Source organism: Scardinius erythrophthalmus (assembly GCF_964197995.2).
Source record: "Scardinius erythrophthalmus genome assembly, chromosome: 16".
Lineage (NCBI taxonomy): Eukaryota > Metazoa > Chordata > Actinopteri > Cypriniformes > Leuciscidae > Scardinius > Scardinius erythrophthalmus.
Genome location: NC_138236.1, coordinates 35,128,130 through 35,272,308, shown reverse-complemented (window position 1 = coordinate 35,272,308; position 144,179 = coordinate 35,128,130). Strand labels below are relative to the sequence as shown.

General features: G+C 38.7%; 1 protein-coding gene across 1 annotated transcript; it reads left to right on the top strand.

Moving 5' to 3' along the window:
- The first annotated feature begins 35,172 nt into the window (after positions 1-35,172).
- plecb (plectin b) lies at positions 35,173-118,158 on the top strand. Its single transcript, XM_081389041.1, is given in 36 exon segments — positions 35,173-39,357; positions 69,185-69,246; positions 74,093-74,182; positions 76,478-76,555; positions 77,017-77,109; positions 79,405-79,571; positions 82,714-82,829; positions 84,552-84,658; positions 86,040-86,159; positions 87,776-87,871; positions 88,334-88,461; positions 90,013-90,106; positions 90,215-90,369; positions 90,764-91,079; positions 92,129-92,206; positions 92,287-92,448; positions 92,641-92,745; positions 93,342-93,437; positions 93,568-93,693; positions 94,539-94,691; positions 94,768-94,922; positions 95,744-95,870; positions 97,110-97,293; positions 97,420-97,440; positions 99,261-99,418; positions 99,742-99,917; positions 100,386-100,524; positions 101,828-102,184; positions 103,729-103,812; positions 104,106-104,210; positions 104,398-104,496; positions 106,234-109,587; positions 109,808-115,918; positions 115,920-116,868; positions 117,141-117,242; positions 117,392-118,158. Coding segments are annotated over 34 exon segments (17,292 nt in total). The 5' UTR covers positions 35,173-35,507; the 3' UTR covers positions 115,950-116,868; positions 117,141-117,242; positions 117,392-118,158.
- Positions 118,159-144,179: the final 26,021 nt, after the last annotated feature.

The window sequence follows — 144,179 nt, the reverse complement described above, 5'->3', positions numbered from 1 at the left end:
AGAATAGAGCATTAAAAGAGAAAACACATGAATATCCTGTCAGATCCCGAGGCAAAAGGTCCCAGTGTTCCTCCTGTGTCTTGAGTGCATGTGTATGGTCATTTCTCTTCTGGTCACCCAGTGCCTCATCTGCTCAGATATGAGTGTGTTCGCTTAGCTCTACTTCTGTTCACTCATGGCCCATAGATAGACGTGGAGTCCAGAGCTCAAACAACCAGATCAGCAGAGTGTTTAGATGCGTTTGTGGATATGGTGACCTCAGAAGGATGGCATGTGTTCAGGACATCCGTAGAGCTGCTTTTGGACAGACTGATGGGTTCCTCTCTGTGACTCTCATGTACACCGACTCAAATAACCTCTGTTGGTGTCTGTGGCTCCTCTCATAAATACAGGATTCTTACATGCATTCATTGCACATTATTCATAAAACACAAGCAGATTGAATTTCTAGGTAAATCACTCTACATCAATTATTGCATTCAAATCAGTAGGACAGTTTGTGCACAGATGGATTTGCTAATTCACACGTTTGTTCTGTTGGTTAGGGCTGCATGATTTGTGTGTGTGTGTGTGTGTGTGTGTGTGTGTGTGTGTGTGTGTGTGTGTGTGTGTGTGTTAATTTACTGTGTCTATACTGAATGTGATTCACTCTGAACACAGGAAGCTCAGTCCTGGCCAGACTCATTGTCAGTACGTTTTGGCATTTTCCCAGATCATTAATCCTGGATAGAAGAGATTGTGTAGAGGAATGGACATCATGAGTTACACTTCATCAATACATGATACAGCGGGGGAAATAAGTATTGAACACGTCATCATTTTTCTCAGTAAATATATTTCCAAAGGTGCTATTGACATGACATTTTCACCAGATGTTGGTAACAACCCAAGTAAGCCATACATACAAAGAAACAAACAAAAATAAGTTCAGAAATTAAGTTATGTGTAATAATGTGAAATGACACAGGGAAAAAGTATTCAACACATGAAGAAAGGGAGGCGCAAAATGGCATGGAAAGCCAGGACTACTGCTGAAAACTTACAGTAATTAAAAAGCAATCCAGCCCCCTGTCAGTGGAAATTAATAACAGCTGGTTCAGTCCCAACGGATGGCCTACAAAAGGGTCTCATTGCCAAGGTGTCACACAAGACACATCTCATGATGGGTAAAAGCAAAGAGCTGTCTCAAGACCTTCGCAACCTAATTGTTCCAACACAATGATGGCATTGGTTATAGGCACCATTCTAAGCTTCTGAATGGTCCAGTGAGCACTTTTGGGGCCATAATACGGAAGTGGAAAGAATAATTTCACCATAAATTTGCCTCGACCAGTGCTCCTCGCAAGATTTCTGATAGAGGAGTGAAAAGAATAATCAGAAGAGTTGTCCAAGAGCCAACACCAAGCTGTATGGTATTTTTAGGGTAATGTGCAATGCCATTTCTCCTCCAAATATGGTGTGTATTATGGCATCCAAACAGTTCAATTTTGCTCTCATGTGACCACACTATATTCTCCCAGTATTTCACTGGCTTTTCCAAATGTTGTGCAGCAAACTTTAAATGAGCTTCAACATGCTTTTTTTTTCAGTAATGGAGTCTTGGGTGGTGAGCGTGCATACAGAACATGGCGGTGGAGTGCATTACTTACTGTCTTCTTTGAGACAACAGTACCTGCTATCTGCAGGTCTTTTTGAAGCTCTCCACAAGTGATCCTTGGCTCTTGGACAACTCTTCTGATTATTCTTTTCACTCCTCTATCAGAAATCTTGCGAGGAGCACTGGTCGAGGCAAATTTATGGTGAAATGATTGTCTTTCCACTTCCGTATTATGGCCCCAAAAGTGCTCACTGGACCATTCAGAGGCTTAGAATGGCGTCTATAACCAATGCCATCATTATGTTTTGCATTATGTATGTATGGCTTACTTGGGTTGTTACCAACATCTGGTGAAAATTTCATGTCAATAGCACCTTTGGAAATATATTTACTGAGAAAAATGATGATGTGTTCAATACTTATTTCCCCCGCTGTACATTTTATTCAAAGAGAGGAAAAACAAATGTTTGAAAGCGACTTTGTGATGTGACAGTGTTGTAGTTTCAGTACATTTAAACTGATATATGGGTAGCTCAAATGAAATAACTCTCAAACTTTGTGTGCACATTCTGATGCACTGTAAATACTTTTTGTTATTGGCCAATAACTGAGTTTTATTGAGTTTGAAGAGAACTATGCTGAGAATGTGTTTGGCTTTTTTAGGGATGTTTATTTTTGCAATGTCCAAGGGAGCAATCTTCAGAGATGAGCTCTGCTTTGAGCCGCTGGAAAATGCTTTCTCTGATCTGCTTTTGGTCTCTAGGCCTAAAAAATGAATATAGTGAGTTATTTGAGAAACAGGTAATCTAACCAATGACTGACTGCGTGTGGAGAGCACAAATTATTACTATTGATTATTTTAGACATGTTTTTTACATCAAATGTTTTATTGTTATTAAAGCCCCTTTTGAAATTATATGATATATGTTACTTTAGGATTTTTTTTCATGCAAGACTGCATACATATTTGTTTATTGACTTCATCTAATGTTCTTTTTTACTTAGAAAAAAAAACTATTAAAGAATGTTAATAAATAAGCTCAGTTGTATTTGCATTTAATATTTTTAATAAATTAATCAAACTTTCAGAGATTCATTGAAATGCAAGAGCTTTAAAGATAATGTATCTTTTAAAATCCATAAAGTTTGGCATCTGTAAGAATCTTTTTATATTTCTGAAAGAAGTCTCTTCTGCTCACCAAGGCTGCATTTATTTGATCGAAAAAAAAAAAGTGTAATATTGTGAAGTTTTGTTACATTTTAAAATTAAGATTTTCTATTGTAATATATTGTAAAATGTAATTTATTCCTGTGATCAAAGCTGAATTTTCAGCGTCATTACTCCAGTCTTCAGTATCACATGATCCTTCAGAAATCATTCTAATATGATGATTTGATGCTCAAGAAATATCCATGTTAAAAACATTCTTAATATTTTTTTGTGGAAACCGTGATACATGTTTTTTTTCAGGATTCTTTGATGAATAGAGAGTTCAAAAGAACAGCATTTATTTGAAATACAAATCTGTTGTAACATTATACATGTCTTTACTGTCACTTTTGATTAATGCATTCTTGCTGAATAATAATTAAAAACAAATCTTACTGACCCCAAACGGTAGTCTATGTAAAAACTGTGATAAGGGAAATTAGAATTTCTTTTAAATTTCCAGACGTGTTTGATTGATTAATGAAGAGTTCTGAGTTCATAAACGTGTATTAATCAGCAGTTTGCTGTGGCAGTTTTTATAAATTGCTTACTTTAAGTTGTATAAGTATTGTCAAGATCCATTTCTGTCCAGACAGCTTGTTGCTCATAGCTTTGATCACTAATATATGCGTGCAGCAGTGCAGGGATTGGCCGGGCCTTCATGAATATGAACGCTGGGATTGGCTCAGGCAGGATGCTCGCAGTTCAGGGATGAGTTTGGAAGTGGGATGGGCAGCACACGGACAGATTCCAGCGCAGGGAGAGAGAGAGTGGGTGTGAGACCATATGAGTGTGAGGAAGAGGAGGAAAAAGACCAAAGGCCGACCGCATGACCTCAAGCCAAAAGACTGAAGAAGAAGACACCGAGAGAGAGAACTTTGTCATCTGGCAGCAGGTGCTCGAGGACAGACAGAGACAGAGACAGGGAACAGGGACACCTGAAGAATTCACCATCCAGTCATGACGTCCAGATCCATTCAGCGTGAGATTGCAGCTCTGAAAGGTACAACCACTCCAGTCTGATCATAGTAAACTTTGCTCTGTTCTTTTCTAAGTCTGAAACTCTTCAGTCTGAAGTCTTTTTCTAGGAGAATAGTGAAAGTAGATTGTGAGGTCAAGGGAAGGTTTAATTCTTAAGTACACTTAATTTGCTGGCAGGTACTGTGCTGAATATTTCCATGTTAATGCTGTACAAGATAAGCAAGAGAAAATGTTGTGATTGTTTTGGCTGTGCAGGGAGGGGCGTCCGGCTGTGCCATTGTTTTCAGAGCGACACGAAAGTTCAGACAGACTGTGCTTCTCAATGTGTGTGTTTGTGTGGCTCAACTTGACTATACATTGTGGACAAAACTTTCTCCAGAGATCAACTAATTATGACAACTATAAAGCCCTTAAAGGGTCATGGTGATGCTAAAAAAGTGGGAGGAAAAATTATATTTAAATGCTTTTGTATAGACTAGCAAAATGCCTAGGGTCAAGACCTGTTAGAAATCAGGAATGGTGAGAGAATATTGTGCTTGGTACGTTTTTCGTCTTCAAACCAAAACATTTTGTGTCTTCAGCCGCCGAAGTTTAAATCCCGTCTGGCTAGAGCTCTTCCCATAACGTTTATGCATTAGTTCAGTAGATGGAGAGTAGACGGTCTTTTGCGGCTGTTTGAACACATTCGACCACATGAGCTTCTACTCTACCAAAGCAATCCGGTCGAATGCGTTTTCTACCTCTGGAAGTGGTTGAAAGTGGACAAGCTCAAAGCGTTTAAGACTCCGTTTACACCCGTATTTAGTGTCGTCCACTTGTGATCCGATCGACCAATACGCATCTAAATATAAAGTGTAAACAGGGCCACTGTGTCTGAGCCACATGTACAAATGCCATTCAGTGGCCGACGCAGTGCGATGACATCGCAAGGTGCGCCCCAGCGTATAAGAAGGGTGCCTGAGGACCCTTCTTTAGATTTGTATTGTCTGACGGATGGCAGTGCGACACAGCGTCTCGTTCCCCTCTCAGGGAAGCAGGGCGGGGCAGAGAGCCGTGAGAATGGTGCAAGGCCAGTGCCACGATTGTTAATAAGCATCATCTGCACGCCACACCGCTCTCAAGTGTATCACGGACGAGCTCCGTATTGATAAAAGGTGGGGTGAGTTTTCACTGCCTGGGTTCTGGAGGGGTTTCCGCCGTCTGCAGGGGAGCGGAGGAGTCGCCACTGTTTGCTGCTGCCTTCTGTCCGGCAACTCCCTCCAGCCCACCGCCTGGAGCGTCAATGACTGCAGAGTCTGCTCAGATGTGCCCTGGCTTCGGGGATTTCCCACAGCGGCGAGGGCTCTAGACAGCGCATTCCTCCTTCCTCCCGGGTTTCGCCACCATTGTAGCAAGGTTTGTTGTTCAGGGAAGGAGGCGGGAACCGGTGAATGATCAAACATAACTTTAATCATGAAATAAACAAACACAAAATCAAAGTAACGAGGCAGGAATGAAAGTAAAGCGCCTCATGGAAGACTGTCCAGGCCTGGTCCTCAATTGTCCTTCACTGTTGTCGCTCTTCCTTTTATCAATCCGGAGCTCCTCCGTAAGACACTCGAGGCTGGTGTGGTGCACAGATGATGCTCATTAGCAATCACACCACCGGCCTCGCTCCGTTCTCACGGCTCTCGGCCCCGCCCTGCTTGACATACTGATACTTTGGGGCCACCATCTAAGCACTGAGCTCTAAGGCCTTGTTGTCCCTGAGCCATTAAAGTGTCAGTGGGCAAGTTTTAGCCTTGCAACACATTGTTCCTATAACAGTGTTTGGAAGGTCCTGAAGCTTCTATGCTCAAAAAAAGGAGAGTCTCGACCCCTTAGAGCAGAGCCACCAGTAAATAGACAAAGCCTCAGTTAAGCCCATGACCCGCATCTAACAATATAAGCAACGAGGAGCATAACCTCACTTAATGTCCAAACCTGGAGGAAGTGACAGAGAAGAGAGTATAATGACTGTTATTCAGTCAACTCAAGTCAACTGTCCAGATCTACTTCTAAAATATTTTATCAGGGAGCCGAACAGCAGGCTTCTCAGTCTATAGTAAACCAAGCTCATCTTACTTTTCAGGGTAAGGAGTTGGCCCAAGCTCAGTTTAGCTCACAAATGCCAAGCTTAACCTGATGCCAGTCATCCCCTACTTTTTTCCTCTCTAAAAACAACCTCTTGTACCCCAACACACTCCTCAGAGGAAGTTAGAAGAAGGAACGGAAGAAGAAGGAAAAGAAAGAAAAAGGGGGCAGCGGCCCAGATCTGTGTGTGTGTGACTTCTCTATTACAGTTCTGCTTCACTCCCAGTTCCTCTGAAGGAGAGCTAGCTAAAATATTAACTTTCAACATTGATAATAATAATAAGAATTGTTACCTTAGGCCCAAATTTTTCTGAAGGATCATGTGACACTGAAGACTGGAGTAACGATGCTGCAAATTCAGCTTTGATCACAGGAATAATGACATTTTAAAATATATTTAAATAGAAAACAGTGAGCATAAGAGACATTTGTAAAAAAAAAAAAAAAAAATGTTTCCAAACTTTTGACAGGTACTGTAATGGTTTGTTTCACATTGTAAATGTCCTGTCCGAGCTTATACATGCTCAGGGTTAGCAGGTTGGATTGATATCATCACAAATGCAGGCATTCACCTCCCTTTGGAGTGTGTGAGGATTTTCACGATATTTGCCTCATCCCACAAGCTTACGTGAAAAAGATTTATCACCCGTTTGGTTTATTCTCGTCACAGAGAACAGCCAGAATCAGGCTGCGTGAAACCATCGTGGCACAGTGAAACTTTCTGTTTTCTCCCAGCAGACATTCATTATAGACCGTCTGTGAATACTCGACCCTTACTGTGAATGTCTTCTTGCATATTAAGTCACGTCATATTGCTAAGTTTAACCGTGACAGCACATTCCACATGCTTAGAAGTCAACTATGTGCCTTTTCTCACTGCCTACGGATACTGATTTCAACCTGAGCGTTTGGACCTCTTGATGAAGAGCAGTGAAGGCTTGGTGAAGCCAAAATTAAATATGCAAAATAGGGAAAGTTTAGACCGGCCCACTCAGATGCGTTCACCAATCCTGCGTGAAGACATCTTAAAAATTTAATTCAATATTTATGCTACTGTTCAATAGTTGTTGTTTTTTTAAAGAAATTAATACTTTTATTCAGCAAAGAAACATTAAGCTGCAATAAGGTTGAAAAAGGTTTCTATTTCAAATAAATGCTGCTTTATCAAAGAACCCTGAAAAAAATGTATCATGGTTTCCACCCAAATATGAAGCAGCACAACTGTTTTCAACATTGATAATATAAAATGTTTCTTGAGCAGTAAATCAGCATATTCAAATGATTTCCGGAGGAATAAATTACGTTAAAATATATTCACATAGAAAAGTTATTTTAATCGTAATATTTAGCAATATTACGGTTTTACTGAATGTTGAATGTTGATCAGATAAATGCAGAAAACGTATATGGATCTCTATGGATATTGAGCTGAAGATATTTATAAATCAACTATTTTATTTCTGAACCCTCAGTAACATATCTACAGTGATGTCTATAAAGTTTCATAGGGTGTTGCTATTTCTCGCACCTCGCACACACTGGTCAGTCACGTCTCTGGCCATTGGCACTGACGCGCACACTGCCAGATATAGCAGGGGCTCTTAGACTGGAAGGGAATCCCAGGGCTTTCCTGTAAGTATGCACTGGGAAGTCCACATTCTTCCACTTCCCGTTCAGCTTTCCCTTCATTGGCAGTGCACAGCCCTGTTTTCCACGTGGATGAAGCCCACAAGGATGATTGCATTCATGTGTTGTGCCAAAAGATTTATTATGCTCAGCCTAATTGCTTAGCAATGCATTGTTTTTCCATCTGAGTCGTCAGACAAAGTCTAATTGTAATTGGGCTTCAAATGGCGCTTTAAAGGCACAATATGTAACTTTTTTGCTTTAAAAATAGCAAAAATCACTATATCTATGTTATATATATATTTTTAGTTGCGTACTTACATTATCCCGACTGTTTCCAACAACTTTCAAACCAGGAGAAATTTGTCATTTAATTCGAGAAACGTCCCGTTTCTTTATTTCCGTTTTGTCGCCGCCAATGACGTCATATCCGCTTTGTCCCTGGTTTCCGCTCGTACTTCCATGGCAACCAGAGCCCTCTGATAGTAAACAAAGCGACTGACGCTGACAAACTGTGGAGTTCGCAATGTCTATTTGCAAGCTGTTGTTGTTTCGTTCAAACATTATGGACCATGGCAAGCAGACTTTGGATAAAAAAGGAGAATTAAAACAAGAATCAATATCAGCGCGGTGTTTTCGAGATGCCGAGAGCTCCTATAGACAGTATATAAACGAGAGCTCCACGTCCGAGACTTCGACCGCTCCTACATGTACTTTATTAAACAGGTGAGCACATTTACATAAAACTAATCAATGTTATATAGTTCAACAATGATAAAATGTCAGAATATGATCTGTATGTTATTCTAATGTTGATCTAGTTTACTGCTAGTCTCATTCAGACAGACTAACACATACATTTCAACACATTCAAATACAGTTTAGTGTGCTAGTGTAATGTTAGACCAGGTGAAACAGCGCTGCGTTACCTCACAAGTTTAATTTGTCTAATAAACTGACCTGTGAGTTGTAATTCTGCACTTGCGTGTAGTTCGGTAGAATGAAATGTCCATATTCCTTTTATATCCGCGGGACTCGCGTCGCGTGTGGAGCTGATTGCTGTCTCTTAGCAATCCCGAACTGCTTCATATCACAGTCATGATAAAAGCATTGATGTATTCAGTCATCCATAAACATTATTAGATCGGTCGGCTTGACGTTGACGACAAGATCCATAATTCTTAGAAAATGTTGCGTCATCAATCTACGCCTTTGTTATTGTAAATAGGTTAGCGACCCCTAGTGGCGAAAAATGCCATACTGTACGTTTAACCCTCTTGACAAACTAAAAGATCTCAAATGAAATTTGTATATATTCAAAATGAAATATATAGATCGTACTGAATGTCAGCTTGCTTATTTTCCTCAAGAAAGGGATTCATTAAGTCCACGTCATAGTTCCAACCACACAACTTTGCAATGCCGTTTGCGAATGTTCGTTGGAACAATGGCATCGGGATACACAGACTCGTTGAACTGCTGATAACGACGGAACTTGCAACCATAGGCTAGTTGTCTAACTGTGCTTTTGGGAAACACACCCGTTTATTTCATTCTCTATGAAGCCCCTCCTTCTGAAAAACACAATGTTCTCTGATTGGTCGGCTGGATCAGCGTGCTGTGATTGGTGAACTCTTTCCAGCGTGTTACGGAAATGTCCCGCCCTTACCATAAACACCAGTTTCAACACACCAGATGCGCCCTCTTTTTTTGACGCTTGGGGAGAAATGATTTAAATGAGGAGTATTGTGACGTGTTCATTCCCCGAAGAAAACTCAAGACTACAATGGAGGCGTTTCAGGGAGTTCAGAAACAGTGACACTGATATAGAGAATAACTCCCGCTGGAGTGACTTTGTGCTTTGTAACTTTGCAGAGCTTTTTCATGCTCAAACAGAAACATTACACTAAGAAAGTTGAAAATGCGAAAAAGCATAATTCCACCTCTTTAAGTCCAGAATGATGCTTATATCAATAGAGGCTAACTGGGCTGTTCTCACCAAACCCTGACTCCTTTGTTGATCAGTCATTCTGGTGTTCTTGGAACTGAAGCACAAAATCTCTCTTCTTGGTAAACAAGTAATGAGGTAGTGCAGGCTCTCTTGGACAGACGCTGTACCTGTGGTTAGTATTCAGTGGGTATGAGTTGGCAGGCTGTACTTGGCACCAAAGGTTATGCAAGTAGTCATGCCAGCTTCAAATGGCACACAAATTAACATCAGTATGTCTTTATTTGTTCTCTTGTCCAGTGGCCTAGCTGAGTCTGAGTTTCCTCGTTTGTTGTTACTCTGGTGCAGACCCTTTAGTACCAGATTGAGATGAATTTTAGACCTTTCATAACTGATTTAACATTATACTCAGCCCGGAGAACAAATGCTCTTCTAACCAGGTGTGATGCAATAAAACAATTGATATAGCTAAAATGAATTTAACCAGCCACAAACACTACAAACAATGAACGACAGGATGTTTTATTAGTTAATTAGATTTTTTGTTGCATCACTGGACAACCATTTTTATTTTTATTTTGAATAAGTGTTGATGCAGTTTAATCTGTCAGTAAGTACTTAAAGAGCCACAAACCATTCATTTGTAGTGGTTTCCAGTTAAAACACTGCCATCTTCTGCTCAAACACTGCACATTCCCAGCAGCAGCAGTGTTAGACAACAGTTTAAAGCTCATTTTTGTACACATGAGTTTGTGAGTATTCCTTCACACGTGTGTACGAGCATGTGCATGTGTGTGTGTGTTAGTCTGTTGACTCTGAGCTCAAAGAGGTTCATAACAAAGGCAGGAAGACAGCATGGAGTCCATGTGAAGATTTACAGATGTGTTTACTTGTGTGGAATCTGTTCTTTCGAGATGAAAGACCGACCGTTGCGTTCGCAGCGTCAGAAGCCGTTGGACGCTCGTACCTTTCTTTGGTTTCTTCAAAAATAAGCAGCACAACTATTTTCACCATTGATAATAATCAGAGTTTCTTAAGTAGCAAATCAGCATATTAGAATGATTTCTGAAGGATCACGTGACACTGAAGACTGGAGTAATGATGCTGAAAATTCAGCTTTGATCACAGGAATTAATTACATTTTATATTAAATTAGAAAATGGTGTTTTACAATATCACTGTTTTAATTGTATTTTTCATCAAATAAATGCAGCCCTGGTGAATGTTAGAGACTTCTTTCAAAAACGTTGAAAATCATACTGATCCCAAACTTTTGAACGGTAGTTTATAAGCGGATGTGAATAATATACAGCTGTCTGACATTTTTACAGTCACTAAAAAAGTGTTTTATCGGCACTGAAATTTTCAGTCATGTTCAAAGGAAATGTTCATCATTCCAATTTTTTTCACTTGCTTGAAAAGAGTAAAGAAATTTAGCAGACCTCTTGTAAAAACGTTTTGGAAGAACAATAGATTTAGAGATTTAGATGGCAATTTTATATTTTTTAGCTATTCCTTTAAAGTGCTATGTCAGTGTTTTCTTGACACCTTTAAATTTAGGCTATGGTGTCAAAGTTCACTTTCTTTAACCTTATTATGAGGCTCCGAACCTTTTAAATATTTGTTGTAAGGATACAGTTGAATATGTCAGTTTTAATATCCTATTGTTAATGTGACCTCTGTAAATAAATCACACTAATATATACAGACACAACAAAACATTTCTTACACACGTGATCAGCAATGCTTTATAGAGTCATTAATTTTTTACCGAGTTGGTAATCTGTAGTAAACTGCTTATTCATGAGTGATGTAATTCTTAGATTATAGCTCTACATTCAGGCAAAGTAATAATTAAAGCTGCATTAAACAAGCACCTTGTGAAAAGAGCCACTGTTATCAAGTGTGAAGGGAATCAGAGCAGTGCTTTAAGTTAACTAGTGAGTTTGAACTGCTTTAGTCTTGTTTTCACCCCTTTCTCATTGTCATTGGATGGGACCATTAAAGTGTCTGGCGCTGCTCCAGTGGTGCAGGCTGGGAATTAATGAAGCAGAGAGACATCTTAAAATATGAGCTTTCCATCAGGCCCTCTAATTAGTTTTTTCTCATTTTTGATTTATGAATCTAACAGCTAGTTATCTGAGGTTCTCATTCACTCACCCATGACCGCAGGGATTAAAGTTCTGCGTCACTAATGTATTTCCATCAACTGGATTGCAGAGAGGCATGTATGAGATCAGTGCAGATCAGGGTCAGAAATGAACGGGCATGGGGCAAAAACGCCACCAAAATGCCCCCTAAGTTCAAGATAGAGGGACAAAAAATTTACCCATTAACAATTAAACTGAATGGATGACTGTCGCGATTAAAATGAAATGTGAAATTTACATTTAGATCTGCTCACGTTGCATCAAAGATTTTTTTGCGGCATTGAGACTTCCAAGCAATCACACGTTTCTGTTGAGCGGATGAATGCAGTGGCCAGTCAGAGGCATTTGAGAAGTGTTGATAAGCTGATATTTTTGACAGTCAAAAATAGTCGATCTCCGAATGCGAATGAACTGACTCTGAGTTTTAGTATTGCTTCTTATATGAGCATCTTTTTTCAAATACAAGGTGAATATTGATTTTCACTAACGACAAAACAACAAATTATCCGTGAATTTATATTGAACTAAGCTTTAGGAGCTTTCCATCTTTACTCTCCTCCCTGTTACGTTGCATTCGGAGATCGACTATTTTTGACTGTCAAAATGCGGGCGGACACAGCTGCAGTGAGTTGTTCAAAATCTTTATTTTTAGTAAACTCTGTGAACACAAACAATGTTCTAAATGCTGGAGTTCATGTGTAGAGCCCCTGGTGATACTTCCAGCAAAGTTTCATGTTGTGTCGAGCCTTCTTAGTGTTTTAAAAATAGCGATTTTTGATGCTATCATAGTCGTGCCCAATGCACTCACATTCACAAGGCAATTTGACCGAAAACGAAAATACGGTCAAACTTAAAAGTGCCGTTTCCATTCTAATTATGAAGTCATTAAGACATAATTTAAGATATTAACTTAAAACATTGTTTCTTTAACCAGATAAAAAAAACGCACTGAAAAGTTAGGTAGATGGTGATTATTTGTATGAATAAAAGTGTTAAAGGAACACTCCGACTTTTTGGGACTTTAGCTTATTCACAGTATCCCCCAGAGTTAGATAAGTCCATACATATCTTTTTCATTTCTGTGCGTTCTCTAAGTGTTATTTGACGCACTCACCGCTAGCTTAGCTTAGCACAAAGACTGGATGTAAATGGATAATGGTAGCATACTAATCCCAATAAGTGACAAAATAATGCAAACATTTTCCTATTTACATGTTGTGATCTGTATAGTCCCAGCGTGTACAAATAACAAGGCTATATGAGACAGAGACCATTTTTAATCGTATAAATATGGGAACTATATTCTCACTAGGCGTAGGAGCCTAAATCCCACAGCTAAATCAACAACAGGGCGTCTCGTGTGCTGCGCTAATCACTCCGCCCAAGTAGCCACTTGTGCTCCTACGCCTAGTGAGAATATAGTTCCCAGTATTTATACGATTAAAAATGGTCTCTGTCTCATATAGCCTTGTTATTTGTACACGCTGGGACTATACAGATCACAACATGTAAATAGGAAAATGTTTGCATTATTTTGTCACTTATTAGTATGCTACCATTATCCATTTACATCCAGTCTTTGTGCTAAGCTAGGCTAGCGGTGGGTGCGTCAAATAACACTTACAGAACGCACAGAAATGAAAAAGGTATGTATGGACTTATCTAACTCTGGGGGATACTGTGAATAAGCTAAAGCCCCAAAAAGTCGGAGTGTTCCTTTAAGCATTGCAAAAAGTATGTTTTATAGATTGAAAACAGCCCTAAAATTATGCAAACTTGCTGTTTAAAAATATTGTATTCCCTTGAAACGCTATTGGTGTCAACCATTGATGGTTAAAGAAATATGCTGAAGAGTTGTCAGCCATAAGAGTGGTTGTTTTTGTGATTGTGTGCTGTTATTTATTTGTTCAGATTGGTGAGGCCACACATGCTGTAGTTCGGATCAGTGTTTTGTGTGTGTTTGTTCAGTATTACTGCATTAGTCACTCTGTTGATGAGACAGATTCGTCTGGATTCTCAGAGACAGACACCATTAATCACCAGATATCTATTTTTCAACTAGTTCCCCTTCCAATGTATATAGGCTACAACATTACCGATGATGTGAAGGTGAAAAACTATTTTAATAAGTATTTTATCTTAATCATGGCATTGCTTTGTTTAAAAGAAAAGAAAGAAAAGTTTTAATAACATTTCATGTTTGGATGTTATCTATGGGAGCCACTCAGGGATTCTTTGACAACTTGATCATTCAAATAAACAGTTAATAAGAATATACAGTAGATGTTTAAAATATCATTCAAAAATGATCAGTTAATTAAAAAAAATGAGTGTATGTGTTTTTATTAACTGATCATTTTTTAGAAAAATTGTAATATATCCCATTCAACGTTTTTTAAAAGAAGTCTGATCATAAAAAGCTGAATTTCAGCATCATTACTCCAGTCTTCAGTGTCACATGATCCTTCAGAAATCACTCTAATATGATGATTTGATGCTCAAGAAACAATTCTGATTATCAATGTTAAAAACAGTTGTGCCGCTTCATTTTTTTGTGGATTCTTTGATGAATAGAAAGTTAAAAAGAACAGCATTATATTTGAAATAGAAACCTTTTGTAACATTATATCTTTACAGTGTTAATTTCTATAAAATATAAAGTTTAATATAACTGAAGCAGCATCTGTGATGTCAAGTCAAGTCACCTTTATTTATATAGTGCTTTTTACAATAAAGATTGTTTCAAAGCAGCTTTACAGACATAACAGGAAAATAATGCAACAGTTTGTTTCGGCTGTACAGCAGCTCTAGAAGAAAATAGCGTCATAGTCCAGCTGAAGTAAGTTCAGAAATGGTTCATTTTTGTTGTAAAAAAGTTATTAATTTAGTTTATTTATATATATATAGAGCCGCTCTTGAGAAAACGGTGATGTCATCGTCCAGCTCAGTTCAGTTCTCATATAATGGTGTCAGTGCAGGCAGATCAATAATATTGATGGATATTAAGTGTCCCCAACTAAGCAAGCCAAAGGCGACAGGAGTGTTGTCGATTACCAACTGGAAATAATGTAGGCTTGTTTCTGGGTCTGTAAAGACAACCATGTTTACAGTAATGCACTAACTATGGGAGTCTGTGATTTTCACCGTGGTAAATGTTAAAATCTCTTATTGCTTTCCCAGTGTAGCATCCGATCTGCCTTCCTGCATGTAACAGAAGCTGTTGGCTGAGCGCTGCTGATTGTGAGTGCAGTAAACTAGTGTTTATTGTGTTATCAAATGATTATGGCATCGGCAGTAAACCTCTCCATTCATTCCTCTGATAATGTTGCTCAATCACAGGTTTAATGATCTATTTTATAGTCTCTTTCTCCCTCTCATCACCTGCTCTGTGTCTTAAATCAGCCATGTTAGGAAACCTTGTTAAACAGTCATTATTGTGTAATTATGTACTGATGCAGAACTGCGTGTAATGGCTCTCAGATATCATTTCTGGCTGTGTGTGAGATGGGATATGCGCTCTCCTTTAAACCAGTTAGATTTCAACAAAAGACGCAGCGCCGGACTGGGAGTTTATTGCTGTTTTGCTGATACACCCTCTTTTCTACAAAGAAACTCTCAGCCGCTGGTAGTGTGGGAATATCTGCACTCACCTGAGCGGGAGGGGGAACGCTTTCAACACACGACACCGAGACGCGAGCGAGGAAAACCCTGCGGTCCACTAGAGCCAGGGAAAAGTCATTAAAACACTGGAATACTGTTGCTGTAGGCAGTTCCTCTTCACCGCACCGCATGATGGACCTGTACTCCTCCAGTAAAGGTAGGAGACGAGTGTGTTCGGAGGAATAACAGATGGAGAGGGTGGATCTTAGAGAGCAGGTGTGAGACGTTCCCTGGACAGTGAACTACAGAAGCTGATCATGTGAGAGTCGCGGTGAACTGGATCGGCTTTAGTTTCGACGAATCCATTGCCAGAAGATACTTTCATTGACTAGACTAACTTACTGTAATTCATCAACACACTCTAGTGACATCAACTTGTATTTAGGTCTGTTGACACCAATCGACTCTTGTAAGACATTTTCCGATTACACTTCATTTTAAGGTGACATAGTTACATTGAGTAATATGAATTAACTACATAGAGTTAGGGTTAGGGTTAGGGTTTGGTTTAGGCTTAGTGACTTGTAATTATGCATACTTTACAGTTATTACTATAGTAAGTAGCCTACATGTAGTAACCTATACTACTTCAAGGTATAGCGGAGGATCTTTCCAAATTTTAGATAAGACCCGCCCTCTCCACTTTTTGAAAAGTTTGATTGATTCACCAGAATGATTGACAATTAGGAGGACCAATAGTATAGGTTACCCACCAGGAAGTAAAACATCCTCCGCTATACCTTTCACATAATATAAACTATTTAAAAGTACCTGAAAACAGTACACTGCCATTTAAGTATTGCAGAAGTTTAGAAATTATATGATTTTTTTAAAACCTTGTGATTTTTAGTGTTAAAAATGTCTTTAAAAAATTGCATTTTAATAAATTAGTTAGCCTAATTTGCTTTATTTTTGGTAACACTTTACAATACGGTTCAATGTGTTAATATGAACTAGAGAATATATGCAAAATATTTCTAAAGCATGTTTTAATCTTAGTTAACATTCAGAAATTAAGCAAGGTCTTGTACCACTCTGGGGTTCGTTTTCCGTACAACTATATAGCTCGCTGCTTAACTACCCATAGTACGATGCATCGTTGGAGAAATCAACTAGCTCGTCACGACTGTTTCCCGAAACCATATGTCGCAAAGTATCGTTCAACCACGTTGGTTTATGACGTCTCACACGTGGTGGACTAATAACTTATTTTAATTAATCTGTTTGAGATCGAATTAACGCTAGATTACAGACATGGCATCTGAAGACCATTTCTAATTTTTCTCCGTTAATTTGCTTTATTACCAGACTCAATATTTGGCTCGTTCTTACATAGTAGAGCACGTTCGCACATGCACAGTCTTCAAAAACGGTGCTTTAAATCTCTTGACAAACTAAAAGGTGTAAACTGACGCAGGACAGCAACTGCGAGTACATTTTCTGTCATCTTTTCAGGAATGCAATATGATTGTACAGAGTAACATTTATCTTCAGCAACACTGAAAGTGACTTAGATATCTAAAATATGCGTCACATGACTATACATGTGTCATTGTTTTCAAATACCTCTTTTTTCATAGTCCAGACTTCTACATGAAATAAACATATTCAGATCAGTGTTGATGTAGCCGAAATTTAATAAATACTGTAACAAATGCATGACTCATTATTAGTTAATGCAGCGGTTCCCAAACTTTTTTTCCTGCGCACCCCCTTCTATGTCCCAACCGGGTTGGCGCACCCCCAATCCCCACTTCAAAAAAATAACGCAACAAAGCTTTGTTTTATCGCCATATAAAGACTCATGTTTAATCATGCGCAAATAACCAACACGCATGACAATAACAACATCAACAAAGTGTCAATATAATGCAACAAAGCTACGCACAAGCTTCCACTTTTAAGAGGACGAGTGACAGACACAGGCTCAGTAACAGAAAGCACGGTTATTTTCAGCCGCGTAAAAGAAACATTGCAGCAATATTAAATGACCGTAAATGACCGTGGAGCTAGCATCATCATCATAACACAACGGTTATGGAAATTAGAACGACAGTACATTGAATTAAATTGCAATGAAGTTACAAACGATCCACAACATTAAAGAGAATAGGCTCCGGAATAGATAAAATAAATAAAAACGAGGATCAATCTGATACTTTTCAAGTGCGACAATAAAATTAGCCTTCACACGATCCACAACATAATTAAGTAACAAAGAGCATAGGCTCAAACATAAAATAAACAACAATATTTTGAACAATATTTTATATATTTTATATATATATATATATATATATATATATATATATATATATATATATATATATATATATATATATAAAAGAGCTCACCAAAGCTGAATTTGTTTTATCAAAAATACAGTAAAACTTGTAATATTGTGAAATAGTACAATTAAAATTTTTATTTGAATATGTTTCAAAATGTAATTTATTCATGTGATTTAAAAGATGAATTTTCAAAATCATTACTTCAGTGTCACATGACCCTTCAGAAATATGAAAACAGTTTTCTGCTTAATATTTTGGAAACTATAATTTTTTCATGATTCTTTGATGTATAAAATTTTCAAAAGAACAGCATTTATTTAAAAACGAAATATCTTGTAACATTACACATGTGACATGTTTTAAGGTCACTTTTGATCATTTTAATGCATCCTTACTGAAAAACAATTCTGACCAACCAACACATTTTTGAACGGCAGTATACACTCAGTAGGTCATCATTATTGCAATATAAACACTGTCAGAGTGATCAACAAATCTTCGTCTCGTATGTGCGCGGAGAGTTTGTGTGTGTGTGCTCGGGTCACATTGAGTATTTGCGCGAGTTTGTGTGTGTGTGTGTGTGTGCTCGCGTTTCATATAAGTATGTGCGTGGAGAGTTTGTGTGTGCGCGCGCGCGTCTCATATGAGTATGTGCGCGGAGAGTTCCGCGCGTCTCGTGTGTGTAGAGTTTGCTTGTATGTGCGTGAGCGACTTTAGGTGTGTCGTTGTGCATTTCATATGTATTTGTTTTATCAAAAACTAATAAATTATAGTTTTTTTATTTAAAATAAAAGGAAAAGGAATTTACAAAGGAAATGTTTACTGTTCATGTTTTTTTATTCTATGGAAAAACCCCATTTAAAAAAACAGACCGCCATTACATTTTTCCTCTCGCGCACCCCCTGGTGGTAGCTCGCGTACCCCTGGGGGTGCGCGTACCACACTTTGGGAATCCCTGAGTTAATGCATTATCTATCATTAACTAAAGGGACCTGTTGTAAAGTGTGGATGATTTGGAGCGAATCATGAAGTAAAAGCAGGTTTGGATTTGTTGAATGATGTTTTTTTTGCTCACTACATTATGCTCATACTTAATATATGTGTAGTTTTGATGACTTTATCAGTGTGTGTACAGTCTTTGACTGCGAGTGATCTCCAGTGATCCTTTAAAACAGGTGGACAGACTCATGCAGATATGAATGAAGAAGTATGTGCACACACACACACGCAGTCACACACATGCCGTTTATAACAAAATGACCAGAGTGATTAGGATTAAATGACTGTCTGTTTTGTGGTTGTGTGGCATTTCTGAAATGAATCATCCATCCAAACACACTTCATGAGTCTCTGTTTCTGACTGAAGCTCTCTGTTCTGGAAATGACATCTCACTCTCAGGCCAGACCGCTCTGGCATTTACTGGATGTCATGTAAAGCTCGATGAGCTTATGGAAATACTCAGATGAAAGTTCTCTGAGCTCAATGCCAATGCCAGCTCACTGTTCAGAGAGCTTGCTCACATGTGTCCATCTGTGACCTTCCATGTCTGTCAATGATCCTGTGACCAACACACACACACACATAAAGATCGCCTTTTGTCCACGGTGGTATTGGGGACAGAGCTTTTGAGGGTTTGTGTTCATACTAATGTACATGAAGGAAGATTACAGTGTGTAGAGGATAATGTAACGGGGATTGAGGTCTGGTCTTTCATCACTTTGAGGGGTTTTATTTCTGGATAATGTCCCGCTGACTCTTTATCCTGCTTATTGCATGGCCAACAAAAGTAAATAAATAGACATGAAATATGAAGTGTAGACGATCTGTGAGAATACAGCATATAATGATATAAGAGACATGGAAACTAGTAGAGCTATAGGAGTTTGTTTGCCTAGAACAACATACATTATACAGTTTAGCTTCATTATACAAAATACTATTAGAAGAGATTGAATGCTTACTGTAAATTATAAGCTTTAGGCTTTATCTAACAGTATTCTTATGATGTATATTAAATAAGCTCATATATTGTTTACGATATGTTTGTAAAATATATTGTACTATTTTTATGTACATACACTATTGCCTAAAATGTGTTTTTTATTTATACTTTTATTTAGTAAAGATGCAAATCAGTGTACTTTTAACTTTCTATTCATCAAAGAACCCTAAAAAATAAAACGTATCACGGTTTCTGCAAAAATATGATTTTGAATATGAACTGTTTTCAACATTGATAATAATCATAAATGTTTCTTGAGCAGCAAATCATCATATTAGAGTGATTTCTGAAGGATCATGTGACACAGAAGACTGGAGTAATGATGCTGAAAATTCAGCTTTGATCACAAGAATAAATTACATTTAAAATAACATATAAAACGGTTATTTTAAATTTCAATACTATTTCACAATATTAGTGTTTTTACAGCATCCTTGATCAAATAAATGCAGCCTTGAGACTTCTTTCAAAAACATTTTTCAAAATCTTACTTTTGTTAGCACTTTATTTCACAGTCCTGTTCCCTATGTGCACACTATGTACTTATTATAGTAATTACAATAACTGGGTAATAACTAGGTACTAACCCTGAACCTATACACCTAAACCTAACCTCAACCCATGTAGTTACCTTATATTACAGTACTTTCTTAGGTAAGCACACATAAGTGCATCTACTGTAAAATAACGGTAGAGTAAATGCATTAGGTGATTGTTTCTGACATGGTTAATCAGACATAGTTGATAAACTGTAATAGATATGAGTCTCTCTCTTCTGTGTGCTCAGTAACAGTCAGCACTCAGCAGGGGGCAGCGCTTCAACACGCCATGAAAGATGTGTGTGTTTTAAGACTGTTGTAACACACACGCTGACATCGATATGAAGGTTCCCTGAGGTCTGATGTGATGTGCTTTGAACACCTTGAACAAATGTCCTGCACAGTTGATCTCAGTGTTTACTCTATTGTAACTAGATGCAGTGTTATCCACAGGCTGTAAACTAATGCCTTTTGTCTTTGTGTGTTTGTATTTGCAGGTGAGTTCCACATCTTACTGTCCTGAAGAGCTGTTTCAACACGCAGCAGAGTTGTAGACGTCTCTACCTCAAGTATTTCACACCATATCACACACCTCGACCCTCAAAAGCACTAGAAAACAGAAAGATTGAAATAGCGTTTCCTTGTAAAACATGCTCCAATAACCTCTCTAAAAATCCCAGTTTCAGTGCAGATGAATGTACTCCGCTGTATTAGGCAGTGCTTCAGGGTGTAAGCGAGTGTTGATGTAGACGACTGAGGGTGTGGTAGGGCTCTTTTTTGTGATGGACGTTGCTCTCTAGTATATACAGGTTTGAGGCCTTTCAAACCCGAGTCATTATCGTCTCATCCTGCAGCCATTAGCTTCTCTATCTTTCACTTCTTAGGGTGGAGTTTATTTTCATTGTTCTCTAAAGAAATCATACCTTTTTAACACTGCCTGTATTGTAATCTGAGAAGGCGGCGCACACAAATACACCCACACCCCCACACACACTCTGTAGAAACTGTGTAACGTCATGCTCGGATTATGCTGTTACCAGCACATAGCAGAAGCTATCATGTTTTCTTACTTTTTGTAGTGTGTTAGACATTTCATGTTTGTTCTTAGGCCATTAGTTTTGTCTAATTTTTTGGCGTAATGTGCTTGCATTGTTGATGACAAAGTACTGCAATGATTAGAATGACAGTACAAATCATAATGAGCTTATTGTATTTGTTTGTATGCAACAGTACAGTTTACAAAGCAACTGGACACTTGTGATTGTATAGCACTGCTAAAAAACACACACTTTGGTTGCTTAAAGTCAGCATGAAATGGAAGTTGCAATAGACTTTTCTTCCCTATTGTGCCGTACATCCCAGTGAAACTGCTTCTGGAACAAGAACAAATGTAGGGCTTGATTTTGTCCGTTGGGAAGTGATTGGATGGTTGTGGTTTGCTATTGGTGGATCTCATGTGAGTGACAGGTTGCCCCGCCCTCGTCATCAGAGAAGAGATCTCACTGCAAAAGGGAGAAGTTATTTTGATTAAAAGATTACTAGGGGACATGAATTTGAAAAAGTTAAATAATAAATACTGCAAGAAATAAGAATTGTAAATTTCAAGTTAATCCTGGGTGACAAATATACCTGCAAATACAGTATTTCTACAGAAAATAGCTTTGTGTGTGTGTGTGTGTGTGTGTGTGTGTGTGTGTGTGTGTGTGTGTGTGTGTGTGTGTGTGTGGTTGTGTGTGGTTGTGTGTGGTTGTGTGTGTGTGTGTGTGTGTGTGTGTGTGTGTGTGTGTGTGTGTGAGATATGACATCCAAAAAGAAAAGGATCACTATAAAGAGCAAAACCCCCCAAAAAATTGCGATATAGCATATACTGCTCCCACTATATCTACAATATTGTTATATTGCAGAAATAATTAGCAGAGTGCTATTCTAAACTCAGCTTCTGTGTTTGTACAGAACGTGTCGCTATTTTATATCAGATGAAAACTGTGCTTTTAAAAGCCAAAATGTCAATATAAATGAATGTCCAGTGGAAAGTATGCCCTGCCGTGTGAAAGCACATCTGTGCAGCTTTCAGAAGTTTCTCGCTGTGCAGACAAACGCTTTATATCACAGAACAATGGAGGGAGAAATTATCACAGACGTCCTGACAAGAGATATTAATCATTGTGCTTTTATCTGTTGATGATTATATGAGGTGTGTTCTGTGGGAATCAAAGGCTTCAGCAGAGCGCACCGCACCCTCTCACATTTACACTGCTCAGGGCGGGACAACATTTCCCAGGATGAGACTAAGCCAAACAGTTTTAATGAAAGTAATGCAGTGTGCTTTATGAATACCTAGGCTAGGTTACAGAGAGACCATCAAATACCCCACATTCTTCCACTTAGACAAGGTTTTATTCTAGAGGAGATTTGCCTTGGCTGTGAACACATTTAATCTGAAAAGGAGATAGATTGTAATCAGTAACTGAGATGAAACGGACTGCAACTATCAATAGTTTTCTTATCTGGTAATATGATATATATATTCTGGAGTGCCTCATTGAGATGATTGACGTGCTTATCTGCCCTGAAAACTGAAAACAGCTGGTGAGCACATGATATGTCAACATGTAAATTAAACCAACAGGTTTATAAGGTGAAATATCATTCAAATTATTAAAAATAAATCATAAAAAATGTATGTATACACATACATAAAAAGCAACACCCTAATTTTGTACATTTGTAGTCTAATCTCTTATAATCATAATCAAATAACTCGCATTATTGTAAGTATTGAGTAATATTCACATTTACACTGCTCAGGGCGGGACAACATTTCCCAGGATGAGACAAAATCAAACAATTTTAATGAAAGTAATGCAATGTGCTTTATGAATTCCTAGGCTTGAGAATTTTTAACATTTGTAGTTTAATCTCTAATAATCTCTAATCAAATAACTCACGTTATTGTAAGTATTGAGTAATACTATTGAGCAACATGTTTTATGTGGTTTGTTTCCACATTTTTAGTGCTATTGCAATTATATAAACATATACACTACTGTTCAAAAGTTTGGGGTTGGTAAGTTTATGTTTTTGAAAGCAGACTCTTATGCTTAAAAATACTGTAAAACAGGAATATTATGAAATATTATTGGAACATACATTTTAAAATACATTCAAAAAGAAAAAGTGTAATTTATCAAAGCTGTATTTTCAGCATCATTACTCCAGTCTTCAGTGTCACATGATCCTTCACAAATCATTCTAATATGATGATTTGATGCTCAAGAAACATTTATGATTATTATCAATGTTGAAAACAGTTATGCAGCTTCTTATTTTTGTGACATATTTTATTTAGGATTCTTTGATGAATAGAAAATTCAAAAGAACAGCATTTATTTGAAAGTATTATTGTAGTATACTAAACACTTGGTATACTAAATGTCAAATTTGCGATTTAAATAGCTGTATGAAAAAATAAACATGTATTTTTTCACACTTCAGAACTGGCTGAACAGTTAAACTCTAGTTTGTCCAGGCTGACAGAGGTTGTTGTTCCAGAGCTTTTTGAGATATTTTTTAACCAAAAGGCATAAAGGGATGTGCTGTTTTCAGTTCCCCTGGGCACACGCAAGCAGAACAAAAACAATATGATGAATTTACATTAAAGTGCAGACTGCCAAACTGCCAAGCTAACAGAACAGGGCCGTCCTGCGCTTCAGACAGACTCGTGCAGGGAGTGAAGATGCTGATAATGTCCGACTGTAAAATTATATGTTCATCATATTCCCACATGATGCGTTCTCAGGTTAATAAAACATTATGTTCTTTGGAATAGAATTGCTCTGGTGAACCTTTAATGAGGATAGTTCATAAATCACTTTAATGCATGCTGGCAGGACAGATATGCATGTGCGGTCTGCATGCTTAGTTTTATGAAACGTTTATGCATGCCTGTTTTCGACATTTTTAGCAAGTTGGTAAGGAATGTGTTGGCTTGTCCGGATGCAAATGCACATTCAAGCACGGCGTCCTGTGTGAGTTGTGCTTTGCTGTTGCCGGGGTAACACTGACCTAAGTCCAGGACAGACGGCGTATTTACCCACGACTGTGACTCATGTTCCCATGGCAACCACAGGCCGGGCTGACCACACCCTCGTGTGCTTTATAACCGTTCTTGCTGACTCACTGGACAAACATGTGGTTTGCTTTGTGTTTCCTGTTGGGATGTGTTGAGTGCGATGCTTTCACAAAGCACTTTCAGTTTTCTGTTTATTTGGAATTGTTTACTCAAGTGTTCCTTTTTATAGCTTGATTAGACATTGACCAACAACCGTCAGGGTATAGAAACCATTGTTTAACTGTGGTATTATTTGTAAAATATGGTAAACGCAGGTAAGAACATGGAGGTCTCCTTAATATCATGGTTAGTATGCAAGTTCAGATTTATTCTACAAACATTTTCCTAAAGGATTATTCAGAAAGTCCTAACCGTATTTTTCAGAAGACTTGCAATTGCAGGAATTTTATTTCACAATGATTGTCATTAAAAACGACTAACATGTGCAGACAGGAATCTGAAGCATTTCAGATAGTGTTGTGGCAAAACACTTACAGATGTGTTTTTACTGGTAAAGAGGAACCTCAGTGTACCTCATTGTAATTCAACATAGAAATCATTTAAATAACAGTTTTTCTGTCATGACAACTCTCTGAGTGTTTGGCATGGTAATGGATATGACAATGTTGATATGTGTGGTCTTGGCGCAATATAACATACATGAATTACCTGTAGCAGATCTATACAGGTGGAGCTGGGGACGATGGAGGGTTTCTGAAAGCGCACTGAAACTGTATTTGAAGGTTGAGCTGCGAGCTCATTGGCTACTGATACAGCAGGAACCAATCAGCCGTGCCCTTTAGATAATAATGTGATTCCAAGAAGATTAAAGGACCGATCAGTCTGCGCCATCAGAGTTTCATAACAGAACTTTGTATTAATTGAGGTGTTTCCATTGAGTTACCATTAGCTAAACTCTTTAGCCTATTTAACGTTTTATATAGTCTACTGACAGGATATTTGTTTTTATCCTGTAAAGATTCTCTGCAGTGATAACCCTTTATAAAGACATGCTTCAATGGGTTAAAACAAATTGATAGGGCTCTGCATATAATTTACAATGATTATGCCACGTTCTTTCTTTTATGGTCTTTGTATTGTGTTTTGTATTATAAATCCAGTACACTTTTTATATGCCAAAAATGTAATATATTGAATAAATGTTTAGTAGTTTTCACTGAAAACTATGTATATGCTGTTTTAAATAATCTCAATGTTGGCCAAAGTAATCGTGATTATGATTACTCCAGCCTTAATTTCAAATGTAAAAATGGGAAAAACATAGCTAAATGCAAAAATAATAACTTGCACTCCACCATATAATCATAAATAGTTGGGATAGTACAATTCATAGGCTTTTCAACTTTTAATAGGGAGGAGAAAACACTTGCATCCAACCAAACTTTAATGTGGACAATATTAGTATTTGACGCATTATTTGTCCCGTGATGAGTTTGAATATTGTTGGGTGTATGCAAGAGTAATATTGATGGATTTCAATTGTGATATTAAAGACGTTAAACAATTTTTGGACTGTTGGTTGGTTCGCTACTTGATTATACAATCTGGGTTGTGAAGTAAAAACCAGTTGAGGTCCACTGCCATGAACAACCTTTAAAATGTAAAAGCTTTGTAAAAATGTTCATAGTTAGCATTATAAACACCAATGTGCATAATTAACCCTAAAGACAATGATTTACTTCTCAAGATTCTGTTGAATAGGAACATTTACAAAATAATGCTCTCAGCGAAGACCAAGCAAAACACTTACATTGACACAAAAGATTGGGGCAGTAGTAAATCAGCCCTGTGGGAGTGTGGTTGCTATGGGAAAGACACTCGTACCTGTAAGACCTCCTCTCTAATGATGCATATCGACAGTCCAAAACCCTCCTGCACACCCTATTATCACAAACACTGTAGAGTTGATCTAGCCAGTAACTGTTTATTAGATTGAGACTCCAAAATGGCTTGGAATTTTGTTTTAGTTAATGGTGATCAATCCCACCTCTTAAAAAACTTTTATTTGGTTGTGCTGCCAAACTAGGCTATAACCTCTGAAACCCCAAAGTGCCTGCTCTCTTTCACAACACATCAATTAGTTGGTGTGGCAGAACAAGCCAGTGTTTGTGTGGAAGTAAGTGTTGCTGGATGGGACAGATGTATGGGAATCTGGGAGAACAGGACGGGGTAGGACAGGCCAGATTTATAGACTTTGTGTGTTTGTGGGCAGAACATGAAAAGAAGCTCTTGTTTCTTCAGTGCATTCCCCTGTCATTCTCCTCGATGTGCCCCCCTCTGTTCCCTTATGCCCCGTCCTGCACGCCACTGGGAGAATAGGTTTCAGATGGGGTGGTTCTGTCCACACGGGGAAGACGTTGTGGTGCGGTTAGACTGCTCACCCGGGTCTGTTCAAACATGCATTATCAGATGAGCCTGGACATGGGTGATATTCTGGGAGATCGGTTCTGGCGCAGCAGCAAGAAAGGTAGGTAATGTCCTTAGTGTAGTAGTGCATAGGTAGAGAGTGACATCCTCACAATTAAAGCAATTATGAGCTCTTTCTGTCCTGGAAAATTCACAAATTCAATTTGCTATACTGCACTTTAGGTCAACATGGGATTGCAGCAGTTGTGTTATTATTGTTTTCAAAAGAATGAAGGAAGATGACTCATTTCCAGAGACCAGAATAGCATTGGCGTTTGGCTTTTTATACTTGGGCCGGCACAGAACCACCTAGCAACCACGCAGAAATGTGTATAGCAACACTGTGGCAACCACCCAAAACACACTAGCATTGTATCTGTGACTTTTGCAGTGGCATATATTCTTATCTTTGTTGAAAAGACCAGATTAGACCACTGTGAATTCCGATGCTGGTTTATGCTGTGTAATCCTGTTGATGGGCTAAAAATATAGCCGATGGAGCTGATCAACCATCTTTCTTGTGATGCTGGTTGACCAAGGAAGTCCTGCTAGTCTTTTGGAGTCAGAAAGCGTGCTGGTGACCAACCAGAGGTACATTTCTGTACAGTGGCGTAACTCGCAGCTGAATCACCATAGCATGATGCATCATCAGAGAAATGAACTAGAAAGTCATGACTGTTTCCTGAAACCGTAGTCGTTTGAAGTACGTTGGTCTGGTCACGTCAGACCACGTCGTTAATGATGTCACATGCAGTGACTCTAATTAGATCGCAATTAATGTAGATTATTGTAGTTCATTTACGTGAATATCAGAAAAGCCGTTTTTTTATTTTTACGTTAATATGCAGTATGTAAATGGCGTAATCTCGTATACTTGCAGTTCATTCATTCCCTTCTCACTATTTCTACTTCACTATTTTTGTTCCCTTTGTTTTGATTCATCATGGGTTCTCTATTATGTCATACTCCGGGGTTTCCTTTTGCATTCCTTTTGCCAATCTAAACACTCACCGTGCTCTCCCAGCTAATTAGGTGCTGAGACTTATATATATCAGTGCAAAAATGCAAAAAAAAGTCTGCACTCTAAAAATACTTTATTACATACAGGAAATAGAGATTATACAAACGTTTTGGCTTTTTGCCTTCGTCAGTGACACGTTTGTATAATCTTTATCTCCTGTTTGTAATGAAGTATTTTTAGAGTGCAGACCTTTTTAGCACTTTTGCATTTATGCACATGCGCACTCTTTAAAAAACTGTGCTGATTGCTGACATGCATCTTAGCTTGCTTATTGTGCCCAAGATCGTGATCCATTTAAGTCCACACGTCATATTAAGAAGTAACTACTCTTCTAACCACAGGTCGAGAGCTCTAGTTCCTGCAACACAAGTTTGCAACACTGTCTGTTGAAACTACGGCTTTGTAGCCTGACGTCGTCATTCTCAGATTCTAGTCTAAGTGACGTATGTTCTCCATTCATCTTTCCGATCGACAAATGCCTTGATCGCGGTTCTCTGTTGCTCTTTTAAAAGTAATGCGCTGTCGATATCTTCTATAACAGACGCGATGGCGGAGTCTACACATCTCAATTCTCCAGCGGCAGCCATCTTTGTTGTAAACGAATTCAACCCCAGCACTCTTTGGTGACGTGGATGATTACGTTACTGTTGATCATCATCGTATAAAGCCCGCCCTGACAATTTGATTGGTCCGAACAGCTCTGGTTTGAACATAGTTGCCCCACAACGGATCAAGTCCAGACCGACTTCCCAACCTCAAATGTTGTGGGCGGGGCTAAGTTCGGCTGGCATCCAGGCTAATGGCTTTGGGAAATGCAGAATCTTTTAAATATGTTGGTAACGACAGAACTAGGAATAGTACAATTCATAAGCTTTTTGGCTTTTAATATGGAAGAGAAAATGCTTGCATCCAATCAAACACTACATTATTTTGGTGTAAATGCATCTCTTACTTGAAAATAGGGAATTTGACCCACTGTTTTTTTGCAACATGCATTTTTATATGCAACAAAATCTTTTATACAATGCTGGTTGACCAAGGAAGTCTTGCTTAAGCCGTTTGTTAGAGTCAGAATTTGTGCTGGTGCTAGTTCCTTCTCAGTGGTGTACTAACATTAATGACCATTAATGTTCAAGTTGGTGTTAAGTTGTCTATCCCGAGTTTTTCGAATAAAGCTGGATCTTTGCCTCTCCCACACTAATCTGACTCTTGAACGCCGATTCCTCTCCTACTGTGCTCCCAAAGGGGCAGCTGGGAAATCAGGGCTGTTTCATATTCCCAACAAACCTCAATTGTGAGATTTTCCTCTGGATCTGTTTACTGCTCTCAAAGCATTCCTTCGTGTTACTTCCACGCTATCATGTTCCAACTCCAAACCTGTGTTTCATTAGTAGATATGTAACAGAGAATTAGATTGGATTGTTGAAAATGGGGACTATAATAACAGCGAATAAATCGGGTTTTTTTTTTTACATTATCCTTGTTTGAGTCAAAAGATCTTTTGGGGTTTATATTCCCGCCGCCTTCCACTGTACGTTTGAGCAGCGTTCAGGACGTGCGCTGAAGCTTTGGGTGTTGGCCAGAAGGTTGTGCTCAGCGAGGGCTAATCTGAGACGTTGGGTTTCTTTCCACTTAGGAAATGGACAAGACGGAGCGATCCATGACTCATGCTGTGGAGAACACAAGGGAGACTTGTCATTTTTGCCATGTTACATAATTTTACTACTTTTCCATAGACACGTGTCGTGTAGCCAAAGAGAGAAAGACTTGCACTGCTTCAGACGTCAGAGCTGTTCTGAATGTGCACCTCACTTAAATGTGAAGACATTTTAAAGGCCGTACCCACAAAAAGTAGATCTGAGCATTGTTGTAACTTTTCATCAGTCATTCCTAAAACAATGTGGCTCTGTCTGAGAAAGCGAGGAATACGTTTGGAGAAGATCACTGTTAAGCAGTAATTTAACCTGTCTGCTTCTCATTCATTCAGTTAAAAACTGCTGGATTTACGAACTTTAGGTCCCGACACTAGTTGCTTGTAGCTGCCAGAATCACTTTCAGTGCAGCCATTGGCCTGAGCAGTCCATTATGTCTCAAAGACAGACAGTGGCTGGTTTACATGTTGAGCACGAATTTTATTGATTGATATCAATTACATAAAGCACAATAAATACAACAGTAGTTGACCACTGTGCTGTACAAAACCTTGCTAAAAAGACATACAATTAAATATAAACAGCAATGGAGGAGAGTATCAAACTACTGAATCAAACTACTACTTACCACTACTGTTACTTTAGCTCAGAGCTCATTGTGGAGTAAAATGTATTCCGGCCAGTTCTTGACAGTTTTTAGCTGGTTTTGTGAGGTTGTTTTCACAAGTTACCTGTAAATGTATTTGTCATTAACATACAATTTTCTTTTTGCGACTCTACAGAGTACAAGCAGTTTGGAGAATTGGTGGATGGAACAAAATGTCTTTGAGAGAAAAGCTAATTTGCAACTGAAAAATTTGCCAGCATCTCACAAATATTTATGAGCTGCATATATTGGAAACAGCTCTTTGGCTTGAAAAAGGTTTTGCAGGGAAAAACTCATCAGCATTTACTGGTTTTTACTCTTGCTTAGTCTATACGCCTCTTTTTTCATGTCAACCTGAATCTTTTGGTTTTAGAAGAAATGTCAGTAATGTTCAGAGCTCTTGTCTCTCTTTTACATGCTGGTGAAATTAGTTTGTCTTTGTTTTAGCTTTTTTACACTTTTTGCCTAGTCATGGTTAAACTTTGCTGTGCCATTCTATGATTGCTTCAGGTTAATCTTATTTCTCAAGCCATTTCACATTTCAAAGTGTAAACCTTGAGATGCTTCAAGCAGGTGAGTATATGGAGTATGGTCTATTTAGTGACATTTACAAAGGTAAACGTCACTCTTATTAGTGTATGCCTCATTGAGCGCCAAATGACTCTTGGGCACTAGTGAGATTGGTTGTTTTGAGTGTTGCAAATGGGAGTATAAGTACAACAGGAAATTAATAGATGGTATGATAAGAAATGCTTGACCTCAGCTGTGTTAATGGGTTGGAGATTGTTCAACATAGACACATTTGGGGCAATTTTTCCAAACATTGTAATGATGTTTACTTCCTTAAGATCATATGATAAGCTTTAGAACCACATTGCAGTTATTGACAGACACAGTGTTTGTCCTAACCAGACACAATAAGAGTCCAGCAAACAATCTGTCTGTCCACACCAGATGCAATGCGACTGAGACATGACAAAATCAATCCAAAATCACAGCCAATCAGAATAGCGGGAGCTCTCTTTGCAAGCGCACTGCACTCGCCACAAAATGGATAAGCACTTAATCCAACAAATAAATAGTACACCATTGTCATATGATTAAAAATACATACTGAGTGACTGAAACAATCTTTGTCATAGAATACACTTGTTTGTTCACAGTTTGAACTTTCTTGGTTCTGAGGTGAATTATCCATTGTCGCTTTCAGTACGGCTATAAAGGTCACTCAAAATGTTATTGAAACTCGCATTAAAAGGTATAGACAAAAACTCTGATTATCACGGAAAAGAGACCCTTTATCGAGTGCCACGGCGTCACATCACGTCTGGTCAGGACATGGTGTTAGGATCATATTTGACCTCTCCAGATGTATCAGAATCCTTGATTCCCTCCATATAAGGTTCCTGATCAGCTGAGAACAGCAGGAGATTGAGTTTCCTCTGGGTTGTGAACAGGTGCTGAAGGTTAGAGGTGACACCATGTCTTCTGACTGGATAGGCCGCACTGGTGTCGGCACTTTTTCACTTGGGACAGCTGAATCCCTGTCCCCAACTCCACTTACAATACTAGCCATGGGCTAAGCATGAACTTTTAAAAGTCTAAATGTACTATCTGCTTCCTAATTATAATGTGGCTAACTGAAAGGGATAGTTCACCCAAAAATCATCATTCATCCTCAAGTTGTTCTAAACCTGTATGAGTTTCTTTTGTTGAACACAAACAAAGATTTTTTGAAAAAGGTGTGTAGCCAAACAGTTGATGGGCCTTCCATAAAATAAAATAAAAATACTATGGGAGTCAATGGGGACTGGAAACTTTTTAACATTCTTCAAAATATCTTTGAAAGCAAAGAAACTCGTGCAGGTTTAGAACAACTTAAGAGTGAGTAAAAGATGAAAGAATTTCTATTTTTAGGTGATTTAACCCTTCAATACATTTAATTGAAGGATGATCTATTTATATATTATTTTATTAACTATTATCTATTTTTATTTATTTTTCATTCTCTGTTTTAACTTGTTTTAGAGACTAAATGAAAAAGAAAAACTATTTGTTGACTTCAATGTTAGCAGATATGTGGTGTGATATAGATATGGATATGGATAGTGTAGTGTGTACTTTAGAGAGGCTGTTAATAGTAGGTGTGTGTTCTTTGTTCTCAGGTTGATTTGCATTCTGCATCATTATTGCAAATCATATTCAACTGTTCATTTAGCAGATCTGAAAGAGCATTCAGTTTAGATTCTTCAGAGGATGAGCTGAATATAAATCACAAACATCCATGCAACATCAACTGAAGTGACTGACAAATTCTCACGTGGCACTCGTCTGTTTAATGCATCTTCCAGTCATATCTGATTTCATTCACGTCTCATCAGAATTTGCATCTCTTTTAGGACTGTAAGTGACTTGGAAGAAGTCGTTGGAAAGTTGAAAATGAAATTTAATGAGTATATTAAAAAAAGTCTTTAATTATATCCCAGCTGACAGGTCTCTGTTGCCTTGGACACATGCAAAACTGACTTCTGGGTCACGTCGACCTTTGTCAGCAGGCTGAGGGAGGAAGGCACGTGTTTCTGAGCCCTAGTGAACACTTAACAGTGGGAAGAGAGCCAGATAATATCTATTCTGGGCAAACTGGGATCACTCACAAAGAGCTGAAGTGATCCAAATGGAGAGCTGGATTCTTCAAAAAATTATATTAGGTGACCTCGAATTCATTCTCCCGCCTCTTTATCGCTTATCGTCATTTCATGTACAGCACCCGGTTTTTCTAAACTGTTACACATTTTGAAATCAGTCACGTGTGAATGTGAGCTCTTTGCACCTCTAATGACTCACATGGGAATAATTGAGGAACAAAAAATGATCAGTGAATCACCACTGCTTATTCAGTATGAAGAAATTTTACTTCTGGAGGATCTTTTTTTTTTTTTATCAGAGAAAAGGTTATGGTTAATATGTTTATGTGTATTTACTAACTCTCTCTGATTACCCAAAGTTTGATGCTTAACAGTCTTCAACACAAACTTTTTTTGTCCAACTGGAAACAAGTTCTGAAATGTATACAATTTTGTGTTGTTGTAAAATGGAGTACATCTTTCATTTCATAGCTTAAAGTGTTTATAAAACCATTACATTTTTTGCTAAGCCTGTCTGACTGATTTTTTTACAAACAGCCAAGCAAGAAAAAAGATTCAAATCCTTTATTGCTCTTTCTAGGTCTGTTTTATATTAAAATTATTATTAGCTATTAGTTAATCAAATTTTAAATAACACACTACAGTTTAATTAATTGTTTGGTAATGGTAAGGGTTAGGGTTATGGTGTTTTTTCAAGTCTCTTGTGCTCTCTAGGGCTGCATTTATTTGATCAAAAAAATATGCAGAAAAAAACAGTAATATTGTAAAATATTATTATAATGTAAAATAAATGTTAATTTAAATAAATGTTTTAAAAGTTCAATAGAGCAAAACATTTTAATAGAAATCTTTTGTATATTATAAATTACTTTATTTTCACTTAATCAATCATCTTTGCTGAATAGAATTAATAATTTCTTTAAAAAAATGTTTTTGAACTGTAGTGAAAGTAAAATAATAATAATCTCCATAATAATTAATAATAATTGAGCATTATAATGAACCAAATATAAATTATAAACATAAATTCTAATAAAAAAGAAGTTTCAGACACTTCTTTAATGAGTGCATATTAATCAATCACATCACATGCACTGCCTATTCCCAGACAGCATTCATCTGTGCCGATTATGACAGAGAGGTTGTTCTTGGTTAAGCGTGCTGTGATGTCCTGCACAGCTGCCCACAAGTTATTTTCATGGCGTTGGAGCGACGTGAAAGAGGATATTTGAGTTTCCCGGAACTGACACACTGTCTGACTGTTTCCATGGCAATTAAAACAAAAACATTTTCCGTTTGAGGTATGAGGGGGTGCGCATGGCATATCCCTACCATTTATTCCAACCAGATATACTCAGAAAACTGGTAATTGCAGTGGTCATTAAGAAGCATATTCAGTTTTTCCAGAAGGCATTGGAGACAATCAGTGCAACTCTACACTCTCACTGCTTCTGCTCTCTGTCTCTGCATCTGTCTGTGTCTATCCCTGTCCTACTCCCTCAAAATCAGACACCATGTTCATGGTTCCTTTGAAAGGTTAGCAGCAAAGCATGGTTCTTTATATAGTAGACTCTCTCATAGGAAACTCAAATTCAACATCTATATCGAGATTGAGATATATAGAGCCCTAGATGAATTCTTCATCCGTTCTTTCAAACTGTTGCATCACATCATTGTACTGCCAACAGTGCTTGTAAAAACGTGCTTAGTGTACTGCTACGGTCTTTTATCATCTTTTAACTCCATAATTAAAGATGGATTTTGCTGTATAGAAATATACAAATGTATCAGTATTCAAAACATTATCCAGCTACTCTTTTGAAATTAGCTTCAGTTTAAAACAAGCTAAACAGTAACATGTGTTCTTCTTTTTGCATGTGATTGCGCTTATAATAACGTGCTTTTAGTGTACTTTTCCACTTGAGTCCCTGCTGTCTCGTAATTTCTTCCTGTGCAGTATCTGCACTGATTCATCAGTTAAGTCAGCCATTCATGTTCAAATGTTCTTTGTCAACCTATTAATCACAAAACCAAAGTTCTTGCCGTTAGGCATTTTCTGAGGAATTCAAGTGTCTCTAGGGAAAAAGGAGTGTCCCGACACACGATCTGAAGTGTGTAAACCCTGATTGCCTAAGGTAGGTGTTAATAACTATATCTTTCACCTATTGGATGACTTACGTGAAGGGTGTCTCCTTTTCTCAAACCTAGCTTCTCATTGACCAATCTACTCTCTGAGATGGTCCAACATACCCCGGGGGTGTGTAACATGTGCTGTGCACCACTGTGGGTGGTTCCTAGACAGTGTAGCACATATGCCTCAATGAGACATAGGTGTGCTGAACGAGCACTTCTTCTTTTCTTCCATTTTTAGAGATCTATTTTTGCTTCCTACACTTTTGGCAATTATCTTTGCAAGTGTTTACATCAAGCCATTCACAACTGTTAAGAGTCTGCCGACCAGGCAGTTTGATTTTAGCAGTTTCTTCCTTGCTCGAGCGAGGTAGGAGGGGCCGATTGGATCATAGTACTCTCTCTCTCTTTCTCTTTTACACACACCCCCTCTCATTGCAGCTCTGCCAGTTCGGACTATGCTCACTTCCAAGGAAGGCTGAGTGAAGGAGAGAACAGTTTTCCTTTTCTAAGTTTTTCCTTTGCCTCTGAGAAAGTTTGAGAAGAAAGAAGAAACCCTTTTGATGAGGAAGGAAGTTAGCTAAACAACAACGAACAGACAGGTTGTATTTATTTTTAGTGTCTTTTTTGATTGAATTGGCAGCACGTGGCAGCAGGCTCTGCCTCAGGACCCTGGAGAGTGAGGTCATTCAGTGATTTGTTCTTCTTTGGCAAAGCTGTTCCTGTTTACTCAGACGCTGCTAGACTAAGGAAGCACAATGGTTGCTGGAATGGTAATGCCCCTTGACAACCTGAAGGCCATCTATGAGCGTCTGTTTCGGGATGGCGTCATGGTGGCCAAGAAAGACAAGCGCCCTCAGACCATGCACCCTGAGATTCCTGGTGTGGCAAACCTGCAGGTGATGAGAGCCATGGGCTCGCTGAAATCCAGGGGATATGTAAGGGAGACCTTTACGTGGAGGCATTTCTACTGGTATCTTACTAATACAGGGATTGTATACTTGCGTGATTACCTACATCTGCCTCCAGAGATTGTGCCCACTCCTCTACAGAGAGTACGACGGCCAGCTGCCACTCTGGCCATCGCCCGCAAGGCGGAACGGGTTCAATCTGTTGAGGGGCCAACTTCGTATGTTCCCAAACCCGGCAAAATGGGTGCAGAAAAACAAGAGGCTCTGATGGATCGACAGGGGTACCGTCGGAAAACAACAAGCATGGATGAACCTGAAATTACTGAATCCAATGACAGAACACCAAGGTTTAGAGGTCGCCCAGTGGCTAGCAGTCAGATCAAACCCAAAGGATCATGGGAATCCAAAGAGCAGCCAATGCTTTCTGATACTCGTGATTACACCAAAGAGATGGAACCAAGTGCTAGGAGGAAGGTTGCTATGCATTCAGTCTCTCATATGCCTTCTATTGAAACTCGCCATGCTAAGCCAGTTGAACAGGAAAAGATGGTGGAATGCACCAAGACAGGATTCGTTCAGAAACCGCAAAAGTTGAGCTCAGATTCGTCAACACGGGGGGCAACAGCAGTGGAATCCTCTTTGATCTCTGTCCATACTGAAGTAGCCAAAGAAAAGCCAAAAGAAGAAGTGCCTATCAAGGTCTCTCATGAAACAACATCCACAGCAACTGACAATAGCAAAACCGCCAGGGATGCTCGGCGTCCTACTCCCTCAAAACCGAAGGTGGAGAAAACACAGGAAACCCTTGTGATGAAAAATATGCAGGATGTGTCAACTGTTTCATCAGCAGAGGGAACAATTGCAGTGGAATCCTCTGTGTTTTCTGTCCATACTGAAGCAGTCAAAGAAAAGCCCAAGGAAGAAGTGTTTATGAAGGTCTCCCCGAAAACCACATCCACTGTAATAGTCGATAGCAAAACAGCTAAGGATGTTCCTCAACATACTCCTTCAAAACCCAAGGTGGCTCAAACACAGAAAACTATTGTGGCCAAAAATGTGCTGGATGTTTCAAATGTTTCATCCACAATGGGCACAATTGCAGATGAATCCTCTGTGTCTTCTGTCCCTACTGAAGCAGCAAAAGAAAAGCCCACGGAAGAGGGGTTTATTAAGGTCTCTAAGAAAACCACATCCACAGTAGCAGATAATAGCAAAATGGGTAAAGATGCTCTTCATCCTATTACCTCAGAACCAAATGTGGAGAAAACACAGAAAACACTGGTGACAAAAAATGTTCAGAATGTGTCAACTGTTTCATCAGCAGTGGAGAAAAATGCAGTGAAGTCCTCTGTGCTTTCTGTTTCTACTGAAGCAGTCAAAGAAATACCAAAGGAAGAAGTCTGTATCGTTGTCTCACAGGAAACCACGTTCAAAGGTGATAACAAAATAGATGAGGATGCTCCTGGTCCTACTCTCTCAAAACCGAAAGTGGAGAAAACAAAGAAAACCTTTGTGACCAAAAATGTGCAAGATGGCACGATTGTTTCAACAGCAGTGGAGACAATTACAGTGAAATCCTCTGTGTCTTCAGTTTCTAATGAAACAGTCAAAGAAAAGCCCAAGGAAGAACTATTTGTCAGTGTCTCTCAAGACACCACATCCAAAGGTGATACCAAAGAGGAAAAGGATGCTCCACATCATACTCCATCAAAACCAAAACTAGAGAAAAAGCAGAAAGCCACAAAGACCAAAAATGCTTCATCAACAGTGGAGGCAACAGCAGTGGACTCCCCTGTATTTTCTGTCGCTGATGAAGCAGTTAATGACGAGCCCAAAAAAGAGGCATTTATAAAGGTCCCTCAAGAAACAACATTTACAGTAACTGACGATATCAAAATGGCTAAGGATGTTCCTTGTCCTACTCCATCAAAATCAAAAGTGGAGAAAACAAAGAAATCCAAAAAGACCAAAAATGTGCAGGATATACCAACCATGATGTCAACAGTGGAGGCAACAGCGGTGGAATCCTCCATATTTTCTGTCTGTACTGAAGCAGTCAACAAAGAGCCTAAAAAAGAAGTGTGCTTTAATGTTTCTCATGAAACCACATCCACAATTGGTAGCAAAATGGATAAGGATGCTCCTTGTCCTACTCCATCAAAACCAAAAGTGGAGAAAACGCAGAAAACCACAAAGGAAAAAAATGTGCAAGAACAACCAATCAAGAATGAAAAAGTAGATGAGACCTCCATTGCACCACAACATGTGCCTGGTGCTAATGTGGATGAGGTGAAGTCAAATACCTCTGTTATCTCTCAGATGCCTGTCAAATCTCTAGAATCAGCAATGCCACTTCTGCCGAAGAAAGAAGAAAATTCGGCAATGCAAATTGCTGAAAAGAAATCAGAGATTAATCTACCACTGCATACTTTTGAGCTTTCTGTAGAGGAGAGTGTCAGCAAGTCAGCCGTCATAGCAGTGCCACCCACAGCATCTAGTACTGTTCAAATGACTGACAAGCAACAGAGAGTACTTGTTTCCCAAAAAACAAAGGAAACCCAAGATGCATCTAAAAATGACAACACTAGGCCTTTAAAAGTTCATGAAAAGGTGGAGATTCCTGAAGCTATTTCTACTGCTGAGGTTAAGGCAGAGGTTAAAGGTCACAAACCTGACCTCAGCTCTAAATCTCAGTCCCTATCTAAAGGTGCTGAAGTGACGATTACCACAGCTATCTCCAGCAAGACTTCAGAAGTAGTTGTGCAAACTTTGAAATCAAACATAGAGACACCAAAACAAATTGAGTCTGTTCAACAAAAGTCATCACCAGCAAAACAGACTGAGGAACCTGCAATCACAGAAGAGGCCGAAGTTGCAAAAGACAGTTGTACAGAGGATGCCTCAAAGCCTTTAAAAGGAAAGAAGAAAAAGAAATCTTCAAACAAAACTCCTGCTGTGGTACAGGTCCCTCCACCTATAGCTGAGACAAAAGTGACAGAGGTAAAGACAACAGCTGAGGATGCACGTCGGGTTGAGGGTCCTGAGCAAGTTGCAACAAATGACTCTGCAAAGACATCCCCTGAAGGAATGCACGATGTGGATAGCATGCAACCAACAGCTGTACAGAATGAGGCCCCGGTTCACAAAGGGGAGGTGGAGCCTGCTCAGCCCTGGGCTGAAAAACGGGAGGTTCTGAGAGGAAAAACATCCTCCTCGCAGAGACAGTGGGAAGCACCGGCAGCCTCAGCGTCAGCAGCTACAGCAGACTCAGCTCAGCTCACCCCCCTCCCTAAACAAGGGGAACCTCCCAGCGTTGCACAACACACGGCTGCTCCTGACACACAGCAGAGCTCAGAGAAGCAGAACAGGTTTTTGGCTAGCAAGGCCCCCACACAGCCTGTCATCACTGGACCCCTTCCTGCCACCGAGATCACCTGCGACGTGCAAAAGCAGTCCACAGACGACGCCATGCGGAAGAAGATTGTTGTGGTCGAGGAAGTGATTGAAGTGCAACAGATTGCCAGTCCTGTTGCGGGACAACCTGCTACACCCTCACTGACAGAGGTTGCAGGAGATGATTTGGACTATGATGTCTTGGAAGAACTGGCCATAGAGCGTGGCCTCCTGTCGGATGAAGAGACTTGGGATCATTCACTACAAGAGCCAGAAGGCAAATCCTTCCCCAACTTCATTGAAGGTATGAGTCCTTTTTCAGTTCTATCACTATATTTCAAATGTGCTTTGATGTCAGTAGCACTGCTCCGGTTTCCATCCGTATTTGCTCTGTGGGAGGTTCAAGGTGACTGTTATAGTGTCAGAATAGTTGTGCTGTTATTAGACTGTTGGGCATGATTTTCTTGAGTGGTGTGTAACTTTATATGCATGATATTTGAGTGAATGATGCCTGAGCTTAATATTTATTGAATGAAACACAAGTACATTTATAGGTTTTCAAGATTTGTGCAGAGAAGCTTATACTTCTTCACTTTTTTTTATTATTTTTTAAATATATTTTCTTCAATGCAGACAGTTTAAAATCAAATTAGCTTGTATAAAGATATGGACAGTATCAACAACTGTAGAACCTCTTTAAAAATGCTTTGTCTATGCAACAATGCACATCTTTTTGTAGCTGTATTTATTCAACATTCCTGGTTTATCGCTGTTTCTTTCCACAGGCACAAATCTGGGCATATTTGTTTCCAGTTATATCGAAAAATGAACCTCTCACAGTGATTCACACCACACCCACACCCAAAACATCAAATTATGCATGCAATGTTTTGCAACCACCCTTTTGCCGTGCAACATTTTGGGACTAGCTAGTGATTTTGTTGCAAGTTTTCCTTCTTCAAGGGGAATACCAGACTGCTGGTAATGAGTAGTTAAGCAGCACTGTGTTTCTGACAATACAATGTTTGGAGTCAGTTCTCCCCTCCCTGTTGCCAAACACAACCCATATAGTTTTGTCTGTTCTTGGAGTAGAAAAAGAGTCATTAAACAACAAAATCAATGCTGTGTTTAGAGGATCCTGTGTGGCACTCTTGCAGGAAGCACGTGTGTTTGGTTGTTTCCTCTAGATTGTCTCGGTTTCCAGTGGTCAACTATTAGCTGGTGACTTCTGCTTTGCCGCTTTGTGTATTATGTAATGGTATGCCACAGATTAGATGGAGTTGTCCATCCCAAATTCCACCTTTGTTTTTCTCCCCATTGCTCTGGAATGTGTGCTGCAGTTGCCTTTGTTGTTGTTAGCTGTGCATTTCAGTTGATGCTTGTACACTTTAAATGCAAAGACATTTAATGAAACCACTGATTTGTTTCATTTCATTTACTGGAACAATCTACTATTGTAGATTTCTCACAGTAAGCGGTTAAGTTTTGCACAATCTAATGGGTGTGCTTAGTAGGTGAATCACAGAGGAAAGATCCAAAAACAATTAGCCTTTTGTTTGAAGGTTTTTGTTAGTCACTTCATCATGACAGGTCTTTTAGGAATCCACAGTTCCTGAATTCCAACCAAACACAATTGGATTTGAAAAAGGAAAAAGCATTTATACAATATTATGCTCAGACTAACTAACTCAAGTCAGATGTGCTTGAGGTTACATGAGAGATCTCTGTAATTTTATGCTGCCCCCTACTGTATCTCTGAAGACCTGTCTATAGAAAAGAACCCCTTCCCCGTAACACTTTCACATGAAACTTTTTAATAGGAGCTCAGTCACTTAGTTGTTTAGTGAAATTTTAGCCTACATCTAGGACAAAGTATTTATTGTGCCTAGCACCTTTTTGTTCTTCTGTAATGGTCTAGAAGCAATACTTTATTCATTAACAATCCTTCAGTCATACGCTGGACTTGAAGCATGAAGTTTGAGACTGTTCTCTGTTCAAGCAGAAATGTGTTGTGCAAGTTTGTATTTCTGCCCGCCTCCACCATGAATTCCTGCATGTTTTTGATGTTGTGACAGGCGCTCTGTGATGTTCTCAATGCCATGTGATTGTGGTGCAGTCCATGAGTCATCCAGTGAATTCAGAGAGCCAAATGAATCTGACCTTTAAGAAGTCTTATCAGACACATTCAATGGCTCTCTGGTGTTGTGATATCCATAACTGGCCCTCCGCCTCTTGTGAAATGAGACCTTTTGTAGGGATGAGTCCATGTTCTGGGTATAGAGGAAATTCAGGCTAGTTGACATACTTTTTATTCCATTGATTCTTTTTTCTTCTCAGTTTAGGATTATTTTTTTAGTTCAACTTCTGTTTATAGCGAGCATACCGTCCTAATTAACCCGTCAGATTAACATCTTAAAAGTTCTACTGTAACAGCTTTTTTAAAAATATGATATTGGAATTTTGTATGCATAAGGCATAATTGTGTGTATAAAGCATAATGTTTATAACATATTTAAACTATCTGGTTAACATCCGATGCTAAAGATTCCACACAATCTTATTAATCTTGGTTGCCTTTATAAATACAATATTATTCATTGTTAACTCATAATGTGTTAGAAAGTTAAAGTAAGTTACTCTTAATGTAAAAAAGTATATTAGTAGAAATATTATTAATGTTAAATATATTACTCATTATGAATGTATTGCAATTGGATTTTAACACAAAATATTATATTTACTGATAGTTTCCTCATGTGAAAACTAGCTGCACACTCCTCTACATCTGCTTGTTTGTTTTATATTTTGTTACACCTGGTAACATTATGTCGATGTAGTTGTTAGCTTTGTTAATAATAATAAACCCATGAAACTATATTACTACTTCAACTTTCTGAATTTGGAAAACTAAGCGAGTGCTCTGATCAAAAGCCTTGTCTTTTGCCTTGACCAGTTTTTCCGGGGAAAAAAGTAGCTGTCTCAGATCTCATCACGCCTCAATAAACCACCTGTGCTTCTACTGACAGTAATATAAAAGATTTATGACACATTCCTCTGAAATAGCAGTCATTTTGATATCACATGAGTCTTTTCTGTCTACAAGGTTAACATGTCCCCAGGTGAATCAATAATGACACACAAGAACTCATATTTTAATTCTCTGCCAGGAACTGATTTTCCTCGATGCTTTATCCGTAAAGTAATGTTCTTGTTGTTTCACTGGCTGTTTTAAAAGTTAAACAAAACGGATTTTAGAAAGACTGAAAGAGTATTTTCTTGTAAAACATCCTGTTCCAGTCTTTCAGCTTCAAAATTTCACATTTAATTCAATGTGTTACTTGCCGTTGCATTGAAACAGTTATCACTCGCCGCCAGTAAATTTCACAAATAATTATAAAGTAAATCCAACACCATATTTTTTTTCAGTGTACAAAAGGATCACTGACTTTATGCTACTGACACCTACAGGTGTGGATGCAGCATCAGTGGAAAGCAGCTTTGTTTGTGTGTTGATGCAAGTACAGGATATTTGCGGGCGCATTTACATTTAATTTGTGATAAATTTTTTAAGTGTCTTATAATAAGGTCCTATCGAAATAAAGTATTTAATTGGTCATTAGATCTCTGACCCGCATGAGGAATAAAACTTCAAGGCTTCTGATGTGACTAATCTTCATGTGAGTGTACATCCGTTTAAATATATTTGTCAAAAAAGGTGACGCACTCATATTTAGACCTATTTGTAATGTATTAAACAGCCCCAGTGGAGTCAGACTGGGACTGATTACTAGATTTGCTCAGTCAATGATTATCTTATTTTACAAAAACAGTTCCCATGCCAAGTCCTGCAAATTAGATGCCTTCAAATACTGTATTTAATCACGGTCATAAGGGCTTTAAACATGAACATGAAATCAACACTCTGTCAACGCCATAATTCACAATGCCACATGCTAATTTCAGTGGATTGCTGTGAAAAACTCTACTATATTTAGCATACGTCTGGCTCCATGTGTGGTCTCTAAAGAGTCATGATATGGCACAAGAGAGAGGTGGAGATTTCCAGTCATGCCAGGCTTTTCCCATTACCACATTCCATATTTCAGTGGAAAAAATAAGAACCCTGGCACTCGTGGGCTTGGGAAGGTCTCTGGATTGAAAATGTTAAAACAGAGTCCAGCATTGTGAAATATATTGGAGAAGGAATGGAGCTGTCAGGATACAGACCAGGAGACAGAGGTAAGTGAATCAAACACAGCTTTATTTACAGATGATCAGAGTGCGAGGTGAGTATTCACTCAATTTAAGTGCAGAAGTCGTGAAGGAAACTCGTTGTGGGGTGAAAAGCAGGTAAGCACTTTCACTTTGGATAAGTTGACGTCAAGCAATCTCAGTTCAGTAATCTTTGTCTCTTCTCTTTCAGATGCAGATCGGCAATCAAACAAACTCAGTTGAAACACTGGAAACTCAAAGGAACACAGGATCTCAGGCAGCATGGACTCAGACAGGATTTCTGAAGACAGCACAACAATGACATAAAGGTGAGTGTTTCAGGTAAGTATACATTACAGCTTGAAGTCTGGATGTGTCAGAGGAAACGGAGACAACGGATTATGGTCTGTTCCTGTTGGAGGCTTGACCCAGACTGAAATCACAGGGAATGTTTTATGTGTTGACTGATGAGGTTAATGATTGGGAACAGGTGCGGGTGATTAATGATCCTGAGAGTGAGTGCAGGTGTTCTAGAGGGAATCTTGGGTAATGTAGTGCAGAAACCAACGGTAACCGTGACAGTACCCCCCCCTCTCCGAAGGCGCGTCCTCGCGCCGTATAACATCCAAAGGGGTGGGAGGGTGGGCATCCTAGATTCCAGGACGGTCCAGGCAGAGCAGGCTGGTCAGGGGACCAGGGCGGAGCAGGCTGTGGGCGTGGCCAGGGCGGAGCTGTCGGACCCTCGGGTGTCCAGGGCGGAGCTGTCGGACCCTCGGGAGTACAGGGCGGAGGTGACCCTTCGGGTGGCCATGGCGGTGAGGACCCTTCGGGTGGCCATGGCGGTGAGGACCCTTCGGGTGGCCATGGTGGTGAGGACCCTTCGGGTGGCCATGGTGGTGAGGACCCTTCGGGTGGCCATGGTGGTGAGGACCCTTCGGGTGGCCATGGTGGTGATATTTTTTCAGGTTGCCATGGTGACACTGGGAACCTTGTCGTAAAGACCTCCGCGGTCCCCCTAGCAGGTATACTGCGCCCCCCCAAAATTTTAATGGAGAACTTGTCAGGTTTTGATACATGGCTAGATGAGGCAGGGGGAGAAAGCAGCTCTAGGCTGGATAGGACCAGCGACGAAGGCAGCTCGGGGCTGTGCAGGATCAGCGGCGAAGAGGGCTTTAAGCTGGGTGAGACCAGCGGCGAAGGAAGAGCTTTTGGGAAGACTGGCACTGGCTCTTGCTCGTAGGCTGGCTCTGGCTCTGGCTCTTGCTTGAAGACTGGCTCTTGCTCCGGAACTGGACTCGGAACTGGACTCGGAACTGGACTCGGAACTGGACTCGGAACTGGACTCGGAACTGGACTCGGAACTGGACTCGGAACTGGACTCGGAACTGGACTCGGAACTGGACTCGGAACTGGACTCGGAACTGGACTCGGAACTGGACTCGGAACTGGACTCGGAACTGGACTCGGCTCATCTGGGCCGACAACTGGCTCTGGCTCTTGCTCGAGGACTGGCTCTGGCTCTTGCTCGAGGACTGGCTCTGGCTCTTGCTCGAGGACTGGCTCTGGCTCTTGCTCGAGGACTGGCTCTGGCTCTTGCTCGAGGACTGGCTCTGGCTCTTGCTCGAGGACTGGCTCTGGCTCTTGCTCGAGGACTGGCTCTGGCTCTTGCTCGAGGACTGGCTCTGGCTCTTGCTCGAGGACTGGCTCTGGCTCTTGCTCGAGGACTGGCTCTGGCTCTTGCTCGAGGACTGGCTCTGGCTCTTGCTCGAGGACTGGCTCTGGCTCTTGCTCGAGGACTGGCTCTGGCTCTTGCTCGAGGACTGGCTCTGGCTCTTGCTCGAGGACTGGCTCTGGCTCTTGCTCGAGGACTGGCTCTGGCTCTTGCTCGAGGACTGGCTCTGGCTCTTGCTCGAGGACTGGACTCGGAACTGGACTCGGAACATCTGGGCCGACGACTGGCTCTGGGGGCATGACGCTCTCAGTCTCGGCGGGCATGATGCTCTCAGTCGCAGGCTCGGCTGGACTGGCGTGAAGTGCAGGCTCGGCTGGACTGGCGTGAAGTGCAGGCTCGGCTGGACTGGCGTGAAGTGCAGGCTCGGCTAGGCAGACGATGTGCTCAGATTTAGCTGGGCAGATAACAGGCTCTGGCTCGGCTGGGCAGACGACTGGTTTGGTGGATTTGGTGAAACGTAGAGCAGATCTGCGAGCTCCCCGGACGGACATTAAAGCGGGGTCAAATAACTTGGACGCCAGATCAGCACTGTTTGAAACCAGCTTTCGTGACCTAGGCCAGGTGATCTCCGCTATGGGTCCGGAGCGGTGAAGGACCGTTACCTTTTCGGGCAGGCTTGGGCTGACTGGATGCCTGGGTTTAGTTGCGTTGACGAGGGAAGCAGATTGGACGTGGAGATCAGACTGGATGTCTTCCACAGTGAGTGATGAACCACACACCCACAGTGTGCGGTCAATGAGTTTGATGAGAGGTAGATCGAGATCATCCAACAGTAGTATCTGGGCAAGTGGATCGTCTAACCCGCTCCAGAACTGTTGCTGAAGGAAGTCCTCATCCCAGCTCCCATCCTGATAAAGGCAAAGGAAAACTTTAGCAAATTCCTCCAGAGTCCTACCGTTCTGGTTGAAAATAGTGGATTCCTTGGGGTTCACAGAAACACGGTCTGCGGGCTGTGTAGGATCCATAACGGTATGCGGTCAAGCCTTCTGTCAGGATACAGACCAGGAGACAGAGGTAAGTGAATCAAACACAGCTTTATTTACAGATGATCAGAGTGCGAGGTGAGTATTCACTCAATTTAAGTGCAGAAGTCGTGAAGGAAACTCGTTGTGGGGTGAAAAGCAGGTAAGCACTTTCACTTTGGATAAGTTGACGTCAAGCAATCTCAGTTCAGTAATCTTTGTCTCTTCTCTTTCAGATGCAGATCGGCAATCAAACAAACTCAGTTGAAACACTGGAAACTCAAAGGAACACAGGATCTCAGGCAGCATGGACTCAGACAGGATTTCTGAAGACAGCACAACAATGACATAAAGGTGAGTGTTTCAGGTAAGTATACATTACAGCTTGAAGTCTGGATGTGTCAGAGGAAACGGAGACAACGGATTATGGTCTGTTCCTGTTGGAGGCTTGACCCAGACTGAAATCACAGGGAATGTTTTATGTGTTGACTGATGAGGTTAATGATTGGGAACAGGTGCGGGTGATTAATGATCCTGAGAGTGAGTGCAGGTGTTCTAGAGGGAATCTTGGGTAATGTAGTGCAGAAACCAACGGTAACCGTGACAGGAGCTGTCTGGTCTATAGAAACTGGATTTATTTTATTTTATTTTATTTTATTTATTTACATTTTTGCATTTGGAAGATGCTTTTGTCTGAAGCGACTTACATTGCATTCAAGGTATAAAAAGAGTACTTATTATGGAAATAAAAGAATATACTTAAGTATAAACTGAATAATTTTTTTTTCTGACACTTAATTGCATGTCATTTACAATCAAATAAAAATGTATTAGAGTTTAAAGTTATATTAAAGAGATTATACTTTCATGACTATGTTTCTTAACACACTTAAGTACACTTTTAAATCATTATGTTGAATAATCATGCTTTAAAAAAAGTATACTTATTTGGATGTTACTAACATACTAAAGCACAGTGACTTGATTATAGTCTTATTCAATATTACAGTTAATGTTAATATTAATATATATATTTGAATATACTAAATTGCAACTTCAGCTTTACTAATGTGTAATTAAAATCCATTTAAATAGGCCATATCATTTATTTAAGCTTTATTTAACCAGGCAATTCACTTAACAACAGAATTCTTATTTACAACAACAGCCTGGCAAAATATAAGTTCCAATAGAAATGACACTAAAGTATATTTTAGTTCACCATAAATGCTTGTCCGTATATTCAAAGTACATACAAAGATTTACGTAAGTCCTAGTGGGCCAAGTTAAACTAATTGCATTTAAGTAAGTTTCAGAACATTTAATACAATTAAGCACACTTCTTTTTTATTTTGTTCCCATTATTCCTCACAAACTTAATGAAACGGGCGTCTTGGTGTCTAACAGCAGTTGGGAAGGTAAAGCTGAGACTGTGATGCAATATCATAAAATAACTCTATGATCATCCAGGAACAAGCTGGCCGCCGCGGGTTTCATCACTTTCTAACTGTGCCAGTGTGAGCAACTTGTGCGGCATGATATTTATATCCACGGTGAGCTCTTTTACCCTGCCCCACTCACAGTGCCCCACTCACCCCCCCACCCCGACCCCCTCAGCCTCCGCCCACCTAATTGCAAAGCCACCGGGAGCAAGGCTGACATATCCTAACAGCAGGCATGGCCCGTCAAAAATAAGAAAGGCACAGTGCCGACCAAACAAACGGAGACTCTTTTCTTTGACTTTATTGGCGTGCTCTTGCTCTGGTTGTCTGCTGTTGCTGCTCCCCAAACTTCATGAAGATCATACCTGGTAGGTCAGATGACCAAGATTGTGTGTCTTTTTCTATATGTTTGATTGCGCTTGTGTTCGACGTGTGAGAGGAAACGTTCTGTGTTGACATACACACACACACGCATTCCATATTTAAAAACTCTCACACTTCAGTTATCTGTGATGTGTTTTAGTTTTGGATGATTTATTTTTTTTTCGTCCCACATTGGATGCGGTGTGAGCGCTCTCATCTTCCTCCAGCTTACCTGGAGGAGTTAGCGTTGGCCAGGTCAGGCGGACGGATATATCACGGTAAAGAGGGTGGGCGGGTAGAGAAACAGGTCGAGAAATTCTCTGTGTCTACATGGGAATGTGAGGTGTCCCATATATGCGCTATTTTTGAGAGCTGTAAAAAAGCTTCCACCTGTTTTGCAGTCTTGGAGCAGACTTCTCCCACGCCTAATAACAGAGCGTCTGATACAGCGGAAATGTAGCGGAACTCCAACGTTGCTTTGGTTTCAAAACATTATAGTTAATAGTAAAGAATTGGTCAATCAATATGTTTAGCTTTGTGGCCAGCATCTATGACATGACTTGTTTGTAAAAACAAAAACAAAAGTGGGATGTTAATGGACTTACTATGGAACTGCTTTCCATTGTAACTGTCTTCAAGCAACAGCATACAAGTGTTATTTTAGTATTATTTATTTGCTATTATGTACCAATATTTTTGGCAACACTTTATTTCGATGGTCCGCTTTAGTTACTATAACTTAACTACATGTACAACTACCAACCAGTAAAGTATTAATAGACTGTCTGCTTAATATCTTCTAACACTTTATTTTGATGCTTCTCAATAGACATTCTTCTGACTATAAGTAACTTTGCAAGTACACGTCAACTTATTCTACTAACCCGAACCCTAATGTAACCGTCTACTAATACTCTAATATGAGTTAGTTGACATGTAGTTGCAAAGTTGCTTAAAGTTAGTAGAATGTTTAAAGTGGACCATCAAAATAGTGTAACCATATTTTGATATCTTTCAGCTTTCATTTTAAATGTAGTTATTTTATTTATTTTGTCATTTTGTGTTTTTATTTCTGTTTACACTTAAAAATGCTGGGTTGTTTCAATCAATTTTTGAGTCAAATATGGACAATTTAATTTAAAATTTTAAACCAATGGTTGGGTTTGTCCATATTTTTTAATTTTTAATTTTAGTTCTTCAACTTGAACATCAAGTTTCAATTTATTTTTCATTAAAGTGTTTTTGAAGTTTAAGTTTTCCATGTAATATTTATAATTTATTTTATATCAGCTTTATTTAAATTAAGAGACGTTTTTCATCTGTATACATGTAACAGCTGCTGTCAGTAGACCTTAAAATCAACATCATTTACAACCCAAGTGGGTGTTACATACCAGAATGGATCCAAATGGCTGGAGGGGGTGAAAAATAAATAATTGATGTCAACAAAAAGGCACAGTGGTTTAAGACGTGGAGTAAGTTGGATTACAGAACTGATTTTTTAATCGCGTTCACCGATGAATTGTTCAACATAAGACCGGAAACATGCGTTAAAGGGTTAGTTCAGCCAAACATTTTAATTCTGTTATTAATCATTTTCCCTCGTGTTGTTCCAAACCTGTAAGACTTTCGTTCATCTTCAGGAACACAAATAAAGATATTTTTAATGAAATCCGAGAGATTTCTGTTCCTCCATTGACAGCTACACAACTACCACTTTGACGCTTAAAAAAGTTAAGCAGTTTCAGTTGAGCTTCTGTTTATGATCTCTGATCAATGTTTTTATGTGAATAAAAGACTAAATTCAAACTGTTCATCATATAAAGTGATTGTGTCTCTTCAGAAGATTTGGACTAAACCGCTCAAATCATATGGATTAGTTTTACAATCTCTTTATGAACTTTTTGCTGCGTCAAAGTTTCAGTTGTGTAGCTGTCAATGGAGGAACGAAATCTCTCAGATTTCATCAAAAAAATCTTCATTTGTGTTCTGAAGATGAACGAAAGTCTTACGGGTGTGGACATTAATGACATTCTTTTTTGGGTGAACTATCCCTTTAAGAAAGTAAATAGAGACTTTTAATTTAGACTGAACCTGGATTAGTTATGAGTATTTGTGTTTTTAAATTGCCAGTTGGTTAGTTGTTTTAAAGTGCTAACGACTGCACACTTTCCTCATTGCCTTTGGGTGTTTCGTTACCCTTGGATTGATGAAATTCTTGAACTAGTTTGTCCCGAGAGTCTGGTTGTGTCTTCTGATTTCAAACTCAACCAGTTCTGCAAAGCCTGGTGTCGTGTTAAATGTTCAAACAAATCTGGTTTGCCAACTTTTCAGTCTAACATTAACTCTAATTTGATGTGATTTTAAAACCGGTTCACACTTTGAGTTGAAAGACATCTGTAGTGAATGAAAAACTGTGAATGTATGCGCAGTGAAGTTTCATCTGCTCCAGGTGTGTTTCCAGCATTAGAGATGACATGGGAAGGGCAGTGAGAAAGAATAGAAGAAGACAAGATAATATAGTAGAGGAAACTCCCTTCAGAAGGAAGGAAGGAGAAGTGACTAACTCGATCCCCTTTGACTCCACGTTTGGCTGAGAGACTGGTGTCTTATTTTAAATGTCTGGCCTCATCCCTAACTCGGGAACACACCCCACGTCACCCCATTCCCTCCACCTGTTCCCGCTGCCGGCCTCGTCCAGGGTTATCCCTGGTTTATCCCAGCCCCAGGGGCGTCACTAGGCCCTTTTTAGGGGGGCTTCAGCCCCCCTAAACTTCTGCCCAGCCCCCCTAAAAAATATTTGATTAATATATTTTTTATCGCTTCAGTCCCCTTTAAAAAAACTCATTTGAAACGGCGGCAAGCTGCGTCAAGTTTCGGCTCCTCCCCTTATCTGAGTCTGCTTGGATTTAGCGCATTTTTCAATCTGCAGGGGCGCCGAGCAGAGCGAGGTGTGTCGTGAGTGCATTTATTGATAGATTGCTATGATATTACATCTGCATCGGTGCAGTTCTTTGTCATTTATGCATTGCAGTTTACATAATGTAATGTTACTGGAGCATTGGGAGCAACACGGGACGGTTCGGTTTCTCATCCAATACCAATACGTTTCGCTGCGTTCACCTTCAGCCCTTATCAGTGTGATAGTTGTTTTTTTCTACAAAACAAAAATGAAGCGATTAACACCCATGAAAACATACTTTAGAAAACGATCATGATTTATTTTAATTTACTTTTTAAACTTTAAACATATTATTTTGTATTTCGTTATTACATTATGCTGCCATGCACAGAAATGATTAAAGACACACATCATTGTCTGAAAGCACTAGATGGCCTTGAGAGAGAAACATCATGTGGAGTTATTTTGTTTTGTATTAATAAATATAGTTTTGTATATATATATAATATAATAATGTATATATATATATATAATATAATAATGTATAATAATTAATATAATATATAATAATATAATAATAATATAATAAAATATAAATATAATAATGAATCAGTAGAAGTGTATACATATATTAGAGTAAGAGTAGAGTAAAGGGATTTGTGGTTTTCTTTTAAGCACTTGATTTATAGAAGTGGCAAATTGATAATTCATGTTGTTATTTTTAATAAATAGAAATAAATATAGAACAGATTAATCATATTGCCAATAGACAGTTACATTAATACACGTTTAGCTGGTTAGTTAAATGATTTGAAATTAAATAGATTTTCACGGGGTGACTTGATGAATAACCAACCGTATTGTTGATTACAAAGCTTAAAAAATAAAATAAATAATTTATATTTCATTGTAGATGGACTTAGTTACCTAGCTTTCCTGGTAGCTTTGTCTGAGAAAATGATTCATAAATCAACCTATCAGTTGACCCTATGTTTACTTTCTTCACTGACAGACAAAAATTAAAAGCCTGTATCAGTCAAAGCTCAGCTTTAGGAGGGGAAAAGACAGAGCAAGATAAAAACAAGAGAAAAAGAGTGTGATGCTGATGAGGTGAGAAAAAAACAGCTGCCCGCACATGGTTTTAAAGCTATTGTCATCCAATTTTTTTGGCCTTCAAAACATCTTAAAATGCACATATGTAGATCAGAGAAATCTAAATTTTCTCGGGGGAGCATGCCCCCGAACCCCCCTAACTACCTCACATTCGGTACCTCAGTGATTATAAAACCGTGCCATATGCATGTTACTGGATGAATGAATGAAACTACTTAATAATGAGCATTAGACCATAAACTAACTTTTTTTTTTTTTTTTTTTACATCATACCCTCATTGGGGGCTGAGCCCCCCTAAAATTAAAATCCTAGAATCGCCCCTGCCCAGCCCTAATGCCACTGAGCCCCTCAGAGTCCGCTCTCCCCACACTGGTGCTTTTCCTGCACATTGCCTCTCTCTTTGCAGTCTGGCGTTTGAGGCAAAACAGAGGTGAAGGTACGAGATTTAAATGAGAAGATCTGGGATGTTCTGGAGTTCTGCGCTTGTTTTATCTTGCCTCCTCTTCTCTTGCTCTGCCAGGGCATTGTGGGCAGTAAGATTAACCCTTTAATTCCAGTAATAGAGACGTCAGATAATGGGAAAGGGGAGTGGTTATTGGATTCATTTTGCTTTGTCAAAAGCTTGCAGCGTATCATGTTTATAGTGTGTTTATAGTATGTTTATAGTGGTGATACTCTCATACTTTTTTTTATACATATTTTTCAAAACATTTTCATACATTTTCAGATTTTTAAAAATTGATTATTAACAGTCATGCACAGTTACTAGTTAATTTTTATTTGATTTTCACTAATTTCTCTCATTACCACATCCCCTTTCACCGTTTACAACCGGTTGTAAATGGTGAAAGGGGATGCGGTGATGAGAGAAATTTGTGAAAAAAAAAAAAAAAAAAATATATATAAATATATATATAAATATAATATATATAATATTATTTTTTAATTTTTTGTATTTTTTTTAAATTATATATTTTCAAATTAATGTGCCAAACCTGAAAGAGCATAATGTATAGATACTGCACATGCATTTTAAAAAAAAAAAGCCATGTATTAAATTAACATTAAATGTATGTTTTGGTAATGATACATAGGTAAAGGAAATGAGGTCTAGGATTTCAGCAATGATAATAAATATACTTTCTATTTTTATCTATTGTTTGTACAAGAATAACAACTTGGCCTAATTTCTTTTGCATTACACTTCCATCTACTAAATAAACACAATAACACTACATGAAGCAGTGATTGCTGGTCCAAAAAGGTTATTTCTGCAAGAAAATAGGAATAAATATTAGAAAAGTCCTCTACAAAAAATTGCAGGGCAACGTTAAGTTGCACTTTAAACATATACATGTGTCCTCTGTAGTTTCAATCTAATGTAGATATTGGGCTGACCTTCACACAGGTCTTAAATCTCATGATGTCCTACATGTGAAGGTCTGAAACCTCTCAAATGTTAATGTCTCTTGGAGAAAGATGACTTGGGAAGTATTTAGGAAGGTCATACTTCCTTTCACACCTTCATAACTCGCCTCTCAAACATGTCTGATCAAGGCCATGTATCTTATCTTTCAGCCTGTAGAACGTGAGAGGTGAGTTTACAGTTTGCACTGATAGCTCCCAGGTGTCAGATGCATACATTTAGAAATATGTTAGACAAGTTTATAAAGAAACCGGTCTAAAGTTGTTGCTTTTGTCTGCATTGGAAAATAGTGCAATAACACTTATTAAAGTATAGTCAAAGAGTTGGACACTTGTTTGTTAGCAGGGCATGGAGGAGACTTTCATATGAGATAGATCAGTATATCAGATGAGATAGATCAGTATATCAGATATGAGATAGATCAGTATTTCAGATATGAGATAGATCAATACTGACCTCAGATCAGTATTTGAGTCCCAGTGTCTGTAAATAAGGATCTGTTTTCCAGAATGATCCATGTGTTGTTGTGACGGAGATGACCTCTGCTAGCGGTTGGCTGGTGTTCTCTGTCACTGTCACTCTTCCTCCCCTCCTCCTTCATGATCTTGTTAGTTTGATCATAAACCTCTATGGGCAGGATAGCACAGAATTTATTACAGATGATTACTTTATTGCTTTGTTCATCCTGTGTCCATTGTGCATTCTGTAAGGAGAGAATGAAGTGACGTGTTATATGATTCTGCTTCATTCTGGGGAAGGTTTGTGTGTATGAGAGGTTCTGATCTCATTCCAACATTTTCTCTGTGAGCTTAACCCTTTATGCTTCTATATTTCTACTGTGCTATTAACCAGACCTGTCATGTGGAGGAGAAATGCGCAAACAAACAAACAAACAAACAAACAAACAAACAAACAGGTGCAGTAATGATGCAGGTGCCAATGCAAAATAAAAAAATTATTGTATAAAACAACTACTGTGAAGTTAGTTGATTGAGTGATGGATTGATTGATTGTAAGATACATTAATAATGCAGGTGCCAATTCAAAATAAATAAATTATCGCATAAAATAACAAATTATTTATTTATTTATTTATAAGGTTGCTGTAATAATGTGGGTGCCAATACAAAATAAATAAGAGATTGCATAAAATAAAATAAAATAAAATGCTATATTTATCCTATCCTTTATTCTATGACATCTTTTATTTTTGTCGTTGATACCTGCAATATTACTTCACCTTATTATAAATAAGTAAATAAATAAATATTATTTATTTTATTTTATGCAATCCTTTGCCTTATTCACCTGCCAATACAAAATAAATGATTGCATAAAATAAATAAATAAATATTTATTTATTTATGTATTTTGTGCATTAATAATGTAGGTGTCAATACAAAATAAAGAATTGCATAAAATAAAATTGCAGTTTATTCATTTATTTATTTATAAGGTGCAGTATTAATGCAAGTGCCGATACAAAGTAAAGGATTTCATAAAGTAAATAAAAAAAAGCTAAATGTATTTATTTATTTACTTACTTATTTATAATAAGGTAAAGTAATATTGCAGGTATCAACGACAAAAATAAAAGATGTCATAAAATAAAAAAATGCAAAAACAAATTAAAAATTATTTCTGTAGTATTAACTTATTGTATCTGTAGTTTAATTGTCTGGTAATAAAAAGCACAAAATACATATTTTCATGTTCTTTAATTGACAAAATCTATAAGCACACAGTAAACAGATCCTGTGAAAGTAACAGCAGTGAGAGAATTGTTAGAGGGACTTAATAATGATCTATAAATCCTGTATTGATGGAATAAATCTGCTCATATTCGTTGAAAGAATCGGGGAATATGTGAGCACTTCTGCAAGGCTGTAGTATCACTGTAATTCACAACTTTGAATGGCAAATTACATCAAAACTTTGAATAACAAATGGAAGTCCAGAGGCTCAGATTTTCCATGTGTTCAGTGAATAAATAAAAGAACATCAGAAACTTTTCTGTATATATTTCCAAGTCAAATTCATAATACTATAGGAGAGCTCCCAGATGTCTTGTGAAAAATGGCCCCGTCAGAACGTATAACTGCCATAATGGAAAGTTCCAGAGCCGGGATGTGAACAGCACATATGTTTGCATGACTGTATTGTTCAGGGAGCAGCAGGGCATTAAGAGCGTATTTCAGGACCCGTGAAGTGCTTTACACTTGATTTATGAGCTTTTTATACCACAGGGATACTTTTGCTTTCGTTTGACCCTTCGCTCGTAACTCAGGTTTCATAACACACTGTGGTACAGCTTCATGGTTATACACAAGTCAAAAATTTACTTTAGCTGTAATTTCAGATGCAAAGATTAGATTAGCGGTTATTATCATTCCAGCCAACTTAAAGGGATAGTTCATTTTGAAATTAAATTTTGGTATGTTTTAGCTTACCTCAAGGGCATCCAAGATGTAGGTGTCTTTTTTTCCGCAGTAGTTTCAATTTTGATATTTTTAGGTCAAACCGTTCTTGTCTGTCAGTCATTTAATGCAGGTCTATGGTTACTGTCTCAAAGAGCATGCACAGAGTCCAAATTAAAACAATTCCCCATCGTCCAAATTAAACAATTCCCCATCGTAAGTACACATTGATGGCCTAAGACACGAAACGAGCGGTTTGTGTGAGAAAACGAACAGTATTTATATTGTTTTTACCTCAGCCACGTCCAAGTCGGGCGTGGGCGCTTCCTGCTGTGTGACGTGTGCGCAGACTGGTGCATAGATATATATATATATATACACTAGATGCCGCATTAAAGACATTCGTTCCAATGAACTGCCGTAGCCAAGGTGACATCTAGTGTATATATCTATGCACCAGTCTGGCACACGTCACACAGCAGGAAGCGCCCGCGCCCTCAGATCACTTGGACGTGGCTGTGAATAAGAGGTAAAAACGATATAAATACTGTTCGTTTTCTCACACAAACCGCTCGTTTCATGTCTTAGGCCATCAATGTGTACTTACGATGGGGAATTGTTTAATTTGGACGATGGGGAATTGTTTAATTTGGACTCTTTGCATGCTCTTTGAGACCGTGACCATAGACCTGCATTATATGACTGTCAGACAAGAACGGTTTGACCTAAAAATATCAAAATTGAAACTACTGCGGAAAAAAAGACACCTACATCTTGGATGCCCTTGAGGTAAGCTAAAGCATACCAAAATTTAATTTCAAAGTGAACTATCCCTTTAATGTTGTTTCACTTTACAAAAATCACAGGAACATTTTAAGGACACACAGTGAGTAATACAAATATTTCTCTGTAAACAATACACTTAGAAGTTAAGTACCAAACAAAGAAAAAATAAGTACAAAGCAGCTCTACAGAAGACAGTTGTCATTATTCAGATCAATTTAGTTCAGTGTCAGTGTTACAAAGTTCGGTTATGAAGCAAATTCAATCCAGCTATAAAGCTGCTCTACAGAAGATTACAGTATCATTAGTTCAGATTGGATGAGCAGAGTTTGGAGAGTTTTCTAGCACTTCTCAAGAAAAGGCCTCTTTGAAAATGTCCTGAATCTTTTATATTTGCAAAGTTTCATGACATTTCTGTTAGTGTGCTAGGCTTCATTTAGAGATAGATGAGCCAGGCAGCGATGCCATTGGCTAACGGAGGCCTTTAGGTTTCATTATTGCCCGCGACTGAGGTCATGGGAAGCGTGGGAAATCATTAGGAATGACTGCAGGAGACCCGGCGATGTCTTGGGATGTTTTACGCTTTATAGCTGTTGCAGTGAAGGAATGATTTACCAGAGAAGTTATGGAGAACAAGCTGACTCCTTGTACAGCAGGATGTGTTGTGTTGGTAAGTGACTCAAACACGTCTCTCTCAGGATTTTCACTTAATCGCATCAGTGCTGTGTGTTTTAACGAGCCCGATCTCACGGGAAAACGTACAAATTCTACGAGGTGGCTTATTCGTACGAATTCATACTACCTGGCTCGTACGAATTTGCAAAATCGTACATATTTTACGAATTGGCCAATTCGTGTGAATTCATACGAATGACCTACCCCTGACCCCGCCCCTAAACCTACCCATCACGTGGGTTTAGACAAATCGTACAAATTCGTACGAGCTAGGTCGTACGAATTAGTACGAATTAGCCGACTTTTTATCATTCGTACGAATTCGTACGAATTGGTCGTGAGATAGCGTTGGTTTTAATTCACATCATCGACTGTTATGTAACGTCTGGCTGGTTTAAGTATCTCAATCCTGCCGATGAGATTATAAATCAGTTAAATCCCTTCACTTTGGCAGTCTGGTGCCAGTTTGTTATGCAATATGATAGTTTGTTCTCTCACTGCGCATGGGTCTACCTCAGAACATGCGGAAAAACACGCACTTTCTTTTACTTGTATGATACTCTAATTCTTGTGAAATTATTCTACAAAGAGTTGATTATTTTCACTTAAATAAAGGTGAGTTATGTTCAGAATAGCATACTCTTACTGCACTATTTCTAATATATTTGGTACAGAATGCAAAGTCTCTGAATGCAATTAAAAATGCATAACTCATTTCTAAAATAACTAAATGCCACTTACGTGCAATGTGTCGAGGTTGAAAATGTAGCACACTGCTGTTTGGATATAACTTATTCTCCAATGCATTGAGTAAGCAGAAAGCTGATATTGTATTGCAAATACACTCTTGAAAAAAAAAAATATATATATATATTTTATTTTTTTTGTAGAGCAGTGATGCCATAGAAGAACAATGTTTGGATTCCCCAAAGAAGCTTTCAGTATAGCGAAACAGCTCTTAAAATATGTTTTTTCCCGTAGTATAAATAACATTTTGAAACGTTTTCCACTATTAAGAAACACTTTTGTGTAATCGAAAGGTTCCATGGATGTTGAATGTTCTTTATGGAACCATAGATACCAATAAAGAGTGTAAAGATCATCTATATGATGGAAACAATTTTTGACTTAGCCACTCCCATCCATTCAATCAAAGTGATCCATAACCCCGCCCTTAAAAGACGCGGCAGCCAATCGGATGTCAGCAAAACTGAACATGCAAAATGATTGATTTATCAAGCGGAGAGTGTTTCTGATGGCGGATAAGAAAAAATGGCGTCTCATTTGGTTGAGTTTTGCTGTTTGCTGTGAGTTCTGTCACAGTCATGCCCTTTTTTCAGTGACATCTGTCAGGAAGTATATAAGCTATGCGTGGTATTTCACAAAAAGGTATAGCTGAAATACTACACCCCCTTTAAATGCACAATGAATGTGTTTTCCTCTTGTGAATACTGTGTTTTGTCGCCATCTAGTGTTAAGGATCAGTTGAATACTTCATTGTCATAACTTTGTCACTGAAGGTGTGATACTTAAGGCATAAAACATGACAAAAGCTTCATTAAAGTCACTCTCCGTAAGTATGAAACACTTGTCAGGATAAACAGAGGGTGGAGTGGTTTTGGGTTTAGTGGAAATCTGGGGTTTAGCCAAGACATCTGTGGATGTGTGGCCTATCATGTATGTCCCTGATAAATATTGGACTGATACACTTATCTTCACATCGCTGATGAGTTTAGTTTCCTTCTCTTTTACTGAAGCTAATGCTGAAATGTCCTATTCGCATTTATTCTCTCCCTCAAATGCACATTGTATTAGCGACAATAATCAACTGGTATTTAGTCAAATAGAAAAGGTCATAAAAACCGGGGCTTTACATAGAAAATTCCCCCCATTTGTATCTGTTGCTCAGCAACAAGTTTAGATGTTGTTGTAAAGCTACTGGTGTGTGATTGGAGGGGAATTTAGAAATAGTGTAATCTAGCAGAATGTATTCCTCTTTTTATATTTATTCTGGTTTTGTGAAGTAATCATGCAGTCAGCCCTTCCTTTGAATGACTTGCGATCCGACTTTAAATACAGACATGAGTAAGTGTGTGTTGTTCTGATCCGCTGCCATGGCTACTGTGTGTGTGTGTTTGGTCAACTCTTCTCAGATGTCTGCATATCTGCACCATCAGCATCTCAGATGAAAGCAAGTTATTATTATGTCACTTAGGCAATGCTGTCAAAAGCAGAAGTCTATAGTTTTCAGCTGATCTCATTCAGGTCACTGACACGGCGTGTGCGTCATGTTTACCTTTTAAAGATCACACTTCTCTCAGCTGTTCACATATCTGAGCCATTGTAAAGTTTTATGATTATGTCCTAATTATTGGCCAGAAGAGGGAGACATAATGAAGTCAATTTGACTTGAAAACATGATCCCAAACCATTTTTACTTCTGTAGTGCATACATATATCAGTCTTGGGTGTAATTAATTACTAAGTAGCCTTATCTTACTTTTCCCTTATAAAGTAAAATAAGGGATTACTCTTAAATGTTTCTATAATAAGTTACATCTGATGTAATTGCATTAAATACTGGATAGACTACACAATTCTATATAAAACAATAGTGTATTTAACATCAAAATTTTATGTTAAAAATGTATGATTTTAATGAAACCTTCTCCTTTTACACACTTTTGTCAGTTCAAGAATAATTTATGCTGCTGTATTGTTCATTTGAAAGAACAGTTTCATGTCTATCTGTAACGTGGATGCTGCAGACACAAGAGGCGTTGGATACAAGTGCAGTGAACATTTATTAACACAAGACAACTGAAGTAAATTCAGTCACGAGGGAACAGAAAGCTGCAGCAAACACACACAATACAACCACGAACTGGCAACACTAGACAAAGAACATGGAAACCACAAGGGCAAACAAGATAACAAGTAACAAGACACACCTGGGGGAGAATAATCAACAGGGAAAACTACAAACATGGCCACAGGAACAGGACACATGAGTAACCATAGAAACAAAAGGAACATTTCAAAATAAAAGTCCATACAAAACTGGCACAACACCGGGATCACAACATCCTTGTATTGTTCGACCCGTCGAGGTTGATATGAGATTTAAAGAGTAATTAGTAATAAATAATCCAATACTTTTAACCGAGAGTAATTAGTACATAATCTATTTAAACTTATTTAGAGTAACTTCCCCAACACTGATTTTTATACATGAAAAACACTAGCAAAAATCACTTTTTGTATAATTTCTCAAACTCTTCACAGTGCAAGAATGTAACCCATAAGATTGACTTCAGTGGAAGAAGTTGTTTCAGAGGAAAGTTTTTACACAATGATTAAAGATTATGAAGACAAACATTTCTTATTATTTGATATAACTTGGGCTGATAAATCGTTCACCAGTAAGACCAGGAATGTGCATTAAGAAAGTAAACTAAATTTTGATTTCATGAGGACTTTGATAAGTGTCTTCTATTACGCTTTTGAAGTTCCTGTCATCATTATGAAGAGAGGCTGTGAGTGAGCTTGGCAGGTCCGTCTGTTTTCCACTCCGGCTGAAGCTAGTGCAGAAGGTCTAATAGGTTATTTTAGACCTCAGCTGCTGTTGATGTTCTGTTTTGAATCTCCAGCTAAACAGAGATTTCCCCAAATCCAGTTTTGACTATCACATCAGAACTTGATTCCAGGATTTATATAAGCACAGATATTAATGCTCCATGCAGTTTTACAATTGCAATATTAATGCTCCTTTGCTCTGGGAATTATGAGCAAATGGAAAGCCACATAATGAAGGAAAATCGACCAAAACCCTTGTAAAGGAAAAGTAAAAGCATCTTATGGAGAGGCAAAAAAGAGCTCAGGTGTCCATTTTGTTCTCGTTGGGAAGGACAGGGTGTGTTCGTGATTCGGGTGAAATCAAAGCAGATGTGCGGATTACACATTCCTCTCTCTCTGGGCGTGACAGACATCCCTGTACACGCTCTCACACGCAGGAGGAGGAGAGACGGATCCGCAGGGAAAGACTTGTGGATGGGATTGGGAGGCACTTTCACAGCTAATGTGGTTTGGTTACACCTAACACAGGAATGTGAGTCAATCTCATTACCTTTAAAGACAGCTTTAAGTCTGACTTTTTGCTTTTGTACCCACTCAACTACCGAAATGGATTTTCATTTCTTAAATGTGCTATTTGTAGAATACAGAAGCCTTTGTTATTAGTGACACCGGTGGCCGTTATGTGAACTGCAGCAGCAACATATTGCTTGTGCTCTCACTCGTTCACATGTAACGTACAAGAGACTGACTGTAATTCAAGGCCCCGATATACTCACAGCGAAGTTTTTTTTTTTTTCAAACTTTGCTTAGAAGTAAAAAGAAGTTGGAAATACCTTTACAGTAATATACTGTTAATGAACATCCAGATGTTGTTCTGAGAGAGATGTTTAGATGAATATGTAAATATGTGCTGCATCTTTCCTCTCAATAACAGAATAAACACACCAAACATGACAGCGGTGAGAAAACATCAGTTAAGAAAGCATCTGATCGCAGCGATGTGGATATATTGATGAGGCAATTAAAATGACATTGTTATAAAAGTGTGATTATAAGGTATATTTGAGACTATAGACTGTATAGATCTGGCTATGAGACTTTAGTTTGAAATAATCCTTTTTGTTTGCATGACACATTGACATTACAGTACAGAATGGCTCTTTCGGCATTATCCTGAACATTGTATATCATTCGTTTCATGTGTCATTGAACAGAAGAGAAGTGGAACTTACAGGGACCTTTACATAAAAATGTGTTTAAAGGGGGGGTGAAATGCTCATTTTCACTCAATCTCCTGTTAATCTTGAGTACCTATAGAGTAATATTGCATCCTTCATATCTCCAAAAAGTCTTTTGTTTTATTATATTTTTAATTGAAAGATTGGCTGCACCGAGTCTTTCCGGAAAAAAACGAGCGGCTGGGGGCGGGCCGTGTGGGCGAAGCTTAGCTGTGCTAACGCGCCGAGCTAACAACACACAGAGACATTTGTTCAACAGTTTTACTCACCGTTCCAACGCACGACCGCGAACCTTTATCATTGGGACTGCTCGATCCTTAAGCATTAGACGATCTGCAAATTCTTCGATCTGGGCTTTGTTTATAAAACAATCATCGTCGAAATGCAGGGAACAACAGTCTTCCACAACTCCGTTTATGCTCAGGAAAACAAACTCCATCCACTGGTTCCTTAACGCTGGGTTCTTTGGGAATCTGTGCAGGGTTGTCTTGCCCTGGCAACTAAAAACACACTTCTTTGGTGACATTGACTTCCCAAAAGCCGGGCAGGGCGCTTTGATGGCGAACTGCTTTCACTCTCTTGCTCTGTTTTACGAGTGCGCGCGCGCCCGCGATCTTACCGGAGAAGTGCCCTTAGGACCCATATAAGGAAATTCCGCCCTCTCTTACGTAAGACAGAGCCATACTCGAAAAAAACTTTCCGAAACTTGTGACAAACCGGAAGGACAATTTTTGGAACAAAAATACTCCTTCAAACGTACAACTTAACTTTTGAAACTTTGACCATGTTTAGCATGGGAATCCAACTCTTTAACAGTGTAAAAAACTCAGTATGCATAAAAAACAGTAATTCACCCCCCCTTTAAAGGCTTTTAGCCTATAGGAAGTCAGGCAAGGTCTTGTACAGTATTTTAAGTTTTGTTACAAGTTGTTTACACATTGGCAATGAAAAGCGATTATTAATGATAATCCTTACATAACCCCTTTACATATCACACGCAAAAACAGTGCGTCATTGATTTTCACTAGAAATGCAGTGAATTTTAAGATTGTTAATCTATATATTTACATTCTTTTAATTTACACTGAAATCACCTGTCTGTAAGTTTTCAGAGTACACCATAGTTTTCTACTTGATTGAAACTTTTTATTATTTAAATCACACTGTTCCGTTGTACAAAATATATGTTCTGAAAAAAATGGTGTAGTATTTACTTTAAAAAAACTTTTCACTCAGAAATTGCTGGAAAATTTCACAAACCATGGCGAAGAAATGGCAAGTAACATTTAAATGTGAAATTTTGAAGTAGCAAGACAAAAATTTGTAAAAATGTACTTTGTTTTAATTGCAACTTGCAAAAATCTTTTTTTTTTACAGTATAGATAATGTTGCTCACTAATGTTTATACAGTGTGATATCACATATGCACTCCAGACCTCTTTAAAGATCGGATCTTTAACCCTTATCATCTGGGCAAAGATATTCTGGGAATATTCTGAGATCTAAGATCCGGGTCACGGCACCAGAAAATGATTCTCAGTTCTACCATTGACAAACAAAATGTCTTCTGATTGGGTCACATTGACTCTTGCCTTCATCTTCTTATCTAACCCCAGATCCAGAGACGTTTTGCATGCGTGCATGTGGTTCATTGAAAGATCTGAGGTTTATGTGAGGTTAAAAGATGAATACTTGATATTGATTCAGAAAGTCATGTTTTCTGCTTCTCCCTGCTTGTGTGAAGGTTCGGTCTTGTGTAGACTTGACAATTGGAAAAAAAAAACAGTCTGATGTATCTTTGGCCAAGAACCAAGCATAGTTTTCGCAATTGTTTATGTCGTATAGGTGTGAGTTCATCTGAAACACTGAATATGTGTGTGTGCTCAAGGATATCACGTTTTGAAAATCACATGTCTCAAACAAAGCTCTTGAAAATCTTCAAAAGTTGTATTTGTATAACACCATTTATTTTAACTCGTATCTTAAGGCTAGGTGTTCTTCAGAAGTGCTGACTGTTAAACCAGCCAATCAGATCTCAGTTTTCATCCAGCTCTTGTCATTTGTTTGTGTGGATTATGCATCAGCTGGTCTGTGAATAAAACTAGCTGTGGAAAGCTGCTAATACTACCTTCCTTACAGTTTATCTCATTAACATACTGTAATAATCAATGCCTTCAATTTGATGGGTATATAATAAATATTACATATTAACATAAACAAGGTGTTGGTAGATTTTTATGCCACACCTTCATACCTTTTTCTGTATCAACAGACATAGTATATAAAATGAAGGCGTCAGCTTCCTCATCACCTAAAGGATATGTCAGATATATCGTAAAATAATCCCTCCTGCAAACTCTGTCAAGTTCAGGCTGTTAGACTCACTGGCGAGCCTCAACAGGTTATCAAATCTCAGAGCTTCTCAAAGTTTATGGTGTGGGTCTGTTCAGATGATAAATAAACAAGAATCGGCACACTGCCACTTCTGCTCCTAAGGATTTATTCAAATGAACAACGTTTCGACCCAAAGGGTCTTCGTCAGGCCAGGTCTGCTGAGATGATGAACATGTGATGAACGCCCCGTCCTCATCTTCTTCTTCATCTTCTGAGATATTGGTTTATATCTTTTTGAACCCTTCTCCCGCATGGACAAAACTGTTACTCATCACCTATTGCATAAGTCTTAATCTTTCTACACTTATCAACCCATTCTTTGGTGATGCACATGCAAGTTCAGCATGTTCACATAAACACACACCCATGCAAACAAGAAATGATTATTTTAAAGATCTTTCATCTTATTTCTAGTCGTTCATTTTGCAGCCTCTGGTTATGTATTTTTCTGGGGTTGGTTCAGATTCAGTAATGTTAATCTCCAGCGTGTGTAGACGTGAGCGGCCCATCCCAGAGCCTCACCCTGTCTTATTGGCAGCACACACTCTTAGTTAGTCATACTTGCCCAACCGCACAGGTATGTTACAGTGGTTAATCATTGAAGAGGCGCATATATGTGTGTGTGTGGAGTGATATCCGTAGGCCTGAGTGTGATTGTGAACTTCTGTTCCTATAATGACTCTACACACTCATTTAGTGCTCAACGTAAGGTAGTTACACAACTCGACACACTCTCTATTTCCTGTTGCATTACACTTTAGAGATTGTGATGCTGTAGTGTGACTGTTTGGAGAGGGTGTGGGATTCTATGAGGCATGCGGACAGACACACCTTCCCACTCACTTTCCCTGATTCCACCCCTTCTCCACAAACATGACCATTCAGGGATTAGGCGGAGCCAAACATAACCCGAAGTGCCCTGCACCCATGTCTCACAGGAGCCAGAACCTGTAGCCTTCTGACATCATTTACTGGAGAGAGAAAAATGGACAGCAGAAATTAAACGGGAACCTTAAGTCTTAAAGGGAACATTGCTGCAACGTTCTGTTTGGAAAAGTGAGGAAGCTTGTAAAGAGCAGAGATTTGTGGCTGACAGAACTGTGTGTTTGGCTGTAAGCGTGACGTAGAGGAGATGAGTACGCAACAGAGACGGAGGGAATACTCGACCGACAGCCTGGACGCGGACAGGAGGGAGAGGATCCCCTCGGATGACTTGTATTATCAGGGAATGCTGAAATCCGTGGACGGCAGGAAAGGTACTCGGGAAAGCTGTCTGATACACCTGCTCATGTGGGAAGAGACTTTTCTTTGTTGTACAAAATTATTACGGTATGATCTTAGACACGTTTATTTAGAGATGCACGTCATGGTCATTGAAGCAAAGATCATCTTCTTATTCAGTATTTTCATCTTGGTTTTAAAACAGATATTTTGAGAAGTTAAATGACTGACGCCTAAATCAAATACGATTTAGTATTATACGATTTGCCAACAGGGTTAAAAAAAATTATTACGGTTTAGAAAAAAAAACATTACTCAAGTCTTAATACCTTATGAAAATTTGCTTTCCAAATAAAAAATTATCTTATTTTACTGCATTACCTAATGTAATCTGATATTATATTAGATCTCATTATGTGATTCTGAAGGTTTTATTAAATCAGTTAACAGCCTGATGTTTATCACTTGCCTTATAATGTTTGCAGTCTGCTCAAGTGCCTTGCTTACAGTCATTCTTGTCATTGACAGTAATTTGTGCAATAAAAAGTGTCATACAGCAGGCGTTTCAGAGCTAAAGCTGCCTCTCCTGACCAAGGCCATTGTGTCAATATTTATATCGATGGCATATATTTAGCAGTATAAAGATGTGTTAATTGGGTCTGAGACAGCATTCCCTGTTGTCCTGTCACCTGATCATCTGACTTGCACAGTATGTCATCAGCAAACAATGCATTTGTCACTATAGGTATACATATCACTGCATAAAATACAAGTGAGTACATTTGAATTTTATAGGTAAAATATAGTGAATTCTCTTGTCTCTTGTCTCCTTACACATTCCAGAGGACAGGCTTAATCACAAGGGCGTTGGTTTAAACATTAGCACTGTAACGTTATACATGTCAAGGCAAAGAGTGGTGTTCAAAGGGCAAAGGTCTGTTGAAGACCCCGTACTGGTGGTCATAATGATCCATACCATCGCCCACAGAAAGACTCTTCAAACACTAAAAGGGAAGTCTTGCATTAGAGGTCAAGGTTTATTGCCTCCGCCCATGATAGTCACCATGGTAATATTATTTCATAATATGCTCATCATACTCCACCCAGCAGAAACAGAAGTTCTGCGGGAGCGTCTGAATCAGCTGTTCTTTCAATGCACAACAATAGATAGGAGAGTCGTGCCGTTGCCCAGCAAACATCTTCCACTCCTATGTCGTATTATGCATTCAACTGTCCAGTTGCACAAAATTGCTCCAATTATTGAACGAGAACCCTGGAGCGTAATTAGACTGAAGTGTTGGGCTTCGACTCAACATCATGTATTCAGGGATGTACTGTTGTACTTTTCTTGATACGTGATTCATATCCTGTTAACTGTCAGTGTCCCGGTAGCTGGAAACCTCCCACACATTTTTTTATTTCCTTTATCACATGTTTTAGTGATAATCATACATTAGGTATTATTCGAAAGTTTTAACACTCACAATCCTGTCATCCTGTTTTGAAATTGGACATTTCACTACCATAGGTATCTTCAATCAGATTTGAGGGACAAGTTTACGGTTTATGTCAAGTTTAGGCTTACAGCCAGGGTTAGGTGCTTCTACATCAGTGTTATTCGCCATCATTTCCCTCTGATTAGGGTTAGGTTTAGGGGTAGGACTATATTTGCGAACAAGAATGTTGTTCCAGGATGTCTTAATTGGCAAAATCACGGGTAAATGATCGCTTACAGTCTTTCAGTCTTTGCATCCTCAAAGTAAGATCCATCATCCCCATCATTCAAAATATGGATGGTCCTGTGCGCCTCATGAGAAGTGATGTCCATCGGTCCAGGTTTGGGCTCTTCGGGCCATAGAGCGTTCTCCTCAATCCTACATGCCATTAGAGAAACCGTAGCTGAGATGATCTTGCACTTGCTCCCAGATAGAGGTGTATCGAAAGACTTTATCAAAGACTATTCTTTTACATGGCATTTTGTGCATTTTTACAGTAACATTACGGTCACACTTTATATTTGGAGGCCTTAACTATCTATCTATTAGCATGTAATATGGATTTACTGTGCAGCTACATGTTGTTTCCACATTTACTGCTAATGAGTTTGAGGTACGGTTAGGTTTAGATGGAAATGTAGGGTTAGGATTATAGGGGTCAGATGTTAAGGGTTGGGTTATGGTACTAAGAGGTAAAGTCTACTAAAGTCAGTCTTACTACAAATGCAAAGTACTTTAAATGTAATTAAGATGCACCAACATGTAAAGTATATAATAATTATAGGTAGCACTATTCATTTACATGTACTTATTATAGTAATTATAATAACTGTGTTATAACTAGGTAGCATACTAACCCTAAATCTAACCTTAGCCCATGTAGTTACCTTATATTTCCAGTACTTAGGTAAGTACACGTACTGTACAATAGAGTGCAACTATTATGTGTTTTAGGCCACCTAATGTGTGACTGACTTTACTAACTAACACTCTAACTTTAACCATAAATGTGAGCATGTCATTTTAAAATGCAGTAATGTTCTCCAGTAATGATTCCTGTGTTGGTCATTTGTGTGAGACAGCAGTACGGATCATGTTCTCTTGTGTTTAATGCTGCTGAAGGAACATGATTCTGCAGGCTGTAGGTGTGTCTGTGTCTGCGGTGACGCACACTGAAGATTAAAGCTATTCTGCCGTCATGCTAAAATTTCCCAGCCTGAGGTCTTAAATACAATACATGTTCTTCTCTCCGAACCTGTGCGCCGTCTTTGCGTGACAATGGATCTGTCTAGACTCCTCCTGCAGTCATTACTCCCCAGCTTTACACAGATCTGCAGTCATTACTCCCCAGCTTTACCCAGAGATCACCTTACTCACATGGCTGTGCCTATGAGGTGCTGTTTAAATAGTGGGTACGAGATGTGAGGCATTACTACTCAAAGAACTGATTTGAAATCATTCTGATATTGAGATTTTATCTGATCCACTTCTCTCTTCTCGTGCAGTTCAACTGTTTTAAAGACACCATGAAATCAAAATTGACAGTTCTTCTTTTTTTATTGAATATTGCAGTATTTATGTATCCGTGCACATTATTACTATATTAAATTCATGGGCTCGTAATCTTTAATCAGAATAAGTCCCCGTCCCTCTAGCATCAACATCTCTTCTCTTCTCTGATGGTGTGTTCACTGGCGTGAGGGCCTGTCACTCACATGCAAACCACAACCATCTATTCAATTCCCAATGGACAAAATCAAGTCCCGCCCTATATTTGTTTTTTTTTTAAGAAGCTTTTTCACTCAGATACATGTCACAATAAGGAAGAAAATACTATTGCAACTTCCATTTGTGTTTGGGACATTCAGTGCATCAATGTTTTGGTGTGGTTGTGATACTCAAACCAACAGAGACAGTGTTACTCTTTTCATGGAAAAGAACCCACGAGAGGCTTATTTATAGATGTCTGCGTATTCATTTGGGATTCAGCATCAAATTTGAACCTATTTTAAGGTTCAGATTTGACGCTGAATCCATACTAGATTTAGTATTCTAAAAATCTACAGTATTTTAACATTAATAAAAGGACACACTTACTGTAAATCCTTTCCGATCCAGGCATTTACTCTAAACACTGCTGAAGTGTGTTAAATGTTCTTTTTTCTTTATCTTTTGCAGATGAACGGGACAGAGTGCAGAAGAAGACTTTCACAAAATGGGTGAACAAACACTTGATAAAGGTACATTTATGTTTATTTTTACTGTTAAGATTTGGTAAAGTTTGATTAGAATAACTAATCACTTTAACTGACAAATCCAATGCAATTTACAATACAATACAAGTATTATACGAAGATTCAACCCTCCTGAAGTGACCTGCGGTTTAGGGCCAGATTTGCTAACAGCTCCAACACAAACCCTCTTTTGGCATTACAAATAACTGTCAGGATTTACTAAAGACACACAGTGAAAAATTAGCTCTGAAAAGGCTGGACAGGGATATTTTTACACATGCATTTGTAGAAGTTTCCCTTTATGGGAAGAGAGTATTTAAATGAATCACGCAAGGTGATTTACTAAGGTTTGCGCTCGTCAATTTACTTGTATTTGCGCCATTATTTCCCGCCCAAAAAAAGCACGTCTTAAACCAGACACTATTTTCGCTGCTCTTGGCAGATTGCATTTGTCATTATGGAAATGATCCCGGCTGCTTCTTTGTTCTTTAATTTGCGAGTCGTCAGCAGAACTTTCCACTCACATCGGCACTTCTGCGCATTTATGCTAATTTTCCCTGTTTAGTAAATCTATCCCTTAGTGTCTTGATCAAGTGCACAATGGGAATATTTTATAGATTTACAGAGTTTGAACCTACAATGGGCAAATATGACCAACATCTTATATCACGAGATGATAACTTTTATTTCACTATAACAATATAAATCACGGTATAGTGTCTTTTGCTGGAAGTAAGGTTGTTACAAAAACTAACGCTAGCCTAAATAATATACAGTAAAAACTAAAACATTCTCAAGCTCATTGAAGACAAGTAAACAGTCAGTAATAAAATAAGAATCAATCAAGAACATGAAAGAACAATCGCACTTTATTCACAATTCTGTTCACATGCTTTGGGTTTGTGCACAGAAAAACATCTTTTAGAACCATATAGTTTTATTAATATTTTGAATAAAAAATATTTATATTTCCCTTTTAATTTTAGTTAAAGTTTTAGTAATTTTTTCTGTGTTTTGGTGATTTTTATGATTTCTTTTTATTTTTTCCTCATTTTGATTTCAGTTTGAGGGGCCGTTTACACAACGTTTTCAACTAAAAAAGGAAAAAAATTATGCGTTTTGGCCGTTCGTTTTGAGGGCCTGAAAACGCAAACTTTGAAAAAACGGGTTTCAAAGTGCAAGTTTTTGAACAAAAACACAAATTTGTGGAAACGGTGACATCATGTGCATATGTATTACGTGTTCAGTCTATACAGATATTTGCAGAGAAGCATATCTTGTTCACACAGGTTATAAATCTGGTCTAAAATGTCTTGTACTTAAGCTGAAAAGTGGTGCACTTGAAAAGCCAAACAAAAGATAATGAGTATGTAAGACTGGACAAGAATGGAGGTTATTGGCACTCTTACAAATCAGTCAAGCCTATTTATTCACTGTAGATGATGAAAAAAAGAGACCACTTCAGAACAAAAGAGTTAGAGATATAAGACAAACCTGCATGTTAAGAACATCTGGATTCATTTAGCAACTGGCATATCATATTCAGGGTATAAACACTCGTCAGGCCGGCCAACAGTAGCACATGTGCTGCACAGATGTAAACCCTTCATCTGTGATTTAAACAAAAGCCTTATTCAGATGGGACTGTTTTCTCTGAGGAGGACAGGTACATTTATCATTCTAATCCCATTTGAATGAAAACATGTTTTTCCCTCACAACTCTTAAAGGCTAATTTTGTGTCCTGACAAATCTGCTCCAATCTGGGTAGTAATATCTGTCATTGTGTATTATTATTTTTGATAATGCTTTCATTATTGATTTTGGTGTTTTGGCCACGTTTCTAAAATGAAATGACAGTTTTTATATACTGGATGTTTATAATAATTATATACACGCTTGTAATTATTTCACATATAAAACTCACTCTACATGTAACTCAAGTGTTTTTATGATGTGCGTCCAGAGCACACCTACATAATCCTGTCATTTTACTTGGCAAATATTGAAATCATTTATATTTCACAGAAAGATTAAGTCTGCCTTGTTTTCACTCTTTATACTGTACCATCAAATATAAGCCCTTATTTTATGAGTCAAACTGTATTCTACACTGACACGTTTATATTTGCTGACTGAATGTTTGAGTTTGACCTTGACGAACACTGATTGCTCAGTTTGTTTCCGTCATCAGCTGTTCTGTAGCTCTTATTGCTTTGTGCTGACTGAGGGAAAGATGGGCAATGGCCGAATAATGGGGATAGACAGTACAAACGAGACTTATTACTGTGTGATACACCCTGTTGTTGGTGGTGATTTTCCAATGTATGAATTTAACACAGACTGTGATATAATACATTTTATCTTATTATTCGTGTGTGAGCTTCTGCTAGTGGACATGTTGGGTAATATAGACTGACATCAACAGAGACCTCTAGTGGCTCAGTATGATATCTATCTATCTATCTATCTATCTATCTATCTATCTATCTATCTATCTATCTATCTATCTATCTATCTATCTATCTATCTATCTATCTATCTATCTGTCTGTCTGTCTGTCTGTCTGTCTGTCTGTCTGTCTGTCTGTCTGTCTGTCTGTCTGTCTGTCTGTCTGTCTGTCTGTCTGTCTGTCTGTCTGTCTGTCTGTCTGTCTGTCTGTCTGTCTTTTATCATCTATCTATCTATAGTTCTATCATTCTGTTTGTTTAAATTTAATCAAACATGAATCATATAGGTTTTGAAAAGGAGAAAGTAGAGTACAGTAAATGTTCAGTTTTGGCCGAACGACTCCATTATGAGCTGTTGTTAAGTTTCAGCATCAACCTTTAAATCATATTAATCTTAATGTTGTCCTTCATTTTCAACCTTCACTTCTTTCTTCCATTTCTAATCAACTCTCACTCTCTCTGCCCTCTACTCTGCTCCTCATCATCACGTCCTTCCTCTTTTCCTCTCCTGCTCCAGTCACTCGTCCAGCACTCGAGAGCTGAGGTAGGTCCATCTGTCAGCGTGCCCCAGCAGGCCTCGCTCTATCACATATATGTACAGTATTTCTGTCATCCTTAAGGCTCTCGGCCTGGGGTCTCATGAAGAATGTAGATTACTGCTTACAGTAATAGAGCTCATGCAGTACAGCAAAAGAAATCCAAAGCCTGCTTCGTTAGGCCAATTTGTCATTGTACTTTGATTTGGATTTTGTTCTTTGAAAGCAAACTAACTTTTGAAATAGTGCTGAAGATAGGCTTTGCCGTATAATGCTAGTAAAATGAATAGTTCATTCCAAAATCCTGTCATTGAAAACTCAAAAATCTCAAATCTTTTCCATTCCACATATTTGAACTGGCGTATCACATTTGGTTGATGCCAAATTCATCTCTTTTTTTCTCTTTATTTATGATAATGTTTTTCTCTTTCTCTTATCTCTTTTTTTTAATCTTAATGAGAAAGAGATTTCATACAGTAGCTTCAACAGATAATCTCATTAATGAATGATTTTAAATTTAATCTTTTCATCTTCTGGAGTACTTATTTTGATACTTTTGTTCTTTCGTCCTTACTGGAGCTTGACATGTTTAATTGTCAATGTATAAAATAAAAAAATTTAAATGAGTTTGGAACGGGATTGCAACGACGTGAGGGTGAATAAATAATCACAGGATTGTCAGTTTTCCGTGAGCTGTTCCTTAATTTCCGTAGAGAGTTCAGTGTTTTGCAGCAGTGCATGTTGGGTGGAGCTGCATGTAAAATACCTGAGGAAGCCCAGTCTGTCATTTCAGCCAAAAAAATTATTATTTTTTTTTTTATCATTCACGCGAAGATCTGACCCACTGAGGTTTTATACAGCATCTGTATGACTTGCTTGATTTAAAAACAAACAAAGAAAAAATCTTCAGAATTAATTGACACTGTCCCTCAATAAACCATTTGTCGGATATTTTTTGACGTGAGGCAGGTGTGCCGCCCTTCAGCCTGGAGCGATGCAGCGCCCCGTCCTGTACTTGCTGAGCAAAGCATCCATTTTGAATTCGGTGTTCTTTTTATCCTTTTAACAAGAGACATACATGCTTGTATTTAGAAGTTGCTGCCCATCTTAAAGGGATTGTTCACCCAAATAGGAAACTTCTGTCATCATTTACTCGCCCTCAAGTTGTTCCAAACATGTATGAGATTCTTTCTTCTGCTGAACACAAAAGAAGATCGAGTGAAGAATGTCGGTAACCAAACAGTTGACATTGACTTCAATTGTATTTTTTTCCAAACTAGTATGGAAGTCAATGGGTCCCATCAACTCATTGGTTACTCATATTTTTCAGTATACTGTATCTTCTTTTGTGTTCAGCAGTTGCATATTATAAAAGTGGATAGGGATTTATACTGCCAAGCTCCAAAAAGGACAAAAAAGTACCACAACAATTTTGTAAGTGAATTGGAATATATGTGACTGAGTTGTATTTTTGAAGATTGACATCACCATATACTTTCCTTGAATGAAAACAAGAAGCAGCAGCTCATGAGGAAGGATAAATAATGACAATTTTGTCAACAAAATGACTTAAAAAGGGCAAATTCTAGGTGCGTGATTTTGTCCCCTAAACCAATTAAGCGCAAACCTGGAGCTAATTTCATTGCTCAACTCAATCACAGAGTAACCTGTTTTTAGTATGTGGTGTTTGTTTCAGCTTTATGTAGGCAGTCAGAACTGGGATTGCATGAGCAATAAAATCTTTAGAATCTTTCCTTTAAAAATGTTAGTTTGCGCTGATGCATTCTAAGCTGTTTTCTTACTGCAGGGATGATGTGATTTTTAATGCGAGACTCATAAAACCATCTTTGCTTTTTCTCCATCCTCAGACTCAGCGTCATGTGAATGACCTGTACGAAGATCTCCGAGATGGACACAACCTGATCTCCCTTCTGGAGGTCCTCTCCGGGGAGACGCTGGTGAGTGTTACAGATTGTCTTGCACTGATTTCTATGGCCCTGTCCCAATTGGAGCCCTAAGCCCTCACAGTCTTCCTCCGAGTCCACACTTGTGTGACAGTACGCCGGTTTGACTGTCGGGTAGAAGTCTGCTGTGGCGCTCGCTTCAGTGCAGGCTCGGTGAAAGTCGCAAAGGGGAACCGAAAATGACAAATGGGACACCCTGGAGGGCCACTGCCCTGCAGAGTTTAGTTTCAACCCTAATCAAACACACTTGAACAATGTAGTCAAGTTACTAGAAAATTGCAGATAGGTGGTTTGATCTAAACTCTGCAGGACAGTGGCCTGGATTTGTGAAACCCTGCCCTACGGTCTTGTAGCCACTGTAAACCCACAAGAAGTGTGCCATTTGGGACAGACCTATGTAGGGCCTATGCTTAGCCAAACAAGAGAAAACCCATCACTTCTCCCATTCAGTTTCCAACCTTCCCACCTTCAAACATCCAACCTTGCCCTCAGCCTTCAAACAAATCCTGATCCAGACCTCCAGGTCAAGGAAGACCTGAACACCCCACCATATTTATGGGTGATGCCTTGGAATACGTCTTCAAATTCGAAAGATGTTATGTTGAATCACATCCAAAACACTGGGTTCAGATTCAAAATCTTGACATCATTCCATCATACTGCTTAATTTCTTGGCTATAGCTAAGACATTAACTTCACTCTCTGGCTTTTCTTTTTTTCTCCTGTGTGGCACCTCTTTAAATCTTTCTCTGCCTATCATTCTATCTTCCTATGACACTGAACCACCATCTCTTTGCTGACCTTTGCCCTTTGACCTCTGTCTGCTCTCTTTGCACTTCTCTTGCTGGGTCAAGACGAGGGAGAGGGACGTTGTGCGGAGCGTACGGTTGGTGAGTGATGTAGATGCTTCATTGGCATGGGTCACTCACTGTGGCTGGCTTGCGCATGATGTCACTTCCGCCAGTCTTGTTGTAGTCATGTTTTCATTTTGTTTCCTTTGAGGTTTCAAGCTATGTTTGTCAATGATTAAAATAAAGAGCTAAATGTAAAAAAAAAAACTTCATTAGGAATTGTAAATAAAAAGATTTGAAAGATTTAAGATCTGTTTGGGGAAAAAACATTGCGTCTTAATAAAGCATGTTTTTTCTTTTAATCTGAGGGACTTTTATTTTGAAGTTTCACTGGTAGGAATAACATTATAGTTGCCCTTTTTCAATTCCACTTGCGCATGACTGAGGCTGTTTCTCTTTACGACATCATTTCTCTGAACCTCGTCATAGTTTGGGTGTGTGACTGCAAATTATATCTAAGTAACTACCCTGACTATCAGCAAAATGCCTATAATTGATCATTAGTGCTGAACAAAACGTTTGCGCAAGACATGTTTACAGTCTGGACTACAGTTTGAAGCTAGTTTAAGGTGTTCAGGTCATAAAACGGTGTTTGCATAAAAGGGTGTGTCAGATGGTGAGATGTTTTGGGTTGTTTTCTATAATACAAGCATTTTTAGCATTCATCCACAATAGTTAACCACACTACATCCTTGAAGTCACATGACCATCACTTCTGTCATATACTGTAGTCTTGAAGACCCCATGAAATGACTTGCAGTTTTTCAGTTATCTGAGTTGATATATTTCCTACTGAAACAGAAAGTTGGGGCAGGGCATATCAAAGTTGGTATTGTTTATGTGGAACTGGAAGATAAAGATGGTATATCATCAATACAGATTTAGTTTTAAGTACACTTATATTTAAGTGTCATAAATGCTAGCAGACGTGGACTTAAAGATTTGTTTCATGGGGTTTTGTCTTTTGTATTTTCTTAGTGTTCATATATGAGGTAACACTTTATTTTGATGGTCCACTTTAGACATTATGCTAACTATAAGTAACTTTGCCACTTCATGTCAACTACCAGTCATTAGAGTATTAGTAGCTAATACTAGCACTTTATTTTGATGCTCCCCCAACAGACATACATACTACTGACTATAAGTAACTTTGCAAGTACTGTACATGTCAGATTATTATACTTACCCGAACCCTAACCTAACAGTCTACTAATATACTCTAATGAGAGTTAGTTGACATGTAGTTGCAAAGTTAGCCTGAAGTGGACCATCAAAGTAAACTGCAACCATACATTAGCTTCATAAAAAGGTTCTCCACGTTTTTCACTCTTCCTTCATTTCGACCTTCAAAAGAAGAAGCTTGGATGCGGAAGGACACGCCTCAGTCTCATCCTTTGTGTTATGAGTCTTAACCGGCTTCTGTCTGTCTCCTCAGCCTCGTGAGAGAGGACGCATGCGATTCCATAAACTGCAGAATGTGCAGATAGCACTGGACTTCCTCAGACGCCGGCAGGTACGAGACCAACAAGTTTCAAACTAAATTAGAACGATAGTTTATTCCAAAATGAAACTTTTGTACTCATTTACTCAACCTCTTTTGTTTCCAAACCTGTATTTTCTTTTTTTTTTTCGTGGCTTGCCAAAGGTGATGTTTAGTAGAATGTCCAAGCTGCACCCTTACATAAAGTAAAAGTTAATTGGGACCAGATTCTGGTCAAAGCAGAACTGACCATCAAAGCATTACAAAAAGCCAACATGTGCATCATCAGTCATGATTAACTTTCATAGTGTGGAAAAGAGTAGCTTGGACATTCTGCTATAAATCACTCATTGAGAGTTTCACAGGGGAAAAAAGTAAGTCTACAAGGTTTATTTTTAGGTGGACAGTATTTACACATGCTTACAATGGTGTTTTGTTAGACAGTCTCTCACATTAAACTTGAACTCAAATGTGAATTGATGTTCTTCTCACAGGTCAAGCTGGTGAATATCAGGAATGATGATATTGCCGACGGAAACCCAAAGCTGACATTGGGTCTCATATGGACCATCATCCTTCACTTCCAGGTCTCCTTTTCTGTCAGTGTTAAGTTCCCATACCATTTACCTCCTCCTCCTCCTCCTGGGCTCCAAATCAGTCTGACCAATCACTTAAATCTGGGTCAATCACCAGTTCACTTGGGTTATAATTATTTTACACCTTCCAATCAAACATCATCGGGGTCAATCATTTTTGCTTCAAACCAGTATCTGCCTCAAGCAATAAAAGAAGTTTCTCTTGTTTTATAATATATCCAATATGATCTAACCACAATAGTTTTAGTATGCGGAAATAAAGATTTTGTAAATTAATCTGTTCAGTGTCTTGGGCAACATGAGAAATCTCTGATCTAATCTAATTTCATAATCTAATATCCAGGCAATTTTTTAGACCTAATTATGTGAATCTGTTGTTCAGCGTGTTTAATTACAATCACACCCTGATTTATTCCACCTCAATCAATTAAAAAAAAACAAAGCAGTCATGTTACAGCTGGAGTCTGACGCAAATCAGACAATTATGCTGTTTGGGTATGACCAGCTTTTGAGAGAGTCTGGTTTCTTTAGATCGAGGAAATAAGTTGCCAGGACTTCTGGCTTGTCCAGAAGAGGCAGAGAGGTTTATGTGTAGGGGTGGAGTATGGACTTCTGCCCACTTCCCCATGAACTAAAAGATCTTTCTCTTTGTGGAGGTAGCCTGACCAAGAAGAGAGTCACATGACCAGGGTTTTAGATGGTGCCAACCTCCCATGTGCTTATATTCAATCCTCACTGACATTAAACACTATTTATTGATTGTTTAATGTAGTCTATACCAGTGGTTCCCAAACCTGTCCTGAAGGCCCCCCAACACTGCACGTTTTCTTTGTCTCCCTACTCAAACACACCTGATTCAACTCATCAGCTCATTATCACATGGGTTAATTGAGCTGATGAGTTGAATCAGGTGTGTTTGATTAGGGAGACAAAGAAAACGTGCAGTTTTGGGGGGCCTTCAGGACAGGTTTGGGAACCACTGGTCTATACTATGTCATTTTTATAAGGGGGACCAGAATCTTTAAGACATGTGGTTAATTTCCTCAAATTTAGATAAAATATCTTTAGTTTAAGTTTCAACCAGCTTCCTCAGCTCCTTCATCTTGTTCTATTCAGTTTCCCTAGATTCTCAACAGAATCATGCAGATTACATCAAACAAATAACAACACACGTATTGTTTCTAGAGATTTTAGCACATTTTTAAATGAATTTTTAGGGCAGGTGAAACTCTTGAACCCAGGACTGTCCTGGGTAAAGTAGGACGTCTGGTCACCATAATTTGTTAAAATGCTAGCCTTAAAACAGTGTTTGTGAGTAACTAAGGCCGCATTTACTTTATGGTTCAAGTGAATTCAGATTTCTTTCTCCCATGTGGCACAGATAGGATATGGCACATGGATTCCGATATTCTCCGATCGGTTTCAGGCCTCATTCATATGTGGAAATAAATCTGATATGAATTGAATACGAGCATTTGCATCTGCCATGTAAGTTGACAGATCGGATATCCCCCTGTCAATGCTAGTTGTACGCCACTGAAAAAGCGACAGTGGCGAATTACACATTAACCCGGACGGACATCCAACCACGATCACATGACTCTTAAGGGCTCTCCTCTTGTCTTAAGAGACCAATGTTTTGCTGACCTTTAAAGATGGTGCGGAAAGCAAAAGCTTGTTTTATCATTTAATCTGCGTCCATTGCAAATCACGCCAGTTTTACTTCCTTTTCGGCCTAAGCTTTTCCGGGTCAGTGCATCTACCTTGGGCTGACTTTTATTTTAGCGAATTGATTATTTCAAATGGTTTGTTTTGGAACTAATTCATTGAAACATGGTTCACAGAATCATCACTGTTGCCAGGAGTATAGCATTTTAGACTTTTTGCAGGCAAATACATATCTAGTTTACTGGTTTTATTAACTATATATTTAGTTTATAAATGTATGCTTTCAAGCTCATCTATTTGAGATCCTCATTGTTTTGTGGCAGATACTGTTGTTTAGCTACTTCAAACTGTGAATTCACAAGGTAATTGGATTTTCCTTTATTGAGCTGGGTTGTTTTTGCTACACGTTCATGCAGTCAGCATGACGACGGGTTTCAGAAGGGTCTTAGGAGGTCAATGGTATTTGGTGGGAATGCATTTGCATGACTAAGATTTGTTGCATACCTGCGTGAGAAATCAATCACTTTAATTATTTACTGATAATTAATCAATAAACATATTGCCACCGCTGCTGCATGTCGCTAAATCCATGAAACTCATTTTCTTCTGGGCTGGTAGATTTCAGATATCCAGGTGAACGGTCAGTCAGATGATATGTCAGCGAAGGAAAAGCTGCTCCTCTGGTCTCAGCGTATGGTTGAGGGTTATCACGGTATCCGCTGCGATAACTTCACCACTAGCTGGAGGGACGGAAAACTCTTCAACGCGGTTATACACAAACATGAGTAAGTGCCTCTTTACCAAAGCTCAAGATTAAGATGCAATGTGTGCTTGTATAGTTAGTTGCTCCAAGTCTAAAGTTGTTCAATAACAGTCACATGATTCATTCTCTTTTTAGCTTACACTTTATTTCAATAGTTCCCTTTAGACATACTACTAACTATAAGTAACTTTGCAACTACTTGTCAACTAACTCTCATTTGAGTATTATTAGACTATAATAGACTGTTAGGTGTTAGGGTTAGAGTTTGTAGTATAAGTTGACGTTGTTGCAAAGTTACTTAGAGTTAGTACTGGACCATGAAAATAAAGTGTTACCTTGATTTCCTGATATTTTCTTGAAATATTTATCTTCAGTCTTTTTGCAACTGATTCATTAGCCGCTACAAGTAAAAAAGAGAACAACAAAGTGCAGTAAATGATAAAACTATTTGCACTACAAACCAGTGTGTTTATCATTATGATAATGAATTAAAATAACATGATAACAAATGCCAGTTTGCAATATAAATTAGCATAACATACTATTTTTGCATGGGTAAAATAAGTGGAAGCGGATGACCCGCTTTTACGTTAAGAATAGGTTGGATAGATACTCAAAATGACAGCCTTCTATTGGATGTTGGAACATAGAAATGTGTTAATCAGGTTCTTTCCTGACTCAACATTGAGCTTCACTCTTGACCAAACTTGTACTTGATGCCAAGGAGTGAAATGTTCTGACCTGAAGCGCATATTTTCATCAAGATAAACCCCCTGAGCGAAGACATGTCAAATGAGCGTTGTGCACACGACTGCCACCTCACTTTATCAGTCTTTCAAGTTCAAACATATAAATATTAAAATTCTTCTAAACATACTTTTCTTCCAATGAACACAAAAGAACATATTATTCAGATTTCCTGATCTACTCTTTTCCATCAAACGAGATGCTCGAAGCTACAGTATAATGATAAGATTTATGGAAATGTGAATGAGATTTGAGAACTATGGAAGAAATTACATAATTTAAGTCTGTTCCTCACACAAAAATAGCATTTGACATCAGAAGTCTTGAAATATAGTGCACTAATTGTATGGAGTACTTTGTGGAGTTTGGCAGCCCATGGTCTGGTTTTGTCGTATGGAAAAGACCAGCATGTACATTCTTGAAAATGTTTCCTTTTGTGTTCCACATGGTTTGGAACGATATGAACATCAATAATACAATGAAATGCATGATAGAGAGTTTTGAAAAAAGGAAACAAAGCCACGCAGATCCAGGCCAAGTGAAAACAGTTTTTCTGTAATGAGGGTGTGTCCCGTACACAGACGCAAGGACAAAAGAGAGCAGGGTGAGACTGAATAAGAAAGTAGTGCTAATAGAAGTGTACAATGAAGGCAGTTTTTCAGAGAAAGTTGAAACGATAAATGCCGTGAGGTGTGGTGCCTGTTGAAGCGGAGACAGGCCTCCCCGCAGGGCACCTTTCCCGAAACATGGACGTGTACCTGCAAAGCTTGGGTACGCCCCGCTGACCCTCACATGAACAGGGAGGATTTGATGCTTTTGTCAGCCAGGAACACCCATTGGAGTTGTAGGATCTGCCTCCTTTCAGAAACAGGGAAGAGACTTTTACAGACACCACCTGCAGACAAACAACAACCATCAAACTTCAGCTTGGTTTCTTTTTTGGAGCTCTTTGGGAGCAAATGGATTGGAGAAAAAGAAGAATAACTAATACCAGAAGGGTTCATTATTGATATTTGATAAATCGAGAAATATTTAGCTGGTATTGCATTGTGTGGACGCATTGAGGACACGATGATGCTGAACATGAAGAGGCGCCTGTCCTTTAAGAAGCGTCGGACCGGCTCCAGCAGTACAGTGGCTTCTGCGAGCGATTCGGAGGACCGTGTGATCATGCTGTGCGAGGATATCCCCTCCGAAAGCTCCCTGGACTCTGGCCGGGGCTCCCAGAGTCCAGGCGCTCGCTCCAGCGGGGACTCTCAGACGGGATATGAGCCAGACTGGAGCTCAGAGAGGGACCTGAGGCAGATCAACAGAGGCTTCGGGATGGATGATCGGACTGCGGTGGCAGACTCTCATTACCACACTGGAGAATCCTATTCCATGCCTTACACCATTCATGCCACACAGATGACCGGGTGCTTGCTTCATTTCTGGCTCTCTATAGATTTATGGTGTAGAAACTAAAGGTTTTAATGTTTTAAGAATCTTTTGGTGTTAGTGTATAGATTTGTTCTCGCTCTGTTGTTTTGAGCCACTCCCATCTCTGGGTATTCATGGCATGTCAGTTATGGCTCCATCCCTCAGGAGACAGATGTTATTTGGGATTTATGGAGCAGGTGGTCACATTACCTGTGCTCTGAGCCTAGTATTTCTTCTAGTATTTATGACTTTTTATGACTTCAAATTAACTAACTCCAAAATGTTATCATGTTATCATTCTGGTATAATATTTGGTAACACTTCATCTTAATTAATGTTAATTACAACTTTTAATAATATAGTATTTAAATAAAATCTTGTATCTGGGACTATTATTTAATGACCTAAGCTAACATGAAATAACAAAGAACAGCTAATAAATGTAAACAAAAATAAATATTGTAACAAATTTATTGTTCATTGTTAGTTAGTTAATTAGTGTAAAGTGTTAAAAAAAAATTTCTGTATTGGGTTGCAAGTCTTGAGTTTTCTTCCGGGAAGGAACACAATGTTCCTCATTTAAATAATTCCCATCCAAGGCACACACAAAAAAGGGCCGGGTCCTGAAAGTCGCGATTATGGAAATTTCCAAAAAACACTCAAAGCAGTTGAACAATCCCAACACACTGGTCCAGCCGACCAATCAGAGCACATTGTGCTTTTCAGAAGGAGGGGCTTCATAGAGACAGGAACTAAACAGAGCGTTACTGACAGACTGTGAAGAGTGGTGCTGCAATAATATCAAATATGTGATAAATACTGTGTTTTTGAACATTCAAACATGAAAACCTACTCTTGCAGACCCCAAAAACAAAATCAAGACTTTGTAAAAGAGCATAATCTTTAATCATAATAAAGGTCCTCTAAACTTTTTCTGCTGCATTTATTTCACACTTACTGACTGATTTTCATGGGTTTGTTCCCCTTCATTTCATCAGGCCCAGGCTTATCGACATGTCGAAAGTATACCACCTATCCAACCTGGAGAACCTGGAACAGGCATTTTCAGTGGCGGAGCAAAAACTTGGGGTCACACGACTGCTTGACCCAGAAGGTAATGTTAAATCAAGTGGTATAACCTGGTATTGAAGAAAGTTATTAGAAATTAACACCCAGTCTTGAAGCTAAATCCTGATTAAGTGTATTCAATATAGGTTTGCATTTAAATGAGTAATTTCCTATACATTTCAATTTAGTTTTAGCTATTTTCATTAACGGTTTTGTTAGTTTTTGTTTAGTTTTATAGTTATTAATAATAGTTTAGCAGAGTTAACAGAATTTTTCTATTTCTATTTTCTAATTCTATGTTTTTATATATTTAGTTTCAGTTTTAGTTTTATAGTTAGTAATTATAGTTTAGCAGAGTTAACACACCACTTCCTGTGTAGACCATAAACATTTAATTTCAGCTTTTAATGTTTGCACAGTTTACAGTTAACGCTTTTGCTAACCTCTTAATCATAAAAATAAAATAACTGTTTGAGATTGAAAAATAACCAAACAAATGCATCCTTAAAGTATTTAAAAAAGTTAAAAAATTATTAATAATATAATAATTAAAAGAATAAAATTATTCATTCATACTTCTTGTTAAACATGCCTAGTTTACTTTTTTTTTCCAGATCTACAATGTATCAGTGAAACTACTGGTAAATCTAGAAACAGTTCAAGTCCGTTCAAGCCAGTGTGATTAGATAATGAAGTGTAAATGCAGCGTGTGTGTGTGTGTAGTTGTGGAGAAATGTGTCCAAATGGATAGTAATATTAATGATTTTGTAGAAACAAAGACAATAACAGCACCTTTCAGCCTGTCACCATCGTGCAACATTAAATCTCAAACATACAGTAGTAGTTCTTTACAGGTTTTTGTGTTGCACTGCTTTTCAATTGTTTTCTCTGTAAACATGCTTTTGACGGACGTGTTTGGCTGTTGCACCCGCGTCTCGCGCATGAAACAACATTATCAAAACGCAGCGCTCAACTTTAAAGCTCATTCCATTGTCCGAGTGAATTAGTAGACGCTTAGGACTTAATCGCCCAGCCCTATGCTTCAGCTCACACGCATGAAGCGCCATCTACTGGTATTTCCCTAAACAGCCACAGGATGAGAGCGTATTAATTACGAACATGATTATTTCTATTTGCTAATTATTATTTTATTTGAGTTAGTTTTTCAGCAACTGTTGTTAGCTTCGTTTCGTTTTAGTTTATCATATATTTTGAAAGTTTCAGTTTATGAAAATTATTTTTTTACCAATAGTTTTAGTCTTCGTTTCAGTTTTCATTTACGAAAATAACCTTTGTTCAATCCCACAACACCGTAGGTTGATCTTTCATTGAGTTTAGGATCCCATGACCTTTGACATTTGGAAACCTTGAGAAGTGTCAAAAGTTTGTGAACCCTTTGACTTTGCATGGATTTATGTATAAATTGGTCACCATAAAATCAAAATGTATTAACAATTTATATTTTGTATTTAATATTGCATTGTTCATTATAAATAATTGATCTGCACACATCCTTATTTAAAAAAGAATCCCTCATAATCTCCCCCTCTAATCTCTTTTCTGATGATGTGTGCACCGACATAAGATTGAAATGAAAACAATCAAACAGCCTAATCAATTCCTGATGGACAAAATCAAGTCCCGGTCACAATAGAGAAATACTACAGTCTGCTTAAACAAATGACACACAAACAATCACACATTTTCATGCCACACACACCAAATGAAACAATGAATTCTAACTGATCTACAATACTTTTCATTGCAGATGTGGATGTGCCTCATCCTGATGAGAAGTCCATAATCACCTATGTGTCCTCCCTGTACGACGCTATGCCACGAGTTCCAGACGTCCAGGACGGCGGCAAAGCCAAAGTGAGTTTTCCCCTCATCATTTTAAAATGACGTAATTGCCGCTTAACAAACCAGTTCCAGACATAGGCTGTCAGCACATAGTCCAGTTAATACGCAGTCGAACCAAATCTAATAAAACTAATGATGCATTTTTATGAATGAGGTTTCTTAAGGCTTCCTGCCCTTGCCCATTCCCACGCTACTGCTAAATAGCATCAGCATGACGAGAGGTTCTCCAAAAGCTGTCCACATCACTATTTTCCAAGTCTTGTGTCTTGGTTTTCACAGCAGTGCCATAGAATAACCGTAATTGTATGATTATTATACTTTATAACATTCATATTATATTGTATGAATCTTTCAGTGATCAGATGAAAAGAACCATTTTTTCTAAACCACTCTGAACCACAGATCAAAATAACCCTTTTCCACTATAAAGAACCTTTTGTGCAATGGAAAGCTTCCATGGATGTTAAAGGTTCTTGGTGGAACCAGATGTCAACCTTTAGGTTTAAGAGTGTACATTAGCTTTGTGTGAAGAAAGGACAAAAATATTAATTTTTTATATTTGTTCTTTACACACAAATATGGTGAATCAAGACCCTTTTTGGCCTCTTATCTTATTTTCGGCAATCCTATAAGATCATTACAAATCACACTGTACGACATGGATCTAATCAACTTGGGTACGCCATGTATGTAGACTGTACAATGATGACACCTATTGAATCGTAGTCTACAACGCAGGTTAGTATAGAAGAATAAAACGTCATCAGTATGCGCTAGTGGTGAAAAAATACAGCGAGATGAATCAACCTTTTGCAATTGTGGTTTTTATGTGCGCTGAAAAAAAGAGAGGAGAATATGGACGCGGTTATGGCTTGGGAAAAGAGGCCAACTTGGAATGCAAATCTTGTAAATGGAGCTCGACGTAGACCACTGTTTACGAGCCACGACTACAGAAATCGCCACGAATGGTCATCTTTCGTCTGGGACAGCCCAAAATTGTACAATGTGTGTACTGGCCATTAATATAGATAGAAGGTTTAGGAAATATTCTGTAAACTTCAAGAGGTAATAGACATTGTGTTATCTGGATTTGGATCCAGTTGCTGTCAAATGCATTTTATTTGATTCCTCCGCTCCTTCACACCATCAGAATCTATCATGAGGAAGAGAATTAAATGATCTGTGTGAGCTGTGTCACAGACTATCAATCAACCTATCAGGATCAGCTATTTTGCTCCTTTGATTCCTCCCTCCCTTCATATGCTGCTATCAGACAAGGCTACGCTTGTTGACTCCTAATTGAGTGAATGTGATAATTGACTTAGCACAGGGGCAAAAGAGCGTTCCTGTTCTCCCCTGAATAGTTCCCGTGTGTTTTTCCTCCTGCTTGCAGGAGCTGGAGCTGCGCTGGCTGGAATACTACGAGCTGATCACCGTTCTATACCAATGGATCAGACATCACATTACCATCTTTGAGGAGAGGAAGTTTCCCAGCAGCTATGAGGAGATTGAGGTGAGGAACGCTAATGTAAAGTCTGCTGTTGTGTGGTCTGGGTTGCCACTAGTTACTATCTAGTTGTGGAATGAATTGCAGTCTTCATTATCTCTTGTGAGATCCACATTGTCTGGGTTTTCTGTAGAATTACCTGGGTTATAAGATCAGCTCGGTCACCAGCATATGTTGTGATCTACATTCTGGACACCATTCTTAAATGGTTTAACCAGCAAGAATTACTTTCCTTGGTCAACCAGAAAGTGATTGAAGTTTTGCTGGTAATATTTAGACCAGCACCAATGCAGCACTAAATATGATCTTGACCAGCATATAAATTTACACTGGTCTAAGCTAGTCTCTTCAGCAGGGAGGGTGACTTGTTTAGGGTCATGTAAAGAGAATACAAAACCTTTTGGGAAGTAACTAACTTTAGTAATGAATGATTCAATTAGGGATAATTAGCGTGAAAGTAGCTTTATGGGGAAGTAATTTATTTATGTGACATTTCATAGTTTCAAACAAACATTTGAGTCGCTGTGCTTTATTTATTTATGCAAAACATTTTGTTCCATGATGTTTCAATTTGTTTGTGCCTCAGTTATGAAAATTAGGGTGTGTCTAGTTTTTAAGTAGCATTTAGTATCTATCTATCTATCTATCTATCTATCTATCTATCTATCTATCTATCTATCTATCTATCTATCTATCTATCTATCTATCTATCTATCTATCTATCTATCTATCTATCTATCTATCTATCTATCTATCTATCTATCTATCTATCTATCTATCTATCTATCTATCTATCTATCTATCTATCTATCTATCTATCTATTTCCATCCATCCATCCATAGCCTCATCAATCCCACACTGTTTTAAAAGAAAGGGTTCTGTAAGGTGCTTCATATAGAGAACCATCATCATGGGGCCATTTTATGCAATTAGTTTTAATTAATTAATTTAGTTTTACTTAATTTCTCATTTTAATTCAGTTTTATGAATTAAACAGGTTGTAAACATTTTATCACTAGAATAATAATTAAATAACCATAAAGCCTGAAAGTAGTATGCAATCATTTACGACATTTGTCCTTGTATATAACCTTTTTGGCATAAAGTCTTCTTTAAAATTAAGTCAAGAGCCCTAGGGTTCTATATTAAACCACTTTGAACCTTTTGTCTAAGAGTGCAAACACTGTCAGTAACCTGGGTTGAACTCTATCCTGTTGGAAGAAATCCTTCTCTGAAGTGCATGAGTCATGTCATATGACACCACATCATGAAGAGCAGGCGTTCGGTCTTTGAACGTCTTTGTTTGAGTTTGTATGGCTCTGTCTCTTCAGGGTGGGGCGGCTGTGTAATGGGTATATCATCTTAGTCTGAGGGAACAAACCTACATTACCAGATTCGAGAAACAATCCTCAGTCATGTCAGGCCACGCCAGATGAATAACAAAGATTTTTTTTAACAAAGCCACTTTTAATAATGCTTAGTGAACCATTTAAATGGACCTGCTTAGGATGATCAAGGTCAAACTGTGTCTTGTACAATTTATACTATATGAATATTCCAGCATCTGTGGCAAGCTCTTTATGTGTTTGTTTATTGATTTGCTTGTGGTGTTATATTGTAGATTCTATGGCGTCAGTTTCTGAAATATAAAGAAACCGAGCTGCCCGCCAGAGAGTCAGACAAGAGCCGCTCCAAACACCTCTACCAGTCCTTTGAGGTTTGTGCACAGGATTTCACAATTCATAATGCTATTCTTGGAGATTTAAACATGTAACATGAGATTTCTAAATAATTGTTATCACTTTGTTTCAATAGTTCACTTTACACATTCAACTGACTATAAGTTACTTTGCAACTCCATGTAAACTAACTCTCATCAGAGTATTAGTAGACTGTCTATTAATATCTGCCAACACTTTATATTAATGCTCTCAACAGACATTCAACTGTCTATAAGTAACTTTACAACTACAGTTACATGTCAACTTATTCTACTAACCCGAACTCTAACCTAACAGTCAACTAATACTCTGAGAGTTTGTTGACATGTAGTTGCAGAGTTGCTTACAGTTAGCAGAATGTCTCGAAATAAAGTGAAATTTAGTGAAAGCTTCCTTTAATTTCTGTATATCGATATGTTACTTCTGTCCTAATATGATGTTCTGCAAATTTCCCACAGAGCGCGGTTCACGCTGGTCAGGTTAAGGTCCCTCCTGGTTATCACCCCATTGATGTTGAGAAGGAATGGGGGCGTCTTCATGTGGCCATTCTGGAGAGAGAGAGACTGCTCAGAATCGAGTTTGAGAGGTGAGGAACATGTCTGAAAACACAGACCTCTCACTCTGCCGTCTTAGTTTTGTTGTGGCTTTGTCTCGTGGTCATTGTGAATATGGGAATATAATGGGTGCGTAATGGAATGACTGTTGCTGACTGGAATAGAACAGCCTACCAGTCCAAAAACTGACATACAGCAGCCATTACAACACACAATGAAGGACGTGCTAGACTAATAAGAGCTGCATGAGAATGATACATTTATACCGGATCCCAAAACATATTTACATACTTAAGCAGCATTTTGAATTTCGTTGCACCTGATACTAAATATCAAATCTAAAAAAGTGGCATTGGCAGACAGAGCTTCTGTCTTCACTCTTCTTCATCTTTTTTTGTTAAGTGACTTTTAATCAGCTTTTTTGTTTTGTTTATTACATTAACTATGAACATGTTCCACTATTATGTTACAAACACTTTTTTTCTGTATTTTCATCACTATATTTATTGTCAATTCATTTAAAACTATCTTAACCACATGACTGTGTATGTTTACATATGAATAACAGTGTGAACTTAAGGGTGTTTCCACATGCAAAGTGCTTAGCCAATCACAACAGAGATCATTTACATAATGACATCTTAAAGGTACAGCAGTCAAAGAACTGAATTACAGCTATTTTGATGAAAGAAACCTTTAAACTACTTGTCAAATCAATGGGGAACGGAGAACATAATTTATTTTTAGTTGTAACACTTTAAACAAAACCACTTTAAATTTTGGTTATACATTTTTATAGCATTGTTATAATTTATGACATTCTGGCAATTGAATCATTTAAACTTCCCAGTGAAGTGAAGCAGTATAGCAAGATTACTGATTTTTAATGTAAGTGAGAATGTAAAGAAATGTTGCACTTTTGATCTGGAGTAAATGAGATTATATGAAACTGTTATTAATATCAGTCATCTAGAAGGAGAGGGAGTATCATCTAAAACAGGACACATCCCCTGTCACAAGACAATGTTGCTTCTTGCTGGACAAGAGTAATGTGCAGCACACAGATCCTTTATGGACTGGACTGTGGAATGGCTGACCAACAACTTTTTCCTGGCTGTGGTTTGGTCTGTCCGAGTCCCATGACAGGATTATAACAAGAAAAACATGTTTTTATGCATTTCGGAGAAAGTCTTGGATTGTAAAAAATGGCCTTTATGACTGACACTTATCGGTTAGAGTATTTGCTTCGACGCGGAAAACTGTGAGTTTCTTAAATTACTTTTAACCAACTCACATCCAGGTTATTTTTAGTGGTTGAATGAAGTGATTTCCTATCATATTATTCTCATTTGTATTATTTTAGTTTCAAAACGAATATTGTTTTACAGACAGAATATGTTCTGACATGTATATTTGTATGCATTGAAAATCCTATCCCTTAATTCCAGTCGAATGTGTGATAGACCAGCGCTGACCTTTGACTATTCGCTATAACGTCTGGTCGCGATTTGCAGCTTATTCTGGTCAAGAACTATCAATTTAGAAAATGTAATTATTCGTATGCAAATTCTGATCATTTCCAGGTTAGAACGTCTCCAACAGATTGTCATTAAAGTGCAGAGGGAATCAGGCATGTGTGAGGAACAAATCAACCAGACTGAGTCTCTGCTGCAGTCGGTGAGAGCGTAGATCTGTTGCATTTTTTAAAACGCTGTTATTATTCGATCAAATTTGAAGTTGCTGTAAAGGCTGTGACTGTGCATGATTGAGTCTCTGTTGCCGCAGGATATTCGTTTCCTGAATGCAGGGAAACCAGCGCAGCACACAGTAGAGGTGGAGAGAGATCTGGACAAAGCCGATGGCATGATCCGTCTCCTCTTTAATGACGTTCAGCTTCTCAAAGATGGGCGCCACCTGCAGGCGGAGCAGATGTATCGCAGGTGAGTTCATCCGATGTTTCTTAGCGCTACCATAGTGGAAAACCTTCTTCCAGTAGCCTGCGGTGCATTATTGATCAATCTACATATGTAAATATGACAAATTATGGCCCAGTTTCAAAGACAGGGCTCAGATTAAGCCAGGATTAGGACATTTAAGTGTCTTTTATAAACATGCCTTAAAAAATTATTACTGGTGTGAATCTTGAGACACAGAGGCACTGACATATTTTAAGATATGCCAGTCCAAGTTGCTTTCAGGTAAAACAGCGCAAACATGCATTTTAGGGAATAGGCTTAAACCTTGTCTTTGAAACCTGGGGCTTGTATAATCAGACTCACTGCTAAACCTCTTTAAGTCAAGGAAAAAGAATGACTTGTGATTTTCTTTTCTCAGGGTCTACCGCTTACACGAGCGCTTGGTGAACTTGCGCAGTGACTACAATCTAAGGCTCAAGTCCAGCGTCAGCACTACTTCTCACGTCACCATGACCCAGAGGTCTACGCAACGCGTGCGACCCGAGCTGGATGACGTCACACTCCGCTACGCACAGGACCTGTTAGCCTGGGTGGAGGAGAACCAGCGCAGGATCGATTCCTCCGAGTGGGGCGATGATCTTCCGTCTGTGGAGTCTCATCTGGGCAGCCACAGAGGTCTTCACCAAACTATTGAGGACTTCAAGGCTAAGATTGAGCGAGCACGAGCAGATGAGGTACTTGTTTTTGCAGGGTTTTTTTACGAATTGTTCATTAACTCTTTCCCCGCTAAGCATTTTTTTTTATTGTCAGCCACCGCCAGCCTAAAAAAAAACTGTTTGAGCAAAAAGCTGAGAAAAATTAATTTTTGTCAAAGACTTTAGAACGATGATCAAAACACAGATGGAGTAGATCGAGTCCATCAACACCCCTAAAGCTTCACAGTCCTGTTGCTCTTCCTGGGTCGACATTTCATTCAGTAACATTAGGCAGTTTTGATGTACAGTATATGCTGTTTAATGTTGATGATCGTTTTATTTTACATATGTATTTCGCTTGTTTCTTTTTCGCCTGTGTTTTGATCCTGAGGTTTTGTGTCATAGCGCCCCCTACCGAATAACAGTGAAAACACGGAAAGCCGGAAATTTCTCTCAATGGTGGGGACAGAGTTAATAACAAATTATGCAACTATTGAAAGTATATATGCTATATAGCTAATCTCAACTGCTCGATTGTTTATATCATCACAAAATGTAAACTATATTATCGCACAGCTCTTTATATAAAGTTGAATTTATAAGTTTATCCAACTTCATCTGTATACACATCTGCATACACACAGTATTCTCATGAAGTCGTATCTTTTTAGAACGGCTTTTAGAACTGATTGAGTGAACAGGATTTCATTTTGTTTGTGTGACTGTATGTAATTGCTTTTGTTGTATTATCTATGCAAATCTTAGCCACGTAATTGTTTATATCGTCTCAAAATGTAAACTATATTATCACACAAAAATATATTAAAGTTAAGTATATCTACAGTGTATTCACATAAAGCGATATATAGCCTAATTTATTCCAAATAATGGCTGTGCAATTATTTTTCGCCCAGGTCTAATCTGCTAAATGCGGCTATAAGGCAAGAAGATATTAACATTGATATCATGATTTACTGTAAAGCTTCTTTGAAACAATATGTGTTGTAACTTGCAACTGGACTAAACAAATTTACAATTTTATCTTTAACTTTAAAGAGCTGGCGTCTCTACCTCTTTGTATATTTCAGAACCAACTCTCGCCGGCTAGTAAAGGCACATACAGAGAATATCTGGGCAAACTGGATCTGCAGTACAACAAACTGCTGGTGAGTGTTCTGACCAGTAAAATCATTAAGCCGGTGGTGCACTTCCGTGTAAGCATATGCTGTATTTTTCTTCTCGCTAGAACTCCTCCAAGTCCCGTATGAGAAATCTTGACCATCTTTATAACTTTGTCAGTGCCGCCACCAAGGAACTGATGTGGCTTAATGACAAAGAGGAAGAGGAGATCAATTATGACTGGAGTGAACACAACACCAACATGGGTGCAAAGAAAGAGAACTACTCAGTAAGTGTAGCTTAATAAAAGCATTTTATAAACCCATTTACTTGTTTAGGGTTAGGATTAAGGGGAGGTTTTTGACTTTGATTGGTTGAGAAATGGGTTATTCCAGGACTTGTTGCTTATTGTAGTTGGGTGTGTAAATGGAGAATATTTTACAGTTTGAAGTGCTGCTTCATGGCCTAATTAATTCCCCAGGGACTCATGCGTGAACTGGAACTTAGGGAGAAGAAGGTCAATGACATCAAGACCACTGGAGACAGACTCATTAAAGACGGCCATCCAGGCAAGAAGACTGTTGAGGTACGGCATGAACTACACTTTTTAAAATGCTTCAATACTTAAAACTGCGGTGCACCAAAGACGGTCTCACAAAAGACGGTTCAAAACGCTTCTAAGGAAGCTGATTTTTAGAAGGAAACTGTCTGACTCTGAGATTGCAAACAGGAACATAGTGTATTAGCAACACATAAGCTGTTTGATAACATAGTCAAGCCAATCATATCAATTACCATTATGTGTCTGACGCTGTAAAGAGAAACGCATTACCATTCTGATACATCGACTTGTAGACGAACCTGTAAAATTCACTCTTCACTCTTTCACTCTTAAACCAGTATGCCATTGTGCAGCGTAAAGTTGAACTGGTGTGAGTAAGTGGAGGTGGAGACTAATTTTAAAATAATTCGCATATACTAAATGAACCAAGGGTGTAGAGTTACATTTAAGCTATTTTAAGGCATGAAGAAATATGTCATTTTGATTATGAAAGATGAGTTTTAAGGGATACAATTATTGACTGCAGGGAACAACAAAAAAACGTACTGACCCCATACATCTGGACGCTAGTGTACAGTATGTTGTATGTGTTACATGTGTGTTGTGTTGGTGATCTTCAGGCCTTCACCGCAGCTCTGCAGACCCAGTGGAGCTGGATCCTTCAAGTGTGCTGTTGCATTGAAACTCATCTCAGAGAGAACACTGCATACTTTCAGGTACGGCATCACCAAATGCCCGTCCAATATAATGTAACCACGTTCTTTACCACAGCAAATCTCTGCTGGTCCACCATGTATAAGCTGTATCCTTCACTTTCTCTACCTCCCTTGTCTGTTTTACCAATAGTTCTTTGCCGATGTAAGAGATGCTGAGGAGAGGATGAAGAAGATGCAGGAGACCATGAAGAAGAAGTACATGTGTGACCGCACCGTCACTACCACTCGTTTGGAGGATTTACTCCAAGATGCTGTTGTGAGTTTTAGTAGATGGCTTATAGGGTAACACTTTAGATTAGGGAACACTATTAACTACGAGTTTTCCCCTCAGTAAACTCCTAATTACTGCTAATTGATAGTAAGTTAGTTGTTAAGTTTAGGTATTGGGTGGATTAAGGGATGTAGAATATGGTCATGCAGAATAAGGCATTAATATGTGCTTTATAAGTACTAATAAACAGCCAATATGCTAGTGATATTCATGCTAATAAGCATCTAGTTAATAGTGAATAGTGTTCCCTAATCTAATGCTGGTATTTGCTTTGCAGGTGTACAGTTATTGGTAGTGATCTTTTACTGCAAACATTTACTGAAGAGATCTTATCATGTACTGTAATATTGCAACACTGACAATGATTTATTTGCTTAAAAGTCATCTACGCAGACACACTCACTTGACAACATCAAGTAGTGTTTTATTTCACATTGGTAATACTACACAATAAGTTCTCATTTGTTTACATTGTATTAACTCACATGAACTAACAATGAGCAATGTATTCTACAGCATTTATTAACCTTTGTGAATGTTAGTTAATGAACTTGTTCATGTTTATGTTAGTTCACAGTGCATTAACTAATGTTAACAGATTCAGCATTTGGTCTTAATAGTGTATTAGTAAATGTTGAGATTAACACTAAGATTACTAAATCCTCTAGAAGTATTGTTCATTGTTAGTTCATGTTAACTAATGTAGTTAACTAATGATAACAAATAAAACCTTATTGTAAAGTGTTGCCAACATTTCTTGTATAGAACGGTATACAATGAAAGAAAGAAATCAAATTGAGAAGCTTTGAAGTAATAGCGTTTCACCACAGGAGGAAAGAGAGCAGCTGAACGAGTTTAAGACTGACATCGCCGGCCTGAACAAGAGAGCCAGATCTGTGATCCAGCTGAAGCCACGGGACCCCACCACCTCCGTCAGGGGGAAACTGCCCATCCAGGCCGTGTGTGACTTCAAACAGATGGAGGTAGACACAGTCGCGTTTTTTGTGTTTTGTGTGGGTGTTTTGTGCTGCATGCTTAAATCCCTGTTTCCTGTAACAGATCACCATGCACAAGGGCGACGAGTGCGCGCTCATCAACAACTCCCAGCCCTTCCAGTGGAAGATTCTGCACCGCTCGGGCAATGAGGCCGTCGTCCCGTCCGTCTGCTTCCTCGTGCCGCCCGTCAACAAGGACGCTGTCGACAGTGTCTCCAGGTGTGTTTACTTGCATGTCATGTGACCATCAACTGTCATCAGAGAACCATGAACATGTGAATGTATCATTCAATTATTAAAAATATTAACACTACCAGTCAAAAGTCTTGGATCGGTAAGATTTTTAATGCTTTTAAAAGAAGTCTCTTCTGCTCACCAGGGATGCATTTATTTGATTAAAAAAAACAGTAATATTGTTACATATTATGACAATTTAGAAAAAATGTTTTCTATTTTAATATATTTTAAAATATAATTTATTCCTGTGATCAAAGCTGAATTTTCAGCATCATTACTCCAGTCTTCAGTGTCACATGATCCTTCAGAAATCATTCGATGCTCAAAAAACATTCATTATTACTGAAAATTCAGCTTTGATCACAGGAATAAATGACACTTTACTATATATTCACATAGAAAACAGCTGTTTTAAATTGTAATAATATTTCACAATATTACTGTTTTTTTATTGTTTTATTTTTTATCAAATAAATGCAGCGTTGCTGATCCGATTTTGACTGGTAGTGTATTTAGAGTAAATCTTTTGCTTCAAAGAGGTTCGGCTGTTAAAAGAAGTTTGTTAACCCTTGCCTTCGAAAAAAAGTTATCTCATAAGGATGCGTACATTTGATTCCTTCTGTTCATAATATTGTGAGTGTTTCTCTGATGCCTAAAAATGCTGTCTAGTTTGGCAGCTCACTAAATTTAGAACAGCTCTTGTACATCTGTGAAGAATCACAAATTTCTCTTTTCTTAGTAGACAGTATGACCTAAAACATATTGACTAATGTTTGTGTGTGTTATGTTGATGTTTCTCACAGTCTGGAGTCTGGTCACCAGCAGACACTGGTTCTCTGGCAGAATCTACACACTGACCTCAGGAGTCTGCTGTCCTGGCAATACCTGATGAAAGACATCCATCTCGTCCGCTCATGGAACATCACTATGGTCTGTTCTCTGCTTTATTCATGGCATTTAGTCACGTCTTGATGTTTGAGCCAGATAAGGGATGATGAAACATATTTGTGAAACTTAGTTAATGTGCTGGCTGGATCTTTCCCTCTAGCAAATGTAAAAGAAACTGTGTGCTCACATCAGAATCTTATATCACGATATTAGTAATTTTATCACAATGTTGTAATTTTTGCTTTAAATAGTTTTTACAATTTAATTACTAAATTATGTAAATTACACACACCCATATTGAAAACGCGAAGCTGTTATTTTTTTATTATTATTAAAGGGTTAGTTCACCCAAAAATGAAAATTCTGTCAGTAATTACTCACCCTCATGTTGTTCCAACCCCGTAAGACCTTCGTTCATCTTCGGAACACAAATTAAGATATTTTTGATTAAATCTGAGAGCTGGATCACTCCTCCATAGGCTTCTAAGACATTATAACTTGCTGGCCCAGAAAAGTTATTAAAGACATTGTTAATATAGTCCAAGTGACTACAGTGGCTCAACATTAAGTTTATAAAGCGACGAGAATACTTTTTGTGCGCAAAAAAACACAAAAATAACGACTTTATTCCAGTATTAATTTCCTTCTCTCTGGGCCTCGAGTCTTTTCACGTAGTGTTTTTGCGCTGCGCGTCTGTGTTGTACGTCACACGCATCACACACATGACCAGCGTCGGCCAATCTAAACGGAAACCAGTGGCAAATTAGTCTGGCAGGATTTGATGTCAACTTTATTGCACTTGAACAAAATCACTTGTTTTTTAAACCACAAGGCTGAAAAACATTCAAATGATTAGCTTTCGTTACGGCACAGCATGTAAACGCGAGTCTAAAATCTCTACCGGTTTATCATGTCTACGTGTAAATCTCCCAGCCATAGTTCTACAGTCAACAAGATGGGATATTTACCTCTAACTCCTTAACTTGATTTTTTTTTTCAGTTGGAGATCCACTGAGTTATATTTAGGAAACTAAACAAGGAGAATTGCTCTATTGAATAACAGCCCTTCAAGGGCCCTCCTAAACAAATTAAAGAGAAGAGAAGTCGTCATTTGACTGTTTTAACATCTCAGAATAAGTTTGCTATAGATTGTCAATTTTAGACAAAAGACAAAATGAAGATTATTGTTATCCCGTCATAGCAATAATCACAGGATAGATGCAAATATAATCATTTTGAATTTGAAAGAAGCTAAGGGTTTATATGTTTGATATGTTTCAGTTCAAGACGATGAAGTCAGACGAGTACCAGCTGATCTTGAGGAACCTTCAGCTGCACTATCAGGACTTTCTCAAAGACAGCCAGGACTCAAAGATTTTCGATTCAAATGACAACGTGCAGATCGAAAGGGACTATAAGGAGACCACACAGTATTTCGACAAACTGCTCCGCACCCTGGAGAAAGGTACAGACTTCACCTCGCAATAAACATGAAGCCCCTGACAAAGCCCGATGTGCACCACCAAACACTTTTGAAAAATGATGGTGATATTTTCACGGATGTTGGGTAACTGTTAAATTCACGTTACAGGAGCCGCTGTCAGAGCACAGGGTGAGTCTTGTGCTCCTGCTGACAGTCATGAGCAGAGTTTGGTTATCATGGATGAGCTGCTTTATTAATGAAAAACGTGTTGTGTCAGCTTTTGTCATTGTTTCGTTCCTGTGGTTTAGCTAACTGCGCATCTCTACAGAGTGTGCATGTGTTAAAAACTCAATATAGTAGCATAATACAGAGGAAAAACGTACACTGGTCAAAAGATGAATTTCTGACTCTGTATTGTTTATATATTTGTAGTTTTTAGATGACATGTAATAAGGGGAATCCAATGAAACGTGTTGGATTTCCAACATGGAATCCTAAAATCTAAATAAAGGCACAGAGGAACGGATTTCCTAAAAAAGGGCAAATTAGCATGAGAGTGCAATCCTAAAAAAGCACCGATGTGAGTGGAAAGTTCTGTTTGGGATCTACTGACGACCCACAAATTAAAGAACACAGATCCAGCCGGATAATTTCCACAATGACCAACACAATCTACCAAGAGCAGCGAAAATTAGCGTCTGGTTTAAGCTATGCTTTTCTTGGACGGCAAATAATGGCGCAAATGCCAGAAATTGACAAGCACAAACCTTAGTAAATCACCTTGCATTCATAAAATACAAGATTAATTTTAAAACGCATGTGCATTAAGGTCAGCCGCAAAAATAACTGTCGACACCTTTTCAGTGCTAATTTTTCACTGTATGTCTTTAGTAAATCCTGACAGTAGTTTTTCACGGCAAAAGAGGTTTTGTGCTTGTTGGCAGAGGCTATTTACACTAACCCCGCCCACATTGTATGATTGAGCCAGAGAAAATTGCAAAAGAATCCACATATACAACTATTTTTTACAAATCAGGTCAGAGAGGTGTTTATTTTAAATAAAAATGAAGAAAATATTCGAAAAGTGGAAATAAAGCGCCTACCGGATATTTAATAGTGGAAATAAAGTGTTTATCTGTAGGGTTATAGGTAGGGGTATTGTCCTAATAAGGCAGCATCCATTTGTGCTTTTAATAAATATAACCATGTACACTGAATAAATACTGTTTTATAATACAATATATTGTGGTGCAAATAGTATCTACCACAGCATCTAACAACTATTTACACTTAGTGCAAAGAAAACACTGCTATTTTCACTTAGTGTAAATAGCATCTATATATATTTGCAGTGAAGTGTAAATAGCATTTAACATAAAGAAATAAGGGTCACACTTTAGATTAGGATCCGATTCTCACTATTGACAAACTACTTATTGTAACTTTTGCCTCAGTAAACTCCTAATTACTGCTTATTAATAGTTAGTAAGGTAGTTGTTAAGTTTAGGTATTGGGTGGGATTGAGGGATGTAGAATATGGTCATGCAGAATAAGGCATTAATATGTGCTTTATAAGTAAAATAAACAGCCAATAAATTAGTAATATGCATGCTAATAAGCAACTAGTTAATAGTGAGAATTGGATCCTAAACTAAAGTTACCGAAATACAAAATTATATTTTGCTTAAAGTTTTCATGCTAGTTAACCATATATATATAGTTTTTTTGTATTTTTAAATTTGTGATGATTTAAATACAAAATATTAATACAACAATATTTATTTAACAATATATTCTACTGTCATAAGCTGTAATAGTGCCTGAAATAGGCTTCATTTTCTTCATGCATAGTATTATAGTTTCTTTTCTTTTGATTTTGGAATGCCATTGGTACCACTAACACTGAAGGAATGTGTGTGACATGAATGTTGGCTGCAGTGCACAAATAAGGGAGAGATAAACTGTTGTTTATTTAGAAAACAGTAATAACAAATCTTTTATCTTCACAGGTGAGCAGGATGAATCCACAAGCAAGTCGTACATCACCCAAATCAAAAACCTGCGCCTGCAGATCGAAGATTGTGAGTCTCGCACAGTGGCTCGTATCCGACAACCCGCGGGTAAAGACCCGCACAAAGACTGCATTCAGAAGACTGCAGAACAGAAGGTACGACCGTCTTATTTGATTCCTTATTGTAATGCATCCAGATGTTTTGCAGCTCATTTATTATTATTTTAAACGACAAATCTTATTACCATACTGCAGAATAAATTAAAGACAGAACAACAAATATTAAAACAATATGAGAGTAATGAGAATGAGATTTTTTCTCTTGAAAAGAATCTTAAAATGAAAAAAAAAAAAAAATTGAATACACTTGCAAATTATTTGCTTGATAATGGTGTGAAATATGACTCGGACCATGTTCTTTGTCATATTTAACAAAATGGATCAGATCTTCTGAGAGTTTCTGTTTCTGGCTCAAACAGAAAGTGCACGTGGAGTTGGAGGGTATTAAGACGAACCTGGATAAAGTGTCCCAGAAAGCTGAGGAGGTCCTGGCGTCCCCGGAGCAGTCCAGCACCCCCGTCCTGCGCTCAGAGCTGGACATCACCCTGCAGAAGATGGACCAAACCTACACCCTGTCCTCAGTGTACCTGCAGAAGTAAGGACCACTATTAGAGCAGTATTTGTCGTTGCACAACATGCAGTATCCATTGTTCAGAATACTAGTCTCAAGGATGCTGCTTTTCGTTCATGTTTTGTCTCTAATTAACTAGTGTGTACACTACCTGTCAAATATCTGAAAGAATTAAGATTTCTCTTATGCAAAAACATTGATGTTTTCAACATTGATGAAACTAAGAATTGTTTCTTGAGTAGCAAAACATCATATTTTAATGATTACTGAAGGATCATGTGACACTGAAGACTGGAGTAATGATGCTGAAAATTCATGGGAATAAATTACATTTTAAAATATATATTACTGCATATTCAAAGCAATCAAATAAAATGCAGCCTTGGTGAGCAGAAGAGTCTTAATTATTTCACATTTTTGACCGGTAGTGTATTATTATGTACTAATTTAATTAGGCATAAGATTAGATCATGGCATCTCTTTCCTTTGTAGACTTAAGACAATAGAAGTTGTGATCCGGAACACACAAGGGGCAGAAAATGTCGTGAAGATATATGAGAATCGCCTGCGTGAGGTTCACACGGTTTCTGCAAACGTCCAGGAGGTGGAGAACTACTGTTCCGAGCTCAAGGTAACATGGGAGGAAATATTTAGAGTTCAATGATTGACCCTTTGTTTTATAATATTGTACTATCTATCTAATATATACAGTGATGCAGATGATTGGTGCTCAACCTTTGTGACTGCAAGACTCCTGTCAACTCCAAAATTCGGAGGAATGACAATCCTAGTTTCCGTAGATTAAATTTCAGGATTCCAAATGTTTTAAGAGCTGAATGTTCTTCAAGAATCCCCCTTTTTTTAACCAATCAATTTACATGATGTTTCCAGTTGTTTGTGATTTACTGGATAAGTAAGAATAAGTTTTTACAATTTTCTACCCAAATATTTTAGAGCTTAGAATAACTACAAAATGTTTATTCATCATGGAATTTAAATATTGTATTTATTTACATTTCTTAGCTTTAGAAATCACGCTTTAAAATTAGTGTGAAAAATGAATTATTTCTATATCCCGAATTTACAGTTTTTGAGGGGGTGAATTAAAAATATTATAGAAATATATCGATTTTGTTTTAGATATTATAATGCTTGTTTTGTCTTATTTTAAATCAATTCATTAAGTCATTTTGGAAGTTTGCTGAGGCTAGCGGGTCCCAAACCCTTGGTGTAGAACTGCTGATCTAGATATATGAATAGAAAAAAGTTGAATTGTCTAAAATAGGATCAGGATTTAGTTTAGTGGACCTAGTCTTTGGCACCTAACTGAATAGCAAAAATAATGCCTGTGTTCAAACAGGTTTCCCAATCTGCCATTGTTTGAGCAAACATATAGTCATGTGTTGGACTGATTCTCAAACCAACAGATTATGATTTGAAGAGCCACAGTGTTGCACTTTTTGGGGAAAATCAACTTTCAAATGACTTACTTAGAGATGACTCTGCAAAACTGGAAACAAGAACATATTTCAAAAAGGAAAAAAACAACCGAGTTATACACCCAAAAATGAAAATTCTCTCATCATTTACCCACCCTCATGTCGTTACAAACCTGTATGATCTTGGAAAATGAAAGAAGTTATTTTAAAAATTGTTGGCACCCTAATATTTCTCAGTGACTTCAATTATTTAGACCGAAAAAATACAGCGGAAGTCAATGGGAACCGAAACTGTTTGATTACCAACATTCTTCAAAATACAGGTTTGGAAAGACAAGATGGTGATTAAATTTGACAGCATTTTCATTTTTGACAGTCAAGACTTTTTGCCAAATGTTGGGATTTAATTGGTTATTTTCATGAAAAAGGTTTTATACTGTATGTACAATGTAGTTACGTTAATTTTATTAAGTCAACTTGTTCTTGTATGTTCAGAAAATGCGCGTGGAGGCAGAAACCCAGCGGCCCGTGTTTGATGAAATGGATGGTGAGCTGGCCAAGGCCACATCGGTCAGCCAGCAGATGTCTCGGATTCACACTGAACGGGACACTGAGCTGGACCACTACAGACAGCTCCTGGGCAGCCTCCAGGACCGCTGGCGCGCCGTCTTCGCCCAGATCGACCTGCGTCATCGCGAGCTGGAGCAGCTCGGCCGGCAGCAGGGCTACTACAGGGAGAGCTACGACTGGCTCATCCGCTGGATCGCTGACGCCAAACAGCGGCAGGAGAGGATCCAGGCAGTGCCGATTACTGACAGCAAGACACTAAAAGAACAACTGGCACAGGAGAAGGTACTGAATGACACAAGCTTTCTGTAAAGGGCCTTTCAAACTGCTCTCTTTAAACCTCGGGTAACAGCCAGATTTAACATTGGGTTAAGCAATGCTTCACACTTGTTTAGAGTTTTATCGTGGGTTATCACAGTTTGTGGTATACAGTATTAAAAAAAGGTTTTGGTGTTTTGATATATTTATCGATAGAAAACTAATCATTGCTATATAGCTCAACATGGTTAGTCTTATTGTTTGAACCTGTTGTTTTCTTTATATACCGCGAGTAACATCTTTGTACCCAAAAAGTAAATCAGACAACACTATTTTGTGGCTTACATATCATAATCAGAAAGAGCTTTATTTGTAGTTACTGTAATACGGCATTTTCTTCACCATACAATGGTTTAAAATGAATTACATGCCATTTAGCAACACAAGTCATCCAGCATTTATTAATTATTGATATTCTAATATCGATCTAGTTCACTGCAGTGTGCAATAAGAGTTTCATAGCATCCACTGAGCGAACGCGCAGAGTAACGTCATACCATAACTTTCAACACACTCAAATGTATTTTTAGTATTATATGATTATTTAAGTGTTAAAATGTAACTGTAACTTTCCAAGTTCAGGAAAAAAGGAGGCGGACGTTCAACATAACGTAACTTAATAAAATATGCATAAACAACATTGAAAGGAGCGACAGCGGCCGACTGCAGAATATAAGCATGATAAAAACAGCACCGTTAATTGTCCCAGATCCTCACTCGTCCTTCACTGTAGTCATTCTTTCTTATATCCTTCCGAAGCTCCTCCGTGAGACTCCAGACCAGTGTCTCTCGTTAGCATTCGCATCCCACGGCTCTCGGCTCCGCCCTGCTTCGTACCACAGTAATGTTAGTAAAACTAACATTATCCGTCCCGTCGGATATTTCCACTGGCTGTGGAGGTGAATACAACACCTCCCATGATTCCACAACCTCTATCTGCGAAATTTACATACAGTACTGTGCCTTTAAAAAAAAAAAAACAATCATTACCAGCCTCACCTTACCTCATTAGATATTTATTTGCTTTGTACAGTTGCAGTCACATCATAAACATCTACTATGTTTAGTTTCAATGTCTAAGTGAAACTAAAAATAGCAATGGCCAGTGACATCAAATGCATTTATTGAGGCGACGAACAGAGTATTATTTTTGTAGTACGTTTCAGAGAGTTAGCCTAAGTGTCAACATTTCCTCAGATGGACAAGCAGGTATTGAAATAGGTCGCATGCTCTTTTGCATTTACCTCAGTGATATTAACCTCATAAATATGCAAATGATGCAGTGTTTACAAATGTACAGTGTGGCATCTTGAAATTTGAACAAAATTTAGTGTTAAATATGGAACAAGATCAATAATTTGTGAAAAAAATCTCAGAAGAGAAACTGCTGGAATATTCATTTCTGTGCATTAGTTCTCTGATACACATTGCAATAAATATGTTTCTCTAATAGCTTTTTGTTAGCCTATTTAAAAGGTAAAGTATAATATGCTGACTTTTTCCCCTCACAGAAACTGCTTGAAGAGATTGAGAAAAACAAAGAGAAAGTTGATGAGTGTCAGAAATATGCCAAAGCTTACATTGATACAATCAAGGTAAGAGAGGATACAGGAAAAACAGGAAAAACATACAAATATCATTACCGTTTAATATATTTTAAAATCTAATTTATTCCTGTGATCAAAGCTGAAATTTCAGCATCATTACTCCTCATCAGCATCCTTCAGAAATCAGAAGCATCCTTCCACACAAAAGGAAGTGTTATGCAAATCAGCATATTAAAATGATTTCTGAAGGATCATGTGACTCTGAAGACTGGAGTAATGATGCTGAAAAGTATAGATTTTAGTTTTTGTTGTTGGAGTGCTACAATCATTTTTTTTTTCAGGATTATGAACTACAATTGGTTGCCTACAAAGCTCAGGTAGAACCTCTGACTTCTCCTTTGAAGAAAACCAAGATGGAGTCAGCCTCTGATAACATAATTCAAGAGGTTGGAAAACGCTCATAGATCAGTTCATTCTAATTCATACATTTGCATTCTTTAATTACTCATGTTTGCATAGATTACTATGATGTTTTATCATTTTTAATGTGCAATTATGTTATCTTGAAAAATAGTACATCCTAACTACTGAAATCATCTGAATGATCAAAATGCTTTATCTTTTTCACCATAGTATGTGACTCTGAGAACTCGCTATAGTGAACTGATGACGCTGACCAGTCAGTACATCAAGTTCATCACAGACTCGCAGCGGCGCTTGGAGGACGAGGAGGTGCGTGACACCAAGGGACCCCATTCACACCAGACTAACTCAACACACTAATATTAACCAACTCAACCAACCACTCATTAAAAAATCATCTTCTGTAGATATACTTAATGTATGGGTGACTCGACATTTATTCTGTCATTTTGGAAACAAAAGCTGTATGTGACAAACTGAAGTAAGTTACAGGTAGAATAAATTTGTCCTGTCCATATTATGCCTTGCTAAAAAAAAAAAACCATTAAGAATCACATTACATTTCAAGGACATTATCTATTATTACCTTTCAAGGACATTATCTGTACACATTTCTTTTACAAAAAGTTAGAAAAGCTTTTTTTTTTTTTTTTATGTAAAGCTCCAACAATTACCAGCAGCTGTTTAGGTATTTTTACATATTTTTACAAAGCAGAATATGTTATATTTGAACGTCAGACAGTGTCTGATACACACTAGGGAAAGCAAGTTGGATGAGGCCGACTTTTCCGATATGCTTTTCTCTTTTCTCTCTACTGTATGTCTTTCAAACCCTAACCTTTGGTTTCTTTGCTTTTCCTAACTGCTTGCCAGTGCTTTGTCTTGATGATTGCTTGAACTTTTTTGGGCTCTAAAGAGGTAAAACTTTTCACTACGCTCTAGTAATTTCATACCCATATTCCAATATTCCTCTTCATTAATCTTCTGAATTTCCTCCCATCAAGCTTATATGATTTAGCCTTTCTCTGTAAATGTTATTGTACTTTTGTTCATTGTAGTTTTCTGATTCTCATAGCTACAGTAGTCAACATTTGAAGTGGAGCAAAACCTTAGTTATACATGAATTTTGAACAATTCGCTATAGTGAACTAGTTATTGTCTTAGGACAACTTTGATTAACTTTTTTGATCCACTTCAAATGTTGACCACTGACCACTCTTAAAGCTGTATTAATTGTGTGCTCAGTTTTCATCCAGTCATTTAGTTTATAACAACAGCATATTGATTGCGAACCATTAGACAGTTTTTTTCTTGAATCACTTTGTTTTACTGGAATGCAGTAAATAGTTTTCAGAGTGCTACCATAGCATGTCATGAGGGTGTGGTGTTTTAAAGCAATGTCTTGTGTCTCCATACATTAATTATATCATATTTGACTATTAATTTATTTTAACCCCATTTGTCATGTTTGCATCTAAACCTGTCTTCCTTTTGAGCTAAACAAAAACCTTAACACTAAAATAATTAGTTCACTGAAATAATGAAAAATTCTTTCATCATTTGCTCAAATGATATTTTGTCATTGCAAACCACGTCTTTCTTGCTTCCATGGAACAAAAAGAAGACTTTTCGATAATGATAGTTTTTTTTTTTTTGTCATGCAATTACAAGGAATGGGATTTTAAGTTTTCAAACTTAAAAAGTGACGAAGCACGATGACAGTCGTCCATACAACTTCTGTGCAGTTTTTTCAAGTTTTCTGAAGATATATGTATATAATAGCTTCAGAAGACTTAGAATATAATGCAAGTCACATGGGCCACTACTATGATACTTTTGAGTGGCCAAAATATTCTTAAAAAAAAAATCACCTTTTGTGTTCCATGGAGGAAAGTAATAATATAATAGAAAGTCACACAGGTTTGGAATAAAAGAGCTAATAAATGATGACAGCATTTTCATTTTTTGGTAAACTAAATCTTTTAACACCCTGTCATGCTTGATCCTGATCATAATTTTCTTTACCATTTACTTCCACTAATACAGAAAGCTGCTGAGAAACTTAAAGCAGAAGAGAGGAAAAAAATGGCTGAAATGCAGGCAGAGTTAGAGAAACAGAAGCAGCTAGCTGAAGCTCATGCCAAGGCCATTGCCAAAGCGGAGAAAGAGGCTCAGGAGCTCAAGCTCATGATGCAAGAGGAGGTTAGCAAACGAGAGATTGTTGCTGTGGATGCTGAAAGGCAAAAGCAGAACATCCAGCTGGAGCTGCATGAGCTCAAAAACCTCTCCGAACAACAGATCAAATCAAAGAGTCAACAAGTGGAGGAGGCTCTGCAAAGCCGGTCCAAAATAGAGCAAGAGATCCACATCATACGACTTCAGTTGGAAACTACAGTAAAGCAGAAGTCCACTGCAGAAGACGAGGTGAGGCAGCTTAGAGACAAGGCTGCAGAGGCGGAGAGACTTCGCAAAGTTGCTCAGGAGGAGGCTGAGAAACTTCGTAAGCAGGTTAATGAGGAGACCCAGAAGAAGCGGATGGCGGAGGAAGAGTTAAAGCTGAAGTCTGAAGCAGAGAAAGAGGCTGCCAGGCAGAAGCAGAAAGCCCTGGATGACCTTGAGAAGTTCAAGATGCAGGCTGAGGAGGCAGAGAGACACATGAAGCAGGCTGAGATTGAGAAAGAACGACAAATCAAGGTCGCTCAAGAGGTAGCTCAGAAAAGTGCCACTGCTGAGCTGCAGAGCAAGCGCATGTCCTTTGTCGAGAAGACATCCAAACTCGAGGAGTCACTCCGAGAAAAGCACGGAACTGTCATTCAACTGCAGGAGGAGGCAGAACGCCTCAAAAAGCAACAGGAAGAAGCAGACAAGGCCAGGGAAGAGGCTGAGTGCGAGCTTGAAAAATGGAGGCAAAAAGCCAATGAAGCCCTTCGTCTAAGGCTCCAGGCAGAGGAAGAGGCCCACAAAAAGAGTCTTGCACAGGAAGAGGCCGAAAAACAGAAAGATGATGCTGAGCGCGAGGCCAAAAAACGGGCCAAAGCTGAAGAGTCTGCCCTGAAACAGAAAGACATGGCTGAGCAAGAACTTGAGCGGCAGAGGAAGATGGCAGAGAGCACAGCACAACAGAAGCTTTCAGCAGAGCATGAGCTGATCCGCTTGAAAGCTGATTTTGATCATGCCGAGCAACAGAGATCTCTGCTTGATGATGAACTGTACCGTCTTAAGAATGAGGTCAGTGCTGCAGAGCAGCAGCGGAAGCAGCTTGAAGATGAGCTTTCCAAAGTTAGAAGTGAAATGGACATACTTTTGCAGCTGAAATCTAAGGCTGAAAAGGATAGCATGTCTACCACTGAAAAGAGTAAGCAACTCTTGGAAGCTGAAGCTGCTAAACTGAGGGATCTTGCAGATGAAGCAGGCAAGCTCCGTGCCATTGCTGAAGAGGCAAAGAGGCAGAGGCAAGTGGCTGAGGAGGAAGCTGCAAGGCAGAGAGCAGAAGCAGAGAGAATTCTCAAAGAGAAGCTTACTGCCATTAATGAGGCCACTCGCTTGAAGACTGAAGCAGAGATAGCTCTTAAAGAAAAGGAGGCTGAAAATGAACGCTTGAGAAGGAATGCTGAGGCTGAGGCTTACCAGAGAAAGGCTCTTGAAGATCAGGCAAGCCAGCACAAGCAAGACATTGAGCAGAAGATCGACCAGCTCAAGAAATCCTCTGAAATGGAATTAGAAAGACAGAAATCAATTGTGGATGACACTCTTAAACAGAAAAGAATAGTTGAAGAGGAGATTCGTATCTTGAAACTTAATTTTGAGAAGGCTTCATCTGGCAAACTTGATTTGGAGCTTGAACTGAATAAGCTGAAGAATATTGCTGAGGAAACACACCAAAGCAAACTACGAGCTGAAGAGGAAGCAGAGAAGCTACGTAAGCTTGCCCTTGAAGAAGAAAACAGAAGAAGGGAGGCTGAAGAAAAACTGAAAAAGATTACTGCCGCAGAACAGGAGGCAGCTCGACAGCGCCAAGTTGCCCAAGAAGAAGTGGAGCGTCTCAAAAAGAAAGCAGATGAGGCCAGAAAGCAGAGAGAAGATGCTGATAAAGAAGCTGAGAGGCAAATACATGCTGCCAACGAGGCTGCTCAGAAAGCAATTACAGCTGAACAGCAAGTTCAAAGTGTTCTTGTTCAACAGAAAGAGGACAGCATGGTACATAAAAGGCTCAAGGAGGAGTTTGAGAAAGCCAAAAAGCTTGCCCAAGAAGCAGAAAATGCCAAACAAAAGGCAGAGAAAGAGGCTGCCCTCCTCCGCCATCAAGCTGAAGATGCAGAGCGTCAGCGTCAGGCTGCCGAGGTTGAGGCAAACAATCAGGCCAAAGCCCAAGAAGAGGCTGAGAGGCTCAGAAAAGAGGCAGAGCTAGAGGCAGAAAAGCGAACTCAGGCTGAGACAGCAGCGCTGAAGCAAAAACAGCTAGCTGATGAAGAGATGGCTAGGCACAAGAAACATGCAGAGCAGACACTTAAGCAGAAATCACAGGTTGAGCAAGAGCTCACTAAAGTGAAACTGCGGTTGGATGAGACAGACAAACAGAAGACTCTCCTGGATGATGAGCTTCATCGCCTGAAGGACGAGGTTGGTGATGCTGTTAAACAGAAAGCCCAGGTAGAGGAGGAACTGTTCAAAGTCAAGATTCAAATGGAAGAGCTAATCAAACTTAAGCTCAGAATTGAAGAGGAGAATCAGCGTCTCATCCAGAAGGACAAAGATAATACTCAAACATTCTTGGCTGAGGAGGCTGAGAACATGAAAAAGCTTGCTGAGGAGGCTGCCAGGCTCAGCATTGAGGCCCAGGAGGCTGCTCGCATGAGACATATTGCAGAGACTGACCTTGCAGAGCAAAGAGCACTTGCTGAAAAGATGCTTAAAGAAAAGATGCAAGCTATTCAGGAGGCATCTAAACTTAGAGCAGAGGCAGAAATGCTACAGAGACAGAAAGACCTTGCTCAAGAGCAAGCCCAAAAGCTGCTTGAAGACAAACAAATGATGCAGCAACAGCTTGAGAAAGAAACTGAGGGCTTCCAAAAATCATTGGAGGCTGAACGCAGGAGACAGTTGGAGATAACAGCTGAGGCAGAGAAACTTAGACTTCAGGTTTCACAGCTCAGTGATGCACAGACTAGAGCTGAGAAAGAAGCCAAGAAATTCAAGAAGCAGGCAGATGAGATTAGTGCCCGACTTCATGAGACCGAGCTTTCCACCAAAGAGAAATTGACTGTTGTTGAACAGTTGGAAATACAAAGATTGAGCAGTAACAAAGAAGCAGATGACTTGCGCAAAGCCATTTCTGATCTTGAGAATGAGAAGGCAAAATTGAAAAAAGAGGCTGAAGAGTTACAGAAAAAGTCCAAAGAGGTATTGTGTTAAAGATGGCATAAATTGCAGCTTATGTCATTGTTAACCCTCTTTCTGAAAACTAACATTGCTTTTTTTTTACAAATATTTTCCTTTATTTAATTATAATCCATAATGATTTCTCATTAATCTTAAAATTGACATTTACATCATTGAAAATTATTTGTCCGAATGTTTTTCAGCTTTGTTTTAACGTTGTTCATGGTTTCTTCTTTTACAGATGGCGAATGCTCAGCAAGAACAAATTAAACAGGAGAAAACTATTCTTCAGCAGACATTTATGTCAGAAAAGGAGATGCTTTTAAAGAAGGAAAAACAAATTGAGGATGAAAAGAAGAGGTTAGAGAGCCAATTTGAAGAAGAGGTCAAAAAGTCAAAAGCCCTGAAAGATGAACAGGAACGTCAAAGAAAACAAATGGAGGACGAAAAGATGAAACTTAAGGCCACTATGGATTCTGCTCTGATGAAACAGAAAGCAGCTGAAAAAGAGATGCTCAACAAGCAGAAAGAGATGCAAGAACTTGAGAGGAAAAAGCTTGAACAAGAAAGAATGCTTGCTGAGGAAAACCAGCAACTGCGCGATAAACTTCAGCAGCTTGAGGTTGCTCAGAAACTCACCCAAGAGATTCACATCCAGACCGAATACAAAAAAGTCCTCAATGGTCAAAGTATTTCTGATGAAGCTGATGGCCCAAATGGTTTCTCTGCATTATCTTTCGATGGGATTCGTGAGAAAGTACCTGCAAGTAGACTTTTTGACATAGGACTTTTAAGCAAAATGGATTATGATAAGCTCCAGAATGGTGACACCACAACCCAAGAACTCAGCAAGACAGAAAAACTTAAAACCGTTCTTAAGGGCAAGAACTGCATTGGTGGCCTGCTTGTTCATCCAAATCAAAAAATGCCCATCTATCAAGCCATCAGGGAGAAGAAGATTGCTCCTGGGACAGGGCTAGTCCTGCTGGAGGCACAGGCCGCTTCTGGATACATAATTGACCCAATTAAAAACAAGAAACTCTCTGTCAATGAGGCAGTTAAAGAGGGTCTAATTGGACCTGAACTTCACAACAAGATGCTGTCTGCAGAGAGAGCTGTCACTGGTTACAAGGATCCATACACAGAGGCAAAGATCTCCCTCTTTGAAGCAATGAAGAAGGGTCTCATTGGGGAGGATCATGCCATCAGATTGCTTGAGGCTCAGATAGCAACAGGTGGCATTATTGATCCAGTCAACAGTCATCGTGTGCCAACTGAAATGGCCTATAAGCAGGGTCAGTTTGATGCAGACACCAATAAAATGCTACAAAATCCAACAGACGATGTCAAAGGATTCTATGATCCAAACACCCAAGAAAATCTGACCTACCACCAGCTAATAGAAAGGTGTGTCACTGATCCAGAAACAGGACTGCTTCTTTTACCCATCTCTGAGGAGGCTGCTCTAAATGCCAGAATATTCACAGATGAGGAAACAAGGGATGTCTTTGACAAGACAACTGTGTCTGTGCCATTTGGAAGGTTTAAAGGAAAGACTGTGACCATCTGGGAAATTATAAACTCAGAGTACTTCACTGAGGACCAGAAAAAAGATCTTATCCGTCAGTACAAAACTGGAAAAATTACAGTTGAAAAGATCATCAAAATTGTTCTAACTGTGGCAGAGGAAAAAGAGAAAAAGAATGAGCTTGCCTTCGAAGGCCTGAGAGCACCTGTACCTGCTACAAAACTTCTTGAATCCAAAGTTATTGACAAAGACCTCTATAACAAGTTGCAGAAAGGACAACTGCTGGTAAAAGATGTGTCTGAGATGGAGCATGTGCGCAATGCCCTGAAAGGCACTAACTGCATTGCAGGAGTAATTATTGACTCAACCAAACAAACAATGTCCTTATATGATGCCATGAAAAGGGACATGATGAGACCTGGGCCTGCCCTTAATCTCTTGGAAGCACAAGCTGCTACAGGATATGTCGTAGATCCTATTAAAAACCAAAAACTTACAGTAGATGAGGCTGTAAAAGCAGGTGTTGTCGGTCCAGAGCTTCATGAAAAACTACTGTCTGCAGAGAGAGCTGTCACAGGCTACAAAGATCCTTACACTGGAAAAACAATTTCTCTGTTTGAGGCTATGAAGAAAGATCTGATCATGAAGGACCAGGGATTTCGGCTGCTTGACGCACAACTGGCAACCGGAGGCATCGTTGATCCTGTTCAAAGTCACCGTATTCCGCATGACATTGCCTGCATGAAGGGCAGTTTTGATGATGCAACCCAAAAGATTTTGGCCAGCCCAACTGATGACGTTAAAGGATACTTTGATCCAAACACTCAGGAAAATGTCACTTATCTGCAGCTTTATAAAAGATGTGTCACCGACAAAAAGACTGGCCTTCAGCTTCTTCCTTTGTCTGAGCAAGCCATCAATGCCAAGGAGGAGTTGAAATATACTGATGACCAGACCAAAGACTCAATGACTCAGGCAACTGTTGAAGTTCAGAGTGGACATTTTAAAGGGAGAAAAGTTACCATATGGGAGCTCATTAACTCGGATTATCTCACTGAGGGGCAAAGACTTGACTTAATAAGGCAATACAGATCTGGGAAAATGACAATTGAGAAGATTACAAAGATTTTAATTGTAATTGTCACTGAGAAAGATACCAAGAAACAAGAAGAAGGGCACTTTAAGGGACTTAGGGCACCAGTTCCTGCCAAGTCATTATTTGAATCCAAAATCATTGACAAGTCTACCTATGATTTGCTTGAACAAGGTAAAAAGACTCCAAAAGAGGTAAGCAAAAACACCTCAGTCAACAAGTATCTCCAAGGCTCTGAGAGCATTGCTGGAGTTTATATAGAGCCTACAAAAGAGAAAGTCAGCATCTACCAAGCAATGAGAAAGAAATTCCTCAGACAAAACACAGGTATCGCTTTGCTTGAAGCTCAAGCTGCCACAGGATTCATTGTGGATCCATCAAGAAATGAATGTCTTACTGTGGATGATGCAGTTAAAGCAGGCCTTGTTGGTCCGGAGCTTCATGAGAAACTTCTCTCTGCTGAAAAAGCTGTCACTGGATATAAAGACCCATTCACTGGCAATAAGATCTCCCTGTATCAAGCCATGGAGAAAGATCTTATCCTCAAAGAACATGCCATGCCACTCTTGGAGGCACAGTTGGCCGCAGGTGGAGTTATTGATCCAGTAAACAGTCATCGTATTCCTGTTGAAATTGCTATTCAACGTGGCTATGTTACCAAACAGCTGGCCAGCAGCATTGCTGAAAGCAAGTACTTCTCTGACCCTGCATCTGATGAGAACATATCATACAAACAGTTAAAAGACAAGTGTATGGCAGATCCTGACACAGGTTTAAATCTACTAAAGCTCTCCAAACCACAGGCCCCAACAGTTGTGGAGAAGACATACCTTTACAGTGAAGAACAAACTCAGAGTGATCTAACCACTACCCAGGTTGATCTACCCATTGAAGGTCAGGGCTCTATGTCTCTCTGGGATGTCATGAATTCAAATCTACTACCTGAGGAGCAAAGGGCTCAGCTTCTGGAAGAATATCGTTCTGGCAACATAACAAAGGAACGGATGATAATCATTATAATTGAGATTCTGGAGCAGAGAGAAATTATTAAAGGGGGGAACATCCAGACGGGCAGCACAAGAAGACGTCAAATTACTATTGAAGATCTCTACAATGCCCGCATCATTGACCTTGAGACCTACAACCTGTTGAAGAAAGAGAAAAAGACTATGCGCGATGTCATGGAGATGCAAAGTGTTAAGCAGTACTTGTATGGAACTGGCAGTGTTTCTGGTGTGGTGACTGATTCAAATTCCAAAATCAGCATTTATCAAGCAATGAAGAGAGAGATGATGAAGCCAGACATTGCAATTGGTCTCTTGGAGGCTCAAGCAGCCACTGGATTCATCATTGATCCTGTCAGGAATGAAATGCTCACTGTAGATGAAGCAGTGCGCAAAGGTGTAGTGGGCCCAGAAATTCATGATAAGCTCTTGTCTGCAGAGAGAGCAGTCACTGGCTATAAGGATCCATATAGTGGAAAGGTTGTCTCCCTCTTCCAAGCAATGAAAAAGGAGCTTGTGTCCGAGGACTATGCCCTAAGACTACTTGAAGCTCAAACAGCAACAGGTGGTATTATTGATCCAGAATATAACTTCCACCTGCCAACAGAGATTGCCACACAACGTGGATATATTAACAAAGAGACAAATGAAAAGCTGTCCGATGAGGTTAAAGGATACGTTGATCCATTAACTGATGAAAAGCTTTCATATGCTCAGCTTTTGAAAAGATGCAAGGTTGACAAAGATGGGCTATATCTGTTGTCTCTAGCAGACAGAAGGCTGCTCTTCAAAGGTCTCAGAAAAGAAATAACAATAGAGGAGTTATATCGCTCAAAAATCATTGATGAACAAACAGTCAGCGAACTTAATGAGGGGCTACTATCAGTGGAGGAGGTGAGCAAAAGATTGCGGAATTATCTTGAGGGCTCAAGCTGTATTGCTGGCGTGCATGTGGAGTCTACTAAAGACCGTCTATCTATCTACCAAGCCATGAAAAAGAACATGATCAGGCCAGGTACTGCTTTTGAGTTGCTGGAAGCACAAGCAGCCACAGGTTATATCATTGACCCTATCAAGAACCTCAAGTTAACAGTAAATGAATCAGTTAAGATGGGAATTGTCGGCCCAGAGTTCAAAGACAAGCTCCTGTCTGCTGAGAGGGCTGTAACTGGCTATAGAGATCCTTATACAGGCAAAATGATCTCACTGTTCCAGGCAATGAAAAAGGGCCTGATTTTGAGAGACCATGGAATTCGTCTTCTTGAGGCCCAGATTGCTACTGGAGGAATTATTGACCCGGAGCAGAGTCACCGCTTGCCAGTCGAAGTTGCCTACAACCGAGGGTTTTTCGATGAGGAAATGAACGATATCCTCAGTGACCCAGGGGATGACACCAAGGGCTTCTTTGACCCGAACACAGAAGAAAATCTGACCTACCTGCAGCTGATGGAAAGATGTATTGTAGACCCAGACACAGGTCTTGTGCTCTTGCTTCTTAAAGAAAAGAAACGCGAGAAACAGTCTTCTACCAAATCCTCCGTTCGCAAACGCAGAGTTGTCATTGTAGATCCCGATTCAGGCAAAGAGATGTCTGTGTATGAAGCCTACCGCAAAGGGCTAATTGACCATCAGACTTACCTTGAACTTTCAGAGCAAGAGTGTGAATGGGAAGAAATCACAGTGACATCATCAGAAGGGGTTGAAAAGTCTATACTCATTGACCGAAGATCAGGTCGACAGTATGACATTGATGACGCTATTGCAAGAGGCCTTATTGACCAGAGTGCAATCGAACAGTACCGCTCCGGCACCCTTTCTATCACAGAATTTGCTGATATGTTATCTGGAAACATGAGTGGTTTCCGTTCCCGATCCTCTTCCTTTGGATCCACCTCCTCTTATCCAATGAGCCCCATACCTACCATCAAAACTCCTGCAACTGTATGGAATGATCCATCTGAGGAAACAGGTCCTGTGGCTGGAATACTTGATACAGACAGCCTAGAAAAAGTTTCAGTCACTGAAGCCATGCGTAGGAACTTAGTGGATTCTATAACTGGCCAGAGACTGTTGGAGGCACAAGCTTGTACTGGTGGCATAATAGACCCAACTACTGGAGATAAATTCCCAGTTGCTGAAGCGACAGAGAAGGGTCTTATAGATAAGATAATGGTTGACAGACTCAACTTAGCCCAGAAAGCTTTCCATGGATTTGACGATCCTCGCACTAAAGTCAAAATGTCTGCTGCTCAGGCTCTCAAGAAAGGCTGGCTTTATTATGAGGCAGGACAGCGTTTCCTGGAGGTGCAGTATCTTACCGGTGGCCTTATTGAGCCAGAGGCTGAGGCACGTATCTCCTTAGAAGAGGCAATCAGGAAAGGTTCTATTGATGGTCGTACAGCCCAAAAGCTCAGAGATGTGAGTGGTTACACAAAATATCTTACATGTCCCAAAACCAAACTGAAGATCTCCTACAAAGATGCCATGGACAGAAGCATGGTTGAAGAGGGATCTGGCCTTAGGCTTCTGGAAGCTTCATCAACATCCAGTAAAGGTCTCTACAGTCCCTACAATGTCAGTGGTGCTGCATCTGCCTCTGGATCTCGGACTGGGTCCAGAACAGGCTCTAGGTCAGGTTCAAGAAGAGGCAGCATTGATGCTACTGGCTCTGGATTCAGCTTGAACTTCTCATCATCATCATATACTTCCTCCAATTACAACCGCAGATTTTAAAGCTGGACCCCACGTGGTCCTGTAGCTTTCATATCAATGCTGACTCTATACACTACAGTTACATAATACACAGAGATTAATTAGACAAAAAAGAATGACTTTTTTTCCGCTTTGCATGTGTTTGGTATAGGAAAATGCATTCCAAAAACTACCAGTATCATTTTTTTTTTCTGGCAATGGTTAAGTTTCCATTTTATGTAGTTTGGATGCTTACAAACTATTAATTACCTGGTTAGCTTTATTCATAGTTCAAGTTATTTCATTTAGGTATATTTCAGTTTATACAGACATGTTATGTATTTTGAAAGTGGTATTTTTATGTTCTTATTTTATACTTAAATACAGCATCTAAATTCAGGAGATGTTAACATACTAAAAGTTACTTTCAGCATTTTGGAGATTTTTCTAAAAATCCAACTTGGATTAGACTGTATTTAATGTTGCTTATATTGAGTCTATATTTCTACTTATTATTTTAGAAAATTCTTTCAATACTTCGGTTTATGGATAATGTACCAGAAAATATACCAAGTTTTACAAAAAAGAAATTAGATTAACAAAGAGTGTGGTTTTTTTTACATATTTGTATAGATTTAAAAGAGATATATTAGAGCAAATAAAAGTTGCAGCTTGTTTCATGGAATGTAAAAACAAAACACTATACCTATGCATAAACACTAAAGGAGGAGCAATCACCTTGTGCCACAAGCCAATATTCATGTCCCCTAAAACTGGAGCTTTCTGTTATGAAAGTCCATTTTTCATTTACTGGATCCAGTCCCTCTCCAAAGTCATTACTCCTGACTGACAGTTAATGAGTCCTCAAGGCCCAGATTCACTGTCAGTCCTCCACTGATGTGTTATCCATTGAAGATTTCAGATGTCTCAGGTGTCTGATCCATTCCTCACTCATAACATCTGGACAGATCTGGATGAAATGTATTGTAAGTTGAACTCAATTTGCATTTATTTCAGCCGTCTCGTAATGACCACTGTTTTTACTTTTCTAAATTCTTTTTATTGTCTCAAAGCCTTTCTTACTCTGTTCTGTCACTGTGCTTTTTTAAACAGATAGATGATCTTTCTGCTATCTTGAGCTGCTGCTTTAATGAACTGAATTGCTTTTCCTAAGGATTTATTGACAGCTTTCAGCCATATAATAGTTGTGCTTGTGTCATTTATAGTTTGTGTTTTGTCATGTTTTTTCCTCCCACAGAGATCATCAGTTACTAGATATGGACTTGATGATGCCACACATTTGGTCTTGGATCACAAGATAAATGATGCTCATCAGCAGCCCACATCCTTAGACATCCAGGTAGTTTATTATACGTTCACATTCACTACCTCTCGATGAGGGTTTGTTTTTGCATTGTACCAAGTATATTTTAGTTTCCCTTCATTCACCTATTTTGTTGCGTTTTTTTGTCATTTTGTTGCTTCATAGTATATTTTTAATGTTTTTAGATCCTTACTGAGGGTTTCCTTCTCCCATTGCATCTGCCATTTGCATGAAGACACTAGAGGCTAGGGCTACCTTGAAGTTTGCCTTGGATATCACTGGGAGCTGGACTTTGGAGTTTACACAAAATAATTCAATACAACAAAAGAATTGGATCCATTAATGTGGACTTTTTTTGCAGAATCTCTAAGTTCTACTGCCTACATTGTTTCTAGCACCAAAATATGTTTTAAAAATAAAACACTTGACTTAATGCATTAGATACACTACACATACCCTTGTGTTGCACCTCTCCAGAAGATTACACATTTACATAATACAGATAAATACAGATTGCATGATTGACTGAATGTATTTAGGCTCATTTGTTTTTGTTTTTTACATTTCCTGTGACAAAAATTTGTTTAAGTCACTTGTTGCCTCCCATGTATTTCTTTGCTTGTTTTTATATTATTATACGGTTGTGACTTTTGAAAGTACTTGACTTTTTTTCTTTATATTTCTTTCTTTCCTTCCTTTTTTTGTTGATGTTGTATATGTAAAATATGTTTGCATGTTTCACTAACTTGCTATAAAACATGTTCTGAAAAGATGAAGAATAGAATTTTGAATTATTACCAATATATGGAAGATTATATATGAGTAAAAGATGTATGAAATACTACGTAACTGGTGGATGAACTATTTCCTTAAGAGATACTGGTAATAATAAAATGAGTTTTTAAAAATAACACAAGACTTAAGTGTAAATAAATATATTTTGGAAAGATCAGTTCTCGTCTTGTAGAGTTTGTGTTTTCATTAATTGTCATAATTCACCATGACATTCCAGCAAATAACTGCTAAATAAGTAATCTATAAGTAATCATGTATCAAAATACTTTTACAAAGCAAGCAATTGAAGAACAAAGATGAATAATCACTCAACTAAAACATACAAGCAGGAAATATAATGCAGATGATGAAACTGATTAGAGAAACAGCCAGTATTCCGTGCACGGTGTCCTCTGGTGGTAGGGAAGTTGAATGACAGGCTCAGACGGCATTATGTTAAATCTGTAGGCTGAAAGACCGAACCCAGAGGGGGACACATTTATGGATGGACTGCCTTTCTGCCATTATGCTACCGACAGCCTCTCTGGTGTCCCTGCATTAACTGTGTCCGTGCCGTGCCTTTCTCCACATGATGACAGCTCTACGGTATGTTTTCAGATCAACAGAGAGGTAGAATTACACTCGTGAAGTAAATATAATAAAAATGTGCTTGTAATAAGCGTGTGTTTGGTGTCCATCTGTTTCAGGAATCAGCTGCACCGAAGGGCAGACAACATGGGTAAACTAAACACAATGTTCATTTCCAATTTTATATTTTAATTTAATAATAAACCCCATATATTTTTAGGTCATGTCTATATTATATTATATTATATTATATTATATTATATTATATTATATTATATTATATTATATTATGGATAAAAAAAATTATATATATATATATATATATATATATATATATATATATAGTACAATGTAAAAACATGTATGTACACAGTATGTGCATTGTATCAAATTATTAATTTAAATATTAGTACTTAGTAGTTATGAAAAATGGGCTAGGCCAAAAATGGCAAAATATTTAGTGGTCTTCATAAATCACGGGTCAGGAAATTGCACAAATGCTGTAGATAAAGTAACTTAGCACAGAATAGCCTTCCCCTTTGTTTTCTTTAAATGTTTAAGCCGTGTGGCTAAATTTGCAGACAGCTTTTTACAGGAAGAAGTGTTGTTTCACTCAATGTTGATGGCTTCAAACAGTTCATAGTTGAAAAATGTCTCCCAGTTCGTCCAAATAGTCACTATAGGGTTCAAATCATTACTCTGACCAGGCCAAAACTTGAGCCTGATGGTCGTGTTCTTAAACCACTTTTTGGTTGTCTTTGCAATTTTGGCAGTAGCTTTGTCTTGTTGAAAAATAACATCTGATCATTCCTCTTTAGGTAATAACATGTCATTTGTGGCAATCAAGCCATTCTGCAATATTCTCCTGTACTCCAAAGCTTTAAATGACTTTTCACAGTGAAGTAGCTCACCAATATCAGCAGCTAAAAAGGCTTCTCACACACAGTCTCTTCCTCCATGCTTCACTGTGGTAGAGATGCATATTATTATATTTCTCAGCAGATTTTTGAGGACAACGCTCTGGAGCATCACCATGCAACTCCTGTGTCATCATTCCACACATAACTTCCCATGTTCTGACAAAAATGTTATTCTGCATTTAATGTTTTGTTTTTGTTTTTTTTCTGAGACAGCAATGGCTATTTAAGTAGTACATTTGCTTAAATACTGCTAATTTCCTGACCAATTTCTGGCAATTAAAAGGTTAGTGTTTAGCCATTTTGGGCTTGGCCTTTTTTCTCTCTTTTTTTGTCCATGCAGGACATGTATTCAAAATCATTTTTAATGTAATAACGTGTTAAGTGTTTAATGTCCAAATATTTCAGTTATAAAAAGAATGTAATGATGTTCAATTATCAACTTAATAGTCTATTATTAGTAATAATAATATTAATGAACAGTTTATCAGAAAGAAATTACGTTTAATTTGTTTTATGCACTATATAGTAAGCTATACATATTTTAAACTTTACAAATACTAAGTGATAGAGTTGATAGAGACCCGATTTTTAAGGGAGGACCCGATTTGTTATGACATATGAGCAACATTTCTCTATTTACGGATATGACGTGACACGTGCGAGTGATGTATGCGCACAATTTCCTGCAAAAACCATCCCTACAGGTCTAGAAAAAAAAAAACACACACGTTATGAAAGAAGGATTGATGATGTATTGACTCATTATTTAAAGGGGACCTATAATGTAAAATTCACTTTTATATTGTTTTTGAACATATTTATGTGTCTGACAAATTAAGCCTATCAGGAATGAGCTACAAATGTGACATCACATTTTAATAGGCCCCGCCTATGACTGGCACGAAATCTGCCCTATTAGCTTGGCTCCTCCCCTAAGTTTGCTGTCCACATGTCTGCCATGTTTATCTCCTCGCCAGAGCATTTAACAGCAGCATTCAAGTAAGAGATGTATTCTTATTAAAGTTATTCAATCAAGAGCAGTGAGTGATTTTGTTTTTCTATTGTAGTTTGATTCATATTAACAGCATATAGTAGTAGGTACTTCTGTAAACTGCTGTCGCTTTAATACACAGATCTAATATACACATGTGATTTCTTTACTTGCTGTTTACGTTCACAGACACAACAGACTGTGTTTGTGTACTTTGTGTGTTTTTGACATTACCTTGTATGTATTTGACAGTTTAAGTGCAATAAGACGTGAAAGAGAAATTTGTTTAATACTCACGGGACACGCTGTCTGACAGCCAGCTTTCTGTGTGTGGGCTTCAGGTGTGTGTGCTCAGAAAACCATGAGAAGTTTAAAATGATAATGCTTTAAAATGCATGCAAATAAAAAAAACTTTTATGATGATAGAGAATGTAGAGTATCCTGAATGACACCATGCTTCTGCCTATCCTCGAGACCTAATATCAACAATGTCAGGTAACTGACTTAGGGGTTGGCTATATAACATCTGGATGAACCAACCACTTCCTCTTGCCTGGAACACTCATCCTGAGTGACGGAATGGTGACGGTCATCGTTTGGTCTCATAAATCCATAGTTATAGACATAACTTACGACCACACTTAGACCATCACCACGGTCTTGTCCTGACTTATACCAGCAGGGTCACGAGGGACTAGTATCTTTTCCCTCTCCTGGCACTTTAGCTACAGATAAAACAGCGGATCCCAAAGAATTTGGATTTGTTACATTAATCCTATAAAATCTTATAAAATCCTATAAAGTACTCCAAGAGGCTGCAGCACAGATGTCTGAGAGTACTACCACCTTGAGGGCCGCCCAGGAAGTAGACATGCTCCTGGTAGAGTGAGCAGCCAGATCACCAGGGATAGGTCGATTCTGATTGGAATAAACTTGTGACATTGTATCCACTATCCAATGAGATAATTGGTGCGCTCAATGTATGTGTGCAATGCTCTAATAGGACATAGAGAAGAATTATCCAACACTGTACCTTGTGAAGGAATGACGAATTTGGCCAGAGAAAAACCCTGTTTTTTCCGCCTCCCATCTCAAGCACTCTTCACTGACTGACTGATAAAGAGTGCAATTCACTAACTCTCTTGGCTGAACATATCGCCAGGAGGCAGATTGTCTTACATGTCAAGAACTTGAGATCGACTTGTTCCAAAGGTTCAAAAGGTGCTTTGGCCAGTGAGTGTAAGACAATAGTAAGGTCCCAAGCAGGTGATCTCATAACTCTCCCTGGGCGTAAATGGTGTGCACCCTTAAGGAATTGAGACACCAAAGGGTGTTTGCCAGTACTTACACTATCCACTAACGCGTGAAAGTGGGAGATGGCTGCAATGTAGACCTTTATGGTATTAACTGATATCCCTGAATCCAACAATGATTGAAGAAAACAAAAAACAAACAAACTGGAGTTGCAATTAATTCGCCACTTGCTAGAGTAATTACTCCACGTAGAACTATTATTGTCCTCAATGCAGCTTCATCTAAGTCTTTAGAGAGGGGCTGAGCAAAGGCCATACCCACAGTCTCTGGTCTCGGGTGCCAGATTTGGCCCTCCACTTAAGAGAGATTGACTTTCTTCAGTAATGGCCAAGGGTGACCTTGGACCAAACGTACAAGGGCTGGAAACCAATGTTAATTTGGTCACTTTAGGGCCACAAGTAAAACTTTGTGATGGCCCAATGCTACCCTCCTGAGCACCAGGGGAATCAAAGGTAGGGGAGGAAAAGTGAACGATAACTCTTCCGGCCATTCTTGATATAGTACATCTATCCCCAAAGGACCTCCCTGGATGTTCAGGGAACAACATAGATCGCAATGGGTTGTCTCGGTAGTCACAAATAGGTCGATCTACTACGTCAGTCAGTTCCTCCCTAATAGTCTCAGAGCTAACCAGATCTGTCTTCAGGCTAAAATTGCTGAAGACATTGATGCTCCAATATCCCTGGTAAGCTGTGAGTGCGTGATGAGTGCTGTGTCAATCAAATTCATAACATCACGCTGCTCTGTATTGACAACTTTCCTCAAAGCAACCAAAACTATTACCAAAGCATTTCCTAATTGGGCTGCCCCTTGGCACATTAACCGATCTGTCTTCTGACACTTTTTACCAGGACAATGAGGGTTGTCCTTAACCCTATCAGACCCCAAAGTGGTTAAGGCTGCAATCTCTCGCTCCACTGAAGGCATGTTCCCCATAATGCTCTCAGGGCGTAGTTTAATTTAACGAACCGCCTATAACTTGCATTAAACCGGGGTGCAGCTTTTGGATGATTCCAGGCTTTCCTTAGCATGTGTGAATAATTCTCAGCCACAGGTATAGGCACAGAAGGCTGTGTATGGGAAATGCTCACCCATACACTTTGTGTGGGGACTGGAGCTGTAGCTTCTTCCTGAGTATCAAGGCCCACGATCTTCCTCATCGTACTCGGCATTCCCCTCACTGCCATAAAGGGAATTATTTGCAACCAGTGATATGAATCATCCCTCTCTCCCTGATATGATGTAAACTCATCTCTATGGGAGGGTGCAGCAAGGAGTGCAGATGGTTGTGTGCTTACTGGAGAACTACTTGTTTCAAGCTTTACCAGTCATGTAATGCTGCCAAAGTTTTTAACTTTGTGTTGTCCTTGGGCTCTTGGACTACAGTGGCCCTCTTCTGTTTATTCTGAGGCATGTCAGGACATGGGGAATCATCAGGAGTATGATTCCTCTTGTGTTTGTGGGAATGTTCATTCACCAAGGAACTATTGGGAGTCACTTCTTTGCTACTACCAGTTGAATGTCTGTCTCTCTGCACTCTTTCCTGCAAAGATAGCCCCATTGCCGCTGCACAGGGGTTTCCGATATCGTACAATAAATGCTGCATACCATAACAGGAAGGGCATTCCCAGTGCCCATCCCGTGGGTGTATACCAGTTTGGCAAAACCAAAATTTGAGTGACTCTTAACAACAAGCCATGTTTTCCCTTCCACTCAAAAATTGGCATTTACAACATGGTATAATAAATGATCTCTGGGCTATTTTGAGCTGAACTTCACAGACACATTCTGGGGACACCTGAGACTTATATTACATCTTAGTATAATAGGCATAATAGGTCCCCTTTAAATTTGGTTAATTTTGAACAAAAAACTGTTGCATAGTGTACATTTAATTATATATTCTATTGTATTCTATTGTATTCTATTCTAATTATGACACAGTAACAAGCATCTTGTCAAAATTTTGTTTTATTCTGTGCTGAGTAATAAGAGGAACTGATTAAGTGCAGACACTAGTCAACAAAACAGACAACAGTAGGCAGAAAAATATCCAAAAAAACAAACAGAAAAAAAAACACTGTACACTACCAGTCAAACACGGGGACTCATCCACTCCTTCTTTATGGTTAATATTTACATTTAAGAATAATGGATACTCTGAAGTACCACAAATGGAAGTCTGGGAATGATGTAGTGACCAAAACATGTGAAACGCATAGCTTATATTTAAACTCTGCTCACTCTGAACATTCATCTATCTACTTTCCACTGTGTAAGTGAAGTGTAAATGTGTTCTCGTATTTTCTCTCACAGGATGGATTCAGAGGAGTGGAGTCAGTGGCAGAGTGAGTTCAGAGGGCAGATCAGGGCCTTGCGACACTGGCTTAAGGCCATGGAGATGAGACTGCCTCCACTGGATCCTGCTGTGAGTTTCTCACATACACTGGGGTCAGGAACATCTGAGAACACTTCTGAAATTGCTTCTATTTTGAATTATTTTATAATTGAATAGAAAACGATTTTATAATTCAAGTGAACGATTTGCATTCCTGATAATAAACCTGATGATCAAAATTTGAGTATGTTCAAAAATAAAATCTTGTGCTTGAGTCACATGATCACTGTTACTCATTCACTTGTATTTAAGTGCAAAACCAAAAATAACATTTCGGATTTTTTTTTTCTTCATGAAATTCTAAAAATGTCTGTTTATGTCCACCATTTACCCACATTTCATGATCATTATTTCATTCTCTTCTGTTCCGCGTTATTCTACAGATTTTTATTTGAATATTGAATAATCTCAAGTTTCTTTTGTGCCACTATTGAGACCCGTTTTAATCGTCTCCACCCAGGGTTTTCACCCTTTTGTCTTGTGAAGTATTGCATCTCATTTCTCATGACATCATACTGTACGGGTTGGACAATAAAGTTCAGTGAAGTGGAGAGACATTTATGCCATGCTACCTGAATCTCACAATTCAAAGAAAAGAGTCAGAATTGCGAGTTATAACCTCACAATTGCGAGAAAAAGTCCAAATTAGAAGATATAAACTCACAATTGCAAAAAAAAGTCAGATTTGTGAGATAAAAAGTCGCAATTAACCTTTAAAAAAATTATTATTCCAGGAACAAGCTTCCATCCTGTATACTGTAACATGACCACCTGCAAAAAAAAAAAAAAAAACATTGTTCCTGAGGACATCCGGAATATGGCAGACCTCTTTGTTCAGTGGTAATTGAGTGGGCAAGGGCCCTTTTTGATGGAAAAATCTCTGTGATGAGAATAAAGCTGATCAAAGGCGGTAATCTGATGCTTGTAACACACTGTCCCCATGGTGCTTGGGTAAGAATCCCTATCAAATATGCTCAAAGAATATGCTTGAGCTATAGCCATAAATCCCAGATCCCTGCGGGCGAGGAGAGAGAGAGAGAGAGAGAGAGAGAGAGAGAGAGAGGTGCAGCTCCTCAGAGGAGAGCTCTTTTGTGTTAAGGCTGGTTGAGGAGAGTGGGGCGCAGGTTTGTGTTGGGGCCCCGTGCACACATGAGAGAGCACTCTGAAAGCACATTAGACTCAGATGAGACAGTGACGAACCGGAGAAAAACACAGGAATCTTACCGTGGGAGTTCTCTTATCTTTCCACAATAGAAAAGTTGTTACACACTTCTCTCTGTTTTATCTCTTCACTGTCTCACTTACATCAACAGTAATTGAGCCGTCCACTGCCATTCCTCTGGTCTATTTTTATACTTAATGTCTACAGAGGAACACAAGTTTCTTTTTTTAACTATTCTCTTCTCGCCCCTTCAAACTTTGCTGCCATGATGCTGGTTGCCAGGGTGTTGCTATGCAGTTGCTAAGGTGTTCTGATTGGGTTTTAGCATGATGTTATGCAGTTGCTTCTGATCTTTAGATATGACTCAGGTTCCTCCTTCAGTGTAAGTTATGGGATTATTGCAAGTATGTTGTTGGGATTTTTACCTGTTTTACTTTGCAGGTAAAAATGGTGCGTCTGATCACTTATTAAAGTAACAGCTCATCTCTCCTTAATGAGACACATGATTTAAGGAATCATTCACAAATGCTGCCTAAAGGAGTTACCTTAAGTTTTAGCTGTCGGTACGAGTATGAATAATAGTAATAATGACACTTGTTTTAGGAAACACAATTCTGAGATCTATAAATGTGAAGAATCGTTGGTTAAACTTTTATTTTGATAGTCCACTTTAGACGTTCTACTAACTATACAGTAAGTAACTTTGCAACTGCATGTCAAGTAACTCTCATTAGAGTATTAGTAGACTGTTAGGTTCGGGATCAGGTTAGTAGAATAAGTTTACGTAATTGAAAAGTTACTTATAGTTAGTAGGATGTCTGAAGTAGACTATCAAAATAAAGTGTTACTGAATCTTTTTTCTTTGATTGTTACATTTCTATATATAAAACAACACATAATTACACTGCAATTTCACAATTATTAATCAGGGTATGCAAGCAAATAAATAAAATAGAATTAAATTAAATTCAAAAATGTTTTAATTTTTTTTTACAATTTAACTACAAATTAAAAAAAAATAATTTAATTAGTTAAAATAGTGATGCACCAAAATCTTAGATGAGTGATCAAAAATGATGCTAAAATAGCAATATGTAAAATTTGTTCAGTTGAAAATTCAAGAGGCATCTTGCTTGCCGAAGAACTTTACAATGAAAGTTTTAGTTTATCACCTGAGTTTGAGTTTATCACCTGAGTTTTTACAATGAAAGTTTTAGTTTATCACCTGAGTACACGACAGGCTGAAGAGCATAACGAGTTCAGGTACCCAGTCACTCAAATTTAATTACAAAACTTTATTTTCGGTTTTATTTTTCATCTAAATTGAAAATTTTACTTTGGTGTTTCGGTAAAAAAAAGAAGGTGCATCACTACAAAAAATGCATCCCCTTTGGTTTGATTCTTGCCCAGGGTCTCATTCATTGCTTCCTGCTAACGCTAAAGTCTTTGTGTGTCTGTGTCTCTCTTTATCCTGAGCCTGTGGCTAGCTCTGCATCTCAAATGAGCCTCACACACATAACCTGCAAACAGAGCCGTGATGGAGCAGGGTGAAGGGTTACAGCACAGCGTGGTCTCCTTTTTCTCGGATGTACCCTTAATCACAGCGTGCTAACATCACTTCCCTTCCTCCTCTGAGAAACACACTGGCTCATCTAGAACTTCCGAAGGCAGAGCACTCTTGTACTTGCATAAAGAATTTTTCAAATGCAGGTTGATTGAAATTTGCAATTCAAGTATTGTTGTAAACTGACTACATAAACTACTTTGGACAAGTCCACAAACAATGTTAACATTCATACACTGTTGAAAGAAAATTTGTAACACTTTATAATAAGGTCCGATTAGTTAACGCTAGTAAATACATTTAATTAACATTAGCTAACAATGAACAATATATTTGTTATTTATTCATCTTTGTTAATGTTAGTCAATATAAATACAACTCATGTACATTAAACATTAAAAACATTAATTAACATTAACTAAGATTGATAAATGTTTTTGAACTATATTTGATTGCTAGTTTAATTTAACTAATGTAGTTAAATACAAAGTTCTGTTGTGAAACTCAGGCTGATCGGTCCTTTCACTCAATCTTCTTGGAATCACATTACTCTCCATCAGTGGCGTAGCCACGAGGGGGCCTGGGTGGGCCTAGGCCCCCTCATTTACATGTCCGGCCCCCTCAGATTTCTGATTGCTTAAAATAATAAAAATAAGAAATTGTTGATGTGTTAGTCTAATTGATAGATTGACCAATCAAAATACTGCGCGGTAAAATGCGACTGTTTTCAAACTTAATTTGACGTGTTGTGCGTAACCTACGCTGTCATCTTCGCGTGAGAGTTCATGCGGTGAATGGCAGCGTTGTGCAAAGTACAATATTACGCACGAAAAGATGAGCGAGAAGGAGAAAATAAGCCATCTACATCTGAGTTTGTTTCAGCTTACTACAAGACGACAGCGAGTGAAGCGGCTAGGAGACAGAAACGCACATATTTCAGGAATAGCGGTGAGACTTCGACTCAGATCGGCACAATGCGCAATGACTTGTTTGCAATTGATGAACCGCCTTCACAACCAGAGATGACCACATTTCCTGTATAGCCTATATCTGTTGTATATGAAGAGTTTGGTTTCAAAACGCGATAAATCCATTATGATTAATTTGAGTAATAATGTGTTTTCTTTACCAAGAGAGTGGAAAGATGAAAACCACTATTTTTTGTTTCAAACTTTCACATAGCATATTTAGGTTATAATAACATAAAAAAAAATTAAAACCAGATTTTGATTTTCAAATATTTATTATAAAAAAGGATTAGTTTCCCCCCAAAATGCAAAAGGCTAAATTCATGACACTTTTTTTTCCAAAATGCAATTAATCCATTGAATCAATATAAAAGTTATTTTTCATATTTTAACTGTTGAAAATACACAACAAAGTAAGTTGATCCACATATGACAGCCTCTGAACTTGGCCAATACTAATCTTATATAACTTACAGGCACTGGACTAAAAATAGCCGACATTAAATCACCATCGCTAAGAAATACCTCCTGAACTTTTTTGACGGCGATCAGCTGTAAAATGGCTTGGTCCTGCTCGGTTTTCGTTGACTTTGAGTAAAACAATTGAAAGTTTTTCAAAAGATCCCCTGGGGTCAAAGTGTCAGCGTGACAGAAGTTTGATGCTGTCGTGTGTCGTGTATATATATATATATATATATATATTAGTTGCCCCCTCATTTTAAGATGGGCCCCCCCAAAAATAAAATTCTGGCTACGCCCCTGCTCTCCATAGGGTACAGCTGATTGGTTCCTGCTGTATCAGTAGCCAATGAGCTCGCAAATACCAAGTATTTGAAGGTTAATGCTCAACCTTCAAATACTTGGTCAGCTTTTGCTGTAGCAGTTTCAGTGCACTTTCAGAAACCCTCCACCGTCCCCAGCTCCACCTGTATAGATCTGCTACAGGTAATTCATGTATGTTATATTGTACAGCAGCAGCATGTCTTACTTGCTCACTGCAGTGTATCATGTCTGTATTGTCAGTAGCAAGTCCTGTACTTACTCTGCAGCAGTGTAGGAGATCTATTCTGCCAAGAACAAACATATCAACATTGTCACAAGCATTACCATGCCAAACACTCAGAGAATTGTTATGACCGAACTAATATTAACAAATAAAACCATATTTTGAAGTTCTGACAGAAAACGTAATTTCTTTGTTCATTATGAAATTATTATATTATTCATATTAGTGCATATCATCAGTGTGAAATATCTGTCTATGAATAATCAATGCCTTAAAGGGACAGTTCATCTAAAAATGAAAATTCAGTCATCATTTACTGGCCCTCATTTCAAAATATCTTCTTTTGTGTTCCACAGAAGAGAGAAAGTCATACATGTTTCGAAGGACATGAGGGTGAGTAAATAAAAACAGAATTTTCTTTTTTTCTTTCTTTTTTTCAGGTGAACTATCCCTTTAAGGAAAATGTGTACTTTTAATGCAAACTACAATTGTTTGGTGTTGACGTATGTAGTATGCTGTTATTTGAAGTAGTTTTACAATTTTGTCCTCTCATCATAGCAGGTTAAGATTGAGGGTACGCTTACACGACAACGTGGTCCAAAAAATGGAAATGTTTTTTTCTTTTTGAATGTTTTTTTGCGTACAGATGACAATGTTGTCATAATGAGCTCCGTTCCTTCGGCCCATTGTCTAGACTCCTTACTTTGGCTCCACCTGGACCATCGACCTTATGGCTCCACCTTGCTCCCTCGACCCTCCAGCTCCACCTTGTTTGGACGTCGCCTAGCTTATGCCACGGACTTGCGAGCCATCCACTGATCACCATCTCTCCACCCCTATGGCTCTGTGTGGCTCCACTCTCCCTCCGGCTTCACCTCGGCCTTCAGTCCCTCCGGCTCCACCTTAGCCCTCTGGTACCCTGGTTCTACCTCAGGGGGTTGTCGCTAAGGTTCCGTTGTGGCCTCCGAATCCTGTGGTCTCGTGCCTATCCATCGGCTCTCTGTCTGCACTCTGGGCTCCTTCTCCATCGGCTCTGTCTCCATCCGTAGTCCCAATGGCCTTGACAAGGAGTTCTACACCATGGCTCCCTCCCTCGACACCGCTGTGGGACATCGTCTTGGCTGGACTCTGGATTTCCACCGGACTCCTTCCGCTCCTGTCTCCACCCTGGCTCCTCCCACCATCTTCTCCACCCTGGTCTTGTCTCCTGTCATCATCCCTGGTTCCCTATCCTCTGCCAGCTCTGCGTCCTCCTCCAGAGCCCCCACCCTCCCTCTTTAGATGGACTCTTTACGATGTGAGGACGCGCCTTCCGGGAGGGGGAGCTACTGTTACAGTTATGTTCTGTTTTGGCTGTTTTCTTTGTATTTTGGTTCTGTCTCCATTAATTGCCTGTTTGACCTAGTTTGCAGTTTGTTTGATTAGTCGTTCCATTCACCTGTTGTCTTGTTAATTATCTCATTAGTTCCTGTCTATTGATATCCTGAGTTCCTGTCTTTGTTCATTGTTGTCTATGGTAATATGGTTGTGATTCAGTTTCCCTGAGCATTCCTGTAAGTGAGTTGGAATTAAAGACAATTCCTGTGATTTTCTTGTCTTCATGCATTTTATACTACAACCGTTTCGTGACAGTAGCATCTTTGTTTGTAGCTTGAGGCTTACCCTTTTCAAAAGGGTAGCATTACTTTAGTCTTACTCACTATTTTAAATAAATGTCAAACATTCTTTCTGTCACCTTCTTTTGTCACCCCTGGTTTTTAATCCACTGTGATGGTTTAATTTTCAATATCCCAGCAAGGAAGCTCTTCACATTGAGCCGGTCATCATCAGTCTGTTTTTGGAAGTGAACGTTCTGGTGACACATCACTGTGTTTGTGGAATGACACTTTGATTTTGCTGCCCAAAGGAGATCCTTCTGTAGTTTTCCATTGATCATCAGGCTCACGGACAGCCTCAAAAACAGGGTGTGATATGTCCGCTGAGGTGCTAATTATATACTGGAGGAGCCATTGTGTGTTATTTGATTTGAAAGCAGGAACGGTGGGGGAGGAGAACATGTCTGTTGGATTAATCCACTTTAAGGCTCTCTGGGTATTTACACACAGGGGACCTGTGATCAAATTTGGGCACATCTGCAAACCATTTGGCATTACGCTGATTCATCTGCTACTCTCTTAACATACAAGCCTCATTCATTTCACATGTGCAGCAGTCTGCCAGGCAGACAAAAGATCTGAAGTGAATTATTACTCATATCAGAGATTTTATATTGTCTTTACAGTCCACTGTGCACAATAGGCTATATACATCATAGCATGCGAACTGCAGAATTCATTCGTTTGTAGATTGTAAGACTGACATTGCCATAGGAGTGAATAACTTAAATACAGTCAACTCCCTGACCAACGTTATCATATGATTCACACACTGGGTAAACGATATGGTCAATGAGAGGACAATTCGATTCTCCCTTTGAGTGATCAGGGAGCCTGGATCAGGTGTCAGATTGGGTATATAATGGCGGCAGTGCCAAGTGTTGACACGACGCTTACGTCACTCTCTCTTTGGTTCTTTCTCAGAATTACTACATTGGAATTATCTGTTCACATAGATCAATAATACATTTATCGATGGGTCTATCAACACAATCTCAAGGCAATTTGTAACTATTTTAAGTTTTGGCGAAATGGTGGCTAATTCGAATGAATTTGTATAATCGCATTTGCATGTTTTTGTACGATATGCACATGCCCCAGTGATGGATAGCTTTAGGGGCGAGGTTGGGGGGAACCTTCATGCTTACTTTATTCTTATACTGTATTACTTTATTCGGTCCAACTTTATATTAAGTGGCTTTAAGTACTATGTACTTACATTGAAATTAATAATTTGATACAATGTACTTATTGTGTAACTACATGTTTTTAAATTGTACTTACATTTTAAAAATTCCTGCATGTAATTACAGCTGTAATTAATTTATGTAATTACATTTGTAATTTGAAGGGTATATTGTTCACAGTTGACCCTTCCCTTACACCTTAAACCTACCCAATCCACCACACCTGTCCCTAACCTTACCCGTATCACACCTCAATAGCAGCAAAAGTGTTTTACAATACAACATGAACACAATAAGTACATTGTACTTATTTTTTGATGTAAGTACATAGTACTTAACACCACTTAATATAAAGTGGGACCCTTTATTCTTCCTTTATTTCATAACATAGTTCATTTGAATTTTCAGCATCATTACTGGAGTACTTCAGTGTTACATGATCCTTCAGAAATCATTCTAATATGCTGATTTGCTGCTCAAGAAATATTTCTCATTATTAGCAATGTTGAGATGTAGAATTTTTTGTGCAAACCATGATTTTCCAAGATTCTTTGATGATGAATAGAAAGTTCAAAAGAACAGCAATTATTTGTAATATAAATATTTTGTACATGAATGTAATAATACATATTGTGATGTCATACATGTCTAATGTTACACATAGCATATAAGATAAGTACTGTATTGATCAGGGCAGGATTGCACATTGCTACCCAACAATTTGCTACCCAAAAAAAATTCTTGCCATGTGAATTCACATACATCACAAAAAGAATTTCAGAATGGTCTGTTTAAGGACCATAACTCAGGACCGACATTGATGCCCTGTCTCTGTTTAAGAGCCTGGTCAGGTTAAACATCTTGACCTCATGGGATCACACCACTGAATTCCCTTTCCCAGGACAGTCAGGGTGACAGGCATTGTTGCTCCTCTTTTTTCTTCGTCTCCTCCTTTTGTCTGATTTATTTTCCTGGCTGTCTCAATAGGGGGATGGGCTGGGGTTAATAATTTAAGTGCTGTGGTTAGTGTAGTGGCCGTGTCATCCCCTCTTCTTCAGGTCCCCTCTGAATTAGAGGGACTCATTCATCATCATAAAGTGGATGTGTGCACTCTGCCGCTCTTCTGCGAGCTTTCATCTTTATTTCCCACTCTTCCCCATTCCACTTCCCTGTTCTGTGGAGTCTGGTTCTCCTGCTACGTGGGTGGGGTCCACTCTGATGACCCACACCGTACCATCGCCCCAGCTCTTTATGCTCAAGGTCAAGCATTCTCAAAGACCCACATTCTTACACTGTATTCTGTGATCATTTTCTGTTTTCTCTGGTCATGTTCATGTGTAAATTGCGTGAGCTTATTAGATTGAAAGATCTGAAAAGCCCATAAATTTACCCGGTCATAGACCCTCCCCTGGAAGAAATTAGGACAGAAGTGTTTGAAAGTGGACAAAAGAGACGCATTAAAACACCAGGTGTAAATGGGTATCTGTCTCAGTCGTCTACCGTGTGATCCAATCGACCAAAACACATCTTAATACCAGGTGTAAACAGGAGGAACTCTGCTCAGTGCTATAATACCTAGCTATAATTGCTAGATTAGCAATCCAAGTCCTTTCACTGTCTAGCATTACCCATATTATTATCAATGGTGTAGAAACACATTGTAAGTTTGTTTGTGTGTCTGTGTGTGTAGGTTTGGCTATAATTGTGAGGTCCAAATGTCCTCACTTATATAGTGAAATATTATGACAACCAACTAGTGAAGACATTTTACTGGTCCTGGCCTGGTAAATCTTACATTATGGGGGAAAATGTCCCCTCAAAGAATGGCCTTGTGGGGACATTTTTGGTTCCCATGTGGAAAACAGCTTATAAATCACTAACTAATGTTTTTTGAAAATGTAAAAATGCAGAAAGTTTTCTGTGATGGGTAGGTTTAAGGTTAGTCTACAGGGAGAGAATATACAGTTTGGACAGTATAAAAATCAATATGTCTATGGAAAGTCTCCACAAAACATGCACGTGCATGTGTGTGTGTGTGTGTGTGTGTGTGTCTAAAAAAATTGCATGAAAGCTGGGCTTGTTATATTGTATTTGATTAAAATGCTACTGGATTTGGCATTTTGTATCTATTGCAATGACATCATGCATTTTGAAGTGTGGTTTAAGTGTCCAAATATGTTTCGAGGGCACAGTGTGTAAATTGACAGTGGCATCACAAGGACTTCAATTTTCTCTCCCATTTGTTAGTTTCCTGTACTATTGAGCAATTGAGTGTTTTTTGTGTGAGATGAAGGATAAGGCCAAGTAAGAGCGCAGGTGTTGGGTAGAGTCTTTTTGTGTGGCAAAAGAATGAGTGAACTGTGTGTTTGTTACACACCTGAGTCTCTCCCCCCTCCCCTGTCCTCATTGCACCTGCTATACACACACCTGTCCTCACTCTCCCTCTCTTCCCCCATGGGAACCAATCAGAAGGATTATTTGAGATTTGACACCTAGACGTAGAGGTGATAGGAGCTTCTATTCTCAAGCAGCAATGGAGCAGAAAGTGGAGATTCAGCATCACGTAACTCCCAGGAAACTCCCACGAGTCCTCCACTCTATTGCTTTCTCTGCTGTTCTCTGTTTGTTTGGCAATTTCAGGACTGAAAGTGACTTGAAAAGTAATCAGAGATGTCTTACAGTAATTAGTCGTCTTTGTAGCTGTGGCGGGGGCTTTGAATAGTCATGGGGGTTTTGTGTGCGGGATGGTTGGCTCCTTTTGTAGCCCGCCTCGGTTTGCCCTGCACTTGCTGCGGAGAGGGAGGGAAGAACGAGAGCGAGGGGCTGGAGGCAGCTGTCACTTAACATGTGAATGTTCGGGAGCAGCCTGGGGGTCTTTAGAAAGCTTTTTTATCCACCTCGTTTTCATTAGAAGCGGAGTTTGTGAGCCAAAAGAGGAGCTGGGGGAGGGGCTAGTGCTGGGAGGGAAAGAGGGAGGTGAAGGGACTGCTCCTCTTTCTAAATGTCTGGCACAAGAGTTCACACAACAGGCTGCCGACTTACGGACCTGCCTTAACTCTACCAAAATCACCAGATGGGGAATATGTAGGATTCTGGACCTGGAAACACAGGATTTAAGGAACTTTTCTTAACCGCTGAATGGCCCATCATTTGCTTCACCAAGGAATTCCTCTATCGGAGTGTGCACAACAAAGGCAAGAGAGAGAGAATACCGCTGACGGGAGGGGGCAGCCGGAGGGAAAGAGGGACATTGTTTGCTTGTGGCTGTGGGCGACGGAAAAGCATGGGTCATCTTGCATAAAGTGTGTGTGTGTTTAAACCGGGATTTGTGAGTAAGTGAGGTCCTGTTTGAGCAAGTGAATGTGAAGGTTTCGCATGTTTATACGTCGCTCCCGCTGGAAAGGAAGGCCTCTCAAAGGATGCTGAGAGAAGACAGGTTTTTTGTTCTCCTGTTTGAATAATGACGGAGGAACTTGTGGAATTGTTCGGTTAGCCGTTTGTCCTACTCTATGAACAGGGGTAAGTATGCACCACCGAGACCCCAACCGCCACAACCGCCACCGCTTTCAGCTCATGGTGGGCTCATTCAAACTTTCTCACTGAAACCGCCAGCTGCTTTTGGATGCAGGGAGACAGTGATGCTATGCACTGAAGGGGATTTTGGCACAAATGTGGTATGGATAGAAACAGCTTGCAAGGATTTGGTTGTAATTAGTTCATTTGCTGCTGTTTGTGACTGCTGCTACTGTACTGTAAGTATCTATTTATTTTATTTTTTTTCATATTATATATTTATTGGCAATTACTAAAACCCTCTACTAAAGTTAAATAAAAGTATAATTTGTTATGCATCCCTTTTGTAGTATAAACTTTTAGATTCTATATCAACATATAATCATATAAGTATAAAATCAATTGGTAGCATTTTATTTTACAGTCCTGTTTCCCATGTACATACTATGTACTTATTATAGTACTCGCAATAACTGGGTAATAACTAAGTACTAACCCTGAACCTAACCTGAACCCATGTAGTTTATTTATATTATTATTTATATTAACAAGTACTTTCTTAGGTACGTACACTGTAATTACACGTAAGTGCACGTACTGTAAAATAAAATACAACCAATCAATTGGACTAAAAACAGTTTATACATATTTTGCATTTATGCATTGACTTTGTATCTATGAATTATCATCAAACACTCTTATCTTTCTATTGGGTTACCACACTGCTCTCCTCGTTAATTAGAGAGACCACTATAATGATTACCGCACAAGCTCACCTAGACAGAGAGCGCTAATTTATGATTATTAGGAAACACATAAGTACACTTCAAGAGAGCCAGCACTCTCACTGCTTTGGATACGAGTTAATCCACCAGCAGAAGGACACCAGTATACACCGTCTGTCTGCCATATTGAGGTCAGATTAGGAAAGGGTATTGTCAGGGTGCTCTCACACCCATTGGTTTAATAGGTAAAGTGGAGCATTTCTGCCCCCTTTATTTATTTAGCATATCATTAGTTAGAATATGACAGAAGAATCTTTCCGTTTGAGCTGAGACTTAATTAATCTTGCTTTATGGATTGTTGATACACAAAGCTGTCCATCACAGGGGTTAATCTAACTCACTGGGAGGCCAGTCACAGACGGGCCTCATAAATCAATATCAAGAGGCTACACGGGGTGGTCTGAAATCAGAGTTAGGTTAAGTGGAAGGTTGGTTCAGATAAGCCTTGATAAACATGCAAAGGAGAATCAATCGGTATCATTTATCACAAGCTTTAGAAAATTACTTTCATTCACTGAGTGATGTTAGTGTGCTGCTATAACAAAGTTTAACCAGCAAGACTTCCATGGTCAAACAGCATCATTACAAAAACCTTGCTGGCCTTTTGAGCAAACAGGGAATTGCCTCATTAAATGTAAAATATGGCATCACCTCTATTGAGATGTTCAGTGCTGAGGTGTAGAATGTTGTGTCACCTCCAACTCCATTGAAATGGCCATCACAGGTGTTAGACACCATGCCATAATGCTTGTAAATCTTTATATTCAAATGACTGCGGTGTCACTGCTCTTACATTAATGACTATTTCTACTGTCCCTCCCATCCTCCTTGTGTAAACCACCAAGGCTAGGCATGAGATGGATGGAATGAGTTAATTTAATTAAAGTTAATTTGAAGAAGAGCATTTGTCAATAGTGATATTGTTACAACTGCATATAGATTTTATGGCTTTATGTGCTCATGAATGAAGAAAAATGGGTAACACTTTGGAGTACTGTTCCGTCATTAATTAATAACTACACTGGAACAAATGAGTAACGCAAAATAAACATTCTCATAACTACTATTAACTAATAGGAAACTCTGATTAACGAATTAGTAAGTAACAGTGCTCAGTTGAATGAGGTAGTTCAATATTAACTAATCAGTCATTTGTTTATACCTTCCAGAAAACTACTAAGAACTACTAGGTTCAGAATTAATGGAAATAATGTATAATATACAGTTATTTTAATGTGAAGATCATGATAACCTACTAGTAACACCTCAAGTATTACCAAATCCTCCAGATGAAAAAAAAAAACCTTTTATTTGGATCAGTATTCTAAAGTGAAAAACATGATAACTCTCTAGTAAATACTGAAGTCATTGTAAGCTTTTGAGGTGTTTGTAAGGTTTTGGATAGCAATGACTCAAGTTTTACTACGTCCTTCTAAAGGAACTACTCAATTGGATCAGTATTCTAAAGTGAAGATCATTGTAACCCTCTAGTAATGACTCAAGTGTTACCTAAAACCTTACAAAAACATTTAATATTTGCAATGACTTCTGTCATTATTAGGTAGTTAGCATGCTTTCACTTTAGAATACTGTTCCAAATAATTTCGAATTCCTTTAGAATGGTGTAACGCTTGAGTCATTACTAGTGGGTTACTATGATCTTCACATTAGAATTAATGGTCACACTTTAGATAAGGGTCTAATTCTCACTGTTAACTAACTGTTAACTATTAATGACTTTGCCTCAATAAACTCCTAATTACTGCTTATTAATAGTAAATAAGGTAGTTGTTAAATGCAGGTATTGGGTGGATTAAGGGATGTAGAATATGGTCATGCAGAATAAGTCATTAGTACGTGCTTTATAAGTATTAATAAACAGCCAATATCCTAGTAATATGCATGCTAATAAGCAAATAGTGAGAATTGGACCCTAAACTAAAGGGTTACCGAATTAATTAAACATTAAGCATTATTCATGTTAATTATGAACCTGTTATAGTTGTTATAAGTAGTCCTCTTGGAGGTATGACAAAACAGTGGTTACTGATTAGCTAACAGTGAACTACTGCATTCAACTTGAGTGCTATCAATTACTAATTCGTTAATCAGAGTTTCTTGTTAATAGTAATATCTTAATTGTTTCGCTCAATCAATTTTTGACAAGACAAAACATAACTGTACATTCATTGAATCGAAAAAATTACAGATTGTCTCAAATGAAATCCCTCCCCCCGTCCAAATTAACATAAACTCAGTTACTCACACCCTACGTTCAAGGTAGGGGAAGAAGTAAAGGAAAATAAAAGCTCAATCAATTTTTATTCTATGTCCAGTGCATCAGACTCATCATTACAGTATTTCCTGTCACGTGTTAGCAATGTCAATTCACACATTATACAAGTTAATCCACCCTGCTAAGTCTTCTGCTCCAGTGATCTAGAAACACTGAGTCTGTCTGGTGTCTGGAGCCAGTTCCCTCAGCACCCGTCATTAGCATGCAGTGAACCACAATGACCTGGACTGACCCAGCTCACCTGTGCCAATTAACATACACTCTTATCTTCACTCAGTAGAGCTCTGTATTACCTACGCAAACAAAACTGTCCAGAATATTGTGCCTGGAATGTCCAGCTAAAAGGTCAAAATGTCATTGCATTCTTTATTTGTTTTAAATTAACAAAATTTAAATAATGAGCAAGCACATCATAAAAAAAAAACATATCCGTAAATAAAGGAAAGAGGGTCAAACTACTACTATATGCAGAACAAGTAGCTTGAAGCCACAACATTTGAACCTAAAACTGAAAAGAATATGTAAGCAAAAAAGCAAGCAACATTGCCGTAATAAATCATGAATCAACACAGTTTGCATACCATCACATTTGCATTGAGCACTGCAGTGCATTGCATTGAGTAGATAAAAAAAACAAAAACAATGTTAATGCTTTTAACAATTCCAATCTCTAAACCAGTTCCTAATTTGGTCTATTTGCCAATAAATAGTCTTGTCAAGTTATAGTTTCCACCATTGCCTGAAATTAATAGCAATCATTATGTCTAATGTCAGCGATGCCAAACTTTAACGTTGTTTTAAAACCAATTGATTTTCCACATATCCTTCTTTCATTATTGGGAGAGTTTAGGTGTTGTTAGAGGCATTTATTCTGACAAGGCGATTTTTGTAACCATGGGCACAGTGGTGCACCTCAAGCCATCAGATGCATCTGCACAGAGTAGCAGAGCCGAAAGCACAACTCAAGCAATGACCAAAACACTGTTCCTCCACAAGTAACTTGCAGTTAGAGGGCCAAAAGTTACATAGTATAGCTTTAAAAAGTATGAATTTGTTATGTATAAAACATAGAACACGGTTTGAATCATTTAGTTTTAATGTTTGTTCGCTTTTTTCCTGAGAAAGAGACCATAGTAATTATATAGTCTCCTATTGTTTCAATATCTACTCAATCAAATAGTGTCGATAGTGTCATATAGTATCTGTGCAGAGTAGACTGGTTGTGTCTACGTGTTCATCCCTGTCCTGCTACTCAGGCTTGTGGTCTGTGTCTCCCAGTAAACCATGAACACGTGCACTAAAAAAACACTGTTCATTCTTTTGTGGCAATGAAATGAAGCAGCATTTCCATGCCTGTCATATTTGATCAGGAGCTAAATAGTTTCCCAGGGCCATCCCGGGGACAGTCTTGGCAGAGAACAGTGGCTGTGTCTGCCAGGAGGAACCGTGGGTATCCTGGAGGAGACTGCCCTCATAAACAGGCTTGTCACTTGCATTTGTATGGCTAGTACTAGCAATTCTGTGTTCATGTTGTAGTTCTCCAGCAGTAATCTGGCCCCTCTTGATCAGGACAGAGACTCAGTCAAGTGTTACCCTTTCTGCCGTATAAATAATGATGGTGGTGTTTGTTGGCGTGAAAGTGGTAAAAGACTCTCCTTTGTAGGACTACAAGGAATCTAATTGAGATTTTAACTCAGTGGTCTTCGTCAGACCTGGATGAACCTGCAGTACGAAACTGGAAACTAATACCATTTCCTTGAAGGGGTAGAAGTGTTTTTACTGTTTAAGAAGAGTATCTTCTCACTTTGACCTTCCTTGTGTTGTAGGTAGTTTAGGTGACGGCTGTATGTATGACAAAGGGACCCGATTAACCTTTGGGTTGAAGAATCATGGGTAACCTCATTAGCAGACCTAGCTGTTTGGGACAAAAGTCCAAACATGTTAAGTCAGATGAGAGCGTCTTGAAAGAGTGCTACCAGCAACGGAGAGAATGGCCGCTCCCAGAGCCTCCTAGAGAAGAGAAAAGGAAAGAGGATGTGGAAGATGCTCTTCGACAAACTCCAACACCAGACAAGCAGAGGAGTTCCCCAGCCCCTACTGTCACCACTACCAGCACTCTGGACAATGCTTGGAGAAGCACCCCATCCCCAGTTAAAACACCACGAAATGGGTCTTTGCCCAGAAGGTCTAACGTTCCCGAGTACAGAAGATCCCCCCTTAGTCAATATGGATCCATGGACAGAAGAGCCAGCCTGCAAAGAAGAGATTCTGGAAGTCCCTGGTCCTGGAAACCTCTGAACACTCGAGAGGTTACCGAAGTCACAGAGGTGACAGAGACTATTGTGACAGAGATTGTGGAGGTGACAGAGTATCCTCCTGGGGGGAAAGGAGGTGACCCTGTTGTCACCAGAACTGTTAGAGTCCTTACTGGAGCTGCTGAGGAACTTGCAGAGGTTATTCAATTTATAATAATGATTTTAAAAAAAAAATCAAACTACGGTTCTTCATCGAGTTTTTCTTTTCTTTTTAACCATCATTTACCATTTTCATTTAACTGATTTTGGAGTCAATGTATCAACTGTGTTCACCAGTTGTTAATTTTCCAATCAAATAAATTGTTGTGATTCACAGCTGCAGAGTGATGGTCAGTCAAGCTCAGACCAGGAATCAAGTGTAAATCAATGGAAGGTACAGTTCAATTATCTTTTCTTAAATTGTACTTTCTTTATGAATTTTTGTTACATTTTTAGCATATTGTTTTGTCTTATGTTAAGGATGGCAGAAGTGCTTTGGCTCTGAACGAAGAGTTCAGGGATCCGTTGACATTCCAGCAAAATCTGGAAACACTGATGACTTGGGTCTGTGATATTGAGGAGTTGACAGCCAATCAAAAACCACCATCCTCTGAGTTCAAGGTAGTGAGAGCCCAACTGCAAGAACAGAAGGTATGTTCAAAAATCAGTTACTGCTATAGAAACAAACAAGCAAACAATAAATACATAAATATATATACAAATGAATAGTAAAAATAGATTTACCTATTTTAAAAGTCTTGTCATGAAAGTCCACTTCCTTGAGTTGAGAAGCCTAAGTTGATACTTGTAATGAGCATCTAACTGCCTTTGTGTATATTATAGGAAAGGGAGGGAAAAACCATCGTAATTCACCTCGTAATTTGAAATAGCCATCTTTGTTAGCTTAGCGTGTGAAGTGAAACATACCCGAAAGTCCACAATGCTCCTCTGATACATGATACAAGCATTTGGCTTAAGTGCCACAAAGAGAGAACAAGGTGCATTATAAAACTTGTCGATTTTCAGAAGTAGCAATACCTCTGTAAACACAATGTGTGTTTGCTTCCTCATACAAAGCGTCTTCAAAGACAAAATAATGATTTAGAGACGGAAATGGTCTACAACATTATGTTAGGAAGTTAATTCTGCAAGTTTCTTCAATAGTCTTCAGTAGGCCTTCTACAAAGATCAACAGATTAAAGCAAGCCACTTAAAAAGTCCAAAATTGTATGTGTCCAAAATTGCCAAAGGGTGAACAATGTCCAGTGCTAAGGTACTCTGGGACCAGGATTGAGAAACACTTGCTTGCAAGCCCTTGGCTTTGAAGGAAACATAATTTGTCCAAAAACATTTCTTGTCCTGCAGCTCTTACAGCGCCTCCTAGAGGACAGAAGACCCAGTATAGAGACCATGATGCAGGAGGGTCCACACCTGGCAGAAGGGCTACAGGGAAATGACAGTGAAACGACCAAAGTGCAGCTCTCACAACTCAAACTCAAGTGGGAGGCTCTACTTGAAGGCGCAAACAGCAGGTCAGTCTGGTCCACACTGCTGCTTACTTTGGTCCAGAACTACCCACTTAGATGGGTCTGCCTGATTGACATATAAAACAACCAACCAGAGCATCTTTATGCTTTGGGTGGGTAAATCTGAAACCCTTGATATCCCTGGCAGCAGAGATAATACACAGGTAAACTCATATATTGCTTGAGACTCATCGATTCACCATTATATATATTCTCAATGCAAATTTACACTTACAAAATTATGTTTTATTAACAAAATTCTGGAAGAACACGTTCAGATACCTCTGTCCCACGACAGTTTTCGAGCATCACTCCACCACCCCAACTCCTCACTCTAGATTGTTCCTATCCCATTCAGGGATATGGGGGGAGAACTCTGGGTTCGGGCCAAATTCCGAACTTGGAGCCCTCCTCTCGGACAGCACACCAAATATGCATACTCTTCACTCTATCTCATTAGATGTTAGTGTGAACTCATTAAATAATACTGCCACATATAGAAAGCAGTGAAGGAATACACGTTTTTTGACAGACACAGGATTCTGGAAGTCATTCTGCCAAGGGCTCAGCTATTCCAGGAGAGGACAGACAGACTTCAGCAATGGCTCATATCTGTGGATCAGGACTTAGCTGAGCTCCGCTCTGCCGAGAGAGGGATGCTCCATCTGCAAGAAGCCACAGGACAGGCCAAGGTTAGCAAAACATTGCAAAATTTCATTAATAAATGTTCGTATTGCACCATGTCAATGTGTAAAGAAATAACATTTCTCTATCACCATTTAGTCAGTCATGGAAGAAATCAAATCTAAGAGTGTCGACCTGGGGAAACTTCAACAATGTGCTCATGAGCTCATGGAAACGATTTCAGGTGGTGTTTCCTCCATTTCTACTTTTATTTAATTGATTAAATTAAACTTCGTACAATACCCACAAGAACATTTTTCAAACATGTTTTGGTCCTTCACATGCTATTCTAAAGAGGAGGAAACCCAGCTGGTGCAGGAGCGGGTAGACAGTCTGCGTATCAGGTACTCAGTGATGAGTCTGGGTAGTGCTGATGTCCTGCAGAGGCTGGAGCAGGCTCTAGAGGCGTCTAGTCGATGTACCTCCAGTCAGGAAGACCTCCACCTGTGGCTGGGTCGTATTGAGAGAGAGCTGCTAGTTCCTGCTGCTCAGAGTCAGACTGGGGATGCAGTCTTGTGTTCTGCGGAGAGGCAGAAGGTAAGAGGCATATGGATAATTGCTTTGTCCTTTATTTGGCCATGTCAAAATCTAATCACATACACAATATATTGTTCTGGTGGACCGCTGTGGCCAGTGCAGTGCAGCATTGTGTGTAGTGGTCTAAAGTGTTTTAGGAAGTGGCTTCCTGAGCAAGGCATCTAAATTCAGGATGCTGAACTTTACTGTAAGTCACTTTGGATAAGAGCAGCTGCTAAATTACCTGTTTTTCTTAGTTGGAACAGGCTGTTGAGAAAGAGTTGGGTTGGTTTCGAGACACCTCACTGGCACTGGAGGAGCTCAGAGTCATTAATCTAGACCCAGATATCATTGCATCCCATCTCAATGAGCAGAAAGTGAGTTTTAGCACATTTACAAAGATTTTTTCTGTGTGTATATATATACTGTTGTAAATGTTGTAAAGTTCTTCAAAATCAATTATATGATGTATGTTGTTCTGCAGATACTTGCTGTAGAGATTCTGCAGCATAAGTTTAACATTGAGAAAATGGTGAAGATTTTGGAACTCCTGCAGACATACACTGAGGAAGGGGAGACAGAGAGACTCCAGGTAAGATAATGTCCTGGAGATAATGCCACTTTTGAAATATTTCAACACAAGGACCTACTCAAGGACCAACAAAATACTACTCTGTGTTAACATCTATCTTCTCTTTTTTTTGTCTCCAAAGTCATCCCTAGGCACTTTACAGGAGCAGTGTCAGGTTACCACTGCCACTAATTCCCACGTTGTGCTTCAACTGGAGCATGCTCAGTCGCTCTTGTCTCAGTTCTCAGAAGGCTATGTTGA